Raw genomic sequence first — 101,945 nt, forward strand, 5'->3', positions numbered from 1 at the left:
TAGGGATCTATAGATATAATAAACTTAACTGAAAAATAATTTGCTGAAAAATTGTTAAATTTTCCTTTTTTAGCTAACTTTTAAAATGTCATGACTTCGTAAAATATATAAATGAAAGTAAATATGTCTGTAGAAACCTGTGTGACATCTGAATTTAATTTTTCCTATAAAATGTGATGAATTGTATATTTATTTGTAGTTTCTTCAAGATACATTGGACGCACTTTTTAACATAACGATGGCGAACTCGGAGAGTGAGACATCTGACACGTTAGTGTTTGATGCTTTGGTAAGTTCTCATTGTGGTTGGAATAAAATGCAGGTACTGCAGTGGTGAATAAATAAACATGGTGTAAAAGCTAGAATGAAGATTACTAATGAAACAGATCCTATTAGCTGTTACTTATTATTTAATTTAAAATGCATGGAAGGTTTTTATTGTATTTGACATTTCAGTTGGATTTGCTCAAAAGGGGCTTGGATTACATTATGTCATCCTCCCAGAAAAGATGGAAGCAATCAAGTCCTGTCATTTTAGTGGATTAACAGCAGAATTTAGGACAAACGGGAAGTTTCTGCTTGGAACAGAGAACTTTGTTATGAACAGGAAGATTTTCACAGGAAAGAAGAAAAGCCAAAGTCTGTGTGGTTTTAATGTTATTTGTGATAGACAGTAAACTGTTTGTTCATCAAATTCCATTGAAGATACTGGGAGCTCGTGACATGTTATTCCATAAACTATGTTGGCCTAAGCTTAATCTTAACTATTACACTGTGTAACGACTAACTGACTGTAAGTGCTTATCTAAGTTGAAATGCTGAAGCAAGGACTCCTACTAGGCAAAAGACTGAAAAGAGGGAGAAAGGGAAGAAGGACAAAGGGGAGAAAGACAAAGGGAAGAAGAAGAAAAAAAAAAAAAAAAAAAAAAAAAAGAGGGGGTAGTGTCTATATTCTGTAAGATATAAACAAAGACTTTGTGAGCCACTCTCAGGAAAGTAGGAAATACGAGAAGCTGGTGACGTGAGGAAGACCCGGATGGAGCGACCCCCTAGCTGCAAAGTGCGCAGACGCAGGATACACCTCTCAGAGAGACCCGATAACGGAAGGCGGAGGATATAAAAAAGACGGACCCTCGGGAAGTGGGTGCGCGCCGTTGGTGGAGCAGGGACTCCCCGGCCGCCCAGCGCTGTTTTGCTTATTGCCGCTTGCTAAAATAAATAATTGAAATTTAATTTGTCCTAACTTGCATCATTTTGGCAAGATAGTCTATAACAAAATTGGTGCCGTGACTCGGATAGAGGCAATCTGGTGGGAAGCCCCATACGGGGAGGCGCGCCCCGCTGAGTTCAGCGGCCCCGGCTGAGTGCTATCACATCACGCCCTCTACCGACGAACTCCAAAACTCGGCAACAAGCAAAAAAAAAAATACCGGTAACCCCGTAATCTTTGTGCACGAAGCCCCGGACGAAGACGCAGGGTTGCGTGAGTATAGGCCGGTTACCGTTCGGTTGGGGTTGGGTTTCCCGGAGCGTGGTGTGTGAGACGCCCAGCAGGGCGAAGCGAGTGCGGACCCCTCGGTAGTGCAGTTCCCATATCCCGCGAGGGACTGGGTCACGAAAAGGGGGAAGCGAATTGTGTGAGTGTGTGAAGGCGCTCCGGAAGATGGGACAGAAGAAAAGCAAGCCTTCTGATCCCATGGGTGATTTGGGACCCGAGGTGAGGTACCCCCAAATACCACCAGATAGCCCTTTAGGCTTGATGTTAAACCATTGGGAAGATTACCCCTCTAGGCGGGGTAAGGACAAAGCAAAAATGATTTATTATTGTATGGAAGTTTGGGGAGGGAAACAAATCAGAGGCGATCATCTCTATTGGCCTGTTTTTGGGTCCTTTGAAGAATGGGTCTGCCAAGCCCTAAACATTTATGTCAACTCAAGGGAACCCTTTAATTTAGAGGAGAGTGAATATGCACAGGTATGGATAGCATCAGATACCCGAATAAATCTATATCCTCTAAAAGAAAAAGTTAAGAAAAAGAAGGTACGTGATGAAGACGAACCTCCCACCTCTCCTCCTCCTTACATACCTCCACCCCCACCTCCGGCGCCTTCACCTCCTCCGACTGCGCCGGAGGACCCAGAGAATTCAGACTCCCCACCTGAATCCCCGAAAGAACCGAGACGAATAACCCGTAGTCAAACTAGAATGGGGTGGGGTGATAGTGGCTTGTACCCCCTAAGGGAGGTTGCGATGGGGGGACCCCAACCTGGCATGGGATATGTGACTGTCCCTCTTAATTCAGGGGACGTCAGAGAATTTAAAAAAGAGATGGGGAATCTATTGGAGGATCCCTTAGGTGTGGCGGAGCGGGTGGATCAGTTTTTAGGACCAAACATCTATACCTGGGATGAAATACAAGCCATAATGGCTATACTATTCACTGTTGAAGAAAGGGATATGATCAGGAGAGCAGGAATGAGAATTTGGGATCAACAGCATCAGCAAGGTCCGGCAGCAGATATAAAATGGCCTCTAAATCGACCTAATTGGAATAATCAAAATGAAATCGATAGAGGTCATATGCAAGACCTGAGGACAATTGTAATCCAGGGTATAAGGGAATCAGTCCCTAGAGGACAAAATATAAACAAAGCCTTTAGTGAACATCAGAAAAAGGATGAAACTCCTACTGAGTGGTTAGAGAGACTGAGGAAAAATCTTCAGCTTTACTCAGGACTAGACCCTAATACCCCAGTGGGACAGGCATTGTTAAAGACACAATTTGTGGCAAAAGCATGGATAGATATTAGAAAGAAGCTAGAAAAAATAGAAGATTGGCAGGATCGGGGGTTGGATGAATTACTGAGAGAAGCACAGAAAGTCTATGTCCGAAGGGAGGACAAGACTCAAAAGAAACATACCAGAATGATGGTAGCTGCGATAAGGGAAGGACAGAGAGTGAACAGTGCTGGGAGAAAACAAGAAGGTCAAAGAACAGGCTATAGATCAAAGGAACCGGAGAGAGAGAGAGAAAAAGGGAGTATTGTCTGCTTTTATTGCGGAAGAAAAGGTCACACAAAGAAGAGCTGCAGAAGGAGAATGATGGATGAGAGAATGTTTAAAGAAGATTAGGGGTGTCAGGGACTCTATTTGCTGGAGACCCGAGAACGAACTGAGCCCTTGATAAAGTTAAAAGTAGGTCCTCAGCAACAGAAGGTAGAATTTTTAGTAGATTCAGGAGCGGAGAGATCTACTGTTCAATCATTGCCCCAAGGATGTAAGATTTCATCAGAAAAAGTACAAGTAGTTGGGGCGAAAGGAGAACCATTCGGAGTACCGGTAATTAAAGATGTACTCCTTGAAACAGATTCTAAAGTGGGGGTGGGATCCTTATTGTTAATACCTGAGGCAGATTATAACCTACTGGGGAGAGATCTAATGATTGAATTAGGAATTAGTTTGGAAGTAACAGAACACAAACTTGAAATCAAACTATGCCCCCTACGGGTTAAAGATGAGACTAAAATCAACCCTGAAGTGTGGTACACTCCGGATACGGTGGGAAAACTGAATGTTGAACCTTTTATGGTAACCATCCGGGATCCTGAAGTACCGGTGAGGATTAAGCAATATCCCATACCTCTAGAGGGAAGGCAAGGATTAAAACCAGAAATTCAGAGATTAATAAAGCAGGGATTATTGGAACCCTGCATGTCCCCTTTTAATACTCCCATTTTACCTGTCAAGAAGGCGGATGGGGGGTACAGATTAGTCCATGATCTAAGGGAAATTAACAAAAGGACTGTAACTAGATTCCCTGTAGTAGCTAACCCACACACTCTCTTAAGTCAATTAGGCCCGAACGACCGGTGGTACAGTGTAATAGACTTGAAGGACGCTTTCTGGGCATGTCCCTTAAAAGAGGAGTGTAGAAACTATTTTGCTTTTGAGTGGGAGGACCCAGACACCCACAGGAAAACTCAACTCCGGTGGACAGTCCTACCCCAAGGTTTCACTGAATCCCCAAACCTGTTTGGGCAAGCTTTAGAACAAATTTTGCAGGATTACCAGATAGGAGATACCCTTACCCTAGTCCAGTATGTAGATGATCTTTTAATAGCAGGGGAGGATGAGGAAAGGGTTCGGGAAGAAAACATCAAGTTGTTAAATTTCCTGAGCTTAAAGGGACTGAAAGTGTCAAAATCCAAATTGCAATTTGTTGAAAAGGAAGTTAAATACCTAGGGCATCGATTAAGTCAAGAAACTAAGAAATTGGATCCAGAAAGGGTGAAAGGGATACTTTCCCTACCAAGTCCAAAAACTAAAAAACAAGTCCGGCAGCTATTAGGGCTATTTGGATATTGTAAGCAGTGGATCGAAGGGTATAGTGGAAAAATAAAGTTTTTATACACCAAAATAACTAAAAATGGATTATTAAAATGGACTCAGGAAGATGATCAACGGTTAAAAGAACTAAAAACTGAATTAGTAAATGCTCCTGTTCTGAGCTTGCCCGACCTGAAAAGACCATTTTTCTTATTTGTCAACACAGAGGAAGGAACTGCATTTGGAATATTAGCCCAGGAATGGGCAGGAAAAAAGAAACCAGTAGCATATATCTCAAAATTACTGGACCCCGTAAGTCGGGGATGGCCTACGTGCCTACAAGTTGTGGTGGCAGCTGCTTTGTTAGTTGAGGAAGCGCATAAAATAACTTTTGGTAGTAAATTAAGGGTACTATCACCCCATAATATTAGAGGTGTGTTACAGCAAAAAGCAGAAAAATGGATAACCGATGCTAGACTAGTAAAATATGAGGCAATCCTCATTACGTCCCCCCACCTGACCCTTGAAACAACATCGTTACAAAATCCAGCCCAATTTTTGTATGGAGAACCTAGTCAAGATCTTTTTCATGATTGCCTCCGTAACATCGAGGAGCAGACTAAGATAAGACCAGATTTGGAAGAGGAGGAATTAGGGAAAGGAGAAAAATTATTTGTAGATGGATCCTCTCGAGTGGTAGAAGGGAAAAGAAAATCAGGGTATGCCATAATTGATGGAAAAACTTTTAAGGTGATAGAATCAAGACCCTTGAGTCCCAGCTGGTCAGCACAGGCATGTGAATTATATGCAGTATTAAAGGCTTTACAATTACTAAATGGAAAAGTGGGAACTATATACACTGATTCTAGATATGCCTTCGGAATAGTACATACCTTTGGGAAAATATGGGAAGAAAGAGGTTTAATCAATTCTCGGGGGAAGAGCCTAGTACATCAGGAGTTAATATCACAAATTTTGCAAGCTATACGAGGGCCCAGCGAAATTGCGGTAGTACACGTAAAAGGACACCAGAGGGGGCTAAATCCTTTAGTACGGGGGAATAACCTTGCTGATCAAGAGGCAAAGAGAGCAGCGCTATCAGCACTGGACTTGGATGATCCGATAGAGGACAGAAAACAGTGTATTAATTGTGGAGATAATTACCTCCCCTGTTATGGTTGCTGGAAAAAAATACGGAGTAGACGGTATAGAATGTGTATGTGAAAGACCAGGGTTTAAGTGGTGCTTTTTCCATGGAAAATCCTATGAACTTTTAAGTTTTACTGTTCAAGAACAAGCAAAATTAAATCAAATGGGGATTAAACAGAAAGCTAATGAAAAATGGGAACTCCCGGACGGCCGAGAAGTTCTCCCAAAACCCATAGCTACCAAGATAATGCAGCAATTCCATAAAAACACTCATTGGGGAACTCAGGCATTAGTGGATCAATTTGCAACTAAATACATGTGCATTGGGATATATGATATAGCCAAACGAGTGATAGGAGAATGTCTCGTTTGTCAAAAAGTAAATAAACATCAAATAAGAAAACGAGTATATGGGGAGCGAGAATTGGCTCATAGACCTTTTGCAAGAATACAAATAGACTTTACTGAATTACCAAAGGTGGGGAGGTATAAATACCTATTAGTAATTATAGATCATTTAACTCAATTCGTAGAAGCCTTTCCCACAGCCCGAGCCACAGCTCACACAGTAACAAGGATATTACTTGAAGAAATTATACCTCGGTATGGAGCAATAGAAGCAATAGACTCAGATAGAGGTCCACACTTTGTATCCAGAGTAGCCAAAGAGACTTTGGCTGCCCTGGGTACACAGTGGCAATACCATACTCCGTGGCACCCGCAGAGCTCAGGGAAAGTTGAACGTATGAACGGAGAAATAAAAAAACAACTTACCAAACTAATGTTAGAAACTAAAATGTCATGGGTAAAGTGTCTCCCTTTAGCCTTGTTAAATATCAGAACTCAGCCCCGAACTGATGTAGGCATTTCTCCCTTTGAAATGCTATATGGGATGCCCTATGATTTAGAAATGCCACCGGATCACCCCCAACTTGAAGAATTAAAGATAAAGTCCTACCTGATACAGCTAATGGCAAGGAGAAAACAACTACAGGCTCGGGGGATGGTAGTACAAAGGCCTCCATTGGATGTGGCCATACATCAAATCCAACCAGAAGATAAAGTACTAATCAAATCATGGAAAGAATCTTCTTTGACCCCCCATTGGGAAGGACCCTATGTTACTCTTATCACTACAGAAACTGCTGTTCGGACTGCTGAGAAGGGGTGGACACACGCAAGCCGAGTAAAGGGACCTATACAGGATCTGGCCTGGAAAGTGACCAGCCCTCCTGGGGATCTACGAGTCACCCTTCGGAAAACCTGAAAGAACTCTCTACACATTGTGAGATAAGAACCTACGAAGGACTCGATGAGTGAGACCCTGATATTTTTGTCCAATTGAAACTTATATTTGTTTTCCTTTTATATGCATAAAGTGTAAAGTGTAATGTATGTAAAGAAGGCTGGGGGATTCATAATGCACATGGAATAAATCTTCGGTCTAGTTGTAATCAGTGTTATTAACGAGAATAGCGATTAACTAATCAAGCCCTAAAACTGGAGATTCTAAAACTTGGTAGAAAATATTTACTAAAGAGAGTGCACTCACTCTAATTGGCCTACTCAATAACACTCTCAGATCCTAAGGGTGATCTGTAGAAAGCACATCCTCTGGGTCCCCTGTCGTGAACCCGAGGTCAAAGATAAAAACTGGGAGACCTATGTGTCCCGGAGTAGAGGCAAACGTACCCCTGAAGAATACGGCTGCTGCCGAGAAGATGGAACACCCTACTGCTCTAAGCAACAGAGTAAGCAGAGGAGGCAGAGACGTATCAAAGTGGGGAAAACTTTACTGCCCTACTCTAAAGAAAAAAGGACCTCTGAGAGAGAAGGGCCAGACGAGAGTGTCAGACACCCCGATACAAAAGAGACTAAGAAAAAATATGCAAATCTATAGAATCCCGTCAGCCTTCTATTGGAGCTATTGGATAGTCTGGCTAGGTATATTAGCTACAATGAATACACTACCAGGATGGGCTAGAACGACTAACCAATCCCACCAACCTTTTGAACATACCCTAACTAATCAAATTATATGACCTTGGACAGATGCTTATTATGGACATACAGGAAGTATGAATGCAGATTTGTATGGGACAGAGTTAGCAACTACCATACTAAGCAATAACCTAACACTCCAAACATATAAATGGGAGAATTCATCCCATACCTGGACAACTAAAAAAGGAGATGAAATACAGATAGGCTACAGAGTATTCAATGTAAATGTGATAATAAGTCGACACCCTTTAATTCAAACCGTCCATCAGCCCCCTTTTACTCAAATCGTTATCAGAGACAAAACGGAATCTAAAATAACTCAAACCCGTTGTGAGTCGGAAACCTGTTGGTATGCATTTACTGCAACCCAACCGGTGTCCATAATTTGTTTGGGAGGGACCAGGTCAGGAGATCAAGCTATATCTTTCCGATTTCCATTGAATATACAGGAGGAAACTACAACAATCACAACCCACGCTCCCAAAGAGACTACTCAGACTACTCATACTGTTCCAACACAACCAACAGTCGTGCTTAGCCCAAGAATTTTTAAAATTGGACCATATACAATTAGAAATACAGATAAACAACAAATGCTGTTTAACCCGGCGTGGTCTCTCAAGCAAGTTGAATTGTTAATGCAAAATAATGTTTCAAATATTCAGCCAGCATGTTCACCTTTCCTAAAGACTTCTTACGAGGGATGGACAACCTGACTGCAAAAACAAACTCCTCACACAAAAAGAACGCAGAGAGACTTAACCGGTGCTTTGGAAACAGGATTGGGAGTTTTAAATAGTATTGATTCGGAGGTGATAATGAACAAATTGGCTACCTCAATTAGTGATTTAACTAATATACAAAGGCCTTTGCGATCTTCCTTATTGGCTTTGAGGGCTAACCAGTGGCTGTTGTCGAATATATTACCAAAAGGGGAAAAGGTAAATATAAAGGATCATGAATTGATTACAGACACACTCAGTGTGCTCCAAAATAACCTCTCTTTAGCTCTCAGCTGCATCCAGGCTCAAATATGGATGCAGTTGATAGCTACCTCAATTATAAGAGAAGGTGAAGAAGGTATTCTTCCTACTGAAATTCGAAGAATAATTTGGGACAGTGCTACTAATTTTGAAAAGAAACTCCAATCCTGGTGGAACCTGGTAAACTTTACCTATGACCCCATCACAAACACAGCTACTACCTTTATACTCACTATTTACAATACCACCATATACCAAATTTATCCTATCATTGCATTAGGGCTGAATCACAACGGAACCATACTCTATCCTTCTGAGCATAGAGTATGGGCCCGAAAGGTAAACGAAAAATGACAAACTGTCAATCTAGAGTCCTGCATTGTACGGGAACAACAAGGATTCATTTGTGAAGGCAATGCAATTGAGGCACAAGATATTTGTTTAGATACCGAACAAAATATTTGTCACTTTAAGGTCCATCCCAATGAAAATCCTAAAACAGTACTTATATATATTGGCGAAGGTTGTGTATGTTTGAGAACGGTTTGTGAATTCTTAACCGTAAACAAGATCATAATAGAGACAAAAAATTATTCAAATCTCTGTGTTTGCAACTTCACAAAGGTAATCGGATGTGACTTTTCCTATTTAGCCCCGGTCACGTCTTACCAACTCCTGCAATCCAATTATACATTAATACATAATCTACAACCTACACCCATTGGAATGAACCTCACTTTGGTTAAGCAGTTACTTCAACACAAAGACTTAGTTAGAATTTTAAAGAAAGTTAGAGAAAACGGACAGAAAACTCTAATAACTGTTCATCACAATGTGGAGGAAATACACCGAGTCTTGGAAAGAACAAAAAAGAATGCAGAACATAACTGGTGGGACACCCTTTTTGGATGGTCACCTACTGCTACAGGCATCTTGAACAAGTTGTGTCACCCCATTGTGGTTCTCTTGATATTAATCTTAATCAGTTTGACTTTGTCAATAATATTATATGTCATAACTTGAAGAATGATGCAACGGGTAACATATCTGATGTCTGTCGCCCGTCCAATACTCATTAAAACCAAAAACAATCAATTAGATAATGACTTTAAATTGAAAAAAACTCTCCTGTTAAGTCAACAAGAATTGCAACGATTTGATGAACAAAATGATAAAAAGAAAAAGGGGGGATTGTGATAGACAGTAAACTGTTTGTTCATCAAATTCCATTGAAGATACTGGGAGCTCGTGACATGTTATTCCATAAACTATGTTGGCCTAAGCTTAATCTTAACTATTACACTGTGTAACGACTAACTGACTGTAAGTGCTTATCTAAGTTGAAATGCTGAAGCAAGGACTCCTACTAGGCAAAAGACTGAAAAGAGGGAGAAAGGGAAGAAGGACAAAGGGGAGAAAGACAAAGGGAAGAAGAAGAAAAAAAAAAAAAAAAAAAAAAAAAGAGGGGGTAGTGTCTATATTCTGTAAGATATAAACAAAGACTTTGTGAGCCACTCTCAGGAAAGTAGGAAATACGAGAAGCTGGTGACGTGAGGAAGACCCGGATGGAGCGACCCCCTAGCTGCAAAGTGCGCAGACGCAGGATACACCTCTCAGAGAGACCCGATAACGGAAGGCGGAGGATATAAAAAAGACGGACCCTCGGGAAGTGGGTGCGCGCCGTTGGTGGAGCAGGGACTCCCCGGCCGCCCAGCGCTGTTTTGCTTATTGCCGCTTGCTAAAATAAATAATTGAAATTTAATTTGTCCTAACTTGCATCATTTTGGCAAGATAGTCTATAACATTATTAATGTGTCTTATGTGAAAATAAAGTCAGTTGAATGTACAATATTAAAGATTTTTTGAGGATAGTGCAGTAAGTATGCTGCTCTTTCAGGTGTTTGTCATTGGGACTGATGGCTGACAGAAAATGTCAACATTTTAATCCTGTCTTGGAAACCTACATTAAGAAGCATTTCAGTGCCACGTTAGCCTACACGTAAATTTTAAAAATTACTTTTTCTAATGTGGCTTGCAGAGTGTTTCCAGATAATGTTATTCAGTTACATGTTTCATTAGGAATTTGCCCCTAGAGCTTGGGAGGGTGGGAGGTTCTTGAAGAGGAGGGGAGATAGTATGTCCTTCTCTTGAAATAACAGTAATGGAACTTTCAGTCACTCGCAAGGAAGAAGTCTTGATTTTATTGTATTGAAGGAGAGGGTGATTTGATGATTTTGAGAATTGTTTTGTAAGGAAACTGTTCACAAGCAAGTCTCAGTCATACTTGAGAAAGAAATCGTGTCCATTTAAGATGCTTCTAACATATGTTGTTTGGTTCACTAAACTGATGTTCTACCCTATGTTATTTGCATTACTGTCAAAAAACAAAGGTCCATTATTTTTGCTGTCTTAAGTGTTTGTTGACAGCTAGGATCTTTGCTGCTGCTTCGGACTATTAGTGTTGGAGGAAAAATATACAATGGATGTCTTTGCACTGCTGGTAGGAAAACAAATCCAAACCGGGAAGCCTGCTGTGCACTTTGCTGTTATACAGTCTCTATTACGTGACCAGAAAAGGTTTGAGAAGCATTGATTTAAAATAGTGGAGAAGAGTTAGGCCTTCAGTCACAACTTTGATATTACAATCACTTCACTGAGCTACAGCCACTGTTGCAGCCTTCACGTGAAGTGGGTAAAGGATGAAATGTCCTCTGGTTTCATTAGCAAGAGCTGAAGGTGGCCCTGTCACTGGTAGGCATGGAGAGCATCCTCCCCTTCCTTAAATGCGGGGAGCTGGAGGCGGCTTTGAGCTCGAGGATGCTGGAAGAGCTGAATTCTGGCTTGACTTGTGCCCACGGGCATGACAGATCCCTGCCCTCTCCCCACCTTTTACTGCACAAGTTTGTCCAAGTCAAGAGAGATTGCATTGACAGTATCTTAATGGTTACTTGAAACTCTTAGGTAGTTTACTCCTATTCAAATAAATGCACATATACCAAGACAGCTGTCTACTCAGCGTTATTTTCTGTTAGTGGTATATAATGTTGTACTTACTTTTAGGGTGAATCTTGAAACATAGTGTAGCTAGGATGATTTAAAATGGAGTTGCTTGTAGTTGCATGAGAATCATGATTTATATTCATTGGAGGGGATGTAGCTGAAATGGTATTATTTTTAAAGTTGTTTCACTTTCAAGTTTGATAGATTTTAAAATGTGGAACGAGAATATCTAACGGGTGTTACACACATTTTTGAGAAATAAAACTCACAAATTCTAGCACCAAATCCCTGGGAAAGCGATGTAAAGGGGAAGCCTTGTTTAATGAAGAAACTCGCATTTTATGTGTTTTAATTCTAACAATGTGTTTGTAATTATTTTATTGTTTTGGTCAGTATTAGTAGCTGTATCTTTATAATAGCCTAAACCCGAATACCCCTAAATATCCAGCAGAAAATCAGTCTTATCAAGATTTGCCGTATTACTTGTATGCTGAAGGGTGTTACGGTCTGCGTTCTTTTTTCTCAAGAATTGGTTGCAGCTGCTTAGCAGCAAAAATAAGAACGTAATGAGTTTATTAGTTGCATAATTAATCTTGTAACTTGGTGGGCACTACTTAGGCACATAATTTTTCTTCAAACCTTTCAGAATTGAAATTCTCTGTGAGAATACTTGTGACTTGTATGTGGTTTTGTATTCAAACAGAAAACTGACTAAAGTTTTAAAAACATATGTGGATAATGCTGAGAAGTGTGGAATCACTGATCAACTCTTCAAAGCTCTGAAAGCTTTGGAGTAAGTACAGTGAATGCTGAAACCTCCTGTAATTCCCATTGGAAACATTGTTCAAAAAGCATCAAAATTACCACACATGTTAAAGTTGCTCAGTATTGCACCGTTTTAGAAATATCTTGAGTTGTTAGAGCTGATTTCAGGAGACAGCTGTTGCCTAAGAGCAAGCCAGATTTCCTTAACAGAGATGTATATTTTAAGTAGCAAGTGCACTGCTAAAATCATGGTGTGTTGCAGCTCTCTATACAGAATGAATAAAGCTTGCCAGTATTTGGGAAACTCTTGTTAATAACTGTCTAGTACTGTGACTGACACACTGAGGGTTCCGTGCAGCCGTACTGCCCTGACCCTTGTGCGGGCCTGGGCTTTGCTAGTGCCTTTCCTCAGATGGCTGCAAAAGTCTGGGAAGACTGGAGTCTTGAGAATTTTGCAGCAAGGCAAAGGGAAAAATCCTTTTCTGGATGGGAGACGTGATGTTTGCCCGCATGTGCTTTGCAGAGGCTTTATTCGTAGGCCAGTCATGGAGAGGGAAGAGTCGGAAAAGGTGGACAGCGAGCGGGAAAACAAGTATGAGATGCACCTTTTTTGACACTCTGCCTTGTAAAAGAAAAGCACAAGTATTGTTGTAGTTAACCCCCCAGCAGCTCGGAGCTCCCCAGGCCCCTGCCTGCCAGAGCAGAAAGAGAATGTTGGTGGTCGGTTGCAGTTTGTAGGGCCCTGCAGTCTCAACAGGTGAGTGAGACAGGAAAATGGAAAGAGAAAAGGGCTGCAGAAATCATCTCTTCAAGAGAAATAGTATTTTTTGATAGGAGAATCATTTGAGTTTCTATAAAAGCTCTTTGACTGCCAGCCTGGCAGAGGCCTGCTGGGGGGTTGTTTTCTGCTCCCCACTCGACCTGCTTGGTGAACTGCACTGGTGCTGTCTGCCGTGGGCATCCATCCATGAAGTCAAGCATAAATAATTATTCTTAAGTTAATTTGGAAGTCAGTACTGTGTTTTATACATGAAATATTAAAAAAGTTTTAAAACAAGTTGATGATGTTTTCGTATTCACTTAGATTCAATCCTTTTACTACGTGTTAGCCACGGTAACAACCTTATTACAAGGGATTTATGTACAGCTCTGAAGTTACCAACTCCACCCACCTTTCTCTAATTTAGAGATTGTCATTTATTTTTGTAGGAGTTTTACTGTGAGATTCATAAAATACTGGATGTCACTTATACTGTTGCAGGTCCTACAAATCCCTTTAAACCAGAAACAAATAATTTTCTCTTGGTGCAGATTAGATTTACAGCCAATATGACGCTCCAGTATTGGCCATTGGATTTCCTCTGCTAAGCACTAATTCACAGATCCTTAGCACTGGGAAGACACGGCTCTCAGTGACAAGGGATCAATCAGCAAAGCGACTGAATGACACCATGATTTGTTCTGCTGTAGGACTTAAATCCTGCCTGAGGTGTGTGATTTGAAGTGATTATAATGCAGAAGTGTAGCAGGGTTCTGAAATAATGTTAGTGTTTTACTGAGAAATCACAATGAGCAAGCGGAATCTTTTATTAAAAAATATTCCATATTTTTGACTTCAGCAATATGGCAGTGGACTGAATATATGGAGCGTGTTAGTAATGTGATTGCAGGCAAGCTTCAGTTCTGGACAAACACATAGAAGCCTACTTCATCTAGTTAAAGCCTGGTGGCAAATATATTCACTGTATCAGGGTTTATAAAGGCAAAATATTATAAGGGAACTCTAGAAATATCTTTATTTGGCTTACTCAGTAATGACTCCAGTGATTGTTGCATTTACAACAGCGCTAAAATTTTGAAGGCAGTGCTAGAAGGGTCGACTTGGTGTAATCCTGGTTTGCTCACAGCTGCAGTGGGTTTGTGCATTATCAGGTGTATTAAATAAATATATGTTAACAACTGACAGTAGGAACACATTTGTGACTAACTGCCTTATTGTTATTATAATTTCCTTTTTGAAACGCAAAGCTTTTTGTCTGAAGCAGTTAGATTTATTGGACTAAGTTTACTTTTTATATCAGTATTAGTTTCACCTCTCTAATCTGTTTATGGGGACACTGAAATCCCTAATGGAAATGGGGAGTTAATAAGTAATTTGTCCTGCACAACCCCCAGTTTTAGCCTAAAAGGGGAATAGGAGTTTGCACAGCAAAATCACACAGTTTAATACTTTTTTTCTGTAGCATTCATTTCCCCTGTGTGCTGGTTAAATAGCTTTTTTTAATATCTGTGGCTCCCAAAGGTTTATGAACACAGCATAAAAATGATACGCATTAGTTTCAGTGTGAAGCAGCAAGAACATTCTGAACCCCATGTTCATCTTAAAATAAGCCCCTTTCCTTCTGTAATGGGTCTTCCATCATGAGGTCTTCAAAGACGAAGAAATCATACTGTGACTGTGACGTGCGGAGTCACGACTTTACAACCAGTAAGGTTATAAAGAAGGTATGTTTATTCAGCGCTGGGTGCACGGGGGATCGCTCCTCCACAAACGTGCACATTTTGGAGTAAAAAGCAGCTCCTTTCTATAGCGTAAGTGTTTACATGTTTATGATAATCCCGAGAATAGGGAGAGATATTACAATTAGTTTTGAGAAATCATTATCATAGATCCCGCCCCAAGTCCCTCCCCGTTGCGCCTGCGCAATGTCTCCTGATGGTCTTGGGCAGGGGTCTTCAGGATGAAGACTGAAGATTCCTCTTCTTCCTCTCATGACTTTTCACCCAATTAGGTCTCTTCAGCATGTCAATTTAGCATTCTTTGAATTCCCCTTCCTTATCTTGGGACTCAGTAGTTGCAGCTCCTCCCTTATCTCAAGAGCCCACCCTGCTGAGAGGCCTGCATCTATTTTGTTAAGGTTTCTCACTTCAACTGTACATATAAAATCCCTGGGTGTGGTGCTCTTCCTGAGCTGCAGACCACAGCCAAGCCCACCTTACTGGATTTAACTCCTGAGGAAAATGGAGGGGAATTGAACTCTCACTGGGCGCTGCTTTAATGGGTCTTGGTGTAAAATGTTTAGGTGAGCTCAGGGACAGGGCTAGTGCAGCCAAGGAGGGCTTTGGAAGCCCAGGTGCTGTTGGATGAGGCTCTTGGAGGCAATCAAAGCCGACTGGGTAAGCATGGGGGTTTAGCTGGGGAAGAAATCCCATCTGATGTTTATAAACACCGCTGCTTAGATTGACCTGGATGCCAGATTCTCCCAGGCTTCTTATAAGCACTAATCTTTTTCTTTCCTTTTTTTTTTTTTTCTTTTGGGTCACGTTAAGTCTGTATAGCTGAGGTTCAAGAAGTGTATTTGCAACAGCCCTTACGTAGGCAAGTCATACATGCTGCCAAAGAGGAGAAAAGGTGGTGTTTTTTTTAAAGGATTTAGGTGGAGCTAGGGGTTTTCTTCCCCTCTTTCCATTTTGTAGTGAGAATTATCTCATCCTACACCTGAAGCAGAGATCATTCTGCATTTAAAATATTCAAGTTTCAGGAACATTCATTCTTATGCTGTATTGAACCAGTGGACCAAGTTCTTCAGTTTGGCAGCATATTTTTTTCCTTTGGTGTTGGTCAGGCATCTCGGGGCAGGTTTTATCCCCCTGAAAGCATCTGTCGGGGGCGGGGGGGGGGGGGGGGGCAGGGGGGCGGTCCCTGTGGGCAGATCAGCTCTGAAAAATCCCGCCTGAAGGCACAGGGACCTGCCTTGCGAACTTCAGCTGTGGATTAGTCGTTCTTCTTTGGCAGCTGTACTGACACATCCTGGGTATCTTCCTTGGAGGAGTCTGGGGCTGCTACCCGGGATCTCATGTCCCTAAAACACCGGTCAGAAGAGACCAGGGGATGCCTGGGAGTAGCCCTGGGTGAATCCTGGAGGTGAGAGCTTTCCCCAAAAGATAAAAAACATTTCAGGTGGCTTCCTTGGAGGAGTCTGGGCCTGCTACCTGGGATCTCAGGTCCCTAAAGCAGTGTCAGAAGATACAGGAGATGCCTGGAAAGAGTCTCAGGTGGATCCTGGAGGTGAGAGCTTTCCCCAAAAGATAAAAAATATTTCAGGTGGCTTCCTTGGAGGAGTCTAAGGCTGCTACCCGGGATCTCATGTCCCTAAAACACCGGTCAGAAGAGACCAGGGGATGCCTGGGAGTAGCCCTGGGTGAATCCTGGAGGTGAGAGCTTTCCCCAAAAGATAAAAAATATTTCAGGTGGCTTCCTTGGAGGAGTCTAAGGCTGCTACCTGGGATCTCAGGTCCCTGAAGCAGGGCTCAAGACAGTCTGGGACATGAGCTCAGCTGAAGCCTAGCATGATGTTTCAAGTTCAGATAAAAATGCAAATGTTTCCTAGTCATTTATTCTTGCATCTCTTTGAAACAAGGGCAGTTGAGCCAGCTGCATCGAATTTATGAGGACTGTCTGATCTCGGCTGTGTTTGTATGAGGGAGCTGAACTATTCTCAGCAGGGTTCTTGCAGTTTGCTCTAATGTTTGCCGTTATGTGTGACTTTGTACTGCTGGTCAGGATGACTGAAAAAAAGATGATAGGCTGGTAGCTGAGTTAGTTCTCTGTGCTTTAAATGATCTTGATAAAGTAGGTGCGTATATAAAATTATCCTGTAATGTGACCACAGAGAGATGGGGCGAAAGATGGTAACGTTTCACTAATGGGAATTCTCTTGTGTGCATGGTTTTTTAATAATCTTGTCACTTCTACACCATGCGTATTTCTCAGTATCCGTACCGTACTTTTTCCTACTCTAATATAAGCAGTTATTGTTAAGGCCACAGAAAAGTATTTAAACGAAGGCAGGGAAAGACATGACAAGCTGCTGAGGTACCTAGGAAGAAAACAAAAGAGACCGCGCTAGTCTGCAGGGCTTTCCCAACAGGTTGAATACTCTATAACCATTGTTCAAAACTCGTGGAGTAACCAAATGCAAGCGTGGACTGAGGTTTCTGTGTCTCTCCGAACCTGTATGGGAAGGTCTGTCGTACGCTGGCAACAAATACAATGCTCTCTAGAAGAGCGCAACGCCACTTTACCTGTGATCATGCTTTGTGCTATTTCGTGCCACAGGCGCTGGTTCAGTTGTGATTTGGGACGAAGGTCAGCTGTAGACTGGGGCAATTCAAAAGTAGCGTTTAGGTGTTCCTGGGAATTGTTCCATCCAGCTGCTGACTGGGCTTAATTTGGCTGGGTTAATGAGTTTAATGGAGTGGCATCCGGGATAATGCTTGTGTAGAAGGTAGGTGCTTTGTGCTGAATGACACAGAAGATGGAAATTAACATTAGAATCATGTACAAATTGAGTCAGGTAAAACAAATTTATTGCTTCATCAAACAAGAGTCCACAAGAATATACTATAATTGACAAAGAGATTTTATGCTTAGTGTTGAGACTGGGTGTGCTGTTTGAAATGAATGACTTCAGAAGATGACATTTTTAAATTAAGTATTTTTGCTTTTATGTTGTACAAAGAGATGAACTTGCATCCTAGACAAAGCCTGTAGTATACTATTCAGAACACACTTTGTTTAATACTTTGCAAAAGTCACTTGTTCACTCTAGTGACAACCTTAAGTTAGCACTGCAGTTTTCTTAAACGGCTGCTGTAAAGAAGCTGCTGTTACTGGTTTGTTTAACACTCCTTGTCAGTATAAACCCAATAATGGGATAAAAGTTAGAATTTACTGTTGTTGCAAGACTGCTTTGCTGTACTTTATACTGCTTTGCTTTCATTTACCAGTGACCGTTGTTACTATCACAGTAGTAATTTCTGCTTGGTATTAATGAAGAGATTGCTCGATAGTCTCAACTGTGTAAGAAACAAAAACAGATTAGTGAAACTCCCATTGTTTAGATCTGTTATCCAAAATTATATCAGAAGTGACTTTAAGATACTTAGCAAGGCTACCCTGTCTTATTTTAGTGTGCTTTCATACGACAAACAATTGTTTGTGCAGACAATTTGTCTTTGACCGAGTGGTAGAAGGATGCTGCGGTGCGACACAGCGCCATATTTTTGATCCCCTTTTAGTGCAGCTTTGTGCTAATCCATCAGGGTGTTAGTTCAAGTGTGGTAAAATAAAATTTTTGTGTAAAGAGAGTGTAGTTTTTCTTGTTCCACAAGCCTTCAGATGTACTAACGGCCACCAGATGTGACAGAGTAATGGAGACGCTTACCAGGAGTGCTTGCTGAACACACAGACTGCAGCACGACTGTCTGGCTTTGAGACAGAACATATTTAAGATACGTCTCCAAATGGCGCATGAAATATGCTGTGATTACTGATCTTGTAATGCTGCTTAAACATGTTTCTGAGCACTTCTGTGTAGGTATGTCCTTCATGGCTGCTGTTATGTTGGATTGTCAGTGTTTGAAACCATTAAGTGGCTTCTCAAAAGGTGGAGTAGGTGACTTTGGGCACTTCACGAGAGAAGCCGTCTCCAGCCAACGCAAAGGTTTGCAGAAGCAGACTCCACAGAGAAGTACTAGTCTGTCTTTTGTCTTTCCTCAACTTAAAACTAGGGAGAGTTTGAGGGGAGCTGGGGTTGGAGGACAGGCTTACGTGATGTCCTAGAGGAAACTGTTAGGAGTGAAGAGGGGTTCAGATTGCCTGCGCCCTCGCGGGAGTCCCAAAACTTAAAGCTGAGGTGCTTACCTTTGCCCAGTGACAGGAAGGAAAGGCGTGTGTGTGTCCTCCCATCTCTTTCTGGGAGGGCTGCTGGTATGTGCTTATCTGCACAAAGAAATGAAAAACTCAGGAATTCTTCTGTAAGGCAGCTCCTCTAACCAAGGGCTTGGGCTTTTGGGGATTCTTTTTGTTGTTCCAAAAAATAAGTGAAGCTTACGCTTCCTTTACACAGTTTATAGATGCAGGTGTTGAAGTGCTCCAAGTCTTTTTGGAGGTTTTTCTCCCCCAAAAAAATTGTAGAAAAAGTTCCTTTCAGAGTAAAGTGACTGTTTTGCTGACAGTCTTTTCTAAATTGCTGTCTTAGGATAAATTTTTAGTCACAGAAACTCCTTGAACCTTTAGATCTGAGGACCGTGCTAGTTTTTCTCTCGGTAGGTCCCTTTTCTTACCCACTCCTGCCTTATGAAACCTCTCTGGAAATGAACCACCAGCAAAACAGAGCCATGGGAGCGTGGGCACTGCAGTGGACCCTTCGCTGATGTTCAGAGGAACCACCGTTAAAAATAACACCTCCGTTGCACTTGGTCTTATTTATTCTGGCCTCCTCACCGTGTCTGAAGGGGGTTTTTCCTTCTCACCGTGTCTGAAGGGGGCTTTTCCCCCCCAACTAATCTTTTGATACAGGCCATCACTGAATTTGTTTCTTCAACATGAACCCCCTGTGTTATTTAGCTGCTAACTCTGAAGAAGTTTAGGAAAATACAATTAGCTGTTAAGTCGTTATAAGCACATCGATGAATTTACCTTAAAGGTTGCAAGGGATGACTGCTCTAGAGAGAGAGGTGGTTGTGATGGCTTAAGGAATAGGTTGCAATTATTCTGTGGAACCTAGGAATTTCATCCTCTGTATTAGGTGTGCAGAGAACTGTGACCATCAATTACTGCTTATTTTATTCTATTTAAGGCAAAGCTTTGACTTTTCTGGACCTTATTATTTTCACTTGGTGAGTTTTATTTCTTGTCATACTTAATTGCCTTTCAGAGTTCAGAAGGGTATCCTTGAATCATTGCGCATTGGCTTAGCACTGCAATAGGTTGTACTGGCAGCTGGTTCATGTAATAAGTGCCAGCACATGGTTCTTTTCACGTGTATGTACTTTGGCTGTGGTATAACACCTTTTATACATAGGCACAATGTTCCTAAAGGGGAAACAAACACATCTTTGTGTACGTGCACAGCTGTGTGTATGGTGTGTGTGGTGGGGACAGGGAGAAGTAAGGGGCGAGATAGTCAATATTGAAAAGTACTTTGAGTTCGCCCGCAGACTGACATGGGCTTGCTGATGTCACCCCGATCCTTGACTCACATGTGAATGATCCCAGGAAAAAAAAAATCCAGTAATACCCTGACAGTCAATGTAACAGTGAGTGTACAAGGAAGTTTAACTCGGTAACAGGGAAAAATATATCCCATTATTCATATGATGCACTGTCTTGTTTCTGCTTCCTTTCCTTTTTATTCTTCCCCTCTGCTAGTTTACTCGTGTGCTTTGTAGTACTTCAGATGAATGATTCTGTAACTTGATAAGGGAAGTAATAATTTGTCATTTGTTTTCCACAAGAGAGAAGCCCCTTCGGGCAGTAAAATTTTTTTGCAGCCCAGCTTGAAACTATGTATAATTATTGACTACGTTTGTGAGAGTGATATCTCCAGCTTTCTATGTGTACCTACTGCGATCACATGGCAATTATTACAAAAATCTGTTTGATTAAAAATCAAACAATGAAGTTCTTCATTATTGTGTTTTCTCTAATACTGTTTTGAATTGTCAAGTCTCTTAGGCATCACTGTGTAACTATGAAATTAAGATTTTTTTGATGCAGTTTGCCATGTAATTCTTGTAGAAATGAGGAATTTGAACCTTTGTCCAGTGCTGGTGAACAGTGGAAATTAATCTAATTTAATTAGGGGAGGGGGGAACAGGGCAGAGCTGGAGCATTCTATAGCCCCCTTGGGGACATCGTCCTGCCCTCGGGGACGCCATCACTGGCTCACCGTAGCGGAGATTCGAGCGGACGAGGTCTCGCTGCCAGGGCTGCCGCGAGCCCAGCACGTAAGCTTGCTTCAGCGAGCGCTTGGCGGACGCAAAATTCCCCAAACTCAGCAGGACCTGGGTGACAGAGGGGACACCCATGAGCAGGGGGCACCCAACCCCGGGAAAAAGCTCCTGAGCCCCCCAATAAGCACCCACCTGGGCCGTGCTGCCACAGCACCCGCTCTCCATCCCCTTCCCTTTCAAATTCCGGGCGCAGTCGCGTGCCCGGGCCAGGCAACGCAAAGCCGCGGAGTGTTCACCCTCCCGCAGCTGGATGTGCCCCAGGTTGAAGTAAGTGCGGTAAAGATCCTCGTAGAGCCGACCCTGCCCTCAAATGGAGCCGCTGCCGCTGCCGGATTTGCCCCAAAAACCCCCTCGCTGCCCACCCTGCCTGCCCTTACTCCGAGAGAAAAATGCTTTTTTTGATGTAGTGGTCACATTTAGCCGGTTCCTTCAAGCTATCGTAGACCAAACCCAAGTTGAGGTACAACTGGCTCCTCATCTCCGTTATCTCCCGGTGTGCCACGCTTCCTGCAGATGAAAAAAAAAATGCTGGGAGCTGTTGAAGTTTCCCCGGGGAAGGGACCGGGCCAGCTCCAAGTGTTGCCATTGGTGCTGGAAAGGGGGAAAAAAAGAGAGCTGAGCGCCCCCCACCAAGCGTTTCGGTGCCCCCCCTCAAATCTCTGAGCCCCACTTTCAGCGCTGCCTCGTAGCTCTCCAGCTCGGCCAGGCGCTCCCCGATTTTGCGGGGGGCGCAGCCCAAGTCATCGCCGGCGCCCTCCAGCAACCGCAGCTCCTGCCGATGCTCCTCCAAAGCCTCCTCATTGCGCCCTGATGGCAACCGGGGGGGTTAGAATTGAGGAGGGGGTTAAAAGCGGGGTGGGGGTTGTGGGGGGGCCGTGAAGACTCACCATGACTGGCCAAAATCTCGCCGAGCCGGTTACAAACCGCCGCCTCTTCCACCAGGTTCCCGCAGCGCTGCGCCTTCGCCTTCTGCAGCTCTGGGGAGGGTTGGGGGGGATTCAGCCTGGTGTGACCCCCCCACACACAGCCGTGCCCCACCCTGCGTGTACCCCAACACCCCCCCGAGGGACCGGGGCAGCGCGAGGGAAACCGGGGCGCGGGGCGGGGGAGTGTGAGGAGCCGCCTGAGGGGTCCCGAGACCGGGGGGTCTCTGGGGGACTCCGAGGCGGGGGGGCAGTCTGGGGAGCCCCGGGCCGAGGGGGGGGTCTCTGGGGGGCCCCGTGTGGGCCCCGGGAAGCCCCAGACTCACGGCGGATCTCCCGCTCCGCGCTCATCCCCCGCCGCTGCCCCCACAGCCGCCCGCCGCCCGCCTCGCCGCCATTGGCCCGCGCTCCACCAATCCGAGCGGGGAAAGGCGGGAGACAACCGCTCCCATTGGTCAATACGGGAGATGAACCCGCCTCCCGGGGCGGGGACTACCGCGCCCGGCCTGTGGCGGTGCCCGGCGCAGGGGATGACGGGAAGTGTGGCGGCGCCCGGCGCAGGGGATGACGGGAAGTGTGGCGGAACCCCCACCTCGGCGGAAGGACCCAGTGCTCCCAGTGCACTCCAGTGGCTCCCAGTGCTCCCCAGTATCCCCCCTTATGCTCAGGCTGGTGTCCCCCCAATGGCCCACCCAGTACTCCCAGTGCCCCCCATCCCAGCCCTGCCACCACACGGCCCAGTGCTCCCAGTACCCCCAGTGTGCCTCAGCAGCTACCAGTATACCCCACCTCATGCCTCCCAGTACTCCCCACTGTTATAGATTAAAAGTAATTTAGTGGGAAACAACCACTTCTCAATTTTTAGTGATCAATAATAAATTTATTAGCAAGCGGCGAGTGAGCAAAACAGCGCTGGGTGTGCCGGGAGTCTCTGCTCTACCAAGACACACACCTGACCCGGCAGAACCGAGTCCCTTTATAGTGTAGGCTTCATCCATATTCATGACGGGCGTACCCTGAGGGGGCTGCAAAGGTGTAAACAAGTTTTCCCGGGCTTTTCTCCGGTTTTCGCGGGCTTTTCTCCGGTTTCTGTCACAGAAGGGGGGATGACTCAGCACAGGGGTTTGTGTAGTGGCTTGAAGATGGGGCCATTTTAGCTCCCTTCTAACAACTGATTTTAACAATAGCAACTATACACATATATCTTATTTCTTATTTACATAAGAGAATTACAAAACTGTTCGGCCACAACATAGTTTAGGTACAACGCAATTTGGTATTAACAGAACGTGGTTACAAGTATGAGCGGGTTAGAAGGGGGGGGGCTCAGCACAGAGCCCCCTCGAGACAGTTTACTGCCACCTGTCTCTGAGCAGAAACCTAAACGCTAATTTGGGGCCGCTCCGTGCCCCCTGCCCCAGCCCCAACCCCCCTGGGGCAGCTGGGTGCTCGGGACGGGCCCTCATGGCTGGGGAGGGGGCAGCTCTGCCCCCCGCCCCTCATGCTGGGCCAGGCTCCGCGACACTGCTCCAGGGCTCGGCTTGGGCACGCTGCTCAGGTCGGGCTGATGGCGCCCCGGGAACAAGCCCTGTCCCAGCTGGAGCCAGCAGCGGGAGTTCAGCTGCCCCCACCCCGAAGGCAACGGTGCCCCGGGGAGCTGGGGGGTGGAGGTGGATGTCCTGACTACAACTTCTTTTTCCCTTTGAGATTTGAACAACAAATACCATATATGTTTTATTACACCCACCACCACCCTGCAGCCCAGGTCTGTCCAGTTTCACCAGGATACCTCTAAATCCTCCCAGCATCCCCCATAACCCCAGCCCAGTGCCCCCAGTTTCCCCAGTAACCTCAGCCCAGTGCACCCACTTACCCCCCAGTCCATCACTAATTACCACAGACCAGGGAAGCGCTAATTAGGGCGGGCGGGGGGCACCCCAAAAGCGAGGGGAGAGCCCCATGTGACCGAACTTCCCCCCCGCCCCCCCCGAGCCAGTTTTGGATGGTTTCTTCCCATCTCGGCCCCCGGGGGGGGCAGGATCGGGCCCGCCTCCCCCCGCGGGGGGGGGACACCCCCGAGCGGGGGCTCCCCCGCTCCCCCCGCCACGTCCCGGGGGCGTCCCCAAGTGGGAGGAGGGGGGCGACGCCCCCCCCCCCCGTTTAATGCGTTAAAAATTATTAATAAAATTGCTAACGAGGTGGGAGGGCAGTCCCGCCAATCGCACAAAACCCTCCAGTTTTGGTTAAAAAAAGAAAAACCTCCAATTTTGGTAAAAGCCCCCCAAAACCTTCCAATTCTGGTAAAAAAAAAAAAAAACCTCTAACAACGTCCAATTTTGGTTAAACACACCCACACCCCATAACTCTCTAATTTTGGTAAAAAAAAACCCAAACCCGCCAATTTTGGTAACACACACCCCTCCCTTAAACCCCTTCAAATTTTGGTAAAAAAACACAACCCAACAACCCTCCAATTTTGGTAAAAGAACCCAAAAACACCCCCCTCCAAATTTGGTAAAAAAAAACCCCACAACCTTCCAATTTTGGTTGAAAAAACAACCCCAACCACTTCCAGTTTTGGTTAAACACCCTCCAAACCCTCCAATTTTAGTAACACCCCACCCCCCCCAACCCCCTTCAAATTTTGGTAGAAAATCCCGATCCAACAACCCTCCAGTTTTGGTTAAAAAAAAAAAATTAAAAAATCCCCAAACTCCTCCAGTTTTTGGAGAAACCAACCCCTTCAACTTTGCTACCCTCCCCCCCCCCCTCCCCCCCCAATTTTGGTAAAAATAAAAACTGGAACCCTCTAATTTTGGTAAAAAAAACACCCACCACCAAACCCTTCAATTTTGGTATCCCCCCTCCCAAACCCCTCCAATTTTGGTAAAAAAAACCCCAAACCAACAACCCTCCAGTTTTGGCACACAAACACCCCAATCCCTCCAATTTGGGTGAGAAAAACCCTCCAATTTGATGAAAAAAACCCACCACAAAACTCCAGTTGTGGTGAAAAAATTCCAATAACCCTCCAATTTTGGTTTAAAAAAACCCACAACCAAACCTTTTAATTCTGGTTAAAAAAAGCACGCCAAACTCCTCCAGTTTTGGTAAAGAAGCCCCACCCCAACAACCCTCCAATTTTGGTAAAAAAAACCCCAAAAACTCAAATTTTGGTAAAACAACTCCAACTACACTCCAATTTCAGTAAAAAATCCCCAACCAAACACCCCAAATTTTCATTAAAAGTCCCCACAACCAAACCCATCAATTTTGGTAGAAAAACCCAACCACCAAACCCTCCAAATCTGGTAAAAAACCCAACAACCAAAACCTCAACTTTTGGTAAAACAACCCCAACCAAACCACTCCAATTTTGGTAAAAAAGACCCACAACCAGACCCTCCAGTTTTGGTAAAAACCCAACCAAACCCTCCAATTTTGGTAAGACACCCCCAACCAAACCCTCCAGGTTTGGTAAAAGACTCCAGGAAAAGAGGCCGGCTGCCGCCCGGGCCCAGTTCGGCGCCAACCTCGTTAGCAGCGCCGCGTTTTTAATTGGGGGGGTGCGGGGGGACGAGGGCGGTTTGCATGGGGGGGCCCCCGCCGGGATCTCACCATTTCCCAACCTTCACAAACCCCCCCCCAAATAATTGGAAAATTCCCCATTTTTTTCATTCTACTAGTAAAACAGCCGGAGGCCCCGCTGTACAGAACGCTCCTCATGGCCCCCCCAAACCCCCAAACCCCCGCGCCCCGTCACCGCCGCGGAACCATCAGACGCTGTCGACGCCGGTGCGTGCAGGTTTAACTCAATATTATTTTCATTTTTTTTGCGTGCGTGTGTGTGTTGGTTTCGTTGGGTTTTTGCCATTTTCCAACCGCTTTTTTGGCCAAATCGCGGCAGTGACGGCTGCGGGGAGGGGCTGGGGATGTTGTTTTTTCCTCCCCCCCCACCACCCACAATCTTTATTTTTGCATTTGAAATACAAAAAGCTGCAGGTTGATGTTTTTAGTTAATATTAACATAACTTTATATGAATATAAAACCCAGGAGAGTGAATGTCAGAGCTTCCCAGCTTTGCTGACAAAGGTATCGGGAGAGTCAGTTGCTGGAAGCTGAAGCTGTACAAAATCAGCCCAGAAATAGGATTTGCTTTTTGATTTGTGAAGGTGATGAAATATTTGACAGCGACTGGCCACAGAGCAGCTCTCGGTGTCTCGACCCCCAGCGGGGTGAGCAGCTCAGAAGCGTTTAGAGATCATGAGACAGAGGAGGGCACCCTGGAATGAAACTTCCAGGAATTCTGGGAAAGAAGTTCTGGTCTAACACGTGAAAAGAAACACTTGCCATGAAGTTCTGACCTTCCGTGGCTCCAGACAATTACCGTAAGAATAAGAAAAAACACAATTTCGCCTTTTTGTCGATCACACCGCAGGTAATACAAAGCTGCGCTTTCCGAGGCGCATCTCCCAGATTTCTTGAGACTTTGGCCATTTAGCCCAGAGAAACTGTCGTGTTTTTGTCTATGAAACAGACCCTGTTATACCGAACGGACACAGAAAGTGTCAGATTACAGATAACTGGGCGATGTTGCCCACATAAAATGTTGAGAACTCCCCGGGAAGGGTTAAAGCACCAATAGCAGGCTGCAGCCTGGTTTTCTGGATACTCGCTTTACAACTTGATTTCAAACTGTTGGCATTCTTAATAAGACCCGTGGCCAGCTCAGGTTTTTCCAGTGATTTTTGTTTGGCCTTTTGTGAGGGACAAGGAGAGATTTGCGGTCATTGGATTTCATCGGCCCTTCTGAGCCAAATCCTCGCAGCTAGTGCAGAACCCGTCGCTAAAACAGTTTGCTTGGAGTTCGTGGCCTAAATCTGCTAAACCCGTGACTTTGCCAAATTCTGCAGGATGCCGGGATAAAGTTGCTCGTGGGGAACCGAGCTGCTGACGCGCATGTCGCGGATGAAAGTATTAACACGGTAATATTTAGTAAGAAATCTAGGTTTATTAATAACTAACAGCAATTTGTTATTATAAAATAATTCAGAAATACTAAAAGAAAGAAAAGCGACTTATTCAGATTCTAAAATGACAAGATTCACACTAACTTACTTAACGGTACCTATATATATACACATATATACACATGCATGCACATAACAAAATGGACAAGCATACAGAAACAAAGGTGTTTGGATTCAGTAGAATGAACACAGAATAGACATACACACACAGAAACAAGGGTACGTACCCACACACACACACACACACACGCAGAGTAAAGAGAAGCTAGCTCAAAGAAAATTTCCCTCTCGAGTTTAGAGCAAATCCTCCCAATGCCTTGGCATTCCTCAACGGGCGATAATTGAGACTCGAGCGGGGGACTTCGCCCTGGCCTTCCGTCTGGAGCAGACGACACCTTAAGGGTTTGGTACCTGAGAGGCGTCCCAGCTCAGGGGAGGTGCTGGTCACAGGCCCGCTGCGATCCAGGAGAGCTCAAAGGGTCTCCCTGGTGGTCGCCATTTATAGGGTCCAAGATAATTGACTTTTGTCAAATGCCTTCTGGTGCCTTCCAGCAGTTACACAAGAATTTGATTAATGTGCGACTCTGTTATTGTTCCCATTTGACCACATCCCAGGCACAGGTGTGCCAGGCCCTGAGGAGTTGATGGGCCATTTTAACCATTTCCGAGCAATCGGGAGGGGCAGGAGCCAGGCTCGTTAACATTGTCAGTCCTTATCTCCACAGACTGGTGTATAGCTCGGGGGATGTGGGTGGAATCGCACCTAGCACCAAGCAGCCCAACAAAGAGGGGTGGGGGGGGGGTGGGGGGGGGTAAGGATTGCACCACCACAATCCACCCCGTGACTAAAGTCAATTTATCTTGTCCATAGAGTGGCAGTGTGGTTGCCTCTTGCCTCTATGCCTATAAACAGAGGATGCCATAATCCAATTACAATTGAAGGAAATTTTGTGTTTGATTAGCTTCAAAAAGAAAAAAAAGTTATTTTGGGATGGTGTACATATGGGGATACTTCTGTAACTGAGTAATCTGTTTAACCATCCTCCAAACCTTAATATACAATACAATTATGAGCAGTAAACATATTAGAATTAGAATTAAGAAAATCATGACTGGGTGGAACATAGAATTAAACAGTCCTGTTGTGGTGGGTGACCATCCAGATGAGCTTTCCCACCACTGATGTTCTCCATTCCTTTTGAATCTTGTTAATACTTGATGTATTTCTTCTATATCATGTTGGACCGTGATGAGAGTCTTTTGTCCAGTTTTCTGTGCTTGTTGCAGGAGGTCGATTAAGTCAGGATGTTGGAGGAGTCGTATGGACAGTACCATCTATTAATAAGGAATCACATCGTGTTTGTTATAGACTATCTTGCCAAAATGATGCAAGTTAGGACAAATTAAATTTCAATTATTTATTTTAGCAAGCGGCAATAAGCAAAACAGCGCTGGGCGGCCGGGGAGTCCCTGCTCCACCAACGGCGCGCACCCACTTCCCGAGGGTCCGTCTTTTTTATATCCTCCGCCTTCCGTTATCGGGTCTCTCTGAGAGGTGTATCCTGCGTCTGCGCACTTTGCAGCTAGGGGGTCGCTCCATCCGGGTCTTCCTCACGTCACCAGCTTCTCGTATTTCCTACTTTCCTGAGAGTGGCTCACAAAGTCTTTGTTTATATCTTACAGAATATAGACACTACCCCCCTTTTTTTTTTTCTTCTTCTTCTTCCCTTTGTCTTTCTCCCCTTTGTCCTTCTTCCCTTTCTCCCTCTTTTCAGTCTTTTGCCTAGTAGGAGTCCTTGCTTCAGCATTTCAACTTAGATAAGCACTTACAGTCAGTTAGTCGTTACACAGTGTAATAGTTAAGATTAAGCTTAGGCCAACATAGTTTATGGAATAACATGTCACGAGCTCCCAGTATCTTCAATGGAATTTGATGAACAAACAGTTTACTGTCTATCACAGTGTTCGCATGCAAACACATCCTTTTCCAACATATATGACTACGCTTTCAGGGGTTTCATTTGGGTGGATCTCAAAGTGACAAATGTTTTGTTCAGTATCAAGACAAATGTCTTGAGCCTCAAGAGTATTTCTTTCACAAATGAAGCCTCGTTTTTCTCGCACAGTACACGCATTTACATCAATTGTTTGGCATTTCCCCTCCTTCTGGTGGGCCCATACTTTATGTTCTGAGGGACAGAGTATGTTTCCATTGTGATTTAGTCCTAATGCAAGGATTGGGTGTATGTAGTACACTGAGGCATTGCGTATAGTGAGGACAAATGCAATAATCCTGTCACCTTCTGTGTAGTGAGGAAAGTTGACCAATTAGACCTGCCTTGTAGTGTTTTGATGCTTCCAGTGTATCTCAGTAATGCAAGATCCCAAGGATTTGATGTGTGAGCCATTGTAAGTGCCTTTACTCTCATGAGCAGAAAAAGGAAGAGAGAAGAAGAAGCCATATAGACACCATTGTTGTAGCAATCGAGGTATGATGGTGAGGGAGAGAAAGGGTAGGTGCAATGCTGCGAAGAGTCTCATATTGAAGATGAGGGTTGTTCCCACAGTGCTACTGGTGGACTTGCTGGGTATGGTGTCTGCTTCCACATTGTCGTTGGTGGAGTCGGTTATTTCTGAAAAGGAAAGAAAAGAGAACGGTCTCGGGGCGGGGCGGGGGGGGGAAAGCTGAACAGGTTACCCCTTAGGATGCTGGATAAATCCATCTAGTACTGATTTTATGTTTTATTCCATTATTATCAATAGCATCCCATGCTAGAAATCCTCGTGGCTTGACCAGGGTTACTGGTATTGTTCCTACAGATGGTATTTTTGCCATCACAGGCTGTCCTGCTTTCATTGAGGACCAGGTGTGCTCATTATTTAGGTTTGTTTCTGAAGAAGGTGTTAAGAAGGCTCGAGTAATTGGACTTCCATAGGGACCATACCGATTATTTAACTGCTGTAAAATTTCAGAAAGACGTCTGTCCCATTGTCCTTCATGTGGTTTAAGATATTTTTTCAGCAGTCCATTGGCTCGTTCAACTATACCATTAGATTGTGGGTAATAAGGTGTGTGAAATACCCACTTTATTTCTTTTTGCTTTGCCCATTCCTGTACTTCTTTACTAGTAAAGTGTGAGCCATTGTCACTCTGGATAGAATCAGGGACAGGTAAAATTGAGAACCATGAGGAAAGGCCTCGGATAGTATTCTGTGCATTAGCCTTTTGGCACTTGGTAGCTGTAAGGAGTCCAGATATTATTTCTACACCTGTTAAAATATATTTGTACCCAGCAGAGGATTTTAAAGGACCAATGTAATCAATTTGCCAAGTAGACCACAAAGTTTTCCCCTCTTTAATGTGTAAAGGTGGTGCTTTGGCAGGGTGGTCCATCTGCAATTTTAATTTACACTGGGGGCACTCAGTGAGGATGGTTTCACATGTTTTCCTACTGAGAGGCCATCCCCGGCTTTGGGCTGAAAAGTAAAGTGCTTCTCGACCTGTGTGGCCTAATTTTTGATGTAACCATTCTCCTAGTCGATACCATGTGGGGTCTGAGGAATCTTCAATGTCTATTTTCCTAATTTTTGTCAATTCATCCACCCTTTGGTTCCAATTTGTAGCTGGTTTATTGTCATTAGCATGAGCTTTTACCCATCCTATTTGGAATGGTGTTTTTCTGGCTATGGTCAATAGTAATTGCCAGTCTTCAGTTCTCCAGATTGGTGATTTATTTATCTCCCAGTTTAGGGCTTCCCATTGACAAAGCCACTGTGTGGCACCTGCCCAGACAGCATAAGAGTCTACATAAATGGCTTTTGCTTCATTTTGTGCTGCCAAAACAACTGCTCTTAACTCTCCTACTTGAGCACTGCCTTCACCCTCTTCAATAACTTGTTTGCCTGTTTTGATTTCTAATGCAACAGCTTTATATTGCCATTTACCATCCACTCTTTTTGCCGAGGCATCAGAAAACCAGACACCCTCGGTTGGTGAATCTTCAGTGAAGGGAGGTGCATCTAAAATTGGTGAAGGTTTGAATGGTTGTTGTAATGCTAGGGGGTCAGTATTAATAGGCATTTGTAATTTAGAAACTTTTGTGTGTCCTTCACTTAATTGCATTTCATCTGCCACACCCACTAGATAGGCATACCATTTTCTAATTGTAGGTTTTTGTGCAATTCCCTCTGGGGGAGCAGTCCCTTTTAGGATTGTGTCTAATAAATTAAAGGGACCTCTGGTCTGAACAGCTTGTTCTTGACGTATTTTCTCAACTTGTTTAACTGCACGGACTAGAGACAAAAGACCCTTTTCCCACTCTGAGTATCTTTGTTCAGTCTCTTTAAATGCAGTTGAGCTAAACAGTAAAGGTCTCTTTGGCCCATCAGGGCCAATTTGAAATAAGTTACAATAAGTACCATGTTCTGCAAAACCCCATTCTGCTATAATAGGGTCACGAGGATGAACAGGTCCTAGGGATTGATACGTTTTTAATTCCAGTATTAGAGTTTTAATTGCTTCTTCATGTTCTGAATCCCATCTCCACGATTTTCCTTTTCGTAAAAGTGAATAAAGTGGGCGGGCAATGATGGAGAATCCAGGTACATGTTTTCTCCAATATCCTAAAGTGCCCATTAGCTGTTGTAATTCTTTTCTAGATTGGGGCATTTCTGATTGTTCTATTTTATTTAGAGTATCTGGTGGGATTGCTGCACTTCCAGCAGTCCACCAAGTGCCCAGGAATTTCACTTCTTTACTTGGTCCCTGACATTTTTCAGGTGGAATTTCAATTTTTGCTTCATGCAATGTTTGCCAAACTGTTGCTGCCACTTCTCCCACCTTGTCAGGAGAGGGTCCTCCGATTAGAATATCATCTATATACTGATACAGTTTTACATCTGCAGGGAGTGAAACTGTCTGTAAAAGTTCAGCAAGTGCAGCATGGGCAATTGTGGGTGAGTGTTTATATCCCTGTGGGAGTCTGTTAAAGGTATATTGGATACCTTCCCATGTAAATGCGAATTTTTCTTTATCTTTTTCCCTTAAAGGGACCATGAAAAACATGTCTTTTACATCTAGCACTGCCATCCAAGGATGTGCAGCGGCTTGCAGTGTAGCAGTTAAAGCTGCAATGTTGGGAACTGCCGCTGTCAATGGGGCTGTACTGGCATTTAAACGCCGATAATCGACTGTTAAACGCCACCTCCCATCTAGTTTGCGGACTGGACAGACAGGAGAATTGTATCTGCCGTTTTTCTAAATCCGCAATTACTTCAGAAATTCCAGTTCGTGCTGTAGCAGAAATTGGATACTGTGGGACATTAGTAATTTTTGATTCGGGAAGCGCTGGAGCTGCACGGAGTACACGCACTGTGGCAGTTTGTTGATTTTTGTTATGGCTGGGGTTGGCAATTGAGCCAAAAGACCACAGACTGCCATCTGGCAAACGCCAGGTCCGGCCGTTCAGTGCATCAAAACCCAGGATATTTTCATAATGCTCCTTGATCGCAAAGCGAAGAGATATTACACGTTTTTCGCCAGGGAGCAGTAAATTAACTTTTGCTGTCTGGCACACAGTGCTAGTTCCTGTAACTCCGGTAATTTTAACCTTTCGCCGGCCAGGTCGTATGCCTAGCTTATTGGCATCTCGCTGTGTAATTATTGAAATTTGTGCACCAGTATCAATCAAAAATTTTATTAATTGATTTTGAGGACCAACTGGAATTAAAATGTAAGGGCCGTTCTCATTTATCCACTGATAAGCTTCTACTTGCCGGACTGGCAGGCCCAGTTGCCGTCCGGACCTTATCAGTTTTTTGATCCTGTGCTTTGCAACTGATCCTCTTGAGGGAGGAAAGGGTTATCTTTTTTTTCTCTGGGAGCTGGCGACGGGGGGAGGGGGGGGTTGGAGCATTTGAAGCGATACCTTTTTGAAATGCCTGAATCAGACTCAGAATGACGCGGCTAGGCTGTCTCTGAATCGCGGCTCTAGGAATTCCTAGTGACAATGCTTGCTTCCACAGTTCATTTCTCCACTCCTGACCCCTAGATTGTCGGTCAGAAGGTTTTTGTTCCTGAGAATTATTTTGATGCAATTGTTTAATTTGCCTAACAGTGCGACCTATATTTTTTGTTTCATTGGGAATTTCATCCCATCCCATTTCTCGGGCATGATTTACAGTTTCATGTACTAAAGTTGCCCAAGTGGGTAATACTCTTGGTTCTAATTCTTCTTCCCCACTATTTCCAACAGTTTGTGTTAGATTTACCAATTCATTATAATTTAAGTCTCTCTGGATCTCATCCCGTTTTGCAATGAGAAAAGGTTTGAGCATGGCAGGGGCTCCTTTTATCAGTACTTTAAGTATAGCAGGAGCTACAGTTGCCGAAAGAGGAACATCAGTAGGTTTACGCTGATGCATGGCTTGAATACAGGCAGCTTTTGTAAAAGCTGCAGAGAGGTCATTTAGAGATTTGATAGGTATTAACAGAGGTTCTCCTCTCTCTAAGGCATCAATGCCACCAGCCCAATATGCCACTCTGCTTGTTAGTGAGTGGGGGTCATTCGGGGGGTTGGGACCAGCATCCAAAAAGACACCAGGACCCCAATATCCACTGGCTTCATTGCCATCTAGTAAAATTCTATCTCCCCCGTTTAGAGAAACTCTCCAAAGGTATTCAGTTTCAGTTTCTCCAGGCTTACGGCCGTAACGATCTTGTAAATGGGCTATTTGAATTGGATCAAAAGGGGTTGTTTTGCTGATGCGACTTCTCACACCACCCCGAGGTCCTGTTGTTTCCTCTGTTTTAATAATTGGTCTGACTGCAAGAGGGGGAGACTCAGGCGGCTGCAAATAATTATTTTCGTCTGAGTCGTCATTATGTGTATCACTCCAAATGTTACCATCCCAGTCTTCAGGGGACACAATTAATTTTCTGATTTGAACGATATCAGGGGGGTTCGGAGACTGCATTAGCATCATTTCAACACGTTCCCCCAGTTTTTGTTGTTTCAATTGGGATTCCTTAAGTTGCTGTTGCAGCTGCTCTATTTTAATCGATAACAGCAGATTGGTGGATTTGTGCCCTGTAATCTCATCTTGTAAATTTTGTATTTTACGATTAACTTTCTCTCATTCATGACAGGCAGCTTCCAGGCACACTCCCAACATTTTACAAATTATACCTTTATTTTTTCCAAATTTAGTTGCACCTCGAGCAATAGTTAACTGTTTTTCTACCTCTTCCCAGTTGTGCCAATTATTATAAGCCCAATCCTCTGGGAAGGTGGGATTTGGTTGGATACCGTGTTTTTGTAAGTATTTGGTGATTTTGCTTGTCATCCTGCCGACTACGCCAATTTGTCGCGGATGAAAGTATTAACACGGTAATATTTAGTAAGAAATCTAGGTTTATTAATAACTAACAGCAATTTGTTATTATAAAATAATTCAGAAATACTAAAAGAAAGAAAAGCGACTTATTCAGATTCTAAAATGACAAGATTCACACTAACTTACTTAACGGTACCTATATATACATATATACATGCATGCACATAACAAAATGGACAAACATACAGAAACAAAGGTGTTTGGATTCAGTAGAATGAACACAGAACGGACATACACACACAGAAACAAGGGTACGTACCCACCCACCCACCCACCCACCCACCCACCCACACACAGAGTAAAGAGAAGCTAGCTCAAAGAAAATTTCCCTCTCGAGTTTAGAGCAAATACTCACAATGCCTTGGCATTCCTCAACGGGCGATAATTGAGACTCGAGCGGGGGACTTCGCCCTGGCCTTCCGTCTGGAGCAGACGACACCTTAAGGGTTTGGTACCTGAGAGGCGTCCCAGCTCAGGGGAGGTGCTGGTCACAGGCCCGCTGCGATCCAGGAGAGCTCAAAGGGTCTCCCTGGTGGTCGCCATTTATAGGGTCCAAGATAATTGACTTTTGTCAAATGCCTTCTGGTGCCTTCCAGCAGTTACACAAGAATTTGATTAATGTGTGACTCTGTTATTGTTCCCATTTGACCCCATCCCAGGCACAGGTGTGCCAGGCCCTGAGGAGTTGATGGGCCATTTTAACCATTTCCGAGCAATCGGGAGGGGCAGGAGCCAGGCTCGTTAACAGTTAACATTGTCAGTATAGCTCGGGGGATGTGGGTGGAATCGCACCTAGCACCAAGCAGCCCAACAAAGAGGGGCGGGGGGGGGGTAAGGATTGCACCACCACACATATCTAAGTGTCACTCATCAGAAGCAGGGTGCCTGCAGGTATTAAGTATGTATTTCCTAGGCAGATTACTCTGTTTAAAACAATTTGCCAAGGTCCTGCAGTGAGAAGTTCTGTAAACATCTTTTATTCATCCGTTAAGACTAACTTCAGCTGGCTACTCCTGTTTTTACCCCAATTTCTGTAAGCTTTCTCCTGTTGGTTGGAACATTTGCCTCATTACTGGATTAGCTAAAAAAATTAAAAGCAAGTAAAATTTAAAAGAATAGAATACCTTTTTAAATTGCAGGACTGTGCGCTGTTTGATCTCTAATTCTTTCCTAAACTGGTTTGTCATTTTCTGAAGTTCATTACCTTTGTTCCTCAGGGATTTCTCCTCGGATTGCACTCTGCACACCTGTAACGATGCACAAGCAAAGCTAACCTTTAGCTATCAGCCTTTTACAATCTCTGCAAGTTATCCAAGTGAAAACATACTTTCATCAAGGATCACGTTTTTGCAAGCATCTTTGCTAAATTCCAGGGGCTAGAAGTGCACTGTACTGTACATCCTTCCTAGGGAACAAGCCGACTTCTGACAAGCCTTTTTCAAGGGTATTAATACAATTTACTCCCCCCTTCAATGTCAGCACTAACCCCTGTTTTGACCTCCGGGCTTTAGCTCACAGCTCAATGGCAATGGAACTTCAGACTCACTCTCACTCTAAATGGATCGCTGAACGCAGCCTTGTTATGAACCACTTCTAACAGCTGGGGCTTGAGACTTGTGAAAACAGCTTTTACCAACAGAACCCCACACACACTTGCAGAAGGAACATTTGGCCTGGGGTTACAAACCTGGTTTTGTACTTGCTGAATTTGTTTCTTGGCATCGGAAAGTTTCTCTCTCAAATCTCCATGTTCTTCCTCTTTCCTCTGCAAACCTTTTTCCAAGCTCTGTACAAGGGCAGGGCTCTCAGAAAGATCCTGACGTAGCCTTGTGTTAGAAATGAAGAGACAGAAATAACATGAGTGTTACACGTCTCAAAGAAGCAGCTTTTACACATTAACTCAGGCTCTTTGATGGCCGGTTTTATGCATGAACAGAATCGCAGATCTATCAGCTAAATGACAAGCGTTGTAATTTTACTTTGGGACTTCAGCTACTTATTATATGATCCTCAAGTAACAAACCGCTCAGATTCACTCTTGAACCGTGCAATTTTTTAAAAGTCTTGTTTTTAAGCACAGTAGAGTAACCGTTTCTATCATGAGGTGTCCTTACACAGTAACAAAAGGGACAAGGTTAATATCAATTGAGTATAAACTTGACATTTACATCCCAGACCTTGTAAGGATCAAAATAAATAAAAATCAAAAGAAAGTAGAAAAACCAATAACATTGTAACAAGTCCCGTTGTTATGAAGTGCTACGAAGTCATTAAGAAGTTTAATGGGTTTATTTTTCAATGGTCGTATTTCTTTTAAAAAGCTTACAGTAAGTCATCTTGGATTTTCACTTCGCAATTACCTAATAGAAGATTTCTTAAACTCTGTAATTAACAGTACAAAATAAGGTCTCACAAAAGGAAAACCTTTCCAAGTGCCCCAGACCTTCACGCCAAATTGTATTTTAGAGCACATGCAGGCGCCCGCAGATGTTGGAACTGAAGAAACCCCAGTCCGAAGGGCTACACAGCATCTTAAAGCCATTTTTACAGGATTGCAGTTTCCTTGCCACATAGCAAATATAATCTCTCAGATACATTTAATCTCTTATTTCTTAAAGGTTTAAAAAGTCGAGGGGGCTGGGGAAGTTCTACTCTCCCACACCCATTACTCCTTCACGTTCTTACACTACACTGTGTTCCCCTAGAACAGCTGTTACCAAAATCACCTGATTACTGTTTCATTACTAGGCTTTTTTTTCCCTTTCTTCTTCCCCTTTTTACCATCCAGTCCTTTCTAAAGAAAACATTGCCAGCTTTTATACGAGTTACAGGATAAACATTAAACTATGCCATTTCCTCCAAAAAGGGTATGCACCATAATGCTATTAGAAATCCCCAAATAATTCATCCTTTCCTGTTCCCCCCTACGACAGTTCTGCAGGATTTAGAGCCATATTTCTGAAAGAATACACAAACAGGTGAGGAAAACAGAGCTAGCAAAATATGCAAAGACAGAAATCAAGTAGGGCACTAAAAGTTCTGAAGCAGTTTGGTTGGTAAAGTTGACAAACATGCAAGTGTGTGATGTCAAAATAAACGGATGTTCACAGAAGGTAGTTCTAACTTGAGTCTGTTCTCAAAGGGCTAGGAATTCTCTCATCATTTACTTACAATTCTAGAGATTGTATTTGCTCATCCTCATTCTTCTCTTTTCCTTGAAGGGTGTGTTTCATGTTCTCCAAGCTGTTCACCAAGGGCACAACCCCCTCCTTTAGATTTGCTTCCTGATCATTTAATTCCTTCAGGTTTTTGTCTGAATTGGCACATTCCTCTTGCAGAGCTACTGTATTCCTTTCCAGATTCAAAAGAATAGATTCTTTGTCTTTAGCTACTTCTTCTAACTTTGCTATGCTCTCAGCTTTAGCTCTAAAAGCCTCCAAGAGCCATTCAAGCTCTCTTGTTTCTCCCTCGGAGCCGGTAACTTCCTCTTCAAACGGTGCAATTACTCTGTGATCCTCTGCAGCCTGTTTTCCAAAATCCTGGGGTTTCTTCTGGATGTGCTCTTGTAACTGGTTCATAAGATCTTCTTCCTTTGTGGACTGATGATCTTGATTTGCAGTCTCATTTAACTTTATTTTTAGTTGTTTATTGCAATCCTCAGCATCATCAAGTCCCTTCTTTACGTCTTCAACTCGTCGAAGTAGTTCTTGAATCTGCTGACTTGTTTGTGAGAAGCCTTAACAATGTTTTGGCATCCTTCCCAAATGCTTCCAACACTGCAGTGAGAGGAGCTCTCCTGTCCCAGAGCTGCTGTGGAAGCAGTCTGGGACTCCATGCACACAGGACTCAGTTCAGCTCTCTCCAGCTCATCTTTCTGAGAGTCTCAGGAATCCTTTAGATCAACGGAATCAATATCCGTAGCGTAAGACTCCAAGTGTCATTTATACAACTCACCTACTTTGGACTGCATTGTTTGAATTAGTGACACTTTATAAATTATATTTTGTTTAGCACCTTCTACTTCGCTATTTAGCTGAATCACCTTTTCTTCTTGTTCCCTATTGATAGTTTCTGTTTGTCCAATTCAGAAACAATCTCCTGATGGTCAGCTCGACACTGCTGGAGTTCTGCACCTCAGCCAGAAGCCCTTTCTTCAGAGCAGAGAGCTGGAGATTCAAGGGTTTTATTTGCCCACTGAACTCTTCTCTTTTGGTTTTTTCCCTTCTGCACTGTTCTTCAGGTGCAGCCAGCTGACCTTCCCAGGTTTCAGTTCTTTCCCTCAGTGCTAGTGTTTCTGCATAGTTCTCAGTATGATTTGCTTTCACATATTCAGTTCTCTTTTGGTCCAGAGTCATCTTCCCAACTCTCCTGCACACCTCCTCAAAAAAAACCCAAACCAAACAAACCACAACAACAGCTCAGGATGATGAACATCAACAGTACAAGTCACTAGCACTGCCAAACAGCAATTACTATATGGGAAATGGTCACCAGCTGAAAGCCACACCCTTATATCACATGGCATTGTGAAGTCTTGCAGTAAAGCCCCTCGGAGCAGTTTAAAATGCAGTAGGTGCCTCTTCGGCTTACAGACGTGGTTTGCAGCAAGGGGTGCTCAGGAGCCTTAAAGAACATTTTGCCATGGCTCTACTCCAGCCTTCTGCTCTGCCCCACTACAGAAAAATCTAGCTAGTTTTACTAATATGCAGTAATACCTGTGAGCTGGATAACGGTCACAGTTATGTCTGGTTTCCACTTCCACTGGTCCAACAACCCTTTTAATACAGCCCATCCCCCATTTTACATTCAGAAAAGCAATGGCATTGTACACTTTCCTGAGAATTTTCATTCATACTCAATATGCCCTTACTTTTAAAATTAAGCTAAAAATCCAGCACAAGTGTTTTGCTTAGTGTTTGGGACTTCCTTCTCCTTTTTCAGTTGGTTTCTAAACTAGATACAAGGAGAACTACTTACGCCCACACCTAATGTGTCGCATGTAAGGTTCTCCAGAAAGATCTACAACATTCCATCACGATCCCAAATTTCCATAAACATTTTATTAGCTTAAGACTGGTTTTTCCCTGCAGTAAAATCATATGCATTTCACCACCTTCAGAACTGACTCCAGCTGTACTTCACACAAACGTTTCAGAATCCAGCTGGGTCCATTTAGTAACATGCAGGTATGTTTAGTATTAAAACCAAGCCTGACTATCACTGCAGGATTAGGCCATCCCAGCTCTGCACTCCAAAGTGATACTACAGATTTCTGTGAGTGCTGCAGCTACAGTAAGGTGGAGTTTGGCAGCCATCTCGCGCTGGGAGCACTAAGCACACGGGTACCTGTGTACTGCACGGAGACATCCTCTGAACAGACCCAACGGGTTTTATAGAGTCACTAACAAAGAGTCATACCGAAGCATTAGCAATGGTGGTTTCCATCTCCATTCAGGTTTGGGGTTTTGATTGTTTTTAGGAGGGATCAAATTCTACAGGACACTTTGTTCCTCCTGCTTTTCTGTACCTTTTCTTTTCTGTTCTAATGAGATGTATCAAGTGTTCCTGCTAGGGCAGAGGAAACAGCAGCTTTACTTTGGCTTGGAAAGCCATGCTTCTAAATACTACCAGATTAAAAATTCAGCACTGGGAGATGGTTTGCTCTGAAAGCCTAGTTGTGTGGTCTCAAGAAAACGTATCAGACAAAATACTACAAACTCCTCACGCTGGACATGAATTTTACATACTTCACTAAAAGGGAGAGGTGCCGAGATGTCTTAAGACATATTTTGCCATCTAAGGTGCCAAGATACAAAACGTAGCAGAGTTTTGCCCAACAGCTACAGTGAGAAGGGTATGATCATTCATAAGAGGATTTAGAGGTGATCGAGATGCTCTGTACTGACAACCACAATCATGTAGCAAAGCAGGATAAATATTGAAGGTCTTCAACTGTAGCTGGTTCATTCACCTCATTCTAGAAAGACTGGTGAGCTCACAGATAAAGCCAGGGAAGCAAAAAAGGCTGGAAGCGCAAACGTGAGAGCTGCACAAAATATGTGTCTGTGGACTTAAAATAATTTTACTTCCACTCAAGTGAAAAGCTTTTCTCCTTTGCCAGCACTGCCACCTTGCCCAAAGCTGCTGAGTTCACAGCAGCACACAGCACGAAACACCAAGTTTCACAGCACGTGCTGTAGGACTGAACAATCAGTAACTCACTGACACCTCTGACGCTTGCGTAGGGGTGTCAGAAACTTGAGCAGGGGATGCTCCTTTCCCAGAAGTCCAGCAACAGCAAGTTTAGTACCAAAACAACTGTTAAGAAATTGATTAAGAACTACAGCGGAGTCTGCAAGAGCATCAACAGATGAGAGATGCAGCAGAAAGCAGAGTCTAAAAACTAACTTTTCTTTTAAGCATTTAGGAGTGAGCAGTGTAGGACCTTCTGCAAAAGATGGTATTTACACAGCAGTTACTCTGATTTACAGTTCAACATGGTAGATTTTCTCCTCACAACATCATGTTTACACTTCACAGCTTTTCCCTTCTGTTCTGGAGTAGTAATTAAGGTTTTTTGGAAGGGCCCCTGTTGAGTGATGGTAGAAATGCACGAACAGGGGCAGTCCACAGGTAAATCCATTACCCAAGAACCAAAAAAGGATCTCACAGAGCGCCAGCGGGGTAATTCTAATTCAAAGCCGCGCGGATACAAAGCTTTGGTCGTATTTTGGAGAGAAGTAGCAATGAGGAGCACGTACACATCTTCTCCGTTTACACAAACTCTATTAACCAAAGCCAGGAGTGAAGGAACAGACTTGTGGCCCAGCTGCTGGCAGGTCGATGTTCCAGGGGTGCCGGCACTCTGCCACTGCTGTTCCCAGCTCCAGTCCATGTTTACCCTGGTGCTCTATCACAGGAAAGTCACACTGGGTCTTGTTCACTTTCTCCCCTCTGAAAATAAAGCGAACACAGTACAGCTTAATCGAGTAACTTGAGAATATTAAGAGCATTCCTTGCAAAAAACCAGATGCTGCTGGTTTAGGTATATTCACCTATCGCACGGATCAGAAGGGAAGCACCACATCTAGGAGTTCAGTATTTCTCCCTCCTTTCTTTCCAGAACGGGGAAAAACCCATACTTTTTTGGAGTGTGCAGAGCCTTAGGCAGACACCTGTTGAAAATGTATTTTAATGCTCTTTCACCCTTTAAATCGCAGGGCTGGAAGACCAACAGCCCCCCATAACTATCTAATAACGTGAGAAATGTGTGAACCCAACGGGACAAAACGGCTCTAAAACTGTAGAATTCTTACGGGGATTTTTGTTATCCCCCCTTCCCCCTTCTCCCCCCCTTAACCCCTCCCTTCTCCCCCCTCCCTTCCCCCGCCTTCCCCCTCTCCCTTCCCCCCCCCCTTCCCATCCCTTCTCCCCCCTCCCTTCTCCCCTCTCCCTTCCCCCCCTCCCTTCCGCCCCCTTCCCCCCCCTCTCCCTTACTCCCCCCCTTTCCCGCCCCCTCTCGCCGCGCTCCGCCGTTGCTCCGATGGGGAGAAGCCGCGGCCGGGCCCGTTGGTTCCGTCGGGGAGCGGCGGCAGCTCGGCGGCAGCTCGGCGGCAGCTCGGCCCTCGCCTGGCGGAGGTGGGTGCCGGGGCTGGCCCGGCCCGGCGGGGGCTCTCCGGGAAGGCGTTGCGGGGCTGCCGGCCCCTCGCTGGAGGAGGGAAGGAGGCGGCGGTTGCGGCCTGGGGGTGGCGGCGCTGGGAGCGGGGCTGGGGGCTCTTCCCCCGCCTCTCCCCGCTGCGGCCGCGGTTACTCCCGGCGTTACGGGGGGGAAAGGCTGTGGGGGGCCGGGGGGGGGAGCTTTTCGGTGCTGCTGTGGGGCTGCGAGTGGCGGGGAGCGGCCGGGGCCATGGCAAGGCCGTGCGGCGGCGGCCGTGAGAGCGGGAAACCTGCGGAGCCTGGCGCTGAGGGAAGGTTTTTCCTTTGAATCTCTTTCAGTGTAAGCGCTGATGCGTTGTGGTCTTAGGAGCTGCCGGCTGTGAGGTTTGGAGCCTTTCCAGCCCCTGTGCTGCCTGGCAGCGCTGCAGGCTGTGTGTGTGCGGTGACACGCTTGGCTTGGTGTGCCCGTCAGGATCCCCCTCGGAAGGTGTCTGCAGCTCCGAACTCTGCTGGCACCGTGAGCAGAATTACAGGGACATCTCCCCGCACACAAGTCCGTTGGAGTGGCCCCAGGCAGGCAGTGTGCCCGTTTCCCCCAGCACATCCCAGCAATGACGGCGCTGTGTGACCGACACAGTGTGCAGACAGACGGACAGTCGCACCTTGTCTGGGACCTGTGTTAGTGGTGGGACCTGACTTCTCGGAGTGCGGGGCTCGCAGGAATGCTTTGAATTCCAGCTTGGCTCGCAGGGCTTCGTGTTGGCCTTTGGCCCCTTGGGTAAGAAAGCCCAGAGTGAGGGCGTAATCTTGAGCAATCACACTCTAAAATAAGCTCGTATTTAAAACAAAATATAGACTGCCAGTTACCTAACAGCTATGTCTCCTGCCAAGGTCTGGTAAGAGTTTTGCCCCGGGACTTGTGCAGCTGATGAATAACACTCCTGGACCGGCACAGCACAGGTATGTTGCTTTCCAGTAGCAGCTTATTCCCAGCTCAGTGGGAGTATTTCAGGCCAAGTTGCTCCTGGTTTTCATGTAGTGTCTGGCAAAAATAAGAGCTGTAGATCAAACTAGACGTTGCTGCCTCGTTTATGTATCGCTTTACCTCGTTTGCATCTTGTGAAGTTTGTCTGGCTTCACCAAGTCCTGGATCCGCCTTTTACAAGCTGGATGGGAAGGCTGAGCTGTTAACTGTTCTGACCCCAAAGTGCTGGTGTCCTTCAGGTTCTTTGCTGGGGGGAACAAAAATATTACGGCTGCTTAACAGGCAAGGCTTTTTCTGAGCAAAAGGGCTTTGAACCAGCCCTGCTCTGTCTGCTGCTTTAATGAACGCCGTGTGTTCCCCGTGAGTGTTTAGAGACAAAATGTGTCTGCATGGCTGTAGCACAGACATGGGAATGTAGTATTAGAGACCATTGACTCATCCTGTCCAAAGCTTCAAAACTGCAGGACGCCACGTGGTAGGTGTCCAGCTGCTGGGGTGCTTGCTGCCACAGTCTGGGAGTCTACGAGCCCAGGGAGCTGCTGTCGTAGTCTGCGAGCCCAAGGAGTTAAACTTAATCCAGAGCAAAAGCTGCCAAGCCGCGTCTGTAACATCACAGGAAAAAGCAACTGGAGAGTGAAGGGCAGACAAAAATACTAATGTTTTGAAATAAAATGCACTTTTAAAAGATTATTTTGAAATCTACCTGTCTACTATCAACCCTGAATCAATTTACTTTCATTTCCTATAGCAAATTTTCACTGCCCAGATTCTGAGATGCACAAAAATCATTAAATTTTGGATTAATAAATGAATTGCTGATCTGTAAAACAACTGAAAAAATCACTAAAAAGCACTTCTTTAACTTGCACTCTGGCATGAGGTCTTCTAATTTTCTGGTGTCCCCTTAAGAGCTAAAAGTATCTGCTAGTCTTCAGAATTTTTCTGGACTCTGTCATGTATTCAGCTACATTGTGTTACACTTATAATACCAATTATTTATCAGGTCCTGCGGAGATAACCATGAAGTTTGGGTTACTCTTGCAATGAACTTTTATTCTAAATGGCCGCTATAATGGGATGATGGAGAAGCGGATGCAGAACAATATGATTGTTTGATGTGGGGTTTTTTTTTAATTCTCTCTTCCTTGTCAGACACGGGTTTTAGCAAGGTTGTGGTATACGTGTAAGGGTTTTTCCCTGGTAAACAGTTGCTTTGCATTGGAAGAAGAATGGCTGGTCTCGTTTCATCATGATGTGAACCCCACTGCAGAGCCTCTCCCAGCTATCAGGAACTTGCTGTGTAAATTTTGAGTAGGATAAAGAAAGCTTTCTCCTTAGAGAAACTGCAGCTCTCAGTTTCAGATTGACTTGTCTTATATGAGAGACTTCAGAAGCTTTATGGCATGTGATCAGAAAGCAAAAAAAGGGTTGTATTTTATCTCGCAGGATGGAACCGAATTTGGATAAAGAGGAATTTTTCAGACCATCCTGTATTGCTGGTGCTGAGCCACTTCAGAAAACAGCACCAGGAAGCGTGGAAGATTTTAAAACAGATCTCTCCCCTGATTTGTCTTTGGTTTCTTCAAGCTCAAACACGAGGCAGGTAAGAAAGCTTTAATGTTTGCATTGTTTGGATATTTTTTAATGAGCTTAGTCTTTTCATCAGTAAGAATAATCAGAATTTTACAGAGAAGAGGAAAAGCATCTTCAGTGTGTTTTTAATTTGGAGGAGATAGATAGGATTGGACTGAGTTGTGTGGCACTGCACTGATACTTGATTGGGAGCATCAGCCTTCTGTGAATGAGGCTAATTGCCAGCTTGGAGCAGCTTAATCACAGAATGGTTTTGTGGGTTTCATTCTTGATCTCTAATTGCCTTAATGTCGTGTGTGTGTGTGTATCTATATGTACATGCTGCAAGATTATGAACTCTTAAGTTATCCCAGCGAACTTCTGCAGGGGCCTCAGCACTTGTGAAAACTGATGTAGTGAATTGCTTTTGCTTCCCTCGTCATCAAATGAGTCCGTTCAGAACAGCCTGGTGAAAATAAAACTGCCTTAACATGCTCGCTATCCAATAAAGAATCTAGTCAAATTTCTAAGTTCCATTTTTTTTTTTTTTTTTTATTTCAGAGGAGCAGTTTGGAGCCTAAGGGACACATACCAGTTTGCCACTTACATCGTCGGAAAGAGAAAATGAATTGCAGGTGAGACATTTGTATAGTTTAAAAATACCTTAAACGTACGCTTGGGGGTTTTGTTGGTTTTTTTCCTCTAAGCTGAGCTGTTCATACTCTGTTCATGCCTGCATTGTTTCTGCTTCCTTTTACTGGAACTGTGTTTCACTTGAGATTCAACAGGCGTCAGACTGAAGCTTCCCAAAACTTCTTTGAGTCGACTGAGTGAAAAAACTGCTGAGCAGACAGTGCAGAAGTTCACTTTTTCACGAGTAAATGAATGGTCTTTCAAAGTTTTTAATTTTTTCCTGGAAAAAGTTGTTTAACTTATTTAATAGCAAGCAAACTAGGTTTTTAAACTGTCAATAGTCTTTAAGATTATAAACACACAGAATTTAAAGGATTCTGTAAAAGTCTCTAATGATTGCTGAAACACAATAAAGATGTTTCTTGGTAATGCTCAGGGGTTTGCCCCTGAAACAACTCCAGAAGAATTCTGTGACGGTACCATGAAGCAACCGGTGCAAGATTTCCTGGATGGATATAATCATCTTATTTTTACGTACAGCGTTAGAAATGCTGGGAACACCTACACATTCCAAGGTAGAAGTAGAAATGCGTTCCCCTTGAACGAAGTTCCTTTTTTTTTTTTTTGAGAGGGTTACTTCTAGCAGAAATATTGTAACTCTTTCCTTTATTTAAACCGTAGGCCCTATACATTGGCTTCTCGTGAATAATAATAAATAACCTTTGAAAGTCTCCTTCCATAACAAATATCCTAAACTGCCAGGTGACAGTCACTGCCAGAGTTTACATAAACATACAGTGTATTGCTTTGTAAGGCTGTAATAATTCCAGCCAGGTGTGTGTGACTTCTTTTTTTCCTCCAAGTATCTAGAGGGAGGAGGGGGGAGTTAAGAAAATGTGTTCTAGATGTCAGAATGGGAAAAGTGTGTAAGTCCAGACTCATATTTGGGGTTTTTTATCATTATTGTAAAGGTCATATACATCTTATATGCCTTGTCTTCAAATAAGGAATAGTATTTGAGTCTGTTTCAGTTATTACAGGCAGAGCATAAATAATTCGAAACATATGTGAGTCCTTCCAAGTATTTCTGTCTTGTCTCAGGTTTCTGAGTTGATCAATAATATCCTAGGAGACCTTGTCTCCTGATGTGCTGTTTCTGTACTGTTAAAGCTCAATATCCTTTCTGGTCAGAAGGTGTCATTCTTTAATTATTTTTCAAAGCATTTTAACAAATAAGGTGATTTGATTTACGCGGGAACAATTTCTCCTACAATGAAATGGCAGTTCTAGAGGCTGTAATGCTGATTTTATAGACAGAAGTAGTAGAGGGACAATGAGTCTTGTGCCGTGTGAAGTTGATCTTTATTGCAGCGACATTGTCTTCTAAGTGATCTTCTGTTGGGTAGATCAGAACTAAAGCCTACTGCCAGTGTTTTCAGTCAGCATTAATCTGGGGCGATGATGGGGTGCTCTGTCCTAATAAAGAATAGGTAAAGAACAGAACCCAACATTCCCAAAGTGTACAGTCCCCCACGCTTGACTAGTTTGGGCTGTATTGTGTGGGTTTTCAAGAATTTTTCATTTGTGTCTTTTCAGACTCCGGAGACTTTTTCATGGTTTCTGTTTTTCTAGGACTTAACGATGTGATCAGAACTGTCAGGGCAGAATGTTGCCTGCGGGGTGCCGTGGTTTCCTCTCCTGTTATTCCCACTATTGCCAACACAGCCTTTCCTTTCTGGCAGTACATGGCAGTCTGTGTTCAGTCCATGGCAAGGGACTGCAGTGCAGGATGCAACAGCTTCTTAGGGCTGTTCGTTGTTTGCCAGTGACTGTTACCTTGTTCGTGGGAGGTTGAATTACAAGCGGCATTACAATAAACAAGAAGTTATGAGTAGATGAGGAGAAACCAATGTAATCCAGCTGTCCTTTAACTTAATATGTTCCTTGGTTCCTAGCTGGGTGTCTGAGTGCAACCAGGTGTTACAGAGGCTCTGCCCTGGGCAGCGCAGCGAGCGCTGTAACTGCTGACAGCCCAATACTTGGCCAAGCAAAGGAGGTAGAGGAGCACTTCTTGCTGTGCTGATGGGTCCATGCACCTTTAGAGAGCTCAGGGCTCTCCCTTTTCCAGTGGGAAGCAACTCTCTGTATTTAAGTATGGATGTGTCTGTGCTGCCAGATGAGCAGCAAAGTGAGCAATATTGCTGATGGTCTGTGATTTCTGCCTTGTGGCTGAATATTGATAGGATGTAAACACGGAGCTTTTTTCTCTAGCTCGGGCACCTGATCATTTATCCTCTGGGGTTACTGGTGCTTAGTAAGGACGGAATGCAAATAGTCTCGCCACCTGCGGGGGTGCTGGTAGCTCTGCTCCTTTGGACAATTTACTCTCTGTCAGGATACTTGAAAGAAATGAGTGATTTTGAGGTTGTTCCCCTCTTCCGGTCTGTGCAAATAACCTCAAAGGAAGCAAAAGTGGTTTTGGAACAGCAGAGCTCCAAAGCTGTTGGACTTGTAAAGATTTGAATTCAGACAGGTTTCTGCTGGGCTTTATTCTTAAAGAGATCCCTGTTGAGCAGTCCAGAAATCCACTTCAGTGCCTGGAATTCTAAAGCTGTTCAGTCCAATGAGAGTTACGGGGATTGGATTTTGTGTAAGCATACCTTTTTCCTGGTGTCTTTAGTTCTGAAATGGATGCAAGAATGTAAGAAAACTGAGCATAGGCTAGGAATTGGAACTAGAAAGGGATCGCAGTGCATTTTTTATTTGTAGTGGAAAGAATTAAGCCTCTCCCTAGTGGTATGCTGGGTTATAATCCAGTGGTGTGGCTGTTGTGGGATGGAATCTATCCGTTACCGTGGTTTTTATCCGAGTTAGTTAACTAGAATTCTCCAGTGTGGAAGGCAGGTGGCAGCAGAATTCTTCACGACTTCACTTCAAAAGCACAGGCATCTGTTCTGTCTAGCTCTAGCAGTCTCTAAGGGCTTCAGAAAAACCATCATGTCTGTGTCCCCTGTAGTTTTGCCACTAAATTCATAAGGTGAAGTATTGTTCTTATAGCAACAGTTTTCAAAGTTGGCACCTACTTCAGCAGAGAGAGGTTTGGGTGGGTGTTTTATGTGTGTAAAGCTTAAACCTGGAAGTTTTGGTTACACACGAATTTAACTATTTCAGGAATCGCTCTATGGAATCCCAGCTTTATATGACATATGCTCTTGACAAAACATTAAAAACCCAACCCAAATCACACCTGGTTTTTAATCCATGTTTCTTCTCTTAAGCATACTGGTTTTGGTAGACGAGTTGCACTTCTTTGCAGTTCTGTGCCTAAAAAACCCAAACAACCAAAACTGAGAGTGGGAATGGAGTGTGTGTGCATTAACCTCTGTCTGTAGGGATTTGTTTTACTTTGGTTTTTTTTTTTTTAAGAGTTCAGCAGAAGGAAGTTTTCCTTCTCTTCCTAAAACCTAGGCTTTATTTCAACTGTGATACAGCCTGTTCACTTAATTTCTTGAGTGAACAAGTGTTCTACATTTCCCTCTGTTTCTGAGAGTTGACCTAGGAAGCCCTAAGATACGGAATCCTGAATTAGCAAAATACCAATAAGAAAAAATTTCCAGACTCTCTAGATTCACCAGGTTAAGAATAATGTGTAAACTACACCTGGAGTTCCCCAAACCATCCTGTTAAATCACCCCGTGTCTCTGCGGGGTCCCCCCCTCTGTTTTTCTGTGGTGAGTTTTGCTGTGGCTCAGGGAGCTGAAATGCTCTGTACTGTGACAGGGCCTGAGGTGAGGGCAGTGTCAGGAACGAGTGTGAAGGTGAGAACAATCCTTTCAGTAGCAGTGTGCGGGTGCATTGAACTAGACATGATGTGTAGTCGGGATCTTTGTGTCGGCATATTGCAGCGACACTGCACTGCTGTCCGTGGAGCTGTTACACCAGGGACTGGTGATGTCCTGCCAGCGATGGGTCTTAACGTCTCTGTTCTCTTTTGCAGGGAGACCGTGGAGAGGGCACGAACAGCAAAGCACCAGTCGGTTGTAAGGGGATGTTTTATATTAAAGAATTGCAATTAAAGCAGGCAAAGAAGCTTTCTTAAGGTCAACAACTGACTCCTGGCCTGTGTTAATAATAAAAGGACTGCTTGGCATTTTTATACTCCTGTGAATTGGGTGGTGAGTAAGTTATCTGGCCCGAAAACACAGGGATAAAATGGTTAGAAGTTTACCTGAACAGGCATTAAATGAGATGAAGCTATGGCAAGGAAAAGCAGCACTACTTATGCTGTGGTCTCTGGTGGTATCCTGACCCTGTATGTAATCAGATCAACCTAATTCTGCATTTAAAAACTGCCTAAATACTAGGTTTGCTTTAAAATGTTAGAATGTCATGTACTTGTCAGTTTGATTCTCTGTCTTCTAAAGACGTTGAAGAGACCTGAATAATTCTAACAAGGCTGCATGATTTTGATCGAATTTGCAAGTGGGAAAGGCAGTGGTAGATGAGGTGTCTGGCAGATATGTAGGGTAAGCATGTGACTTCCAGATATTTCAGAAAGGGGAGAAAAATTCCAAGGGATTTTTGTCTGGGGTAAGTGCTTTTTAGAAGGCTGCTGTAATACCAGTTTGCACTTACTAAGTTTTTGAATGAAGGTCATTTTACAAGGTCTGTACTGACTTGTGATATTTTGTACTTGGCATTTTTGGAAGAACTCTTCAAAGGCCCAGAACAATCTAGCACAACTGCGAAAAATCACGTGACGTTTCCTCTTTGGGTTTCATTTTGTGAGATTTACAATGAATGTTTTTATGATCTATCGATTCCTGTATCAAATGACAAGAAAAACACTACGCCTGGCTCAAGACACCAAGGGATGTTCTTATGTAAAAGGGGATTAGAATACATTGCAAACTGCCGGACGTGTAATTTGAAAAGTCAGTCTTCCTGTAATAATGTTTCTGTCTAGATTAGCAAACTCCGAGCTGTATTCCCTGTGGCACTAGAAATGTCTGCCTTGAGCATGAAAGGCAACAGCCTGCATACACAGAAGTGTCTGTGCCTTTAATAGTGTTTTCTCTCTCTTAACTGTAACTCTGCAAAGCCTGCGTGCACTCCACCGCCTTGATATTTCTCTGAAATGGGAGAAATAGTGAGAACAACTGACAAATTTTTTAGTGTTTTGTTTTTTTCCATTTTCTTAAGACTCCAAATTCTTACCTATAGTTATAATTGACTCAACATTCTATTTTTGAGTATTTTCTGTAGAGATACACTTCAGAGAATACGTGAGAAAGCTCAGTCTGACTGCAAATTACATTTTTCAGTACTCTAATGAAGCCTGCGATGTGATTTGCTGTGGGTTGGGGGAGGCGGGGGGTGAGCAGAACTCTAACAGTTCAGTGTTGGTTTCTGGCCATGGAAAAAACAGGTTTCAAATCCTATTGGATCTGTTAGAGGTTCTTTGGACAATCAAGACACCAGTTCTAGATTAAAGGCTTTTTTGGAGGTGTTTGGCCTGCTCCTTTTATCTTTCATATGCCCAAGTATAGATTCAAACAGCTGAATCAGATGATAAACCCAACTCCTTCATTTCTTCAAAGACCAGAAGAGGTGTGAAGTAGGAAATAGTCTGCTTTGAGCTATGCTTCAGCATAATCTCTTTTTATAACGTTTGGAAGTAAGAGGCTGTTCCTGATGTTCTTGAGGAAAACCAGCTGATGATTTTCTTATTTTCCTTGGTCACAGCTGGTATTTTTGCTAGTACAATTGTGGTGACCTCTAGTTTAACAGAGGCCATGATGTTCATATTCTAAGTTCCATCAGTAGGGCTGTAGGTATTTACTCGAGCCCATGCCAAGATGACACACAGTCATCACACTGCAGACAGAACTCTTCACTGATTCTTTTAACTTGATGGCCCTGAAGGATGTCTGGGTGATTCCCCCCCGCCCTCAAAATCATAGGCTACAGCAGAGAAGCTGTCCAGGTCGAGTTCTGCCTTGATGAGTATGGACATAGGGCTTTCATGCTCATGTTAGACCCTGTGCTTTGGCTTTCCAGAGCGCGGGCTGAGGTTGCTCACTGACTTGGGATGGAGCATATTTCTGTGTGCTGACAGGATGAAATGATGAGATAGATGTGCCCTTCCTTTCCCGTGGAAGGAAGAATCTTGATTTTGTCCTCATACAATTTCTGTCTGAAGCATGCTTAGTAAAATGTTTTTATGTCTCAAGGAAACGTATTGTTCTTGGTGTGCAGGTGTTCTCCCCTAATCCCTTCTTTCTTTTGGATAATGATATTTACAGGATTACCGTGTTTGTTCTTCCTAAAGATCTGCAGTGGGTTCAGATTTCTGATTCTAAAGAAGCTTTTAGACTTCTAAAACTGGGGTTGAAACACCAGAGTATCGCGAGCAAGAAACTGAATACTTGCTCCAGCAGAAGGTGAGAAACTTTCTGAATAACATTGGGCATGGGATGGTGTCTGGGAGGAGGGGGGAACTAAAATATGGGTTGTGGCTTTTGGGAGGGGAAGAGGCTTTAACAGGTCTGGCATCCTTTAGCACTGTGTGACCCAGTGCTTTGAGTCAGAAGGATTCAGTCCTTCAGTAAGATGGACGTGTTCAAAAGCTAACAGTTTTATCAAATACTCTCCTTCAAGCAAAAGCACTTAGCTTTATTCCATCTAACTGTCTGAGGGAAAAGCAAAATAAAGGCCACATAAGCATCTCTTGAAAAGTTTGTATGTGATAGAGTATATGCTGAGACAAGTTGACAGATCCAACAGTGTTTTGAACAGATGTTGTGGAGGCTGAAAATATTTTGAATGTATTTGTCTACTTTATCACTTCTCTGCTGATTGAAACTTTTCCTTTTAGTCACGGCATATTCACAGTTAAGATACTAAAAATTGAAGATTCAGGAGCACCGCGAGTGACCGAGTCGATGAGTAAGTTCAGAGCAGAGACCCTCTCTTCTTTGTGATGGAACTGTCAGTTCGGGTCTGTGTTGGTGTGCTGGTACTGGGAACTGTCAGTTGTGGTCTGTGTTGGTGTGCTGGTACTGGGAACTGTCAGTTGGGGTCTGTGTTGGTGTGCTGGTACTGGGAACTGTCAGTTCTGGTCTGTGGTGGTGTGCTGGTACTGGGAACTGTCAGTTCGGGTCTGTGTTGGTGTGCTGGTACTGGGAACTGTCAGTTGTGGTCTGTGTTGGTGTGCTGGTACTGGGAACTGTCAGTTCGGGTCTGTGGTGGTGTGCTGGTACTGGGAACTGTCAGTTCGGGTCTGTGTTGGTGTGCTGGTACTGGGAACTGTCAGTTGGGGTCTGTGTTGGTGTGCTGGTACTGGGAACTGTCAGTTCTGGTCTGTGGTGGTGTGCTGGTACTGGGAACTGTCAGTTGTGGTCTGTGTTGGTGTGCTGGTACTGGGAACTGTCAGTTCGGGTCTGTGTTGGTGTGCTGGTACTGGGAACTGTCAGTTCGGGTCTGTGTTGGTGTGCTGGTACTGGGAACTGTCAGTTGGGGTCTGTGTTGGTGTGCTGGTACTGGGAACTGTCAGTTCGGGTCTGTGTTGGTGTGCTGGTACTGGGAACTGTCAGTTCTGGTCTGTGGTGGTGTGCTGGTACTGGGAACTGTCAGTTGTGGTCTGTGTTGGTGTGCTGGTACTGGGAACTGTCAGTTCGGGTCTGTGTTGGTGTGCTGGTACTGGGAACTGTCAGTTCGGGTCTGTGTTGGTGTGCTGGTACTGGGAACTGTCAGTTGGGGTCTGTGTTGGTGTGCTGGTACTGGGAACTGTCAGTTCGGGTCTGTGGTGGTGTGCTGGTACTGGGAACTGTCAGTTCTGGTCTGTGGTGGTGTGCTGGTACTGGGAACTGTCAGTTCGGGTCTGTGTTGGTGTGCTGGTACTGGGAACTGTCAGTTCGGGTCTGTGTTGGTGTGCTGGTACTGGGAACTGTCAGTTCGGGTCTGTGTTGGTGTGCTGGTACTGGGAACTGTCAGTTCGGGTCTGTGTTGGTGTGCTGGTACTGGGAACTGTCAGTTCGGGTCTGTGTTGGTGTGCTGGTACTGGGAACTGTCAGTTCGGGTCTGTGTTGGTGTGCTGGTACTGGGAACTGTCAGTTCGGGTCTGTGTTGGTGTGCTGGTACTGGGAACTGTCAGTTCGGGTCTGTGTTGGTGTGCTGGTACTGCACTAATACGCCCAGTGCTGCCTGGTAGAAACTCATGCCTGTGTGGTGGTTTCCCCAGTTCCTACCGTCACACAGTTGTTGTCCCTCTACCTCCAGCCATCAGGCTGCAGGGCTGTTCTGTGCCTTGTCCCCTCTGTGCAGCACAAGGTTCTGTCAGCCCGCTGTACACCTGAACTCCTCTGAGTCCTCAGAAGGAAGAGGGGGCAGGGGAGGGGCAAGAGGAGGTGTGTTGGGAAAAGGTTTGTCAGGAAGTCATGTAAAATTTGATTGGGAAAGCAACACTGAAAAGGATGGAAGTGTTTGTGCAGATGAAGATCAGGAAATTCTTCCTCTAAAAAAAGCGATCGTTTTTAAAAGTGAATCATTTGTGCATGTTCTAAGGTAAATAAAGGGAATTTTCCTTATCTGCTTTCAGACTGTCACTGTGGGATCTTGCTGGTTCAGAAAGATATGCCAAGGCCCACAGTGAAGGTCACAGATTGAAAGAGAGTGGAAATACAAACCCCTCTCTGCTGATTCTGGGCAAGTGCATTAACGCACTCAGGAACTGTCAGCAGTCAGAGTAAGTCCTTTTACGACTTGCAAACTGGTTGTGGCTTTTAGGTGCTGCCTCCAGTGTTTAAAAGCTGTTGTTTAAAATAGGCAATGCTAACACCAAGTTTTTGGCAGAAACATGTATAGACTTGTCGGTCTGCCAAAGTTGTCTTAAACTTGCCTTGTTTTGCTCTTTAAATCATCAGCTCTAATCTCCTTTAAGCATGCTATCATAGATTTTAGCGATTTAACTTTACTCCTCTGAGCTTGGTTTATCAAAGAAACAAACTTTGGAGTAAGTTGAAAACCCCCTTTTCACCAGTGCCATAGTAAGAGTCACATTTTTAGCCTTTTATTACTCCTTATGAAGTAGCTCAACTGTCTATGTACTTCTAGTGTAACATTTCTTCATCAGCAGAACATTGCTGTGCTATCATAACTGGGCACCATTTGACCAAAATTGTCTGTTTTTTAATAAATACTGACATAACTTTGCACACTCTCCTCCTGATCCAGCTAACCGTATGCAGACAAAAGAAAGCCTTCCTGCTATTTATGCCCTAGCCTGGGGATCTAAATAAGAGTGAAATAATACGAAAAGTTAGTTGTCTAAAAACCAGTACGCTATCTAGTCACACTGGATAGAACTGTCCAGAACTGCTTTCTGCACATGTTCTCATTCGCAGAGCTGTTTCTGTCCCAGAAGTTAAATGAACCCAGGCTGCTGATGGATGTGCTTTGCCAAATTCACTTACCCTGTAACACTGTTCCTGACGCCTGTTCAGAGTCTGTAACGCCTTAAGGTGAAAAAGCTTTGCTAGCGTGTGTTCCTGATTATGTTCTGTGAAGTTACAGTCTGTCCTCTTTTCCTGTTCTGTCCAGACAGGAGGGATGCATTAAAACGAGCAGCTGCTTAGAGGGCTGGTAATGGATTCAGAATGTCTTTTTCTGATCCTAATAACTCGGGATTTTACCAATGTAGAAGGAATGCTCTGAAGCATGATCTCTTAAAGTGTTAATAGCTGCCCCTTGCCAGTTGCATAGGAAGCAGTAAATTCCTTAAACTGATTTTGGACTGTCAGTCCTGCAGCAAAGCTACTCATGAGCTGTCTGTGTGCTCTGGTAGGAGTGTCGCTGCCTTCCTGAGTTCTGTAGCACTGTCCATGTAACTGAAGAGCTGTTGTGTGTGCAAAATGCAGCCAAGCCATTTGGTGGCAAGTGTGCGTTCAGTCATGGTTTAGGAATTCTCATAACATTTCCTATAAGCATCAAACACGACGTCCCCAGGTGTTAAATTCAAGGGCACAAAGTGTGATTTTTAGGAAGTGCCAAACTGCTGGGAGATGAGGAAGAAAGTTCTGAAAAGTGTCTCCATGTGTTTGGTGTGTGCTCATTTCCTTGCCCAGGCACTCGCTATTGTCCGTTCTCAGAGGCTGGATACGGAGTGAGAGAGATCTCTGATGGTGTTGGATACTGCATGCCTAGGACTAGACGTGTTCTCTTCGTTAACGGTGAAAGGAAGAGAGAGGTTGGGGTATAGTTTGGTGTAGCATGAGGCTGTGTGACCTGCCCAAGGCTAAAGGTCGAACAGTCCCTTAGTTCAGGTGCTCCCCCCGACTGTATTGCTGTCGCCTGTCTGAGGTGATGGCTAAAGCAGCAGTCACAACAGCTCACAGTCTCTCTGCAAACAGCTGCATCTAGTCCAAAACAATTTTAGTTGATTTAATGACTACTGCTTTCATAAATGTTTTTAGGTCTTCGTGCTGGGTAGCTCTTACACTGGCTGGACATTATTAAGCATCTGCTCATCTGTTCTTTTGTCTCCAAAGGTCGCAGCAGCACATCCCCTTTTGGGAGAGTAAGTTAACTCATTTCCCTCAAGGATCCTTCAGTGCAAAGGGGAAGGTATACGTGATGGTAAACATAAGCCAGTGAGCTTCAGCATATGATGAAACACTCCATGTGTTAAAGTTCTCGGCCTCTGCACAAAAAGTAAGTGTGTTGCAGTTTCTCTTGATCCGTACTTCTGATTTGCCTTTAAAGAGCAGGTTCCCTCACTCCTGAGAACATGAATTTAGTGACTGGATTTTTCTGCCTCATGTTGCAATCATAGTTTCTAATTGCTCCTAGTCAGGCTTTATTTCCTTGTAAAGCTTTTAAAAAGGCTTTGTTGGGACATACGGGGTTTTTTTTGTGGGAGTGGGAACATGTCCTATTAAAAATCCGTAATTCCCATAAAATATCCAGCCTGACAAGACTCTTGCTATATTTGGAAGAAATTCCCTGAGACCTGGGTGAATTTTTCTTCCGTAGTCATAACATGCTCTCGCCTAGGAGCAAGTCTAGCTGCCCCATATACTACTGCTATCTTAATGTGGAATATTGCTCACCTGAGGTATAGAGGTTGAGCACCAAAGAGAATTTGAAAGGTCGTCTTTATGTCCTCAGGAGCTTCAGTGGGAAGGTGGAGGTTAGGCAGAATGAGTAGGAGTAAGTGCAGGGATAGAACCCTGGCGGAGTTGGAAGACAAAAGTGTTGGGGATCGGTGCTGCAGCCTTAATGGAAGCCATGGAAAACTTCTGCTGACAGTTAGATATGTTCAAAGGACAAGAGATCCAGGCCTCTAGAATGTGGGCTCATCTAAGCAGGTTAAGTACAACACTAAAAGGAGCAGACTGTGAGGGTGATAGAACTGCTCAAGAGACAGAGTTTGTGGGATGGCATTCGTGTAATGCAGCTGGAAACTCAGGATAGGAAATACAGAAATCTGTTGGTGCGTGAGGTGGCAACCCTCTTGTAGGTTGTCCAGCCAGTGAAACTTGGTGTTCCTGCAGTCCAGAGAAGGGTTAGACTCTAAAGTGCCTCCTCTGTGCTCCAGCTGGGAACTGGTCTGAGCAGTGACTCTGAGCAGAGGATAGACTGGGGGAGTGCTGTGCTCAGAGACCTCTAGGGAAGTGCAACAGGTCTGTCTTGGAAGTGCCAGTAGAGGATTAAAAAGTACTGAAGACTTTATTCTTTGTTTTCTGGGTAGGTTTTAGCTATGGACACATCTGTTCTTGTCCAGGATCAGTCGTTTGGCCAGAAATCAGCAACAACATCCTCACTACTTAGTCACACTAAAATGCCCATCTCAAGGAAAAGAGTTACTGCCCCATGGGACAGGAGCTTAGAAGATGTGATCGAAGATGACAATGACGGGGAGGAACAGCATATGTCAGGAGAAGAAGCAGTGCAGAAATACCTAGAAAATACAGTTCTTATTGGGAAAAAAGAGTACATGGTATGTGCCAGGGCTGTGTTAAGAATTAGCGTAGCATGGAGTCTTGAAGCAAGGTATTATTCTGGTTTTCCCCATCTCCCACCTTTTTCTTTTTTTTTTTTTTTTTCTGATCACCCTTATTCTATCTAAATCCAGCATTAAGAACTAAAAGTGGGATTACTCATGGTGTGGTGCCTGTTGTGGGCAAACTCTATAATGTGTCTAAATACAGACTAAGCAGTAAGAATTGCAGATTGGGCTTTCTCTCCCTTTGGGAGCCCATGGTCAATGCACAGCAAGTATTACCTGCTTTTAGCAATACAGACTGTTCCTCTGTATTCTCTGCACAAGGAAACACTGAAAACTGTTCCTTAAGCAAATGTAGTCGCTTCTAGGGAAGACGAGGAGGGAACGGAGGACTAGAAACTGGTTTGTGGAGGTTTCATTAATATTGCCCCCAAAATGAGCCTCTGGAAAACAAGAGCCAAATCCTGCGGAGCTTAAGCCTGTTTAAGACAACTTCAACAATTCTGGTCATCAAATGGATGTTCTTTACAAATGCCTGCTCTGTGCAAACTTATAAACTGCTGCGTTAGGACCAAAGAGATCTTCTGAGCTCCTCACAAATCTTCCTGTTTATGAATCAGCTAATGAAAGAAGTGGAAGGGCTTTTGTCAGGTGGACGAGTAAAGTGGTGTTGTAGTGTTTGAGGAATGAGGAAAATCTCACTTCTGGGAAACCATTTCTTTATGAAAAACTTAATACTAATGGTAATTCCAGATGCTGCTGAGTCTCACAGAAGAGTTGAAGAACAAACTTCTTGCTGAAAAGAAGAAGAAGTTACTGCTGGAGCTACAAATTCGTGCAGAGGTGACGCAGGAATTTGCCCAATATTTTGCTGAGCAGGAAATATATTTCAAGTAAGTTAGCTTTGAGTGGTTTTTAATGTTACTGATTAAAAAAAAAGAAATTCAATTCACTTATTTGTTAAACCTGTCCCTTGGCTATAAGAGACCACACTCTCCTGCCAGACTTCCTGCCTCTGGTAATAGATCAGTTTGTGTTTGGACTATGAGTTCAGGAAAAATACTGTGTAGGAAAGGCTTTGATCTGGGGGGGATGGAGGGGGGTGTGTGTAATCTGTCAGCAGTGTTCCTGCAGAGCTCTCCCTAACGGAAGAGCTTTGATAGGATGTCTGTAGAAAGAGTGACACTTGCAAATCCTTTGGTTCCTGCAGCCTTAGTGGTACTTGGATGGGTGTTCTGGCTCCAGAGGCTTAGAAACAATGCTTGTAGTTAAGTGTCAGCCATAACCTGTGTGTATATGTCTCCCCCTCATTCTTCAGGAGTGTGTGTGCGGGAAATACACTTCTGCTTTGGTGTAGCAACACCATTTGTGTATTGTTCTCTTGTGCCAGAATAAAGAAAAACCCATCTTTGTTTATAGCAGCTGTACTAATAACTTCTTAGCAGCTCCTGCTAGCTAGCTTGTATCTGACTTGTTGCCCTACTCTAGTGAGTGCCTTTCTTACGAACGAGAACGGCTTGAAGAAGATGCTGACACGCGCCTGGAGATCTTCAGGGAACTTGTAGATGGTTATCTTGGAGACGTGGAGGAAGAAAATAAACTAAAGGATCAGCCTTGCAGCGAACAAGCTGGACCTCTGGTACGTTTGTCCCCCTGCTGCCATCCCTTCCACTAACCACCTGCTGTGGTGATGGGACGTCTCCAGAAGGAGCAGAGCGGTCCCAAGGAATGGCATGCTGTGTGACTGTGTCCTCAGCAAGGTACATTGTCGTGTTCAATGGGAGTAGCTGCTGTGCCTCGGAGATGCATTTAGGAATCTTTGGGGTTTTCTGCGTTTCTGCAACACAAAGTTACTGTGTACAAAGAAGCCGGGGGAAAAGCTGCAGTTATGCTGTAAACTGTTGCATTAAGTGCCTGTTTAAGGCATTTGAAGCTGAATTCTTAGGCCCCATATATGCGCTGTACTGGAGTGGTGCCAGAGACCTTTTCCCTCTTAAGGCTGTTGTGGCTACAGCTGGAGCAATGACAACTGTATATACACTTAAGCATAACTGAGCTCTTAGGTTGAGGCTGGTTCTTGTGAGTTTGGAACCCTTTGTTTTTAAACAAGGAGGAAAGATATAAAGTCAATGTTTTAAATACAACTTAACTTGATAAGTTCCCACAAACTTATTTGACCTCCCAACCTTTTACTGATATTTGAAACTTTCGGATGTATTCCTTCTAAAGCTGTTTGCTTGCTGTGTTCATTCGGTGTTCTCATCGGGTAAAAATGCTAGCTTTTATATTAAATTTGGAGGGGATGCTTTAGTGGTGATATAAAAGGGAATGTGATGGTGGGCCATGAAATGCTTTAAAACTCAAGTAGCTGTTACTGGATGCTGGAGACTTCTGTGTGAAGGTAGACAGAAAGTGGCCATCAAATTGCCTGTGAACCCACAAGATGGCTTTGAGGTCAGAATTAACTGTACTTAGGTGTTTGAGGACATAATGGTCTTCCAAATTTTCAGTAGAAATAATGGGTATTGTGTCATTATTTGCTATTTCTAAATGGATATAAATTATCTTCCAGAATGAAGAGTATGGCATAGGGCCAGGCACCTACATTGATCGTGAGGGCGTTACTGATTCTCTGCAGGGTGATGTCGTTGATATCAAAAAGTAAATTGCTTCCAAGAAGAAACACAGACTTTTCTCAAAATCACTGCTGCTTATTAAAAAAACCAAAACAAAGCAGCAAAACCCCCGCAAACCACACAACACCTGCATCCATGCAGCATCATTCAACATGCGAAACCATCCACCAGACACTTCAGTGAGGAGGGATCCTCCGTCACATCCAGCAACTCCTCTTCAGCTGCAGACATTTCTTTCAACGTCCTGTTGGAATATAAACAACTTCTGTAGATTAGAGAGGGAAAAGAAATTCTATTCTAGGCTCCTTACGACTATGTTTCACTATCATGGCAAGGCCAACACCAAAAAGAGGGTGTTTATCAGCACGGAAGGTGTATCTTTCCAAAGTCAGCCATGCATGTTTGCTTTGAAATAGGGTTCTGCACACGCTGTGTGAGGCCAAATCCTCAGAAACAAGAGTCCAAAGAGGCCACCGAAAGAAAAAAGTTTTATAGTTCAAAGACAACAAGACAGCACTACTAGCACTAGGCCATTAGGTAGACAGCTTTTAAAAACAAACCTGGGATTTGGGAATTCCAAGGAAGAATTCACATGAACTGTAATCATATGGTACACTGAAGTGCTAGAAAGCTTTAAAATAGTTCATTTAAATTCACCTTACAATGTTTTCCCCATAGCACTTGCAACTATAATTGAAGAGATAAAAATCTCAACACATACTTCCTTAATTTTTCAACAACTTATCTGCATTCTGGATTTGACCACAGCTGTGAATAATCATTCTCCGTCTAATGTTTTTTAATTGTTCTGGTGATTCTTTCCCAAAAACGTGTAGGAAAGAAAATATTTTTAGATAATGCTATCTTTAAGCCACAAAAGGGGCAGGTGTGCATGGTCAAGTATAGAACCTGAAGCTGTCTTCATCCTTCTTTAAAGAAGGAGAGTCTCACACCATCATTTCGAGTTTAGCATCCTTGTTATCGTTTGTGTTCAGGATTACACAGGTTATAAAGGTACGGCCCTAATTTTCATAACTAGAAAAAAATGGGAACAGACACTCAACCACTAAAATGCCACCCACAGCGTGTACAAAACCAGGCACAGATACTTTCTTATTAAAAATAAGTAATTCTCATCACTTTGACCATCTGAAAGTATCACCTTCTGCAGGTGACCTACTAATGCAAACCAAACACCACTGCTAAAGCGGAGACAACGGATAAGGCTTTGCATTTTGGAGATTCTCCTTCCTGTAGGACCTTTTGGGCATGCAAAATCAAAACAAAGGAGCAGCAAGATTCTAATCAAGAAGAAATATGCATTGCAAAAAAAAGGCATCATAGTCAAGCCTGAAATAAGTCTGCTACAAACTCATCCAAAAGAAAAATCTCCCCAGAGACCTTCAGAGCAAGTGCTGAATAACAGTATGAGGAAGAGAAGGATGGCAGCGCCATTTTAACAGTTCTCTATCAGCAGCAGCTTTGGCAATCCACCAAAACTAGAATAGGTGAGAGGAAAAAAAACAAGGAAGGAAAAAAAGGGAGGGGGGGAGACGGCAATAGAGGGGAACAGAAAAGTCTTTCTTCAAGCATTTCTCAGGAACAGAAAGAGTCATCACTAACACAGGACTCCACTTAACCTTTCAGTTCTATTTCTGTTTCCATATCTCTGAAAATTTAGTTTCACTGGGCCCAAATTTTATGAAGTAAAAGCATTTTAGGAAACACTTCTTCACCTGTTCTGATTTCTCCTCCTTACATTCCCAAAGCAGAATCAAGCTTTAAATCACGTGGAGGCAGTCCTGGGCCCTGTACGCATGCACAGCTAATCAGAAAAGGACTATTTACTGCAGTGTGTGATCTCACTGCGCTTCTGTCCAGAGCTGACTCTACAGGATCACCAAGGCTGATGCCTCAGACACTGCCCGCCCCACACGCAGCAGCCACTATCCACAGAGAATGCCACTCCTTTCAAACCTGGAAGTCCATGGCTCAAGAAGGCTGATATTCTAAACTAGAATGTGAAAAGACACAGCAGTCTTAATACATGGAAACAAGACGAATTGAAGCACAACGTGTTTGAACTTCCCAGGGATTAGAAGAAACTTGGAGAGAACTTGCCTGCCACCACTCCAAACCCCAAAACACTCCCTCCCAAACGACTCTGGCATTGCTCCAGTTCTGAACAAAACAAACAAACCCAGAAACCAAACGACAAGAAAACTCACAACCCAAAACCCCCCCAGCTTTCTACACACAATTAGACAAGAAATTAGTTTGTATTATCTGAACAAGCCCATCACCTCCAATGTAATTCTTCACAGACACAATTCTACACCAAAAGAAAAAAAAAAGAAAACAACCAAACCTCTGGCTCTAGGACTCATTAGAAACATTTGTTTGTAATGACAGAAGAGTATTTATGTTGTCCCACAAAAGACTACTAAGAATTCATTGAATGATACAGCATCTACTGATCTAGTCTTGCTGGAAGAATCCATGCAACAAAACCACAAGAGCACTACTCAGCAGATCAGAGAAAGTATGGGACGGTTCGTAATACTTGCAAAATTATAAAAATCAGTCCTATCTCATCTTCAAATATACCAGGATGTAAAGGCCAGAAAAAGAGCTAAACAGAAGAGAAACTGTTCAAAAGAACAAGTGGAATAAATTATACGAAGCTTTCCCAGGAGGTGCGAGGAGTTTTCAACCATTATGGTACGGCTCTGTAACAGCCTTCAAATCCAACTCCCAAAGAGCCAAAATTCTTATTTCTTTGAGGCTGAAGTTTGATCAGATGATGACTATAATTACTAATGAAAAATTGGCACTAGAAATCAGTTCTGTGTTCTGAATGCTGTGTGCTGAATGTTCTGAAAAACGCTGGGCCGGGAACTGGATGGCTGAAGTGCTACGTTTTGTATTATTTATATATTTCACGTTAGAGAGCAACAGGGATAACACTGTCAGAACTGCACTGATCTGTACTCTTAGTTACGAAAGGAACAGATTTCACCGTAGCTTTTTATAATATAAAACCCTCCGTTTTCTAGTAGTTGCATTCTAATTTTAAGAAACTGAATATATAAAAATGAAGAGCTACACTTAGAAAGTAATTAAGAATAACTGTATCTCTATTTTCTCCCATTTTCTGGTTAAAAAAAAAATGACAGCACTCTTTACCCAAAGACAGTACATGTAGAGCCATGTAATGATACTCTGCTATAGCCTTAAGAACATCTATAAAGAGGAATAAAAACAGCCTCCCAAACCTATTTATTTATCTGAATATGGATCCACCACTTCCGTTTCCCCTACTGATAATAAATCGAGAACACAGACAGCCTTTCAAATAAATTTTCAGCACCATCATCAACACGCAGATGACCGTATACCTAAGTCAATTAACATGTCATCTAGTTCTTCCTTATGAACCATTATGGCAGAGAAACGTAAGCAAAAATCACCCCAGCACTGCACTGTAGAGATGCTTCCACAGTGTTCTTCAGTGCTCTCACCTGATGGTTCAGACTCAGCTGACTATACAAGAAACAATTCTTCTGTCGACTAACTTACACTTTATACAAAGCTCTCACACACGTGCCGAAATATATACACACAGAACAATTGTAAAGTAGCTTTTCTAGCTTCAGTTCTTCAGAACTAATCGAAAGCATTTATACTTACGTAGATGTAGAAGTGTGAACTGTGCTGCCAATTCCTTTGCACCTTCTACTGTCGCGCAGAGTTTGTCTGGCATGAAATAACCATCTGCAATACTGGCAATAACCACCTTGAACACCAGGAGTATTTTCCCATCCTGAGTTGTGGTTGAGTACAAGGAGTATTCTGGTGGTGTCCAGTTACTTTTATTGCAGACATAATCCAGATGCATCACTGCAGAACTGAAGTGACTGGGTTTTAAAGAATACCTGCTAGTTAGAGTAAGCTTTGTGCCTGGGAAAAAAGGGTATGTGCACCCTTCAACTTCAGAGGGGCCTGGACTACGCTGACCATTAAGACGAACTGAAGGACTTGCTGGTTCCCCTAAGGATTTTTGATGACCAGCTCCTTTGTCAGGAAACCCTGAGATTTTCAGAACCAGGACTCAGCTGAGCATTAAAACGCTGCTTCCAAGCTCTTCCTTTCTTACCTCGCTTTGCCAGCGCTACCTCAATACTAGCTCCATCAATGCACTTTCCATTCATTGCAGACATCGCAGCAACTGCATCTTCACGGTGGAAAAAATGAACAAAAGCATAGTCTCTCAGCTTCTTTACACGTTTAACTGCTCCTGGCTTGAACTTGTCGAATTCAGCTTTAGTTGTGTCCTCTGTAGTAGATCTCAGCGAATTTCTTACACGTAATTCTTTAACTCTCTGCCTTCTTTTTTCACCAGCTTCCTCCTCAGGCTGTGCCCAGTCTACCCGAATGGTATGACCCCAGAGCTGGAGTGCTCCTACAGCAAAGGAGCATTACATCAATAAGAAATATGCCATGGAAAACAAAATCATTCTTAGCAACTACCTCTATAAAAAGCAAACATGATGCATGGCACACGAAACTGGGGTTTGTTGCCTGCATCTGCTTAAGCAAAATATGCAAAATATTGCTACTTGACATTATTAAAGAAAATAAGACTCCGAAAAAATTCAAAGATTCAAAATCTCTACCCTTTGGGTTCACCATAAGCTGTCGAAACACAGACTTTGTGATTTTGTGACATGCATAGACATGCACATATAAAGCAACCATAAGCAACATATTGTTTTACTTACTTTTTAATAATATTACCACTTTAAAAAGCGAGGTCAACAACTGGAAAAAGTCATCTAAATATCTAGGCACTAGCGCAAGCCTTACTCTATGTTGCAGCAGACACCAAAACCACAAACTGAAAAAAAATCCCACCTTGTGACTCGTTCCAAGCCAACATTTTCATATCACACAGCCAGTTTATTTTACATTCCGTGATCTGGCCGTATTTCTCCCGTTACTTTCCAAGGCCTGTATCAGTCTTACGTAACGCTCCTTCCTAACCCTCCATCAGCAGTTAATGCAAGACTTGCCTACATCTCAGCCTTAATAAATACAGGGAGGTTTGTCATTCACTTCAGCAACACCAAGGCTGTATTATCCATTTTAATGACTTTGCTTCTCCAACCATGTTGTTTCATTTCTTCCCGATTTAATTTCTCTTCTAGAATTCCCCTTTTTAACTGTACCTTTACCTATTCCCTCCTCTTTGTCTGTTTTATCCCTTTTACTTTCCCACCCTCAAAATGTATAAAATGAGGTGCAAATAAAAGTCATCTTCTACTTGTTAAACTCTTAAAATTATTTTCTAGTAACAGATTAAAGACCTACTTTCAAACATTTTTAAAATACGAAACATCAATAACATCATTCATGACACTCAAAGGAAATAAGGGACACATTCCAAGCGTGGTATTTGTTAAGCTCAGCTTTAAGAGAGTTCATGTGCAGGGACTAGTGCGTGCTAATGAAAACTGGATGTGCGCCCCAGCAAACAGATATCCTGGTGTAAATTACAGTAACTTGTGTTTATAAAAAGAGATGTGCGCTCTTTCATTCCCGGAACTGCTTCAATTTCAGCTTCTTTAAAAAAAAAAAACAACAAACAAAAACCAACAAAAAAACCCCAGACACAAAACCCTGATTCATGAACCAAAAAAGTTTACCTGAAAGGCATTACTGCAGTTTTGGAACTCTCAAAATCCCTTCAAGAAAGGAAAATCGTGATGATCCACCACCCCACGCCCCCACACAATGGAGAGAGACACTCCCCCAAAACTCAATTGATTTCCAAATAGGTTTACCTGGGATTAGGCTTCTTCTAGCCACTGCAGCTGCTCTGTGAGATTCGTATTGCACAAAAGCAAAGCCACGAGTTTTAGTTTTGTCGGTGGCATCTGGACAAACAGTGACATCTACCACTCCTTCTGTAACTTTTTTCATTTCACGCAGTATTTCTTCTTTCTTCTTTTCTTTTGGAATCCCTCCAATAAATAGTCTGCAGTTGTTCGAGCTTACGCAGACACCAATAAATCTCCCTGGACGAATTTCGTAATTATTAAGAATCTCGATGGCTAGCTGGGCTTCCTCTTCAGCAGTGTACATCACAAAAGCATAGCCTCGATTCTCACCACTGAATCTCATCATCAGCCTGAACTCATAGATCTTCCCAGCTCTCTCGAAAACAGGAACTAATTCATCTTCATACAGATCATGAGGAATCTTACTCACAAAAACTTCACATCCACGAGGTGGTGGAGGACCTGCCCAACCTTAAAATAAATTATCCAACAACAGTCTCAGTACAAATGCCAGACAGGCGCTCCCCCCCTGCGCCCCCCAGTGTGGAGGTGGGAGTTACTTATTTATTTTTAGTCTGAACTTAAAACTAGCATATTATCATGTTATTTAATTCTAATGTTTGCTATGTTTGGATAACAGAATGCCATGAGCCCACAATTTGTATTTCTTTTAATTCCATCTTCTGGTTTTTTCAGGGGACTCTGTATGACAACCCACTGAACCCAGCATTATTTAAAGCACTGACAGGTTTGCTGTAAGAGTCTACGCTTCGATCGCTTTTCACCCCTTGAAGTTCTGTGTCAGTTATTAATACAACTGATAGGTGATAACTGAGAAAGAACTGCAGTTGTATTTTCCCTTCTAACATTTTAAAGTTGCAAATGTTTCTCTGCACTTCTTGACCCTATTTTAAGAAATTTTGCTCAGGGTGCCCGTGCAGATTTATTTTCTTCCTGGACATCATTCAAAAGGTCCAAACATTTTGCTTCCACCTTCTTCATTCATCCACTAAAACAGGACTCCCTAAGGAAGGCAGGATATGGAGCCATCCTTTCTTCAATAGCCAAAACCACTGAACACTTTTCCTCTAGAAACAGACCTCAGTTTTCACGGGCTGGAGCTGGACGGTAGGAAAAAAGAAATTAAAAAAAAAAATAATCCACAGAACAAGTAAGTCCCTAGTTCACGGCTGAAAATTTCTTGTCCTTATTTCTCCGTGCGGGAACAGAAACGACGCAACACCAATGTGATGATCAGGTCGTCCATCTTTTTTTTTTTTTTTTTTTCCAATCCTGGTTACATTTATACTCTGCTCAGTTCCGTACACGCACTCATCTATCTTCTGATAGGCTACAGGTCATCTACACGCGCTGTTCACGCGCCTCTACAAGCATTTGTATTGGTTAATTGCAATTAGCACGTAAAGCCCCAAACTTGCCAAAACTCCCTTATCTCATACCCTGTTTTGCTCAGACTTGTGTGCTTTTGCTGCCCACAGGTGTTTCTCACTTATCTGCTATCTTGTGTGTTTTTGCCAGCCTTATTTTGCTGGCCTTGTCTTCGTCCTTGCATTCTTCTGTCTGCACTAACTTTCTCCCAGCGCGGCCCAGACTCCTACAGTATTCCATAAATCCCATGAAATTCCCTAGATTCCATAAATCTGTTCATTGACCTTAGTTATATATATACACCTCTCCTTTAAATCTTCATGTATTATCATACTATAAATGGTTTTCTAGGCCAGGTGAGACTTGACTGTTTGAGATGGCTTGTAAGAAGTTACAATGACTGTTTGTAAATGAGGAGTGTCGGTGTGAATTTTGCTTGTTTAAGATGTGGTTTCTATGAGCTTGTGTTGCTGCCAAAGGAGACAGTCTCACTGTCAGTTCTGGTTTCCTGTTCCCACCTTGTTCTTCTGACTGGCATGCTATCCAGAGCAAGCAGCTGATCTGTCTTCAAAATTGCCCTAAAAAATCATGTATTTGTTTTCCACTTCGGTTGGCAACATCACAGTTCTTGTTCAGTTTATGCCACCTGTGGGAAATGTATCTGAAGAATGTAGTGTAAAAAACCAAAAAGGTTAAGAAAATGAATTTTCATTGCTTTGGGTCCTCCGCTTAGATTGCTGCAGACATAATGATGTCATTAGAATTACATGGAAGAAAGTCTGAGATGGCAAAGTTATAATCCTCCTGCTGTTAGTGAGATCTGTAATGTTAACTGAAGTTTGATTGCTTGAGCTGCTGCTGCAAAAAAAAAACTTGTTTAATGTGTCCTCCAGTGATCATAGAATCTATCATAGAATACCAGGTTGGAAAGGACCTCAGGGATCATGTGGTCCAACCTTTCTCGGCAAAAGCACAGTCTAGACAAGATGGCCCAGCACCGTGTCCAGTGTGGGGGAATCCAGTGCTTCCCTGGGGAGATCATTCCAATGGCTGATTGTTCTCGTCGTGAAAAATTTTCCTCTTATGTCCAATCAGAATCTCCCCAGGTAACTTGTACCCATTACCCCTCATCTTTTCCATGTGACTCCTTGTAAAAAGGGAGTCTCCATCTTCTTTGTAGCCGCCCTTTAAATACGGAAACATGGTGATAAGGTCTCCCCTAAGCCTTCTTTTCTCAAGGCTGAGCAAACCCAATTCTTTCAGCCTTTCCTCACATGGCAGATTTCCCAGTCCTTTGATGACCTTTGTGGCCCTCCTCTGCACCCTCCCCAGCCCGTCCACGTCTTTTTTGGGTAGTGAGGACCAAAACTGAACACAGTATTCCAGGCGTGGCCTGACAAGCACTACGTAGAGTGGGATGATGACTTCTTTATCTCTGCTGGTGATGCCCTTGTTGATGCAACCCGGCATCCCGTTGGCTTTCTTTGCCGCTGCAGCTCGCTGCTCACTCATGTTGAGCTTGTTGTCCGCCAGGTTCCCCAGGTCCCTTTCCACAGAGCTGCTCCCCAGCCAGGTAGATCCCAGCCTGTGCTGCACTCCTGGATTATGTTTTCCCGGGTGCAAGACCTTACGCTTGTCCTTGCTGAACTTGCTGAGGTTCTTGTTAGCCCACTCCTCCAGCCTATCCAGGTCATCCTGCAGGGTGGCTCTCCCTTCCCAAGTGTCCACTTGCCCACTCAGTTTGGTACTGTCAGCAAACTGCATCAGGACACACTTGATCCCATCATCCAGATGACTTCTGAAGATCTTAAGCAGCGTTGGGCCCAACATCGATCCCCGGGGGACCCCACTTGTGACAGGTTGCCGGTTTGAAAAGGAGCTATTTACCAGCACCCTCTGGGTGCGGCCTGTCAGCCAGTTCCCCACCCACCGCACAGACCACTTCTCTAGACCGCAGAGGATGACTCGAGTACCCGGTCAAGGAAACTCTCTGGTCAGTTGGTAACTACTTGAGGAATGGTGCTTTTGGTTAGCTGTTCCGTGTTTGCTCTGTTAAATACATGTCGCTCATTGGCAAACGTGGCACAGACCAGGTCTGGTTTAAGTCAGGAGTCATAACTTAATCCCAGCTGGCAGTGCTGTGCTGTAATGCTAATTTGGTAGGCAGCTTTAAGATTAGAAGGGGGGCTTTTTGAATGGCAGGTGGCATTTACTTAGTGAGAGTCACTGTTGAATGATTTACCAGACTGAGGATGATGGTAAAAGTTTGCCGAGGTAATAAATGACCATCGTTACTTAACGTCATGACTTCCCTACACTGTCCAGCAGAGCCTCCTCCCCTTTTGTCCTAACTAAGGTGTGCAGTTGCTTTTGTCTTTGGAGCCCCTAAATGGTGCACTGTTGGTTTATGGGTTTTTGGGTGGGCAACCGACTGGCATGATGTGAGTGATGGCAGTAGTAGCTGGCAAACTGTGTTACTTGCCGTGTCCTGTCCGACCTCAGCTGAAGTAGTTATAAATGTTTATAAAGCTGTTGGATGCTTTATGAACCAGAGCTGGGCTTTTTCCTAGATAAGCCGTGGCAGCGTGGCTCCAGATGCATGTAGCTTCCCTGCGTACCATGTAGTTCTTAGCGTACAGCTTAGAGATGAAAATCTGTTCTCTGAGAAGGCAAAAATGTCCCCATTCCGTTAAATTTTGCTCACAAGTAAATTACGGGCCCTTCGATGGTGCTTCCATGAAGGAAAAAGTTTGAAGTTAATTACAAAATCACCTAAATATAATTTATTCTGAACTTCAAGCCAAAGTAAAATATTTAATTATGTTCTTTTTTGAACTTGTCAATAGTCATTTTTTTTCACCTTGCCTCCTTATGCTTTGTCATTTCAGACTAGTACTTACCAAATTTTGTGGGTTTTTCCTACCAGCTTTGTGCTCCTTGCTCTGTCTCCTGCGGAGAACCTTTCTTGTCAAAACTTTAGAAAAAGCTGTTAGTTATGATGTAACTGTTTGTCTGCCTTTGAAACTTCTGCCTGATTTGTCTAATTTGTTCAAAACAACCCAAAAACCAACCAAACTTTTTTTAAAAAAATGCATATTTTGGGAAAATGCAGTGCCATATTTGCAGATCATAACTCCACATTTTTAAATATGCATATGCATTTTTACATGATCTGTTGAACACACCTTTCAGTGTATGTGGCAGAGAGATAAGAGTGTGTGAATGGCCTTGGCTTAAGGGCAGGAGCACGGATCTTGCAGCAGTCAGAGAAACTCAGCGGAGAGAGGAGAAGCCTCTGAGATCTCGCTCTAATGAATCACCTGGAGCTTTAGATGGTGAAAGGAGAGGGACGGTAATTAGAGAAAACACATTAACCTGCTATTATTGTGGAAAGAAGGGACATTTACAACGGAATTGCAGAAAGAGAGAGTGGGATGAAAGGATGTTTAAAGGAGAATAGGGGTGTCAGGGGCTCTATTTCCTGGGGACAAAGACGTCAGAGGAGCCCCTGATAAAATTGAAATTAGGTCCCCAGGGAGAGGAGTTTGAGTTTTTAGTAGATGTGGGTGCCGAAAAATCAACTGTGAGAAACATTCCGAGGGGATGTAAAGTGAAAAAAGAAACTGCTCTAGTAATAGGAGCTAAAGGGGAACCATTTAAAGTACCAAGTGTCGGGGATGTAGAAATAGAATCCCAACCCCGTATCGTTATAGGGGATTTAGTGTTGCTGCCAGAGGCTGAAAATAACCTTCTGGGAAGAGATTTAATTACGGAGTTAATAATAATACAAGAAACCGAAAAATTTATACATGAACGGGAAAAGATTAACAACAAATAGATCCGAAGGTCTGGTATACAAAAGGAGAGACTGGAAAACTTGAAATAAAACCTATTAAAATTAATTTAATTGATCCGGAGACACCAATTTGGATAAAACAATACCCCATTCCCCTAAAGGGCCGAGAGGGGTTGGAACCAATAATAGACGAATTACTAAGTAAAGGCACATCGGAACCTTGCATGTCTCCACATAACACACCTATTTTACCAGTTTTAAAATCAGACGGATCTTACAGATCGGTGCAAGATTTAAGGGCTGTGAATCAGCGAACTGTGGCTCGTTTCCCTGTGGTAGCAAACCCCTATATGCTACTTAACCAACTATCCCCTGACTATATTTGGTACAGTGTAACTGATTTAAAAGATGCATTTTGGTCCTGCCCCCTAGACGAAGGGATCAGAGACTATTTTGCGTTTGAATGGGAAGATCCATTTAATACCAGGAAACAACAACTCAGATGGACAGTACTTCCCCAAGGGTTTACTGAATCCCCCAACCTCTTTGGACAGGCATTAGGGAAATTATTGCTGACATTCAAACCATCCTCAGGAATAAAACTCCTACAATATGTAGATGATTTATTAATAGCTGGACAAACTGAGGATGATGTCAGGATGGGGACTATAGAATTATTGAACTTTCTAGGAGAAAAGGGATTAAAAGTTTCAAAGTCTAAATTACAGTTTGTAGAAAATGAAGTGAAGTTCTTGGGACACTGGCTCAGTAAAGGGGAGAAGAAATTAGATCCTGAAAGGATATCAGGAATACTGTCTTTATCACCACCCAAAACAAAAAGAGAAATTCGTCAGGTATTAGGATTATTAGGATACTGCAGACAATGGATAGAAGGATATAGTGAAAAGGTAAAATTTTTATATGAAAAGCTGGTGTCTGACAGGTTAAAATGGACTGAGGAGGATGAGAAAAGGTTTCAGAAACTGAAAGAAACACTGGCTGAGCCTCCAGTGTTAAGTTTACCAGATGTTAAAAGGCCTTTTCAATTGTTTATAACCACCTCAAATCAAACTGCTTATGGGGTTCTAACCCAAGATTGGGCTGGAAGTAAAAAACCAATTGGATATTTTTCAAAATCGTTAGATCCCGTAAGCAGGGGCTGGCCAACATGCTTACAGTCTTTGGTGGCAGCCGCCTTGCTAATTGAGGAGGCACGAAAAGTGACCTTCGGAGCCAATATTACAGTGTTTTCTCCTCATGATGTGCGTGGGGTACTGCAGCAAAAGGCTGAGAAATGGCTCACTGATAGTCGGCTATTGAGGTATGAGACTATCCTAATAGAAGCACCAGAACTGGAACTGAGAGTAACCGGTGCTCAAAACCCTGCTCAATTTTTATATGGGGATCCTAGAGGTGAATTGAGTCACGACTGCATCGAAGCAATAGAATTACAGACCAAGATAAGACCTGATCTAGAAGAAGCTGAATTATCTGAAGGCCAAAGGTTGTTTATAGATGGGTCCTCTAGAGTTGTAGATGGAAAACGAAAATCAGGGTATGCAATAGTCGATGGAACCAAGTTAGTGGTTAAAGAATCAGGCCCTCTCAGTCCTGCATGGTCAGCTCCAGCATGTGAACTATACGCTCTATATCGAGCTCTTGACATTTTGAAAGACACGAAAGGCACTATATATACAGACTCCAAATATGCCTTTGGGGTGGTTCACACCTTTGGAAAGATCTGGGAAGAAAGAGGAATGATTAATACTCAGGGAAAAGATCTGGTGCATCAAGAATTAATAGTTCAAGTATTGCAGGCACCGAGAGGTCCTGAAGAAATAGCTGTAGTGCACATAAAAGGACATCAAAAAGGAACAGGATATCAAACTAGAGGTAATAATCTAGCAGATGAAGGGGCAAAAAAGGCAGCTTTAAGGGAACCAATAAAACTATATGTAATTGAACAGGAGGTAGGTTATGGGAAAAAGGTATATAACCCTCAAGAACTAACTGAGATTCGGAAGTTAGGGGCTACTATGATAGATGGGAAATGGATTCTTCCAGACAAGAGGGAGATACTACCTAAAGGATATACTAGAAGAATAATAAATAGATTACACCAAAGCACTCATTGGGGCACTAAGGCTTTGAGTGATCATTTCCTAAGGCATTTTGGCTGTATTGGAATATATGAAATTGCGAAACAAGCTACTTATGGTTGTTTAACATGTCAAAAAATTAACAAAAGAACTATGAGACAGGCCGCAGCTGGTGGAAGGAAAACAGCTTATCGACCTTTTGAGAGGATCCAGGTAGATTTTACAGAACTACCAAAAGTTGGGAGATGCAGATACCTACTAGTAATGGTGGATCAGTTAACTCACTGGGTAGAGGCATTTCCCACCACCAGAGCGACTGCTCAATCAGTAGCTATAATATTGCTAGAACAAATTATACCACGATTTGGAATAGTAAAAGCATTTGATTCGGATCAGGGTACTCATTTTACATCTAAAATTATAAAATTAATTACAGAAGCCCTAGGCATTACTTGGAAATATCACACTCCGTGGCATCCACAAAGTTCTGGACGGGTAGAGCGAATGAATCAGACCTTGAAACAACAGTTATCTAAATTAATGATAGAAACCAAACTCTCATGGATTAAATGCCTACCCTTAGCCCTACTTCATATTAGGACTAAGCCAAACTCGGAGACAGGCCTCTCACCTTTTGAAATGTTATATGGGATGCCGTATTCCCAAGGTATGCCTCTGGGGCATCCACTGATAGAAGACGTAACGATTCAACAATACATTAAAACTATTGAGAAAAATCTAAAAGAATTAAGAATGAAGGGAATATCGGCCCAGACGACTCCTTTAGGATTTGCAGTGCATAAAATACAACCTGGAGATAAAGTAATGATTAAAATCTGGAAGGAGGAAAGCTTATCTCCTAGATGGGAAGGACCATTCCTGGTGGTGTTGACTACGGAGACAGCTGTAAGAACTGCTGAAAGAGGATGGACTCGTATTTCCAGGGTGAAAGGACCAGTCACAGGTGAATCAGATTGGAAGATCGAGTCAACGCCTGGAGATTTGAAGCTCTGAATGCGACGGAGTTAAAATAGGACTGGACTTACCGAGGCAGACAGAGCGACATCAACAGTAGTAAAGGTCTTGAATCATCCACATGAACCCTGTGTGTATGTATATATGTTAAAAGGTTGTAACCTTCACAGGTTTTTTTTTTTCTTTTTGGTTTTAGACTGTTTTGCATGAAAACATAAGTCAGTTTGTATAGTTGAACAAAGGAACCAAAAGAAAAGGGAAGTAAGAGAGTGAGGAAAAAGCTGAGAGTAAGTCCAAGTGAGGGCAAGACCGGGTTGGCCTCCATTTTTGCTGTTAAGAAGACACAAACCCGACCGTTGGCAGCAACCCAATGGGTCCAGGGGTAAACAGAAAAATGTGCCATACCGGACCTCACGATGGCGACTGGCTTTTTCCCCTCATGTTGTGTGTTGGCCTCGTGATGGCTAAAAAGGGTCAAAACACTACCAGCTTATCTGACCCCTTTGAAGAGAATGAGTTTGTTCTGTTAGCAAAAACTATAAGTCTTTTATGGTTTCTTCTAAACGGGATATCAAATCTTGCAGTCTCATGGTAACATGATCTTTTTGCTCCACGATGTCCATTAGTTCTTGAATCCTTTTATTCTGCGTATTCATTTTCTTAGAAAAGAAAGTAGTTCAGTCAATGGTCAATTCTTGAACTATACGATGCATTTAGAAGCAAGATCAGTTAAGCTAAGCTTGATATAAAAAAAAGCTAGAAACGCACTACAACAGCATTTTAAGCCACTGAAATTTTGTATTAAAGCAAGTAATTCTGCACAAGGGGTTTTTTGAGAAAGTCCCCTCAGCTGGTTCTTTAAGCTGCTCAGCAGACTCGTCTGATTTAATCATCTGCATTTCCAAGTCTGTGACAGGAAGAGAAGCCTGCAGCAAACAAGCAGCCATTACACAGTTTACTCAGGAATCCATTTTTCCAGACCTTCTGGTACTTTAGTAGCTTTTGAATAGACTCATTTCTTTTTGTGTTGGCTTCTACTTGCAGGACACATTTCAAAAGTTCAGGTTTTTTGGATAGAATTGGGCCCTGCAACCCGTATAAAATATAGATCATGTCAAGAGACTTCTGCTGAAATCGCACTATGAGGGATTGCTGCTTTTGTCTATGAATGTTCCACAGAATACCTGAAACCACTGCATCAGCACAATGTGAAGTGCTGGATCACAATATAACCATGAAATCACGAATAAATAATGTTGACGTGTTGCCCCACAGTTCAGAAGTCTTCAAGTGACAGTTTTAAGTTTTGTCTTAAAAATGAAATAATCAAGGCCTGTGGGATTGTTCAACCTGAACATACACCAAACAATTGATTATCACCTCTATACACACGATTTGGTTCCAAAATCCTGCTCAGATGGATTATTTCTGTTTTACAGTGTCATTTCTTTTTGCTTTCTCATCACACACCCCCAGCTCACCTTTGGGGTTCTGTGTCAGCTGCTCTTCAGTTTTGATTAGTTCATCGGTTTTCTTTGTCAGCTTTTCTTTGGTCTGAGTTAGTGCAGTGGTAGTTTTGCTCAGCTGCTTTTCAAGCCAACCTGTAGCTTCCTGGGGGTCCTCTGGAGACACCACGTGTCTGTGTGTTTCTTCTGCCTGCTTTTTGATATCAACGACATCACCCTGCAGAGAATCAGTAACGCCCTCACGATCAATGTAGGTGCCTGGCCCTGTGCCATACTCTTCATTCTGGAAGATAATTTATATCCATTTAGAAATAGCAAATAATGACACAATACCCATTATTTCTACTGAAAATTTGGAAGACCATTATGTCCTCAAACACCTAAGTACAGTTAATTCTGACCTCAAAGCCATCTTGTGGGTTCACAGGCAATTTGATGGCCACTTTCTGTCTACCTTCACACAGAAGTCTCCAGCATCCAGTAACAGCTACTTGAGTTTTAAAGCATTTCATGGCCCACCATCACATTCCCTTTTATATCACCACTAAAGCATCCCCTCCAAATTTAATATAAAAGCTAGCATTTTTACCCGATGAGAACACCGAATGAACACAGCAAGCAAACAGCTTTAGAAGGAATACATCCGAAAGTTTCAAATATCAGTAAAAGGTTGGGAGGTCAAATAAGTTTGTGGGAACTTATCAAGTTAAGTTGTATTTAAAACATTGACTTTATATCTTTCCTCCTTGTTTAAAAACAAAGGGTTCCAAACTCACAAGAACCAGCCTCAACCTAAGAGCTCAGTTATGCTTAAGTGTATATACAGTTGTCATTGCTCCAGCTGTAGCCACAACAGCCTTAAGAGGGAAAAGGTCTCTGGCACCACTCCAGTACAGCGCATATATGGGGCCTAAGAATTCAGCTTCAAATGCCTTAAACAGGCACTTAATGCAACAGTTTACAGCATAACTGCAGCTTTTCCCCCGGCTTCTTTGTACACAGTAACTTTGTGTTGCAGAAACGCAGAAAACCCCAAAGATTCCTAAATGCATCTCCGAGGCACAGCAGCTACTCCCATTGAACACGACAATGTACCTTGCTGAGGACACAGTCACACAGCATGCCATTCCTTGGGACCGCTCTGCTCCTTCTGGAGACGTCCCATCACCACAGCAGGTGGTTAGTGGAAGGGATGGCAGCAGGGGGACAAACGTACCAGAGGTCCAGCTTGTTCGCTGCAAGGCTGATCCTTTAGTTTATTTTCTTCCTCCACGTCTCCAAGATAACCATCTACAAGTTCCCTGAAGATCTCCAGGCGCGTGTCAGCATCTTCTTCAAGCCGTTCTCGTTCGTAAGAAAGGCACTCACTAGAGTAGGGCAACAAGTCAGATACAAGCTAGCTAGCAGGAGCTGCTAAGAAGTTATTAGTACAGCTGCTATAAACAAAGATGGGTTTTTCTTTATTCTGGCACAAGAGAACAATACACAAATGGTGTTGCTACACCAAAGCAGAAGTGTATTTCCCGCACACACACTCCTGAAGAATGAGGGGGAGACATATACACACAGGTTATGGCTGACACTTAACTACAAGCATTGTTTCTAAGCCTCTGGAGCCAGAACACCCATCCAAGTACCACTAAGGCTGCAGGAACCAAAGGATTTGCAAGTGTCACTCTTTCTACAGACATCCTATCAAAGCTCTTCCGTTAGGGAGAGCTCTGCAGGAACACTGCTGACAGATTACACACACCCCCCTCCATCCCCCCCAGATCAAAGCCTTTCCTACACAGTATTTTTCCTGAACTCATAGTCCAAACACAAACTGATCTATTACCAGAGGCAGGAAGTCTGGCAGGAGAGTGTGGTCTCTTATAGCCAAGGGACAGGTTTAACAAATAAGTGAATTGAATTTCTTTTTTTTTAATCAGTAACATTAAAAACCACTCAAAGCTAACTTACTTGAAATATATTTCCTGCTCAGCAAAATATTGGGCAAATTCCTGCGTCACCTCTGCACGAATTTGTAGCTCCAGCAGTAACTTCTTCTTCTTTTCAGCAAGAAGTTTGTTCTTCAACTCTTCTGTGAGACTCAGCAGCATCTGGAATTACCATTAGTATTAAGTTTTTCATAAAGAAATGGTTTCCCAGAAGTGAGATTTTCCTCATTCCTCAAACACTACAACACCACTTTACTCGTCCACCTGACAAAAGCCCTTCCACTTCTTTCATTAGCTGATTCATAAACAGGAAGATTTGTGAGGAGCTCAGAAGATCTCTTTGGTCCTAACGCAGCAGTTTATAAGTTTGCACAGAGCAGGCATTTGTAAAGAACATCCATTTGATGACCAGAATTGTTGAAGTTGTCTTAAACAGGCTTAAGCTCCGCAGGATTTGGCTCTTGTTTTCCAGAGGCTCATTTTGGGGGCAATATTAATGAAACCTCCACAAACCAGTTTCTAGTCCTCCGTTCCCTCCTCGTCTTCCCTAGAAGCGACTACATTTGCTTAAGGAACAGTTTTCAGTGTTTCCTTGTGCAGAGAATACAGAGGAACAGTCTGTATTGCTAAAAGCAGGTAATACTTGCTGTGCATTGACCATGGGCTCCCAAAGGGAGAGAAAGCCCAATCTGCAATTCTTACTGCTTAGTCTGTATTTAGACACATTATAGAGTTTGCCCACAACAGGCACCACACCATGAGTAATCCCACTTTTAGTTCTTAATGCTGGATTTAGATAGAATAAGGGTGATCAGAAAAAAAAAAAAAAAAAAAGAAAAAGGTGGGAGATGGGGAAAACCAGAATAATACCTTGCTTCAAGACTCCATGCTACGCTAATTCTTAACACAGCCCTGGCACATACCATGTACTCATTTTTTCCCAATAAGAACTGTATTTTCTAGGTATTTCTGCACTGCTTCTTCTCCTGACATATGCTGTTCCTCCCCGTCATTGTCATCTTCGATCACATCTTCTAAGCTCCTGTCCCATGGGGCAGTAACTCTTTTCCTTGAGATGGGCATTTTAGTGTGACTAAGTAGTGAGGATGTTGTTGCTGATTTCTGGCCAAACGACTGATCCTGGACAAGAACAGATGTGTCCATAGCTAAAACCTACCCAGAAAACAAAGAATAAAGTCTTCAGTACTTTTTAATCCTCTACTGGCACTTCCAAGACAGACCTGTTGCACTTCCCTAGAGGTCTCTGAGCACAGCACTCCCCCAGTCTATCCTCAGGATGGTTTGGGGAACTCCAGGTGTAGTTTACACATTATTCTTAACCTGGTGAATCTAGAGAGTCTGGAAATTTTTTCTTATTGGTATTTTGCTAATTCAGGATTCCGTATCTTAGGGCTTCCTAGGTCAACTCTCAGAAACAGAGGGAAATGTAGAACACTTGTTCACTTAAGAAATTAAGTGAACAGGCTGTATCACAGTTGAAATAAAGCCTAGGTTTTAGAAAGAGAAGGAAAACTTCCTTCTGCTGAACTCTTTAAAAAAAAAAACAAAGTAAAACAAATCCCTACAGACAGAGGTTAATGCACACACACTCCATTCCCACTCTCGGTTTTGGTTGTTTGGGTTTTTTAGGCACAGAACTGCAAAGAAGTGCAACTCGTCTACCAAAACCAGTATGCTTAAGAGAAGAAACATGGATTAAAAACCAGGTGTGATTTGGGTTGGGTTTTTAATGTTTTGTCAAGAGCATATGTCATATAAAGCTGGGATTCCATAGAGCGATTCCTGAAATAGTTAAATTCGTGTGTAACCAAAACTTCCAGGTTTAAGCTTTACACACATAAAACACCCACCCAAACCTCTCTCTGCTGAAGTAGGTGCCAACTTTGAAAACTGTTGCTATAAGAACAATACTTCACCTTATGAATTTAGTGGCAAAACTACAGGGGACACAGACATGATGGTTTTTCTGAAGCCCTTAGAGACTGCTAGAGCTAGACAGAACAGATGCCTGTGCTTTTGAAGTGAAGTCGTGAAGAATTCTGCTGCCACCTGCCTTCCACACTGGAGAATTCTAGTTAACTAACTCGGATAAAAACCACGGTAACGGATAGATTCCATCCCACAACAGCCACACCACTGGATTATAACCCAGCATACCACTAGGGAGAGGCTTAATTCTTTTCACTACAAATAAAAAATGCACTGCGATCCCTTTCTAGTTCAAGTATTGAATTTTTAACAGCGGTTTCTTCTCTCACCTGGTCTCTAGTCAGCCTTATATAATCTCTACACCGATGGGGTTTGAAGTCCATTGCTGTGTGTAGCTTCCCTTGAATACTTTTAAACAACAGATCCAGAGTCCTTGGCAGAATACCCACGTCATCCTCTGTCCCTGAAAGCAACACACCAAAGAAAGACCTTAATTATTCCTGTGAACAAGGTATACAAATAAACAAAGACAGAAAGATAAGCAATTCTAACCTCAAGGCATACACGAGGAATCTGGAGGCCACTTGCAGCACGAAGCAGTGGGTTTCTGTATTCTCAAGGTAACAGAAATGTCATTAGAGTGTTTCGAAAGGTGTTTGGCTTTCAGCAACAGCTCATGCTCTGCCCCTTAGACAGTAAGGAGCAGAACATGCAACAAAAACTGATGGGGTGTTCTGCATGAGCTTAGCCTTAAGGAAAAACCAAAACCAAGCCAACCACAACCAACACACATTCAGTAGAGATTTGCAGTTTTCCAGTTGCATTTCTTAGGCTGCCTTCATTCTCTCGCTCAAGGAAGTAATCTGGAAATACAACTGATGACTCCTCTCTCAGCTGCAGTCCTGGACTAATTCCACAGACCCCACCAAAAAAGTTCTAGAAGCCTTGTGAAGACTCACTCCTTCCCCTGTCCCAGACCCTTTCCTACCAAAGCATCCTACTTGTGCACCTGAAAGGCAAAAAGGAGTCAAATAAAAGCCTCAGTGACACTTGATCTTTCTGAATCCAGACGCAAGTTTAAAAAGGGTTCACTTAACTTTGATTTCTAAACCAGGGAGGAGAGGAAAGAGGGCAGAATGGAAGAGAAGCAACTGTCCTGTCTCAGACTGACAGCATTATCTTCCAGCCTCTGATAACTCCTACTGCTCCTGAGACAGATGGGCTGTCAGCAGTTACAGCGCTCGCTGCGCTGCCCAGGGCAGAGCCTCTGTAACACCTGGTTGCACTCAAACACCCAGCTAGGAACCAAGGAACATATTAAGTTAAAGGACAGCTGGATTACATTGGTTTCTCCTCATCTACTCATAATTTCTTGTTTATTGTAATGCCGCTTGTAATTCAACCTCCCACGAACAAGGTAACAGTCACTGGCAAACAACGAACAGCCCTAAGAAGCTGTTGCATCCTGCACTGCAGTCCCTTGCCATGGACTGAACACAGACTGCCATGTACTGCCAGAAAGGAAAGGCTGTGTTGGCAATACTGGGAATAACAGGAGAGGAAACCACGGCACCCCGCAGGCAACATTCTGCCCTGACAGTTCTGATCACATCGTTAAGTCCTAGAAAAACAGAAACCATGAAAAAGTCTCCGGAGTCTGAAAAGACACAAATGAAAAATTCTTGAAAACCCACACAATACAGCCCAAACTAGTCAAGCGTGGGGGACTGTACACTTTGGGAATGTTGGGTTCTGTTCTTTACCTATTCTTTATTAGGACAGAGCACCCCATCATCGCCCCAGATTAATGCTGACTGAAAACACTGGCAGTAGGCTTTAGTTCTGATCTACCCAACAGAAGATCACTTAGAAGACAATGTCACTGCAATAAAGATCAACTTCACACGGCACAAGACTCATTGTCCCTCTACTACTTCTGTCTATAAAATCAGCATTACAGCCTCTAGAACTGCCATTTCATTGTAGGAGAAATTGTTCCCGCGTAAATCAAATCACCTTATTTGTTAAAATGCTTTGAAAAATAATTAAAGAATGACACCTTCTGACCAGAAAGGATATTGAGCTTTAACAGTACAGAAACAGCACATCAGGAGACAAGGTCTCCTAGGATATTGTTGATCAACTCAGAAACCTGAGACAAGACAGAAATACTTGGAAGGACTCACATATGTTTCGAATTATTTATGCTCTGCCTGTAATAACTGAAACAGACTCAAATACTATTCCTTATTTGAAGACAAGGCATATAAGATGTATATGACCTTTACAATAATGATAAAAAACCCCAAATATGAGTCTGGACTTACACACTTTTCCCATTCTGACATCTAGAACACATTTTCTTAACTCCCCCCTCCTCCCTCTAGATACTTGGAGGAAAAAAAGAAGTCACACACACCTGGCTGGAATTATTACAGCCTTACAAAGCAATACACTGTATGTTTATGTAAACTCTGGCAGTGACTGTCACCTGGCAGTTTAGGATATTTGTTATGGAAGGAGACTTTCAAAGGTTATTTATTATTATTCACGAGAAGCCAATGTATAGGGCCTACGGTTTAAATAAAGGAAAGAGTTACAATATTTCTGCTAGAAGTAACCCTCTCAAAAAAAAAAAAAAAGGAACTTCGTTCAAGGGGAACGCATTTCTACTTCTACCTTGGAATGTGTAGGTGTTCCCAGCATTTCTAACGCCGTACGTAAAAATAAGATGATTATATCCATCCAGGAAATCTTGCACCGGTTGCTTCATGGTACCGTCACAGAATTCTTCTGGAGTTGTTTCAGGGGCAAACCCCTGAGCATTACCAAGAAACATCTTTATTGTGTTTCAGCAATCATTAGAGACTTTTACAGAATCCTTTAAATTCTGTGTGTTTATAATCTTAAAGACTATTGACAGTTTAAAAACCTAGTTTGCTTGCTATTAAAGAACAAAACTTCCACCGCAGAGCACCTGGCTCTGGGTGAAATGCTGTGCCAGCAGAGAAGAGCCTCAGTGCCGCTGGGCAGCAGGGCAGCAGGGCCCAGCAGTGGCACCGGTCACAAACCTCAGGCCACATCTGATGAGCATCTGGAAAGACCAAAGAAAGAAGCCCTGGCTTGTGTGCCAGGATGTGCACTGAAACCTGAAGAAAGGTCAATTAACCTCTGGAAAAGGTCACCCGAATTCACCCTGTTTGTTAATATTCAAAGTGGTGAATTCCAAGATAAGGGCAGCGGCTAGAGAACCACCACCCAAGGGGATGCTCCCAGCTGCACCATGAACTGCCTGTTCCAGGTGTATCTGGATCGATTGGCTTTGAGTTGAACATGAAATTAAGACCTTTACAGCATTCTACCTGTCTGCACACCAGCGTGTGCTCTGCCGTCCGCAGGCTCAGGTGCTTTTGGCTCCAGCTGCTCCCGCACCTGCTGCTCGGCCAGGGCTCTCCTGAGGTCTTCTCCGTGCCTTGGAGTCTGAGGACAGTGATGTGGGATACTCTGGGCAGGCGGGAGGAAAAAAAAAATCCATCCCAGATTACTTTCCATATGTAAGTGGAACTCCTTCTGCCCAAAGGTAAATGAAGACGATCGCCTCTCACCCCACAGACTTGCAGTTCAGGGCCCTGACCCCCAGGAGGGAGTCGTGGGCTCTGTGCCCCATGGGGGTGTTTGCTCCCAAGGCCCGTGCTGCACCCAGCTCCTCAGGACCTGCCCCACAGGGCCCTGCCCCAGCACCCTTCTCGGCTGACGGGTGGGCCAGAACAGCCACAGCCGGGCACAGGGCACCGGAGTGAGCACAGGGAACACAGGCTGCCCCTCTGTGCTCCCCACCCCGGCACTGGAGATTTCCACCCCAACTCCTCCAGGGAGGAAGAGGCCTGTGTCTTGACGGCTTCCCATCCCAGAAAGGCCGACCTTCCTCTCCTAAGGCCCCTCCCACCCATACACAATGCCAAGGTAGAGAAACGTAGCCACTGCTTACTTTTGCCTGGCACTGAACCAAAGCCTCGATGGTCTGCGCAGTTAACGTCACCGGCTAGAAAAGAGAACAAAGGCCAGGTGGGAGAAACTCCTCTGAGGGTCCGTGCTAGAAAGCAGAGTCACGCCCTTGACCCAGCTGGAACAACAAAGACACTTACAGATCCACTGAGGCCCAAGACATTCACCAGGAGATGGATCGAGGGCAATGGGGTCACCTGCATTTCTTTAACCAAGTAATGAGCGATAGGACAAGAGGGAATGGCCTCAAATTGCGCCAGGGAAGGTTTAGACTGGATATTAGGAAGCATTTCTTTCCAGAAGGGGTTGTTAGGTGTTGGAATGGGCTGTCCAGGGAGGTGGTGGAGTCCCCATCCCTGGAGGGGTTGAAGAGTAAAGTTGACTCAGCGCTGAGGGATCTGGTGGAGTTGGGAACTGTTAATGTTGGGTTGATGGTTGGACTGGAGGATCTTCAAGGTCTTTTCCAACCTAGACAATTCTGTGATTTCCCGGGCTCCGCTCCTCTGCCTGTGCACAGGGAATGGACAAAGGAAGAGCTCTGTATCACTGAACCTGGCTTTGCTCTCTCCCCTGCCAGCCCCTCCAGCACAGAAGGAGCAAGTGGTGGCAGCCGGGTCGGCTCTGTGTTACTTTACCAACACAAGGCTGAGCAAGTCGGCCAGCGCAGTTTAAAGGGCATCTTAAAGTATATGTGTAAATGTTTGCTGGCAAATGACAACAGCTTTCTGACCGAACTGGGAAAATTTTCGCTGTACAGTAAACTCCACCCAAACTAATTAACGGTGATTAAAAATAAGATGCCCCAGCAAAAACTTTCATGTTACATGGCCACAACTCACAATCCTGTACAAAATGTTCACTTTTATAAAGCTCCAGTGTAAAAATCAAAGAATCAAGCAGCGCTAGGACAGCACAGGGTATTTCATGTTATTATCTGCAACGCTTGAATTCATTTCCATTTTAACAAAACTTAATACGATGACTTAGGAATTCAGTAATTTTTTTATAGTCTTTCATTCTAGGTAGGGACAGATTTCATGTTTTGGTCAATTTTCTCTTTATCTTTGCTCTTCTTCGATTTTTTCTTCTTGTGTTTGTGTTTTTCCAATTCCTTTTTGTTCCCAATGTGTTTCTTCTGCTTCTTGTGCTTCTTCTGATTCTTGTGCTGCTGCTTCTCTTTTTTCTTTTTCTTTTTCTTGCTGTCTTGGCTCTCTCCTGCACTGGCAATGCCGCTGTGGCTTCGAGTCTGACTCTCAGAGGGGGTAGTCAAGGCTGCGGCCAGCGCTCGGACTGCTTTGACTTTGACTTCTGCTTGCTTCAGGCTGGTCAGCTGCAGCAGGTGCTGCCATATCCTCTTTGACCTCATCTACAGCCTTTTCTTCCGGCTCTGTAGGATTTTTTCCTGCAGCTTCCTCATCTTTTGCAGATACATTACTCTCACTCTCACTTTCACTGTAGTCTGGCACAAGTGCAGCCTCACCAGTCTTCTGAGTTAGATCAGAAGAGAGCCACGAGGAGCTGCTTACCTGAGGCTTGGGCTTGACCTTTTGTCCAGTCGCGTTCTCTCTCTCATTTTTTACGTCTGGTGATTCTCGTCTCAGAGGTGGTTTATTACCACCTGGCTCTTTCTCTTTATTGCTTTGTACTTCTGGTACGTGCTTCTCTTTCTCTTTTCCCGAATTTTCACCTAGAGGTTTGTGTTCCTTCAATGTATGCTTGGAATCATGAGCAGCTTTGTGATCAGCAGCTTCTGTGATCAGACGGAGGACTGTAGCTGCTCCTTTTGGCATCTCCCGGGCCCTTTTTGGATGGCTCTGCTCGTTTGTCTCTCGGCTTACTCTTCTTTACTAATGTAGATTCTTTGTTTAGAGAAGGGGAGTCTTTTCTCCTTGCTAATTCACTCTTTTCATTTCCACGCTTGGAACTAGAATGATCTCTGTGGCCAACACGGTCAGATTTTTTGTCTCGGTTAGGAATACAGTCTTTAGCAGTGCATCCACAGCCAGTACCGTGTTTCTCTGAAGATCTGCTGTCTTTGGAAGATTGAGAAATAACTTTTCCGTTTCCTTCTCCAGTTGCATGTTCTGAGTGGTCTTTCTCTCTCTGAACACGGCTCTTTCTCTTCTCAGAAGTGTCCTTGTCTGACAAAGAATGATCCCGGGCTTTGGTTTTGTCTTTTTCATTCAACATCAAACTTCCTGAACTTTTTGCAGCGGACAGAGAGTCTGTTTTAACATCTTCTGCTGTAACTGGCTCTCTTCATTTTCTCATACCTTCTAACAATTCAGCATTGGGAACTCCTTCATTCTCATTCCCTTTTCTTCTCTTCTGGTGTTTTTTATGTTTAGTGGGAGACTGGCCTCTACATACTGAAGACCTTGAACGTGAACGGTACCTTCTGTGTGGGGGTGATCTTGACCTTGAACGGTGATAACCATGTGACCTTGACCTAGAACGATTGGGATGACTCTTCCCTTTGCCTCTTCTGGGATATGGTGGCGATGGCAAGTGGGAACGAGAGTGGGAACGACTAAATGATCGAGAGTAGGAGCAAGTGCGAGAAGAACCCAGTCTTGACTTGGAGTAGGTATATGAACTTCTAGAGTAAGAAGAAGCACGATGGGGAGACTGGGACCTTAAAGAAAACAGAAAACACACTGGCACACACACAGAGGAATTTAATTCCGAACAGTCATTTCTTCCTAAATTGGGTTTGGTTTGTTTTTTCCTCTCCATATGGTTATGTCAAAGCTTCTTTCACTGCTGACAGAATGGTACTGCAGATTGGAGAACGTGATCACATGTAAAAGTTTCTGCTTACAAGACAGAACAGCTGCTGCTTTGTTAGTTTAAAACATACAGGAAGGGTACGTCTATTCCCACTCCCTTCTATTGCATGAACTACCATAGCTGTTGCCTGGTTTAAGGCGGTGTGTACTGGCCTCTACTGGTACGTGAGCATTTCTCACTGCACAACTACATGCAGTGCAAATCATTTTTGTTGCAGTAAGGTGCAAAAAGAGCAAGTCTTAATGGCTACAGCACAGTATCAAACATCAAGAAAAGGCAGTGAAGCTCGATTTTACAATGCCGCCTTAGTCTATTTAACTTCTCTACTTATTTGGCAATAGGTACAGGATGCAAAATACTCGTACTGCACCCTTACATACAGGCCTATTTAATCCACACTTCTAGGCAGATGTCCTAGCAAGATCTTGCACATACCTCTAGCTCTAACCAAGGGTAGTGACCACATTTCAAGGAAAATCATATCTGAAAGCTTCTAAACTCAGCCTCTAGTAACTTGACTCAATGCTGTTACTCTAGGAAAGAAGCTGACAGCATTACTAAGAGGGAGCTATTCAGACTCCTGCCCAAGCGAATTCTGGGGACAAAAAACATCAGCTACCCCGAGTTTTTTCTTCAAAAGTTTTTCTTTTATTATTTTTTAAAGAACCATTTCACGTCATTCTGCATATGTTCATTAGCATCATTCCTCCTCCCAAAGTCCTTCACCAATTTAAGATTTCCTTACAAACAAGTCTGGTCTTTCAATCCCTAAGAAAAATTTAACAATGTCAACAAAATACTAGTGAAAGCCACCAGTTTGCAGTCCAGGTGAAAATCTCTCTGTGTATCCACAAGAGATAAACAAAAGAGATGAAGACAATTTCTCTCCCATACCTCCTCCGAAGTGCTTTGAGGTAACGGTTGCAATCAGAATGGGGAGACACAGAAAATCCAGCCACTAGAGCTCTTCAGGTTCTGGCCTCCTCAGGGCTGTCAGGAGGTGAAGGGTGTCACTGCAGAGAAGCTTCAGTCAAAGAGACACCTGCTCCTCAGCAGCTGCTGCCAAACTGTAACTCTCAGTCACCTGTAATCTCTGCCGTAGCTGAGCTAGTAACCTTCACATGAAACACCTCTCACTGCTAATGCCTTGGCTCATCCAATCCATCTAACGACAGAGAGGTTGAGTGGAACTCCTCCTGATTCTCCTAGACAACCTGCTTCTCCATTACAATACGTAAAGCAGTTCCCTGGAAAACGAACGCCTACGCTGCTTTTGAACCTTTTTATATTCCGTCAGTTCCTTAGGAAAATCGTTTGTAAACTCATCAAGTCTGGACTTTTTCTTTCCCCTGTTAAAATAAGTTTGACTTTTATTACAATTATAGTTTGACCTTTATTACAAAAAGACACCAACAAACAAAACATGACCAACATGAGAACATGTATACTGCATGCAAATGCGAAAGGTGAACATCTTATTTAAGCAAAACCAGTTCAGAATTCCTACAAGTTTTAGGGACAGTTTTAGAATGGCATTCATCTCGTTTTAGTTTTGCATGTTTACCATCTGCAACGAAAAAGTCTATGGGACAAAACACTGTGTCACTTCTGCTTATGTCAGATGCACTTGAGTGTAACTGCAGTCCGATCTGCTGTGGAAATACAAACATGAAAACCAACACAACTTCATTGAGCCAAACACTTGCTCCTCTTTAAGCCTCCGTTGCTCTCTGTAAAACTCCTCCCTAGGTAAAGGGGGTGCTTGTGTCCTTGGAATGGTGTTTGGATGAGCCACTGGTACTGCTGTTGGTCCCCAGCTGATGACGTGTTTGCAGGAGCTGGGGGATATCCTGGAGGGGGGCAGTGCACCCAGCAGACGGAGGCTGCCCGGGTGGAAACTGAGGAGGAAGCAGTGGTGGAGGCACCACCTGTGGAAGAGGAAGTGCATGTGGTGGTGGAAGGTACAAGGGAGGTGGAGGCACAGGCACAAAGACCGGTGTTGATGCTGGTAGTGTTGGGGCCCGAGTCCTTTGGGTACATTCACTGCACGGGCGTCCTCGACTTGAACTTCTAAAGAAACCCAAAACCACATGTTACTATTTGTTACACTCTGCCCTGATTTTGAAGAGGAAAGCAAATGAAGGAGGAGCATGGTGGCGAGCACTTCTTGTTCTCAACTTAAGCATTTTTCTCCCTGCTTTCTCTTCATTTGAGACCACACTCATTTATCGATCCTCACACATGCCTTCCACACCCTCACCCCCAACAGTTCCCCCCATCTTCTCTCCTTATACTCAGCTTTGCAACTGTGGATGGAGGCTGCCCGTGTCTAAGAGACTCCCACCTCCCATGTGCCAAGTGCCCACCGTTCCTCTGCCGCTCCTTGATATGCTTAATACTTCACACTTCTGATCTTCAAAGTACTGCATAGATCTTAACTCATCTTCTCTCGAACTTCTTTTAACTTCTTCTGCGTACACTTCCTGTGTTGTTGCCTCATGATGATGTCTTTGGCCCGTTCTTGTCCCTGAGGCATTATTGTCTTGCTTACTGAATCTGAGGTTTTAGACAACCTGTGGGGTGGATCCTGGTTTTTGTTTTGACTCATCTTTAAGATTTTATAAGCACCATGCACCCTTACAACCTATCTATAACTAATACGTACCAAAAGGAAGGAATAACTTGACACTGCAATAACAGACAAAACAGACTCTCTCCAACTGAGAGAGAGCAGCTTGGCTATTTGAGGTGGCTACATTGGAGAAATTCAGAATTGTCATAAAATGACAGCCTTGACTTTTCCAATAATTTGCTCAATCAGTATCAACTGAGTTGTGAAAAAAAAAGAATGCTGGAGGCTGATTTCTATTGGGAGATGAATTTCTTCAGCCCTATTCCGCCAGTAACCAAAAGGGTGGCTTTCCACCTGATCCTTTAATTATATTTCATTTGTATATGTAATTATGGTTTCCTCAAAAAGCGTTCATTTTTCAGAGTCCTCTTTTCAATCATGTGCTGGAGTTTAATCTTGCTGCAAGCACATATCCCTTTGTTAAGGCCAATTCCAATTAAGCCATTTAAAAACTGGAACCACTTGTATTCTCCACGACTACCTGTGCATGCTTATTTCGTTATAAATCACCTGTTGTACTCTCACTTATTGTCATATTGATGGTAGAAATACTGCAGAAAAGAGTAATGTGAAAACACATGGCCAATTTTACCTCTAATTGTGCTTTTACACGTTTGATGAAAAGATCATTTCCTCAGTACTGAGGAGAAATTAATGCACTCCGGAAGGTCTGACATAACTAATTGGTTACTGTAGGAATTGCTAGTCACTTAAAATCAAAGGGCTCCTGGGGTAAAAAAGTTCCTTTTTCAGGGTAAACTTGTACTGAATGACTAATAAAACAAAAAATACTTCTGGGAAAATTCTTCCAGTTTATGGAAGTGTCCTCGTTCAAAGTAAAAACAAACGCCAGAACTGACACAATTGTCTGGAACTGTCACTAATGATACACAGATTGCTGGCAGAGAAGCTCAAGAAGAATCGAACTTGGGCATTTTGGTGTCTTTTATAGTCACGTTGATCTATAGATTCACTTACTGAAAAGGTCCACTTGGCTTTTCAGCACGGAGAGATAGGGACACTGCTGGAGGGAGGTCAGAGACAACAGCAGGAGATTGACTGACTGGCAGCCCAGCTGCCCCAGGCCACTGACCAGGGGCCAGTGATGAGGAAGCAGCAGCAGAACGAGGAGCCAAAGAAGCCGGTGGAATCATGAGTGGCTCCTGCTCTCTGGAAACTGTTGGCCGGAGCAGAGGCTGCAGGTTGTGTGTTACTGTTTGTCTCACGAGGGGTGGTGGAGGTGGTGGCTGCTGCTGCTGCTCCATCTGACTGCCGTAGCCAGTTCCATTTTTGAAGCTGTTCACAGCCTAGAGGCAGGAAAACATTTCTAAAAAGGGACTATGAGACTTCAGTGTATATACCAACAAAAGCCTCCACAGAGTAAAATTACTTACGTATTCCTGTAAATGCTATCAATCCTAAACTAAATCAACATACAGATGTATGAACACATCACATTAAGCACTGACATTAATGGCTGTAACTCAGAGTATTTGTATTTAAAGTAGCTCAGTGTTAACACCCAATGGGAAAGTGAGGCCATCATGTTAAGCAGAAGTATGACCTGAATTTGCCAGATCGTCTCTCAAGAGTTGGAACCTTCTGTCACAACAGATCATGTATCTGAGAAGTGTATTTAGCCTTATTCTATCTTGCCTTGCTTAAGGACATGTAAATTAATATTTTCTTCCCTTTCAGCTTTTTACAGACAGACTTTTCTTACAAAGAGTTTATGTAAAAGTCATCATGTTACCTGCCATAGGAGATTGTTGGCAATTAAAGCATCAGGAGAAACACCCGTCTGATGACATGTTGGGCGTGTATGTTCCCCAGATTCCACTAATGCTGTTCTAATACCTGTGAATAATTAGAACCATCAAAACAGTTTTTAGCCAAAATAAGGAAATTTTTGGAATTATAATCAATTCTAAAAGCACGTATATGATTAATGGGTGAATTAAGAACATGAAGCTATCAACAGTGTAAAACATTTTCCTGTTTCAACAGTGTAAAAAATTTCTAGTATGCAGCTCATAACTCTCCAGTTTTGATACTTCACTACTGTAACAGTTGAGGATGTAGAGTAGGCTGCGTCTTGACGTTTCGATGCGTCTTTTATCCACGGTCTAGTACAGTCACCAACCTCACTGTTAATGAATAAAACACATCTCAAAAAGTCATTAGTAGGTTTGAGGTCTGAAAGTTTTAACTCACTCTCCTGTGGAGAAGAATGTGGATGAAATGCCTCGTTTGTTGAGACCACAGTAAGTCACCAGCGCTGGCTCTACAGTTCTGTGGGGGAGTGAGGTGCTTTAGGTCCTGTCGGGGTCTGAGACCACGCGGCCGCTGCCCCTCCCCCACAGAGGGAGCGAAATACAAACCCCGGGGCTGAGATAAGGAGAGGTTTAATACAACAGAGCAACAGCGACACAGCAAACAGCAACAATAACAGTAACAGCGATACCGATGAACAGAGCAGGTGTGTACCGATACAGCAGGGAGAGCAGAGCGATGGCACAACCCACGCGCTCACCGACTCTCCCGCGCTGCCGCGCTTGGGCGCCCGGAGGTGACGTCAGCACGGTGTGGAATAACCCGGCTAGAGCTTCCCCCCGCTGCTGGGGAAACTTAACCCTGTCCTGCCTGAACCAGGACAGTTACCGAGGCCCAACTCGTTGGAGCACACCTGCTTCCCAAGGACAAAACCAAGGTATTTTGCTGAACGCTGCACCTCTTGGTAGATTTTCACAGCAAACGGCTTTGTTTTGATGGACACAGCAGTCCTTGGTAAAACCCCACAGAACAGTCTGGGCCAGCAGGATTCTTAGCAATATTCAAAAATTAATACTATAAGTTGCTGTGAGTAAGTAAATAAGTTGCTAAGCAGTTTTCTGTAAGTAAATAAGTCTCAAAACAAGTAATCATTTCTCTGTACCAATTCCCCCTTTTCTTTTCCCTCAGCAAATTCTTTTGCAGTCAAAAGGGTTTCACTATATTTTATTACTGTCCGTAAGGCCCATATCTGTTTTGTTAGGTTCTTCAATTCACACCAAAAGAGAAGATTCACCGTCGTTAACATTGTCGGGATTATTAGCAATATCGGTATCGGGTGAGTCAGTATATTTAAGATTTTGGAAGCTGATGGGGAATAGCCTGCAAACACATCCCACCAACAGTGTTCTCCCTCTGACTTCACTCGTTTCATGACTTGGTGTGTTCTCTCTGTAGCATGCTGGACAGTAATTAAAGTCTTCTGTCCTCTTTCTTGGACCTGGTTCATCAATCTCTTTAAATTTTCGTGATGCAAAAGTTTTCTCACTAGGGTCAGATCCATTCCAGTAGGGTGGGCTGCCAGTCTTGAACTAATTTATAATTAGATGGTTGTGACAGGAGCAGTACAACTGAGATCACACCCTGTAAGACTAACGAAATTGCAGATACAGCTGTTGGAATGATTACTTGTGTCTATTGTAAGGTCATCTACTTGTACAAAGTCACACAGGGTTCTTAAACAAACACATCCCACCCCCACGTAAGTTATAACAGTCTCTGGGGTTCCACTGGGGTGAATCTCGAATTGGCAGACGTTTTGTTCAGTGTCCAGACAAATGTCATGAGCTTTGGTGGTGTCATCTTCACAAACGAATCCCTGCTGGTCTCGCACAGTACAGGCCTCAACATCAATAGTTTGCCATTTCTTCTTATTTTTTATAGCCCATACCCTGTGCTCTGAGGGATACATCACAGCTCCGTGATGATTCAATCCCAATGCCACAATCGGATCTATTTTATGTACCCGAGCTCGATATATCGTTAATACAGAAGCTGTGGCTGTGTTCTTAAGGGGGTCAAAGGTAAAATTAACTAAGTGCCCCCATGATTGAAATCTTCTTTCAAATTCTGCTGCATTATCCCATATTACCTTTGGGTTCCGTCCTCACCTTCCCTGATGACTGCAGCTGCTGTTGGCTGTATCCATAACTGAGCTTGGACACAACTGAGGGCTGTCGAAACGTTACTTTGAATCGTGTCTAATGCATCTACGATTACCTCGTTATCCTTTTCATGAAGGTTCTCCCCTTGTGGAAATGCACTTGCCATGAGCCACTGATTGTTGCCCAGAGTTAGGAGGGAGGATTTTAGAGGATACTGTATTTTGTTCAGGTCACTGGTTACTGCAGCGAGTTTGTTCATTATTATTTCCCAATCAATACGAGTTAAAACTCCCAATCCTGTCCCTAGAGCACCAGCGGGGTCTCATTTGACTGTTCCCCCACTCCGGCCGCTTCCCATCCCTCTACTTTACCTTAACACACCACCCGATGAAGCTGACAACATCCCCCTCAGGCAGATGGTGCAGAGGTGTGCTCTCCCCGCGGCGCAGCGTCTGCACCTGAATTCGAGACAACAATTAACACAAAATTACTTCTCCTGCTAGAGGAGAGATACTTTACTTACAGCACTCGGCCCCAGCACGAACAGGCTGCCCCGGTGCCGCAGCGGGTGAGCACTAGGGCGTGCTCCTTCCTAATGGATGTTCGCTTGTCCCAGCCCAATTCAAGGATTTTACTGATTTTTTACACTAACTTCCCACAGAACGCCTGTCTGAGCTCTCCCGAGCGTTCTGCCCTATCCCAACCTGACCACCTCCTACAGTTTTCACAGTCAAAATCACCTCCAAACACAACCCCAACGTGATTTTTACAAGTAAAACACTCAAAACCAAAAATCGGATTGCATGAAAAATCCCCACTCCCGCGTATAGGACACCAAAGGTTGACAATTGGGGTGACACAGGGATGGGGGGGACAGGGGTTGGGGGGACACGGAAGGGACATTGGGGTGGCCTAGGGGGATGGACTGGGATGAGGTGGGACGTTGGGGGGACACGGTGGGATGGAGGGAACGAGGATTAGGGGGATCCTGGGGGGATGAAGTGGGATCTTGGGGGGACATGGAGGGGTTTGGGGTGACACAGGGACGGGGAGGATCCCAGGGACAGAGGGGACAGGGGTTGGGGGGACACAGAGGGGACACTGGGGTGACTTGAAGGGGGATGGACCAGGCTGAGATGGCACTTTGGGGGACACAGAGGTGACAGGGCTGAAGTAGGACACAGAGAAGGGGGGGCTCAGAGGGGTTCCCCAGCCAAAGGGGGGGCTCTTGGGGGTCCCCCCAGCCAAAGGGGGCTCAGGGGAGCCTGACGGAGCCTCCGGGTGCCCCTGGCAGGCAGCCGCACGCCGCACTACGGCTCGCAGACGCCGCTGCACGACGGCAGCCGCACGCCCGCCCAGAGCGGCGCCTGGGACCCCAACAACCCCAACACCCCCTCCAGGTAGGGCCGGGGGGGTCCCCCGTTTAACAGGGGGGTCCCCCATCACCGGTGTTGCGTTTAGGGTAGGAGATGAATTTGGTGAGAGATAAATCCCCTTGGGTTCTAGCCGGCCCTCAGCGGTCAGAGGGGCGAGGGGCGGCTGGACTTACCCCTTCATAGGTATTACATTCTGTTGGGATTAATACACCAGCTGGGCCCGTGACTGTAAGTCTGACCCGGCCCGAGCAGGCACTCGGGAGAAACCGTCAGGTTCACCAACAGGACGGTTTATTTTCAGGCAACATCTACAGATTCTTGAAGATTGCCTGCGATAAATGCACAAACCGCAGGTTGGCTCTAGAGCACGACACACAAAAAGAGAAAGCAAACCAAACCGATGGCAATCACACACACACAGTCCCGGGGACACACTCGGGTGGCCCAGGGGATCTTACCAAAGGGCGTCCCCTCTGGGGGGGGAGAGCACAAACCCGTCCGTCTGTCCCTCCGGTTTGGGGTCGGATTATCGTCCCTCCCAGGCAGGTACAGACTTGGGGTACTATTTACTGTAGTAGGCGCGGTGAGCGGGGGGACTGGAGTCAAATCGTTATTCTATCATTAATAACAGAATTAGCTTCGTGGTGCCAAGGGGCACGGCGGGTTTTTGTGGGGAAAAGAGAGAGGACGGGAAGCAGGGTCGGCTTGGTACGGCGGGTGCAGCTTGTGTGGGAAGAAGGGAGGATGAGGCACAGAGCTGGCGGGTTGCTACAAAAAATCCTATTTCGAGGGAACCGAGCAGAACAGGAGATAAATCTGCCCTTGAGTGAAAGGATGGGACCGCATGGCCTGCACCTCGCTTCGCATTCCTCCTTGGCGCCACACCAACCACAAATCACTGGACCATCCCCCCCAACCCCCCCGTCCTGTGTTTATTCTGGGCACTCGCTGTCAAGGAAAATGTCTCACTGCTGGGAATTTCTCACTGTTTTGCTCTTTTGCCTTCCTCACACTTCCCATACCCAATTTCCAATCACTAATTTCCAACACCTAACAACAGGGGACAGGGACAGCGTCAGGGGACCCCCACCCACCCCCCCACACCTGTTTGCCGTTGTGGGTGACGGAGGAGAGGATGGTGCGTAGGGTCTTCACCCCCATGGCGATGTCCAGGAGGTGGGAGGCGAAGAAGAAGTTGTTGTAGTGGCCCAGGAGGGACATGGCCATGTACCAGGTGAGGTAGAGGAAGGACTGGAGCGGGGGGACACACATGGAGGGGGGGGTGTCACCCCACAGCCTGGCACTCTTGTCACCACACCCCCATCACCTCGGGTTCTGGAGGCCCCTGGGGGAGTCCTGAGGGGTCTTTGGGGGGAACTGGGCAGTCCAGGATGGTCCCAGGGACATCCAAAGGCTCCCTGGGATAGTTCTAGGAGGTCTCTGGGGGGGGGTCTCGGGGGTCCCTGGGGGGGTCAGGGGATGTCCAGGGAGTTCCTGAGGGCATTCAGAGGGTCCTTGGGGGGTCAGAGGGTGTCTGGGGGTGGCGGGGATCTGGGGTGGTCCTGGGGGTCCCTGGGGACACCCACCTGGTCCCCCATCCCCCTGGCACCTCGATTCCCTTGGGACCCCCCCATCCCCCTGAGACCCCCCCCCAATCCCTTGGGACCCCTCCATCCCCGATAACTGATAACCCTTGTGCCAGCAGGTGTTATACTGAGTTATAACCAATCACCCATCTGATGGAAAAGGTGCAAGTGTTGAAGCCTGAGCTGTTACGGAGGCTCTCAAATAAACAGCCAAGCACCAAAAAATTAAAAAAATTGTTATTAACACAGTTAGCTAGCTCTCCGCCAATGCCAGGTTCGAATGTCTGTGAGAGGAGACAGAACAACTCCCCAGGGTTTCGTGACAACCCAAAAGGCTCCGTCCCTCACCCAACACGCGAGGGCTCTCACCCTCGAGGACCTGCTCAGGGCAGCGTCCCCACCCAAGGCCCCTCGAGGAGTTTCCTCGGGCAGCGTCCCCACCCCAGGGGAGAGGCCTCGACCGCAGCTGCTGCCGCAGGGGACGGGCTCCAAATGGCTCCCAGGGGCCTCCGCTGACACCCGGGTGAATCTGCCCTGTGGGCAATGGTGGCTCCCGTTGGCCAAAGGCCCCAACTGCCGTGAGACCCCGAGAGCAAAGGCCGTCAGGAGCTGCTGCACTCCAGCAGCCAAGCAGCTGCTTTCACTGGGGGGGGCACTGCCACACAGGCTGGTCACACTTCAAGAGCGAAGTCGTAAAGGCACAGGAGCGGGCTGTTCCCGTGTGCCGGAAAACAAGCAGGCGGGGAAGGAGAGCGGCCTGGCTGAACAGGGACCTTTGGCTGCATCTCCAGAACAAAAGGAGAATCTACCGCCTTTGGAAGAGGGGCAGGTCGCTCACGAAGACTATAAAGTTGTAGGGAAGTGATGCAGGGAGAGCGTTAGGAGAGGCAAAGCGCAGCTAGAGCTCAGCTTGGCTGCAGCTGTTAAGGATAACAAAAAATCTTTCTGTGAATTCATCAACAGCAAGAGGAGGATTCGAGAAAATCTCCCTCCCCTACTGGATGCAGAGGGAAACGTGGTCACTAAGGATGAGGAGAAGGCTGAGGAGCTCAACGCCTCCTTTGCCTCAGTCTTTAGCCCTGGAACTGGCTGTTCCCTGGACACCCGGCCTCGTGAGCTGGGAGATGGGGAGGGGAAGCAGCCTGAGGCCAGCACAGTTGAAGAGGAGGTGGTCAGAGACCTGCTGCACCACTTGGCTGCACACAGGTCTGTGGGACCGGGTGGGTTACACCCAAGGGTGCTGAGGGAGTTGGCAGACGTGCTCGCCAAGCCGCTGTCCGTGATTTACCTGAAGTCATGGCTGACTGGGGAGGTCCCATTGGACTGGAGGGTGGCAAATGTGACACCCATCTACAAGAGAGGCAGGAAGGAGGATCCAGGGAACTATAGAGCTGTCAGTGTGACCTCGGTGCCAGGGAAGGTCATGGAGCAGGTCATCTCGGGTGCCATTGAAAGTCACATAATGGACAACCAGGGGATCAGGCCCAGTGAGCGGGTTTAGGAAAGGCAGGTCCTGCCTGACAAACCTGATCTCCTTCTACGACAGGGCGACCTGCTCATTGGGTGGGGGAAAGGCTGTGGGTGTTGTCTACCTTGACTTCAGTGAGGCCTTTGACACCGTTTCCAAAGAGTGGTGGGGAACGGAGTTAAATCCGGTTGGCGGCCGGTCACGAGTGGTGTCCCCCAGGGCTGGGTTTTGGGGCCACTCCTGTTTAACATCTTTATCGATGGTCTGGACGAGGGGATCGAGTGCCCCCTCAGTCAGTTTGCAGATGACACCCAGTTGGGTGGGAGTGTTGATCTCTCGAGGGTAGGGAGGCTCTGCAGAGAGACCTGGCCAGGCTGGAGCGATGGGCTGAGCCCAACGGGAGGAGTTTCACTAAGGCCAAAGGCCGGGTGCTGCCCTTGGGCCACAACAACCCCCAGCAGGGCTACAGGCTGGGGGAGGAGTGGCTGGAGAGCTGCCAGTCAGAGAGGGACCTGGGGGGTGATTGATGGATAACGAGCCAGCGCTGTGCCCAGGTGGCCAAAAAGGCCAATGGCATCATCCTGGCTTGTATCAGCAATAGCGTGGCCAGCAGGGACAGGGAAGGGATCTCACCCCTGTGCTCGGCACTGCTGAGGCCGCACCTCGATTACTGGGTTCAGTTTTGGGCCCCTCACCCCAAAAAGGCCATTGAATGACTCGAGCGTGTCCAGAGAAGGGCAACGGAGCTGGTGCAGGGTCTGGAGCACAGGTCTGATGGGGAGCGGCTGAGGGAACTGGGGGGGTTTAGTCTGGGGGGGTGTGTTGGGGTGTTGGGGAGTGGTGCTGGGCAACATTGGGGTGTTGGGGTGCGGTGTTGGGGCAGTGCTGGGTGCTCTTGGGTGATGCCGCAGTGTTGGGGTGTTGTTGGGGTGTTGTTGGCATCTTGTGGTGCGGTGCCGGGTGGTGCTGGGCAATGCCGAGGTGATGCTGGGTGTCGGTGGGTGTCGGTGGGTGTCGGTGGGTGTTGCTGGGTGCTGGGGGGTGTTGGGGGGTGCTGGGGGTGCCGGTCTCACCCCAGGACACCCTCCTCACAGAGCGCCAGCAGCAGCAGCACCCCCCAGCAGCCCAGCGCTCTGCACCCCCAGCAGCACCCAGGGGCACCCGCCCTGCGCCCACAGCATGGACGGCACCTGGGGGGGGGAGGACACACATGACACACGGCTCAGGGGGGGTGACGGGTGGCCACCCCCCCACTGAGTGGCACCACAGACGGCACGGACGACACGCGTGACGCGCTACGGCACACAGCGAGGCCCACGCGGCACGGAACAGGCGGCAGAGCACGGCACATGCGACGCACACATGACACACATGTGACACACACGGCATGCACGACACAAGCGGCACACGTGACACACACGCGTGTCCCACCTGCACACACACACGCGTGTCCCGGGCACTCACCACGGGGCCCAGGGCCAGGTGCAGCAGTAGCCCGGTGGCCAGGGCCCCCAGCCCCAGGGCCAGGCAGAGCCCCGGCAGGACGGGCAGGGCCCCCCCCAGCCCCCGCAGCAGCACCCGCCACCCACTCAGGGCGATTCTGAAACCCGCTGGGGGCGTCGGGAACAAAGAGTTTCCCTCCCCAGGCAGGAAAATACAGGGGAAACACGGAACAAATCAGCGCCAGTCACAGCTGAGCGATGTCTGACGGCAAAACTAAATGTCTCATTTCACAGGGCCCTGCACAGCAGCAGGTCCAAGATCTCAAGTACACGTGGAGCAACTTCCCTGCACCACCGCTCCCCCAGGACCCCCCTACTGGGTGGGCCCAGCGCCACTGCTCACTCATGGCCCCCCAGGACCCCTCTGTACTGGGGGCTGAGGTCTCCCTGCCCCACACACCCCCGGACCCCCCAGGACACCCCCAAACCCCTCAGGACCCCCCCGGACACCCAGACCTCCCCAGGACTCCCCCTGAACCCCCCCAGACCCCCCCGAGCTCCCCAGGACCCCCTGTGCTGGGTCTTGAGCACCAGGAGAGCTCCCTGGTCCCCCATAACCCCCCCAGACACACCCAGGAACCCCCTGAAGCCCCCAGAACCCCTCCAAACCCTCCCAGGACCCCCTCTGCCCTCCCAGGACCCTCACAGACCCCCCTGAAGCCCCCCAGACCCCTCCAGAACCTCCCCAGAACTCCTTGTCCTGGGTGTTGAGCACCAGGAGGACACCCCTGGTCCCCCAGACCCCCCCCGAATCCCCACAGCCCCCCCCCCCAAACCCCGACCCTTCCCCCAGGGGTCCTCAGCAAAGCACAACAGGAGAGGGGGGGGTCCGAGGGCAGCGCACAGTGAGAGGGGACGGAGGGAGGGGACACAGGGGGAGCGGGGGAGGGACAGGGGAGACACAGGGGGACTGGGGGGGACACACAGGAGAACCAGGAGGACACAGGGGCACCAGGAGCGGGGCAGAGGGAGCGGGGGGGGGGCAGGGGCACTGGGGGGGGGGGGCAGGGGGAGCAGGGGGGGTGTGGTGGTTTGACCTTGGCTAAATGCCAGGTACCCACCAAGTCGCTCTATCACTTCCCCCCCCCTTCCCCTTTTTTCCTCAACAGGGCAAAGAGGGGAAAGAAAATAAGATAGAGAAAAAAAAAAACCAACCCTTGTGGGTAAAACAACAGCAGTTTAATATAAGCAAAGCGAAGCAAAGGTCCACGTGCGGAAGCAAAAAAAAGCAAACAGATTTATTCTCTACTTCCCATGAACAGCGATGTCGGGCCTTCTCAGGAAGCAGGGCTCCCATACGCGGAGGGGTTGCCTCGGAGGACCAAGGGTGACACCCCCCCGGCCTCCTTTTCCCCAGTTTATCCTCGAGCAGACGTCAGATGGTCTGGAACAGCCCTTTGGTCAGTTGGGGTCAGCTGTCCTGGTTGTGTCCCCTCCCAAGGTCTTGCCCACCCCGTCCCACTGGGGGGGGGAAATGTCGGAAAGAGCCTTGGTGCTGTGTGAGCACCACTCAGCAGTAGCCACAGCACCAGTGTGCTATCAACACCCTGCCAGCTCCAACATCAAACACAGCACCATGGGGGCTGATAGAGGGGTGTTTTGCTGATCAGGGATATCAATGAAACTCGGACACCAGAGTGAAAAGAGCAGGCGTATTTCACTAGTGATAACTAAATAATGTAACAGAGTAATACAGACAACGTGCAGTAAGAAAAGGCAGAATAGTGCCCTCAAACAAACAGGGAAACACAGGGTAACGCATCAAACCGTTCCTGCCCGAGAAGGAGAACAGTGATTAAGGAAGATCCGTCCCCACTCGCACCCGTTCCCATCACCCAGACCCGCAGGCGCTGGGCAGCCCCGGGTGCAGCGAGGATTTGGGGAGCCTGTCCCGGCGAGTGGGAAATCCTACGCGGGGCGTCCACCCGTAGCTGAGGCACCCAAAGCGGCTGTGAGCGGGTCCGGCCTTAGGGACCCAAAAACCAGCAAGGCACAATAGCTGACACCTCGGTTTTGAGGGAAACATCTGGTTTCAGTCTCACATCAGGTTCCCCCAGAGCCTGGCCAGGGCCCAAGGAAGAAACTAAGGGAATTTCTCTGCTTATCTGATCGGATCACGCGCAGGGTCTCACATCGGGCCTCGAGGACAGGCACCTGTCTCCGTGACTCTGTTATTCTGTTCAAAGGAAGGGAAAGATACATCCACGCCAGCTCCATCCTCCATACACATCTCACTAATGATTACATACTGAGTCAGCAGCTTTGGCTCAGGGCCTGTTGCTCAGGCTTCAACACTTGCACCTTTTCCATCAGATGGGTGGTTGGTTATAACTCAGTATAACACCTGCTGGCACAAGGGTTATCAGTTAGCGGATATACAGGAGTCACCTACAGCTCAGCTCTGCCTTGGGCCGGTTGTCCAAGCCGGAGCACTTCAAGGGCAAAACCAGCTCCGGCTCAGCCAGACCCAGTACGGTGGGTTTGGCGCTGCCAGCGGCAGCCGGTGCTGCGGAAGCGCCACGTGAGGGGGATGCCGCGGTGACACCAGACGCGGTGGCCAGGTTTGCCAAAGGGCTCCCAAAGCTCAGCCTGGAGCTGGAGCCCGCGGCACCGCTGCCGGCAGTGGAAATCACACCCCCAGTGCGGCTCACGGGGGACGTGCCGGCAACCGGCGCCAAACCCAAACCCCCCAAATTCACCCTGCCACGGTTCGGGCTGTCCCTTGCGAAGCTCAAAACGGGCGGCAGTGGCCACGGGTATCCCCCGGCGGCCCACGGCACAGCCACGCCAGCGCCGCCCGGCCTTGCCGTCACTGGTCCCGCAGCGGCCTTAGACCTGCCCTTGGGGACAGTCGGTGCCGCTGGTGCCGGGGTCAAGCTGAAGGTCCCCAAATTATCCCTGGCGCCTTTCGGTGTCAAGAATGAGGACAAGGGTGCTGGTGGTGAGGAGGGTCCCCAGGATGCCGGCCCAGTGATGAAGCTGCCACGGTTGGGAATCAGGGGGTTGGGGGGGGACGACGGGAGGTCGGAAGAACCGGGGTCCCCTGGGACCCCCCGGCTTTGAGTACCGCGGGTGGGCATCACACTGCCAGCGACGGGCAGCCAACACGTGCCATTGTTGCCTAAACTCCCTGCTGGGCCGGAGCTGGGCGGGGGGGTGAAGTGGCCAAAATCTGGGGGATCCAGCCCCGATATCCGCATCGGGGGGGACCCTAAAATGATGAGACGTGGGGCAAGCGCCGAGAGCTTGAGCACTGGCACGGCAGGAAGGAAGATGCCGGAGTCTCCCAGCACGATCCCGTTGAAGCATCCGGGGGACAACGGGTGATGGGGGG

The 101,945-nt window shown here is 45.1% G+C and overlaps 6 protein-coding genes and 1 pseudogene across 8 annotated transcripts; 2 read left to right on the forward strand and 5 right to left on the reverse strand.

Moving 5' to 3' along the window:
* Positions 1–20,828: 20,828 nt before the first annotated feature.
* LOC141916973 (tonsoku-like protein) lies at positions 20,829–22,301 on the reverse strand. The gene is made up of 4 exons (XM_074809974.1): positions 22,277–22,301; positions 21,915–22,004; positions 21,405–21,534; positions 20,829–21,078 (listed from the first exon to the last, which is right to left on the reverse strand). Exons 1-4 carry the CDS (start codon positions 22,299–22,301, stop codon positions 21,069–21,071), a joined length of 255 nt encoding a protein of 84 aa, XP_074666075.1. The 3' UTR covers positions 20,829–21,068.
* Positions 22,302–35,752: 13,451 nt separating this feature from the next.
* LOC141916974 (kinesin-like protein KIF20B) lies at positions 35,753–39,672 on the reverse strand. Its single transcript, XM_074809977.1, has 3 exons — positions 37,548–39,672; positions 35,923–36,202; positions 35,753–35,809 (listed from the first exon to the last, which is right to left on the reverse strand). The coding sequence occupies exons 1-3, from the start codon at positions 37,952–37,954 to the stop codon at positions 35,753–35,755; spliced, it is 744 nt and encodes a 247-aa protein (XP_074666078.1). The 5' UTR covers positions 37,955–39,672.
* A 9,416-nt stretch (positions 39,673–49,088) lies between these two features.
* On the forward strand, positions 49,089–56,286 carry LOC141916976 (kinesin-like protein KIF20B; annotated as a pseudogene).
* Positions 56,287–56,913: 627 nt separating this feature from the next.
* Positions 56,914–60,133, forward strand: LOC141916977 (kinesin-like protein KIF20B). Its single transcript, XM_074809978.1, has 5 exons — positions 56,914–57,220; positions 57,980–58,119; positions 58,715–58,865; positions 59,799–59,887; positions 60,004–60,133. The coding sequence occupies exons 1-5, from the start codon at positions 56,981–56,983 to the stop codon at positions 60,131–60,133; spliced, it is 750 nt and encodes a 249-aa protein (XP_074666079.1). The 5' UTR covers positions 56,914–56,980.
* Positions 60,134–63,062: 2,929 nt separating this feature from the next.
* On the reverse strand, positions 63,063–68,921 carry LOC141916978 (putative RNA-binding protein 46). The gene is given in 5 exon segments (XM_074809979.1): positions 63,063–63,950; positions 63,952–64,324; positions 65,706–66,173; positions 67,487–67,630; positions 68,840–68,921. Coding segments are annotated over 5 exon segments (1,503 nt in total). The 3' UTR covers positions 63,063–63,514.
* Positions 68,922–72,854: 3,933 nt separating this feature from the next.
* LOC141917059 (kinesin-like protein KIF20B) lies at positions 72,855–83,569 on the reverse strand. Of its 3 annotated transcripts, XM_074810126.1 has the most exons (7): positions 83,463–83,569; positions 83,306–83,359; positions 82,680–82,821; positions 77,390–77,529; positions 76,644–76,794; positions 75,443–75,710; positions 72,855–74,620 (listed from the first exon to the last, which is right to left on the reverse strand). In XM_074810126.1, exons 4-7 carry the CDS (start codon positions 77,527–77,529, stop codon positions 74,601–74,603), a joined length of 579 nt encoding a protein of 192 aa, XP_074666227.1. In that variant the 5' UTR covers positions 82,680–82,821; positions 83,306–83,359; positions 83,463–83,569; the 3' UTR covers positions 72,855–74,600. The 3 variants fall into 3 exon arrangements, with proteins under 3 accessions (XP_074666227.1, XP_074666228.1, XP_074666226.1); XM_074810127.1 differs by having other exon boundaries at positions 72,855–75,644; XM_074810125.1 differs by having other exon boundaries at positions 72,855–75,710.
* Positions 83,570–84,340: 771 nt separating this feature from the next.
* LOC141916979 (uncharacterized) lies at positions 84,341–92,845 on the reverse strand. The gene is given in 16 exon segments (XM_074809981.1): positions 84,341–84,584; positions 84,586–85,070; positions 85,072–85,547; positions 85,596–85,957; positions 87,342–87,461; positions 87,819–87,930; positions 87,933–87,974; positions 87,977–88,182; positions 88,608–88,720; positions 88,778–88,864; positions 89,672–89,739; positions 89,838–90,040; positions 90,959–91,036; positions 91,919–92,106; positions 92,466–92,582; positions 92,795–92,845. Coding segments are annotated over 16 exon segments (2,952 nt in total).
* Between the last annotated feature and the right edge of the window lie 9,100 nt (positions 92,846–101,945).

The sequence above is a fragment of the Strix aluco genome, chromosome 33, assembly GCF_031877795.1.
Source record: "Strix aluco isolate bStrAlu1 chromosome 33, bStrAlu1.hap1, whole genome shotgun sequence".
In the NCBI taxonomy this organism is placed as follows: Eukaryota; Metazoa; Chordata; class Aves; order Strigiformes; family Strigidae; genus Strix; species Strix aluco.

Bases quoted from the DNA above. Each gene is read 5' to 3' on its own strand.
- LOC141916973 (XM_074809974.1), bottom strand. From the start codon at position 22,301: ATGAGCGCGGAGCGGGAGATCCGCC. The intron at 22,005-22,276 runs GTGAGTCTGGGG...AACCCTCCCCAG, and splicing joins CGCGGAGCGGGAGATCCGCC to AGCTGCAGAAGGCGAAGGCG. The intron at 21,535-21,914 runs GTGAGTCTTCAC...TTTCATCTGCAG, and splicing joins CGAGATTTTGGCCAGTCATG to GAAGCGTGGCACACCGGGAG.
- LOC141916977 (XM_074809978.1), top strand. From the start codon at position 56,981: ATGGACACATCTGTTCTTGTCCAGGATCAGTCGTTTGGCCAGAAATCA. The intron at 58,120-58,714 runs GTAAGTTAGCTT...GCCCTACTCTAG, and splicing joins GAGCAGGAAATATATTTCAA to TGAGTGCCTTTCTTACGAAC. The intron at 58,866-59,798 runs GTACGTTTGTCC...ATTATCTTCCAG, and splicing joins GCGAACAAGCTGGACCTCTG to AATGAAGAGTATGGCATAGG.
- LOC141917059 (XM_074810125.1), bottom strand. From the start codon at position 77,529: ATGCTGCTGAGTCTCACAGAAGAGTTGAAGAACAAACTTCTTGCTGAA. The intron at 76,795-77,389 runs GTAAGTTAGCTT...GCCCTACTCTAG, and splicing joins GAGCAGGAAATATATTTCAA to TGAGTGCCTTTCTTACGAAC. The intron at 75,711-76,643 runs GTACGTTTGTCC...ATTATCTTCCAG, and splicing joins GCGAACAAGCTGGACCTCTG to AATGAAGAGTATGGCACAGG.
- LOC141916974 (XM_074809977.1), bottom strand. From the start codon at position 37,954: ATGAACCAGTTACAAGAGCACATCCAGAAGAAACCCCAGGATTTTGGA. The intron at 36,203-37,547 runs GTAAGTAAATGA...TTCTAACACAAG, and splicing joins CAAATACAATCTCTAGAATT to GCTACGTCAGGATCTTTCTG. The intron at 35,810-35,922 runs GTGAGTCTGAAG...CCCTTGAAAAAG, and splicing joins GCGATCCATTTAGAGTGAGA to GCTTGTCAGAAGTCGGCTTG.